Source organism: Mytilus trossulus, chromosome 2 (genome assembly GCF_036588685.1).
Source record: "Mytilus trossulus isolate FHL-02 chromosome 2, PNRI_Mtr1.1.1.hap1, whole genome shotgun sequence".
NCBI lineage: Eukaryota > Metazoa > Mollusca > Bivalvia > Mytilida > Mytilidae > Mytilus > Mytilus trossulus.
Window position 1 is genome coordinate 16,624,660 of NC_086374.1, and position 107,676 is coordinate 16,732,335.

Sequence of the window (107,676 nt, forward strand, 5' to 3'; positions counted from 1 at the left end):
CATCTTTCATATTTTCATAAAAGTTATGAGTATCAACAGTCAAATATAGTTCTGTCTATTTATTTTATCGTTCCAAAGTTGGTGTATGTAGTTAATCAAAGAAAGTAAATAATAAATAATTTATTGGTATTGCGACTGAAGTTCAAATGTTATACGTATAAAGAACTATACACACTATATCAATGATAAAAAAAAAAAAAGAATAATACTAGTACGACATAGACGTTGGACAAATTTTTTTCTATATAAGTTCCATGTCTTTTCATTGATATGAATAGATAAAGTTATTATAAATAACACTAAACTTCGTATATTTTCAAATATTTTACTCATCACCTAATTGGTTTGTATGCAATATGAATGATTAAATGACTTATTGTTATGTCTTATATTTTTAAATAAAACAAGAACATAGTAGAATATTCACGAATTCGTTGCCTTAAACAGCTGTCATTGCATCGGTACCATTTGGAACACTTTTTCTCTTGTTAGAAGCAACATGCATTTCGTATTCCTGTTCTTCTGTGTGTAGCGGAGGTAGTTCATTCTTTGACAAGTAATAAACAATTCCAGCACCTAGGCTGTCACCAGTTACGTTTGTCATTGTGCGGAAACGATCCCTGTTAAACAAAGACAGTAATTTCATTATCGAAATAGCATATTTATATTTACGCGGTACTAACTACATGCATGGAAATACCGTGCTTCCGTAGGTTTTTCAGTCTTGTAAGCGCTGTCACAAATACAATTCGTAGTAGATTTTTTTCAAATTTATGTCAGATTTATACCAGCAATGGCTCTGTATTGTGCCCCTTGAATGTAGTAAGCACTACTGAGTGAGTTTGAGTCTGATACGGTCATTCTTATTTAATCATCATCTGAAATGTCTGAGTAATAAATTATAACTTGTTAATCATGTTCAGTGTTTCAGTCAATTTCTGACTTTTCCATCGCGGTACATTCAGTACTGTTCCGACACATCGGAGATAATTAAGGTGATTTTTGAGCGTTCTGTCCACTTTTCCCTTAGTTCTATTAGACATTAAATTGAACTTTGAGTGCATATCTAGTTGGTGTTTGTGGTTGCACAGTATACATCACCTTCTTAATTTGGGTACAAGATATAGTTATAGTTTTAATTATAATAGTCCAAAAGCACACTGCAGGGTTAATATAAATATTTATCCATCCTCCAAAATCAACAGCATATATACTCTTTCCGTGAAACTTTTACTGTGATAAGACGTTCTTTGTAAATAAAATGAATATATATAGACCCATTGCATTTTGGGGAAAAGGATATAATGATATATCATTCTGAAAACATGTTCACTTAACAATAGAATGACCTGCTCTTTGTTGATTGGTTTGTAATTGTTATTTCCTATCTATTTAATTCACTATTAATTGAATGAATTGTTTAATATGTTTTGGAACTGTACAAATCTCGATTGTTATTTTTCACTTCTGAATCTTTTTTCCCCCGACACAAATATGATATTAAACACTCTTTTGTATAATTTTCTTTGCATTCAGAGTCACAGTTTACGCACTGTTTACAACTACATGAAAGACACTTTCTAGGAGAGTGTTTAACAATGTTCAGTCCAAAAAGGCATTCCGTCTGATTTATAATTTAGATCGAAGACTATTCTGTTTAATTAAATACTGATTCCTCGACATACTTTACCTTTCTAAATGTCAATAATTAAATGTAGAAAGGTAATACCATTGTTATCTAATGCATTATTTAGTGCCCTTGTTTAATTACGATGACATGCACCTTTTTCAATTGCTTCATATTCTTATTAGAATCGTCGAAGGAATCCAGGTCGATATAATTAATTAAGTTGAAGATTCAAAGTATTATATCAGATTCGAAATCTGGTTACTTCGTTGTTTTATACAGTTATTGTCGTGTGCAACGTGTTTTAGGTTCATTGTATTATGCAAAATGTATAGCAAAGCTACAATTTAAGTGGTTTTATGTCATTGTTGATTATATCTGCGTATAATTAGAGATACACAAATTTGTTCGATGGTTATAAGGAATCATGAAATGTACGATTGATAATATGCCGTCATATTGGTTAAAAAATACTCACAAAAACCAATCAACAACTAGTATTAATGTAATATCCTCCGTTGGTAATCCCACTGCTGCAAGGACAATTACCATGGTAACCAATCCAGCTTGTGGAACACCAGCAGCACCTATCGATGCAGCAGTTGCAGTGATGCTGAAATATACGAAATTAAATCTTGTTTTATTCTCCATTTGTAGCCATCTGATATCCTTAGTTTGTTTCTAAAGAAAGACAACTTAGAATATAATATTCGATTTTACTAAGGTGTTAAGTAAACAAATAACCTGTTATTCAGTGCCTGATTTTAAAAGGAAATATGAAAATAGAAATTTACAAAACAAAATAAAATAAAAAATCACATTAAAAGTGCATTAGCCTTTTTAGTATCTTCATTAAAACAACTGACCTGATTGTGACTATTTGTCCAAAGCTGAGGGTTGCATTATTGACTTGTGCGATAAAAAGTGCAGCAACAGCTTCATATAGAGCAGTTCCATCCATGTTAATTGTTGCACCAACGGGAATGACGAAACCAGCCACTCGAGGGTCTACGCCATTGTTATGTTCCAAGCAATGGAGGGTAACTGGCATTGTTGCAGAACTGAAATGATAATGTTTCTATGTATTTTGTGAAGAAAGTTAGGAAATTATGATTACAATATATCGAAAACTGTTGATGTTTTCAATGACTTTGTGAAATAACCATAAACTATTTTATATTTAGTCCTGTTAATCTGATAACTTTTACGTAATAGATATTATTAAGGAAACAACCACTAGGCTAGTTAAAGTATATTCTTAGTTTGCATATTTGTAGGAATCTCGTATCACTATTGAGGCAACATATTTTATATATTTAACACATAGAATTCTTTAATAGCAAAAAATATACAAAGGAATATATTGGAATTTGTTTTTGCCCACTTCAATTTGCACTTGATTATACATACAACATCAGTTCTTCATACGAGACGAAATGACGAAATTTAAATCCTGTCTAAAAATCGTAGTATAATTTGTGAGTTCAATAATCTAATCTGAAAACAAGACAACATATGCGGTCAATTAAGAAGATTTGTTTCATAACTGCTTGTTCTATTATAAATGCACTGTTCTACTTTCGAACAACTTGAGAATTTGGTTTCAATACAATTTGTAAATATATTATGTACTGTTTTTACCGTGTTGGTCTTTGATAAATCGAGACATCAGACTTCGATAAAAAGGGTGATCATGCAGATTGATACACATTATTTTACCTATACTTATAGATTTCTACCTTAATTTAAAATTAAGTACTAGTAACAAAATTTTAATCCTTGTTAGATCGCAGTCTCGTTCTGTTTTGAGCTTCAGAGATGAGGTTTCCTATAACTATGATACTAAATAGGTCAGTTAATTACCTCTATCAAAAATACATATAATCTTCTTTTTTTATTATATCCATGCAAACATTTCTATTTTTAACCATCATTATTGTGTTGGTGCTTATATTTTTTTTTATCCCTGATTACTTTTATTTTAGTCGAGACATTATCCTACTAAATCTCTCTTCGCATTCTTGCCTTCGTTGTTTGAACTTTTTATCCCAAGCTTTAATATTGATAGTTATAAGTATAATCAATTCAGCTACAGAGCGTACACAGTAGCACAGACAACATTTAAAATCATCAATATTATTATCTTCCTCATACAATAGGAAGCTTTAATCCTCAAGTACATGCACGTAACCTTACTTCACGAAGATTTTTTTTAAATGGTAAAGGGTACCATCAGACATGATATTGATGAAACTCGGAATCGAATAGGAAAAAATGTTGGTCTTTTTTGCAAATACAATTTAAATATATTGTAGTTATTCTGCAATACATAATTTGTATTTTTCTACACAAATATATATAATAGCACATAAAATAGAAAACATTTCAATCGAAACTACTGCAAGCTATCCAAGGCTACTGAACGAAATTACCTGCTTGAGGTGCCAAATGCAGTTGCCATCGCTTGTAGAATGCCGTAAATGAATTTGTAAGGATTTCTCCGTGTACATATAAAAAATAAAGCAGGAAGTATAAGTGTTCCATGTATCAATAGGCCTATCAACACAGTCAGGAAATATAATCCAACTTGTGTTAGAAGTATGCCGAAATCCTCCATTGCAACTATCTTTCCAGCAATCAAAAACGCTATTCCAATAGGAGAATACCTGAAAATATAATTTTTTATTATAATTTGTGTAAGAAATCACAAATTTTGAAAATATGAATGAACCAGGACTTAAGATAGGCAAATATCAAGATGTCGAAAAGTATATAATCCATTCAAACTAAGATTTAACCTCAAACTAATTGCAACAAAAAATGTTTTAGTTCTAATCTTAAGCATAATGCCCTTTATATACACAGAAAAAAGTCCCATAAAATCTAACTTGAGGAAAACTTAAAATCAGCATTTTTAATTTACATAGGAAGGGGCGATAAATCTTGCAAAAAATTAGTCTTTTTTTTGTCAGATTTTGGTTGTTTTTATTGAAATTTATGTAAGGTATGATACTTTGAAGGGGTTATAAGTTTGTATTTGACAAAATTATATAATCTTCTGCTCATGAGATGTACAAAACCGAAGTGTTATGGGTAGTTTTATTTTTTTAGTGCATTTTTCATTAAAGCAATTGCAAATTTGAAGCTTTTTAACCATTTTTAAAAAAATAATGTGAAAATTTGGTATTGTTTATATCTGTATATTATATTTTTTCAGCAACTTACTTATCGTAAGAAAATTAAAACCACAAAATGAAGAATACATGCTTAATTATATTTATTAAATTTGAGATTATTTACCTTGACATGTTGAAAAATTCAATTAATGGTCAACTAATGAATTACGAAATCTAGATTATAGCTTGATGAAATATCAGAAAAATCTTCTGTTGCAATTACTTTCGGGTTAGGATCAAATGTATGCTTGATTGACTGGACTAATAATATTGTATTGTATGCACACTTTTGTATCTATGTTCGGTTTTAGATTTTAGAAAAATTAAAAACATTTTTGCATTTTCTTATTAGTGCATTTAAAATCAATAAGATTTATGTATCCTGTTAGCCGTAATTGCTTTCGGAGGATTTTTTTTTAAATCTGTGGTTACTCTCAACATGTATTTCATATTGTGTTATTTGATAATATCAAAAGAAACATTGGCGCATCAAATCAGGCCATAAACATGAAAGACAGGTAAAAGAAATGCTTAACTAAATTCATTGACTAATACGATTTAAAAATAACATAAAATATACCGAACTCCAACGGAAAGTCCTGTACAAAATGACAAAATCAAAAGCTAACAATGGAAAACAACTGTCAAATACCGGACTTGGTACATGCGATTCCTGATGTAGAAAACGCAACGTCAATTACGTATAACAAATGTAATTATCATTGGAGTTTCAGAAGTTGGTGAACACTTTTGAAATAAGAACATAGCAACAGCAATACAAACTTTACTGGTACCTTTGATCACTTTTATTCTGTGTTGAAATGAATTATCATTGATATGGTCAATTATCATTGATATGGCCAATTATCATTGGTATGGTCATAATTATTCCGCATTAATAATAGATTACCTTTTCTGTATTTGGAAAACTTCTGAAATTTTTGTTACTCAATGCTCTTTTAACGTAAGGCGCAAATTAAAAATTTGAATCCTGGTATTTTTTATGAGTATTATTACTCTCGACTATACAAGCTCAAATGCACTTTGACCAACTACAAATCAATAACAATTCTAACATAACCCCAACCACTATCAACAGCCATTTAATCTATGACGCCAACACAAAATTCGAACAACAAAACCAGCATATCGGTAAAAATTTCAATCATTTCGAAAACAACTTCAATGCCAGGTTGATTGCTTGGTTTGATTTTAGATTTTCGTACTTTAAAGCTCCTTTCAGGCACTGTATTTTGGCTATTTCGTGGCGGCCAGTTTTTATTGATAGGAAAATTGACAATCCAAGTCAATTAAAATTGGAATCGAGTGCACCCGCACAACCGGGGTTCGAACTAACAATCTCAGTGTTGACTGGCTAGGTATAACAGTAGTAACACCTTGGACCACTCGGCCACCGAGGCCCCGCAAGTAGATAAAAACCACCACTCTAAATAAACTCATCATAGATACCAGGACTAAATTTAGTATATACGCCAGACGCGCGTTTCGTCTACAAAAGACTCATCAGTGACGCTCGAATCCAAAAGATTTAAAAAGGCCAAATAAAGTACGAAGTTGAAGACCATTGAGAATAAAAATTCCTAAAAGTTTTGCCAAATACAGATAAGGTGATCTATACCTGAGGTAGAAAAGCACAGAAAAAAAACAGAATTAACACAACCAGCTAGTCAAGTATGTCCTCTTTTAAAGTAGTCACCGTCATTCTACTAACCACCATTACTTACTACCAAATATCTTAGCCACTACTTGTAGAACATTAGAACATTCAGCATCATACTAATTTACTACTGGTAAGAGTACCATCACTATAGCCAACACAACAATAATTTCATTTCATACATCGCTAAGATCAACATCATAAAGATTTACTTTTAGAAATCGCCATGTTCATAGTCGGTAGTGTATTTCAGATTACCTCGTAAACTCATGCAAAATGGAAGACAGCTAATGTCTTTTGTCAACGGGATTAAGGTTCAAATTGAATTCATGGAAAAGATGTACGAAATATAGAGTACTTTTCCCCAAGAGAATTTTCAATCTACATAGGTGTGAGTCTTACTGTCTATGACATAAATGGTTTAATAGAAACTTCACCACTACAAACACCTCTGTACTTTTGTAGTGCAGCTTGTAATTATAATAATATCATATTTAACAGTACAATAGATGTTATTATAACGTGTGACATCAGTTATCAGTTATTCTGAAACTTTATAACCTTTGAAAAGAGTATTACACGTATGCATCATAAAAACAAATATAAGGAAAAAGTGATTAAAGAAAAGAAAAGACAAAAAGAAGAAACAATTTATAAGGAAATGTGTGCCTTATTTTCAGTAAGTTGCTCTCCGATCGTTTTGTAGTTATTTTCTATCTAATAATTACATTAGATGTATGTTTCATTATAATACGTTATTCTGATTGGCTAACAGCACATCACATGTTATTCCGTAAACAATTGCATGAGACAATAACATTTATCATGCATGATGACACGAGGTCCCAAAATAAAGTGCACAGGTGAATTAAATAAAACTGGATAAAAATCGTGTTTTCATGATCCTAGCTAAAAAATGTAATTATAAGTATTGAATGCTTCTTTTTGTAACTTTATAGGGTTTTAAAAGCGTTGACCGTGCGTTCATTTTTAGAATGAAGCGCTTCCGCGCTTCATACAAAATGTACTTCGGTCAACGATTTTACACCCCAATAAATTTACAAAAAGAAGTATTCAATTCTTAATTGATAAAAATATTGCATATAACCATGCCAAGAAAAGTGTTTTAGGGATTCTTTTACGTACCGAGATATTGTTACGCTATCAACACAGAGAACACATGTTTACGTCCTCATTCAGACAATGTATCATAAACTCTACCACTCTTAAATCGGTCTTAATGTTTACGTCCTCATTCAGACAATGTATCATAAACTCTACCACTCTTAAATCGGTCTTAATGTTTACGTCCTCATTCAGACAATGTATCATAAACTCTACCACTCTTAAATCGATCTTAATGTTTACATCCTCATTCAGACAATGTATCATAAACTCTACCACTCTTAAATCGGTCTTAATGTTTACGTCCTCATTCAGACAATGTATCATAAACTCTACCACTCTTAAATTGGTCTTAATGTTTACGTCCTCATTCAGACAATGCATCATAAACTCTACCATTCTTAAATCGGTCTTAATGTTTACATCCTCATTCAGACAATGTATCATAAACTCTACCACTCTTAAATCGGTCTTAATGTTTACGTCCTCATTCAGACAATGTATCATAAACTCTACCACTCTTAAATCGGTCTTAATGTTTACGTCCTCATTCAGACAATGTATCATAAACTCTACCACTCTTAAATCGATCTTAATGTTTACATCCTCATTCAGACAATGTATCATAAACTCTACCACTCTTAAATCGGTCTTAATGTTTACGTCCTCATTCAGACAATGTATCATAAACTCTACCACTCTTAAATCGGTCTTAATGTTTACGTCCTCATTCAGACAATGTATCATAAACTCTACCACTCTTAAATCGGTCTTAATGTTTACGTCCTCATTCAGACAATGTATCATAAACTCTACCACTCTTAAATCGGTCTTAATGTTTACGTCCTCATTCATACAATGTATCATAAACTCTACCAATCTTAAATCGGTCTTAATGTTCACGTCCTCATTCAGACAATGTATCATAAACTCGACCACTCTTAAATCGGTCTTAATGTTTACGTCCTCATTCAGACAATGTATCATAAACTCTACCACTCTTAAATCGGTCTTAATGTTCACGTCCTCATTCAGACAATGTATCATAAACTCGACCACTCTTAAATCTGTCTTAATGTTTACGTCCTCATTCAGACAATGTATCACAAACTCTACCACTCTTAAAACGGTCTAACTAATAGACGAGAGAAATCCTCCTATTTTAATCATAGTATTTTCAGAAGGACAATGCATTCTCCGTAATAAAAGTTCTATATTTTAAAGTTTTGTGACAAATTATACACATTTAATTTGATACAAACCATATAAAAACGACAAAAAGGTTCATCGATGCATCTGTCAAGCAGGTGCAGAAATCCACGATAGGTTTGGCTTTGTGTCCCATCCGACCTAAAACGACACCAATCAACACGGAGAATACTACTAATCCTAGGATATTAATTTGTCCAGTTTCTCCGGAAACAGGACTATCAATTGTTGTTGTTACAACTGAAATAGAAAATGAAAACAAATACATATATATAGAAAACGCATTCAAGATGTGTTAATGTAATCAGTCTTTTGATATTATTTAAGTTTTTTTTTTTAAACCTTGAAATAGTCCAAATAATCAAATGAATCTGATGCGTTTGTGATATGTATTAACAATAAACGGAAGTATAATATAGACTGTTGTAAAGGAGGGACGAACGATAGCAAAGGGACAGTCAAACTCAAACTTAGTAAACGAAAATAAACTGACAACGCCTTGGCTAAAATTGAAAAAGACAAACAGACGAACAATAGTACACATGACACAGCATAGAAAACTAAAAAAAAAAGCAACACTAACCCCACCAAACACTAGGGGTGATCTCAGGTGCCCCGGAAGGGAAAGCAGATCCTGCTCCACATGTGGCACCCGTCGTGTTGCTTTTGTGATAACAAATCCGGTAAATAGTCTAATTCAGTCATATGCAACTATTACAGTCATAATAACGTTCGATAACTCTGCATGTGACTGGTTCAAATTTGATTTTTTTACTGGTTACCTGATGAATTATTTAAAGAAAATTGAAAAATAGATTTAGTTCACCTCTGTCTATATCCATTCGATGTCTTCTTTTATGTATATAAAATAATTTTGCAAAGAATTTCATTGATAATTGGACAACACTAACCGGCATAGGTATTGTCAAAACATGCATCTACATGGGTATTGTCAAAACTTACATCGTGATTAGGTGCCATGTTTGTTTTCTTTGATCACGTTGATGTTATGACTTAATTAATATCTCCTTAATCTAGCTATGTCTCAGGCTATTCTTATAGTTACAATAACATGTCATATCTAATTGCAATATAAACAGTGAAAATAGATTTAATTATGTGCATTAACAAAATAAGTGTCGAACATCCTCTACGTTTGAAAATTATTTGTTGGCCATTTTTCAAAATTTTATAAAAATAACAACAGCATGTTTAAGCTTGATAAAAAGGAACCAATGTTCGATTACATGCTGCTTTAAGGTAAGACAATGACTGGAAACCCGAGCATCCAACAGTTATTTAATTTTCATTGTAAAAATCGTACAAATTATATTTTTACCATGTCGCCCCACGCTGTCAATCTGGTCGCCATCTTGAAAAATAATATCAGATTTTCTGAAAATAACTTATTTTCAAATCAATTTGGAAGGGACATAATAGAAAATTAAACTATTCTATATACGATTTTTCAAGTATTTATGAATATAATAATAAGCACAAAGACCCACAATTATTCCATATGTTTTGTTTAAATCGCAATCTAAGGTTAAAGACGACAGAAAATCCAATATTTATCGTTGTTGTATGATTTAACAGTGTGAGCTATCGAGGCAACAAGACAAATTTTCAAAAGCATTTGGAAGGGAGAAGATCAAAATTTAAACTGTTCCAAAAGGAATAATTATATTTCTAAATATATGAGGAATTACTACATGAACTTAAAGTAATGTATTTCATCGATTCCAGAAAGCCCCTATGCATTTCTATACAATTTACTTGGGCTTGATACGGGTGATGTGTGACGTCAAAAAAGTCACATGATGACTGCTGTAGTTGGATATGAGGTCACATTCATGAAAGGGAAGGGGATTTTAGTTACAACGTAAGGAACATATCCGATATCATGTGTGAAACGTTTATTCAATAACGGTCAACCAACTCGTGATGGCGTCCATTAAACGTATGAAGGGCTGATTTCATCTTCACCCTTTGGATCTCCTCGTTTAATAGCTTTATTGTGAGTAGAAACCCTCTATCAAAAGAATCATGATAGGAAATGCAAGCACGGGAATATCGTATCAATTAGGAGATATATACCCCGTATGCAGGTTCTGCTGGAATGTTGCTACTCAGAAATGGAAAGTTCACAATTGGAAAGCTGAAATCATCTCGTTTGTCGTAAAGTTGTGTTTTCAACCGACCCTCATTGTCAATTTCTAGATGTTACTCAAGATATGAGGCCGACTTAACTGTTATGTATCTGTAGTCTCTTTTATCTCTAGTTCGATGGGATAGATGCATTCCACAAAGTCACAAAATTTTTAATTATTTAGTGAAAGAACATCATCTATTTATCTTACCTCCAATAAATTTCTAGGAATATGATTGGTTGAAAGCGACCTCGTGGAGACCGTGTATATTCAATATTAGATTAGTAGGGAGGCGGGGCTTATTTCAATACACGGTTAGTAGTGGATTTACGACTTTGGCACTGTGATTATTTAAAAGTATTAAAGTTCTGTTAATACTGTTATATCAAGGTTGTTTATAATATAATTGTCGTTTACATTAGTTTTTTAGTGCAGATTAATTGAAGAAGATTCTTAAAATTGAACACTTGAACAATTTAATACAGAAACAAGAAGTTGTGTTATAATAGCAAATAAGACAACTTTGGTATAAGTTCAACAAATAAAGATAGTCGGTAAGATAAATTCTACGCTCTCACCCCATATGGAATTTATTGACCCTGTATGTATCATAGTAGGTCACTTACACAATATGTAACTAATAATATCGAAAAGTAAATTAAAGAATATCGCTATCTTCGTATCCTTCTTACTAAGAATTTCTTGTGTGAAGTCAGCCTCATAATAATAAAGAAACAAGTCGGCAAGTAGTGTAATGTTCATATTACTAAAATAGCTTCATTTTATGGTGAAATTAATTATGATAATATAAATCAAAATTTCCAACGGAGGAAAATAATTTATATGACAAACAATTACTTTTAGAATTTTTCAATAGTCATATGTTTCAAGCTATAATACTAATTAGAGTATAGCAACGCAACGCTTTCAAAATTTTGACTATCTGATATTAGCATGAAAGAGTTGGACATATGACAGCTTCATATATTCAGGGGAAATTGGCTTTTGTTGTGCTTTTTTTTTTTTTAGTAAACTTGAAATTGAAATTGGAGAATCAAATTGATGAATTAAAATTGTTAAATAAAAGGACAGTAGTACTTAAGTATACACGGTTAATTGAATATATGTGAGTAAATAAGTAATTAAGTAGTTATAGGAATATGTGGTGTGGGTGCCAATGAGACAACTCTCCATCCAAATAACAATAAAGGTTCTTATTATAACATTAATTTCAATTTCTGAAAACCTTCATTCTTTGATAATAAAATTTAAATCTTTCACAAGTTAAATTGCAGTATTTACTTTGCTTTCTTTGCAAGTCCAAATGACATTAATTTTCAAAACAACTTAATCAAAATGCTAGTTTTATTGCAAGAAAAAATAATTGTCATAATTCGTATTTCAACTTAGTAAAATTATTTGACCCAGTTCTGTCTAATTTGTATTTATTTATATAGCTTCTTTAATTGTTGATTTCAAACAATGAGACATTTAAACAACAGTACAAATTTGTATCAATATAAATAATACACAGCTAAGGTTAAATAAAATTGAGAATGGAAATGGGGAATGTGTCAAAGAGACAACAACCCGACCAAATAAAAAACAACAGCAGAAGGTCACCAACAGGTCTTCAATGTAGCGAGAAATTCCCGCACCCGGAGGCGTCCTTCAGCTGGCCCCTAAACAAATATATACTAGTTCAGCGATAATGAACGCCATACTAATTTCCAAATTGTACACAAGAAACTAATATAAAAATAATACAAGACTAACAAAGGCCAGAGGCTCCTGACTTGGGACAGGCGCAAAAATGCGGCGGGGTTAAACATGTTTGTGAGATCTCAACCCTCCCCCTATACCTCTAACCAATGTAGAAAAATAAACGCATAACAATACGCACATTAAAATTCAGTTCAAGAGAAGTCCGAGTCTGATGTCAGAAGATGTAACTAAAGAAAATAAACAAAATGACAATAATACATAAATAACAACAGACTACTAGCAGTTAACTGACATGCCAACTGATTTAAGTTAGTGTAATATTATGTAAGGATAATACGCATGGTATATTCAATGATCAAGCGTATTCATTTGCTTATTACGTCTAATTTTACGCCAGGTTACCGTATCTGTTATGATTGGTTTCCAACTGGTTTTCGCCTGGTTGACGTCTGGACATGCATTGCGTAAACATTGGAGGGACGCAAAAATAAAGTATAATTTAAACGCCTGGTTTCCATGTCATTTACAGGCGTCACATTTCGTACAGGTTATAGAACCACAACCAAAAGATATTGATTTAGGAAATCTAAAATAATGACAACGTACACACCTTTACATCCTGGAATATAAAAACGTTACCTTTTTTAACTATGGTGCTGCCATTTGTAAAGTTGAGAACAAGAGTTTCCATATTGTCTGTATATTTAGATATGTTGGCTAAGTTGTCAATAAAATCTGTGTCATTTGTCGAATAGATTACCGTCTTTGTCTGGTTTTCTGGCTGAAGACTAGTTCTGTACTGCAATAAAATAAATATCGATATCATTAAAGGTTGTATAAAAAATATGCAAGTTGTTTTGTGAATTCCAATAAACTGAACTTGATTTTCCTGTTTGAATGGTTTTACACTAGCAATTTAGGGGGTCTTTATAGCTGGTTGTTCGGTTTGATCTATAATGTTTTACTTTTACAAATTGTTATTTGGATGGAGAGTTGTCTCATTGGCACTTATACCACATCTTCCTATATCATATTTTAAAATTAGGGACTACTAACTATAACTTCCTATATATTTGTTTTGTGAAAAACGGTTATAGAAACAATATGTATTGGGGTTTGTATGCAAATGAATATATCTGCCATCAAATGCCATCTTATAAATGCATATTGGTGGAATTAAAGACAGAAAACCAGAGCACCACAAACAAAGTATAAACTGCGTTACACTAATGTATCAAAGCCACATAAAGATACATGCACAGACAGACGGAAGGACAAGCGGAAAGAATGAAGGAATGAAGGTGTTGTTTACGATATGGCTTCGAATAGCATTCTAATCTATATCATGGAATATAATTGAACAATATGGGATTATCATACATGTGAGAGGTTAAGCTAGTTATGAAATGAGGTTTAATCCCCCGCTTTCTGAATATGGAAATGCATGTATCAAGTTAGAAACATGACAGTTGTTTTCGATTCATTTGATGTGTTTGGGCATTTGATTGTGCCCTTTGATACATTTCTTTGAGTTCGGTACTTTTGTTATTCTTTTTTTGAAATAGATCTGTAATCTAAGTCTTTCATGCAATAATAATATAAATAAATGCAAAAGTAGTTGTGATAATATTAACGGTATTTGCATTGCTGCACCAGATGCTTATTTCAATAATTTATGTGTCTTTACCGATGCTGGATGCCGAATTATTTAAAACTTGTACGAACGTTGATGAACTGAAGACCAAAACAGACATAAAGTATAGCCAAACCCGGAGAAAGAATAAGATCTTTGCATGGGTGAGATATTAATTAAATATGATTGAAAATTTGTAATCAATTAGTACCCGTAAAACAATACCGAACTACTGATAACTAACCACATACAGACCATTCGAAGAGTTTATGTATCCCCAACAGCAAATGTTTACTGCCAGATGGGAAAAATGTAGAAGACAATATTTATTATGTTATTAAATGTTTACATCTTTTAGCAATATATAAACCAAGTTAAATATAAGTTTCACTATGGTTAAATGTTATGTGACGTATATAATTTTTCTGACGTCAGACACTCAAATCAATCCATGTGTTCGTAGATAGTAGATGTTTTTGTGTCCTGTTAAATTGTTCCTGTTAAACTTGTTATACGATGATGACTGATGTACCCATATTTTGACTATTTTATTAATTGTGACTGTTTATTTAACGCATCATGTAAATGTAGCGGAATTTGATGAGACTGTTATTAAAGTGAGAGGGTTAGCGCTATAGAACCAGGTTTAATCCACCTTTTTCTACATTTGAAAATGCCTGTACCAAGTCAGGAATATGATAGTTCTTGTCCATTCGGTTTTGATGCGTTTTGTTTTTTGATTTTGCATTATGGACTTTCCAAATTGATTTTCCTCTGAGTTCAGTATTTTTGTGATTTTACTTTTTAGTACATTGAAAAAGGTCTTCAGTTATCATATGAACACAAAATGTCATGTTTTTGTTTTATATTCATTACGATTTTTTTATTTCAATTTCATACGCATTTGGTTGTATCAATTAGTGTATATTCTTCTCCCCAAAAAAAACCAACGTAATGTAAAACTAACATTTAGATTAGATTCGAAGTAACTGACAGCAGTGTCTTTGTTTCCATTGAACTGTGTATCAAGGGAAATCATTAAAAGAATGATTGATTAACGAAAACAATATTTGACTTTAAAAAGGAAATTCAGTAAAATAGTATGAAATTGAACTTGAATTAGTTAATACAAACTCGTCATGTTTTGTTACCGCTTTGCATTGATTTTTTTACTACATCTTGATATATATGCACATATTTTTCGAATGTTAAGTCTTTCAAACCTTCTAGGAATCCTTTAACTGTTGTATTAAACAAATTAAACAAATGTTGCAAACATTCACTAGTATTGGGTGTAATTATTACAATTTTTAAAGCAAAGTGTTAAAAAAAAAAGTTTGATATAACCAAAAGGGCAATCAAACGTCGACTTTAAACAGACAATGGTAACAATATATTACAAAAAAGGACACCGCCAAAAAGACAAAACGCAGTTCACAAAACTTAACCAAATAGTAATTGTACGTCTGTTATTTAAAAAAAGCAAGAGGAAACAATCTTCAATTATTATACTAAATATTTGTTTTAATACGAATCAAAAAATGCTCTTATATTATTGTACAAATATCTTATGAATACAAATACATACACCAGTAAAACAGGACACAATCAAGTTGTCAGGAAACATATTTCTGAAATAAGAAAAAACATGATCATTAATACGAAATTTAACATTCAGTTTTTAGGTATTATATCTATTGTAGGATGAATCAAGTACAGCAAAATATTTAACTACTGTGAAAGTACTTTAATTCGTGGGTATCAATTTTCGTGGATTGAGCAATATTTACATGTTCGTGGGTTTTTAAATTCGTGGATTTTTGTTTTCCAAAAAAAAAAAATTGAAAAATTAAAGCCTTTAGAAACAAAGGTTTCGAATAGTCTGGATTGAAGGAAATTGCAAAGTAAACATTGACCGTGTAAATCGTAGTGATAACACTTATTAACCCATGATAAAGTGATCAACAGATTAAAAAACCATCAAAGGTGTCAATTAGGCCATAAACATGTCACTTATTGAAAATAGTAACATAAACAAATGCTATAAACGTATCTTGAATTGTCAAATAATTTTTATAAAAATCAAGCCCAGCATGAAACTGTTTTTTCCACATGTGTACGAGAACTATGAGGATATAACACTTTATCATACTAGCATATCATTACCGGAAATCTGACTTTCATCGATCAAAAATATATTTTATGAGAATTAAAGGATCAAAAGTTGTACAGTTTAAGTTATTAAAGATAAAATAGGTATAATCCTGCTTGCGGTTGTAGTTCTGTGACTGCTATTAAAGTATTCTCAGATTTGGCGTTATTCAATATATTCTCTAGATTATATCAGTGGTCAAACATACCGATGTGGATCTTTCCATGTCTTGATTTTGACAATGGTTGTTTTATTTCGTTGGACACTTAAATTCGTGGATAAAGTCATCCACGAAAACCACGAAAATTGGTACCCCACGAATAAAAGTACTTTCACAGTATTGCTGTGGATTCATTTATTTTCGTGGATATCAATTTTCGTGGTTTGAGGAAAACCTGTATATTCGTGGATATTTAATTTCGTGGTTTTAACAAAGTCCGCATATATTCCTTTAGAATATTTGTAATTCGTTGAACATATAAATTCGTGGTTCTCTTGTACCCACGAAATCCACGCAAATTGGTATCCAACGAATACCAATGAATCCACAGTATTTTATGTTTTAGAAATTTGATATAAACAAATTATGAAAACATTGTTAATATGTTATACAATGTCCCAGTTGAGGATTTAGCTTTGCAGACTAAGCATATGTCCAAGTTCAAGATCCTGAAAATCAGTGTTTTTTTCGTTAAGATTGGTTTACGTTATGTCATGTCGGAACATTAAGCATTAAAAAAAATAAGATGTGTTATGATTGATAATAAGACAAATTTCAAACAGAGACACAATTAAGCTAATCTTCGCTACTAAATGTCCCAAAACGGCATTAATTATTTAGTAAACCCCATACCGAATAGCAGCATTTAAAACGCCCCGGAATGCAAATGATAATTATTCAAATGAGGAAACTAACCAACGAAACTAAATATTAATTTTATAATATACAGCAACAATCGACAACAATTTAATTATTGGCTCCTTACTTAAGTCATGAATGTACAGAGTGTGGTAGGGTTTAAACTGTAAGCGGTTGTCCAACTATCTCGTTACCTGCAACAGTGATGCATTCTTAAGAAAGCATGTACCAAGTCCGGTACAATATGGTATTTGTAATCGAATGGCCCGTTTCTATATATGTTGGCGGTTTTTTTTAACTTCTAACAAAACCCCATGCATATTAGACTTAAATATCAATCAGTACATATCCAACGGGATTAATATAAAGACTCCATAAACTGTCAGAGAAAAATCATCCTGTGCAATGCAAAATAAACAAGTACTGACATAATGTAAGCCCCTAAACGTCCAAACATTGTTTTACTATATAACAATGTTTACTTTATAGGTAATACAATCAAATTTTGTATTGATTAAAGTGATATTAAAATAGCTCATTAAATAAAGGCAACAGTAGTATACCGCTATTCAAAACTCATAAATCCATGGACAAAAAACAAAATCGGGGTAAAAAACTAAAACTCAGGTAAACGCATTAAATATAAGAGGAGAACAACGACACAACATTAAAATGTAACACACACAGAAACGGACTAAGCATTAGACAAAATCCTATGAGAATTACAAACATAACATCAAAACCAAATACATGAATTTTGGATAGATAAGTACCGTGACACGTCTTATAGTAATGTGAATTCCCACTCGAAAATAAGAGAAAACAAACGACACAACGAAAACACAACGTTAAAATGTAACACACACATTACATTGTTGAATGGTTATCTAAAGAATAAGTTACTTTAAAGTTCTACTAAGCTTTTTTGGACTGTATATAAATTACGTTCTATATAAACAACATCACCGTTTCTACAGGTACAAAACTTCCAACAAAATTATGTGTATCAATGAAAGAATTAAGAGAAGGCTGAGAAGTAATTTGTGATAACGAATTCGCTGACTTTGTAAGTTATAAACTGATTGCATTATTCGAAAAATATAAAGTAATGATACACGGGTGGACGAGTTGGGATATACTAAACCGTAAAATTGCATCAACTCATATGACAGAGGGGCGAAAGATACCAGAAAGACAGTCAAACTAATAAATCGAAAATAAACTGAAAACGCCATGGCTAAAACATAAAACGACAAACAGAAACATTCACAATTGGGAAGCTGAAATCATCTCTTTTGTCGTTAATTTTTGTTTTCAACCGACCCTTATTGTCAATTTCTAAATGTAAGTCAGGATATGAGTAAGACTTAACTGTATCTGTTGTATCCTTTATCTCTATATCGATGGGATAGATTCGACAAAACAGTCATCAAATTATGAATTATTTCGTGAGAGAACATCGTCTGTATAGCAGAAAGTAAAGTTAAAGGATATTGCTAACTTCTTATCTTTCTACCTAAGAAAGTCTCCTCTCGGAAAAGAAAAAGAAAAAGAAAAGAATAGGGAATGACAATTTTCAACTTTGTCGTATATTTTTGAATACGGTTATAGATTCCTGTGTCAAACTGAAATATTAATCTAAGGATCGAATTGACATTTATTATTGTTTATAAATAATTTATTTGAAGTAAGTTTCTTTAGGTAAATATCGGCAACATATTTTTGAGATATATATATCATTTCATAGAATAATATCATCAAGAAGCCGGTAAGTGATGTTGAATTTATCAGTCAGATATAATTTTAATAAAACATTATAGCGTTGGCTATAAACCATGATACATAACAATATGGTAACCACTCGAGTATGGACTTCAAATGTTCAACGGAAAAAAGGCCTTGAGCAAAACATGTCGATATGATTTAGTAAATGACACAAACACATTGGATCGGTCATCAATTCGTGATGGTTACCGTTAAACTTATGCTGTGTCAATTTCATAAGTGTAGCCTCATAGCTCTGATGGAGGAGGGTTAGGGTCAGGAGCAAACACCTGCTAAGGAAGACTGTAAAGTGTGAACATGCACGAGCATGGCATGTCATTAAGATAGGTATGCGCCATCCGTTTTGACAAAGGATATGTTATTGCTGAGGAACGAAATGTTGACAATTGGAAAGTTGAAATCATCACGCGTAAGTTAGTATCAAAGTCCAGTTTGACGTCATCCATATGTGTCGATATCGATAAAAAGATCAAAGTGCAGCAGATTTTCTGATGTCGATAGTATCATTGATTTCAAGTTCACTGGGATAAATATGAGATGCAAGCTTTTAAGCTTAGATTTGGTAAACGTTAAAAATATATTTGATACTAACGTAAACTGCAAGTAAATATATGTCACACAGATGATCTTTGTTGTGTAAGGTGTACTTCGTACTTCATTTGGCCTTTTTAACTTTTTTGGATTCGAGCGTCACTGATGTGTCTTTTGTTGACGAAACGCGCGTCTGGCGAGTGTACTAAATTAAGTCCTGGTATCTATGATGAGTTTATTTACCAATGTAGGACACTAGTGTAACGGGTTATGTAAAACATTTTTTTACACTGACGAAACTTTTTTAAGCTGTAAAACATACACAGTTTACAATACATATGTCTTAATGGTTTACAAAGGTGCATAATTATTCATTATTTTAAATTAGACCATGGCCGCCAATGCAAATTTGATTGTACATACATGTACATGTCAATATTTTCCCTTCTTTAAAGTCAATTATTCTTATATCAAAAATTGGTATAAGCTGATTAATTAGATAATCAGGAATAAAAAGAGTTGTATGATCAATGGATAATATCGAACAGATCTTTTCATTATTTTAACGATGGCAATTTACATATACAGCATTGATACTTTTATATAAAAATCCATCAATGTTTGATGAAAAATATAACTAAATGAATGTCGGTCATGAGTTTATTCTCCCTGTCATGCAATTTCCTTAACATCGGTACACAAATATATTTCAAAATTAGAACTCAAATACCGGAAATGATGTGCCGCGGCACTGTCATTTTTCATTTATAAAGATCCATCGCCCGTAAATTATTGAAGAATATACTCAATAAAATGACGTTAAGTACTGCCAAACAGAAAAATAAGAAGATTTTTATTTGATCTCTAATCAATGATACGAGAAAAGAACTTATATAAATGAATTTGATGCGACCGGATCAATATCGGATCCGAAATGAAAGATATAATGAAAAATGCATTATCTGCTTGCACGTTATTCCGAGTAATAAGAAGAAATATTGATAGAAGAACCGACTTAATTTGTTGATAGAAAGTTGTTAAGAAGTTGTCAAGTCCCATACGACCTCTTGTAGAAGTGATGACGTTGAACGACTAGAACCTAAGATTTTATTAATTGGACGATAAATTTGGTATGATTAAGTGATGTCACAGATAGTTCGCTTGTAAGAAAAAATGAAAAGCAACAACAAGAAAACATACTTCGAAAAAAAAAATTAAACTGAATTTTCCTCAGCAAATGGCAAAATATAAAGCTCAAACACATCAAACGAATGTATGAAGATAAAGAAGCTTACTTATTTAAACGACATTATTACAACTTGTCATTTATAACTGCAATAGCAATATAAATACAACATAAAAAGTGGGATTTTTTTAAGCATTTATAACAAAAATTAAATACAAATAACACTATTCCACTTGTAAACGCAATCTATTTATCTTTAGTTTGAAAAAGGTTTTACGATTAGGGAAAACACAATAAATTCAAATGAATGGAACACATTTGGCACGTTTCTCCTTGATTTTCTAACAGATGTTACACTATGAAATTCTAATAAACTCATCAAAGATACTAGGATGAACATCATGCAAGCAAGACGTGCTTTTAGTCTACCAAAGATTTCCTGAGATGTTAACGCCGAACTTTGACATTGAAAGTAAGTTACCACGGAACACGAACATTTTCAAAAATTGACTAACTTACCATTCACAACCGAAAAATGAGAATAACACTTTATAATTTGTAGCCTCCCGACATGCTTTCATTTACTTACTTTCATTAGCAACGCTCAAAGTCGAAAATTTGAAAGTCAAGTCCGTTTTAGCACTGAAGTACGAAAAAACCTTCAAGACCAAGAGGGAACCACAGTGAGTTGGAACATTATTCTCATAAAAGTATAATTTAGTACGCCAGACGCACGTTTCGTCTACATAATACTCATCAGTGACGCTCATTTCAAAATATTCATCAAGTCAAACAAGTACGAAGTTGAAGAGCATTGAGGATCTACAAGGCAACAGTAGTATACCGGTGTTCAAAAGTCATAAATCGATTGAGAAAAAACAAATCCGGGTTAAAAACCAAAACTATAAAGGGAAAACAATGGAACAACAGGAACACCACCATGCAACAAAAACAAACACACACTCCTTCAGATGAAGTCAGTATAGTGTGAATATAATGTTGAAAGATAATATATAATCACGCTTACTTATCGCACAATATTAAACGAACAAACATTAAGCAGACAATATTAACACAATCTTTTAAACAAGGTTGCCGAATTATATGTACGGACCTTAGGTATAATATTTTGTATCGTATTTAGTAGCAAGTAACTGCTACTAGATATCATCATTTAAGTAGCGAAATACAAAAAAAAAACATAAATTGTTATTTGACACGGATGCCATTGATTCCTTGATTATATTTTCTTTTGAAGTTAATGCAGTATCATACAGCATGCTTCAAGATCATTGACCTTCTCAACACAAAGTAATTACTTAATCTTGGTTATATCAGACAAAATCTGATATCATCCCATCAAACGAACAACCCACTTTGGCAATGGTTTTGCTGCTCCTCGGGAAAAGACCAAAGTGATCATATACCTATTCCCCAGTCACCCGTTGGGTCGGAAAAGGGGGAACTTTGAGGGCTTTCGTGTTTAAAAACTTGTGAGTTTGTTTTTTGTAAACTTTTGTGTTATGTATTTTTTGGAAAAAAATGCGAATATGTTGGTGCCAATATTGGGTTATCTAGGTCTTGTGTTGTCAATAAGCAATGTGAACGACATAAACTACAGACAATAAGCTATCTGGATAACAAAGTAGTATGATTTTGTCATATGACTTGCAACTTAACTATTAAAAACGCAATAAGATACCAATGTGAAAATCAAATAACATCGGTGAAAAAAAAGACCGACAGCTATTTTTCAAACGATAAAATATAGTGAATGTTTATTGTACTAACCAAACTCATAGAACGAATAACAATATTATGATATTTTTAGTTTACCAAACGAGTTTCTTTACTGTGAGATGCAAACAGATTTCATAAGATATGCATCCTTAATTCAGACTTAATTTTACGTGCATTGTACTGTATGGTATAATAAAACTCTAATTACTGATGTTATCAGTATAACAGGTAAAATTAATAGAATATGTGTTGCAATGATTTTAACATAAATGAAATAGTGCGAGACAATGTAAACGTAATCAATTTATCAACTTTATCTTATTAAGTTTCCAAGTGGTTTACATTGAAAACAAGGGATGAAATCCTTTCTTACATTTTTGAAAACTTCGATACCGTCCTGTATATCAAATGGTCTGATGTTTAAGAAAAATAAGTAGACATGTGCACGTTGCAATGTAATGGAGAAAAAAATGCTGATTTGTTTATCTATTTGTTTTGATTATTGCATATTGGAATTACCTGCTTTAACATGTTCTATATGTTAGTGTTCCCTTTAAATCATTAATTGAAAAAAAAGTGATTTAGACAAAACTCTTCTTGTCACTACAATAGTCCTTTGTTACCGAAACACCGGTCGAAATCCTGACAACTTTTTACAATATATTATATATTATATTTAATACAATAAGTATCTTTATAATCAAAAATCTGTTCTTCGTGTACCACACCTTTCTTCTGAGAAAGTGTTCGGTTTGTTGTTATACTGATTAAGATAATAGCACAATGTTTACTGCTTTTCCCCTATTTTTGACATTTTTACCTATTATGTCTGTTTGTTTTGTTAAAAAAATCATTGATAATATAATGAAATTTTATGCGACTGTCATACAAGTGAGAGGTTAAGCTACCTATAAAACCAGGTTTCATCTAACATTTTCTACATAAGAAATGCCTGTACCAATTCAGGAATATGACAGTTGTTGACCGGCATTCGTTTGATGTATTTCAGCTATTGAGTTTGGCATTTGATTACAGACATTCCGTTTTGAGTTTTGTTCGGAGTTTAGTATGTTTGTGATTATCCTTTTTGATGATTTTTTAATACGCAGCTTTGTAACTTAGTTAGGTTCAACAAGAAAAACCAAAGTATTTTTCTTTTTAATATTTTAGCTTTTGCAATTCAAATCACTCAAGTTAATAGATAAATTAACAATGAAAAATTCGATAATCGTTTACTGTAGAAAGTCGATCATTGTCAGTTCAAAAAAGCGTTTTATCAATTAAACAAAATATTGACCTTTTTATATATAGTAGGACCAAAAGAAACGATACACGACTTTTTTTCAAATCAAATATAATCTTTTTCGTTTATTGGACCAATATTGAAGGAAGTAATATTTAATGACCATGGAAATATACATCCAATAAAAAAGATTGTTTTGATTTCATTACGTCATTTCGCGAAATTCATAGATACTTTTAGATCGGTACTTTGTGTCTTTGTTTTGATGTAAAAAGTTATTTTTTGTGCTCCGTAATTATCTAATAGAGTAAGCTATCTTCATCTGATTTTTTCCGTTTGTTAAATGTTGTTTATATGTTATCCCAATATTCCTGGTCAAGGAAAGGAATGAGCGCACATAAGGTTATTCAACTTCGCCCTATTCGTTATGTACCTTTTCCAAAGACATGACTTTATAACTCTGTGGTAATCGTTGGTTCGTGTATAGATAGACATAGAAAGATGTAGTATGAGTGCCAATGAGACAACTCTCAATCCAAATAACAAGTTATAAAAGTAAACCATTATAGGTCAATGTACGGCCTTCAACGCGGAGCCTTTGCTCACACCGAACAGCAAGCTATAAAGGGCACCAAAATTTAAATCGTATTTGTTTTTTCGTGAAATATTTGTCATAATAGACTTTGCTTTTTATAACTGACTATACGTTGTGAGTTTGTTGTTTTTTTTATGTTGAAGACCGTATGGTGACCTATACTAACGGTATAATACAAACTATAGATGAATGGATGGCTGGTCAACATGAACTTCCCTGTTCTAGACCGACATGCTAAATAGAAATTTTAACGTGCTAGCTCATAAGATAATAGTCCGTGGGAAAAATAAGTATCAAATCGTGTATATTTTATAGTCTTGAATTTTTCTTTGAGATATTTTCACAGAAACTTTTCAACTTAGATAAAGGTAACAGTAGTATACCGCTGTTCGAAACTCATAAATCGATAGAAAAAAAACAAATCCGGGTTACAAACTAAAACTGAAGAACGCATTAAATATAAGAGAAGAACAACGACACAATATTAAAAGTGTAACACACACAGAAACGAAATAAGCATGAGACAAACACAAATATAACATCAAAACTAAATACATGAATTTGGGATAGAAAGTACCATGACACGTCTTATAGTAATGTCAATTCACAATTTAATATAAGAGGAAACATACGACACAACAGAAACACAGTGTTAAAATTTAACACACACAGAAACTAACTATAATATAACAATGGCCATATTCCTAACTTGGTACAGGACATTTTTAAAGAAAAATAAATGGTGGATTGAACCTGGTTTTGTGTCATGCCAAACTTCCCGCTTTAATGGCAATGTTAAATATAACATTGAAATGACAACATAACATTACCGGACTACAATACAAATAAATAGGAGTACATATAGGATAAAGAAAAACACGAAAAATAGCTTAACAAAAAGCACCCGGTTTAAAACTAAATACGTCAGAAGTGCGTTTTGTCCACACAAGACTAACCAGCGACGCCAAGATGATACAAAAGTTTGAAAGCAAAAACAAGTACAAAGTTGAAAAAAAGTTTTAAAAAAGCCGTTCCCAATACGGCTAGAGTCTCTTGCTTGAAATAAAAACATCCTGATTATTTTTATAATATATACTTTTGCAAACAGTCGATTTTTAAAAATGACTAAATAATAGATATACATGATTAAATTGAAGTATTAACTAATTACAGAGAAAAAAACCGGATACATTTCATAAGCCAACATAATCCAACAAAAAAAAATGCACAGTCGAGTTAGTCAAAGCCTCAACGCAAAAACTGACGTCACATTTGAAATTGTAAAAAAGCACAAAAAATGAAATCACATATGAAAATCTAAAACAGTACTAAAACAAAATGACGTCACATTTGAATGACTAAAACCATTTCCCAAAAATAAGATAGAAGTAGAATTGCTTTAAGATTATATTTGTACTAAATACTGATATTTCATTTAATAATTACAATGAAACTTGCAATACTACACTGAAGAGATATGTATTGTCGAAATGCGCATCTGGTGAAGACAAATTGGTACTGTTTTATTTAAAATATTATCATTTTTCTTATTATTTATCCTTGTATAAAACACGTGTATAAAGGTAAATTTGTTGTACATGTTTACGTATTGTGTATGTTTGTTTTGTTTACACATCGTTGTCAATATAATGGAATTGTATAAGAAAGTCATCAAGTGAGAGATTTATCTAGCTTTAAAACTCGGTTTAATCCATATTCTACTTAAGAAAATGTGTGTACCGAGTCAGGCATATGACAGTTGGTGTCTATTTGTTTGTTGGATGTTTGTTATATATTTTTCCATTTGATTAGGGACTTTCCGTTTTGAATTTTACTCAGTTCAGTATTTTTTTGATTTTATATTTTGAAGGGTAAAAAGAACATCAAGTCTCTGTGTATACTTAGTTGTTTATTTAATGTTTTAAGTATTGAAACAACTAATGATATCTACCCGTAGCCGTAGATAATATTTTGATTCTTGTTTGGAAATATTGGTAAGAAATGCTATTCAATGAATTAAACACTATATTACTTTCTAAATCCCGAAATCTCGAAATGCTTCTAGATTTACCTTCACCAGGAACGCTTCAACCGAATCAATTACAAGTCAGGATTGTGTAAATTGTGTACAATATATGTTGAGCTATATGAACAACAAGAATCTAAACAAGAGATTCAAATTTAATTCAAACGAAAAAAATATTATATAAGTAATAAATATTTTCAAAAATTTTCCCCTCACAGTGTGAGTTTCATTACACTTTGTACAAAATTGAATAAAATATTCCATACAATCAAGTGGTTGGAGGACATATTCTAGAGTAGATCATTTCCTGTTGAAAAACAAAATATATAATATAGAAGCCTCCACCTGTTAGTGTATGTAGGTTCTAAGTAGAAAGGTATTATAACTTTGAATACTTACCTAATGAGATCAAGAAATGTATCTGAAGCGTGTAATTTTTTTGTGCTTCCGTATCGTGCCAGATCTGTACGTTTTGCTCCTCTACCCGGTTGAATTGTGACAGCCATAATTATCCCCAAAACCACGGCCATAAAAGTTGTTGCTCCAAAATATAACATGGTACGAAGTCCAATTTTTCCACAAGCTTTGGCATCAAGTCCTGCAATGCCGGCTATCAAACTTGAGATAACCAAAGGCAAAATCAACATTTTCAGCATCCGCATTAAAATTTCTCCTGGAAATTGGAGGTACATTATTTCTCTCTTCGTCATTGTTGTAGAGGCTCGTATGATAAAACCAAAACCACATCCAAAAACAACGGATCCAAACAACAGAAGTAAAATAAGATTTTCTTTCATATTTTTATGACATTTTTCTCTGCAAGATTCGTCTTCTTCTTCTACCTTTTCCATCGGTAAAACTATATGAGTGTCTACCTTTTGAGGAATTCTATTATCTTCCATTTTTAACATCCAAAAACTAGTTTCAATCAAAATATTTTTGATATAAACGAACAAATTCTGTCTCTTCTTTACGAGTTTGAATTGAATGTCAGCCTCCTTTTAGAGTTATTTAGTAACACCGAGCATTTGATGTATTTTAATTAAAATATGTTTACCTTGTATACCATCAAGATATGATTTGATTCTTTTACAAAATGTTGATATCCTTTCAACGTTGAAATTGTCCGAGAACAGATGATATTGTATCCATTTTCTTTATGTGTTTGCCAGTTCAATACTACTGAAAGCACTTTCCTTTACCCGTATATACCGTGTTCAATATCGTATTGAAAGCGACTTATATAATAAGTTTGTGTTGCTTCCGTTGTATGTGGTTTGTCTAGTCACATCACATTGTTGTGTATTGATTAAGTTGTAGGAATTAAACTTCTGTTTTACTACGTTATTGTTTCCAGTATATCTTTCAATCATTGGTAAAATATATCAGCTGACACGAACATAATTTTTCAATAATTAGAAATCTTGTTTTTAATAATTAGAAATCTTTTTTTCAGAGTAAAAATTTTATTTATTAAATTAATATCATAAGATTTATTTATCAGCACGAATGATATGAAGGGTACTGGCATGAAAATACGGATTTTTTTTTTGTTATTTTAAAAAATTTGCTGTAACAAAAAATTATTATAAATTGAGGAATGCAAAGCTGTGATTCCTTTTGAAAATTGGTACCGTTAATGATAATACTTGCAAACAGTAAAATCAGGAAATACTGAACTCCGAGGAAAAAATTAAAAGTCCCTAATCAAATCGAAAAATCAAAAGCTCAAATACATTAAATAAATAGATGACAACTGTCATATACATATTCCTGGTTTTAAAGCTAGATAAACCTCTAACTTGTATGACAGTCGCATCAAATTCCATTATATTGATAACGATGTGTGACCTAAACAAACAGACATAATACTCATTGTTGACAGTCGTATGGTGACCTATAGTTCTTAATTTCTGTGTCATTTGGTCTCTTGTTGAGAGTTGTATCACCTGCAATCATACCACAACTTCTTTATTATATAACAGGTAAAAATGTCAAAAATAAGGGTACAGCAGTCAACACTGTTATAATCTAAATCACTATAAAACAAACGAATATGTAACAAAGAAGTGCAAAATGGTATATAGACCAAGCATATAAACAACAATTAAAAACAAGAAAACACAATTTTTCCATTACAGTAATTACACAGGATGTAGAAGTTCAGAGCCACGTCATAAATGTATCAAATAACCCTTAAAAAGGCATAAAAACAAAGCATTTTAGCAAAAGATTAAGACAAGCATACCAAAAAGTTTAACAACAGCACAATAACGGGATGTATAAGTACAGAGCCGCGTCATATGTATTAAAGAAACACCCAAAGGCATATAAACAAAGCAAATTGGCAAAAATGAAAGACAAGAATACGAGAATGGTCATAGAACAATAACAAAATGACGCGATGTACAAGTACCAAGCGCCGTCAAATTTATATCAATAAAAACAGACTTAACAATAAAAGTTATATTCATAAAGACAAATAAAAGAATAGTATAACAGGTTATTTAAAAGATGGTAAACAACGTCAGAACTCAAAAGTCAACTGTGCTAGAAAGACCGGCGTTGTTACAATTTGCCTATGAACACAAATAAACTGACAACTTAACACGTTTGTTGATATATGTATGACTAAGTTCTTCTCTATGACTTTTGATAAATCATGTAAAACTAAATTCCTCAGTTTGACGTTAAAAAAACTTGTTTTTCTCCATATGAGAAACATTCTTTAATTGATGTTTAAACTATACACAACAATCCTGATTCGTAAGTTTGATTGTCACTATGAATTCATAATGCCCGTGTCACACTGTCCCGATTTTTACGCCGATGGCAACACGATTCTGGAAATTTTCAAAATCGGGACTGATCGAATCCAGATCGGGCTATTCGTAGTGCCATCTTTAATCATCGGCCACTTTTTCAAGCCTTCGGGGACAACTTCGGGAAGGGTTCTAAATTTTTTAACATGTTAAAAAATCCCCGGAGGTGCGTCCGATGTTGAGGGTTCGTATTGAGTTCGTATCACCATCCTCACCATCGTAATGTCACCGGGAATGCATCTTTGAACATCGTATTGCATTCGTGTTTCCATCGTTTCCATCGGGCATTTTTGACATTACGATGTCTACACGAATGAATCACGAAGCTACCTGAAGGTCTTACGATGGCAACACGACTTCGTGAAGACCTCGTAATCCCGTTGTGTTGCCATCGAATAAAAGTACGAAGGCGACAAGATGGAACTACGACGGCAATAAATCCAGCTAAATGTAAGTTAATTCTCGCGCTAAAATACATTTAAAGTGCCATGCGCGATATGCACTGGTCAGTCTAATACGATATGATTTTATGAGAACAAGAAAGGCGACAGCGTTGTTTCTATTAATTCAAATTGAACCAAGAAGAGCTGCTATTACAGGCTCAGGATTTACTTTTACAAGTAAAATATTATTTTGTCAATTTTTCATATCAAGTAACATAATGAAAATCATAAACGCGTCTCGTATACCAACACTGCAGGTACACGTATATAGGGAAACCAATATTTTCTTCATTATTTTGATTTTTTATGTATCGTCTGAGTTGTTGTCACACGAATGTTTAATCCATAACCATTTTGTTTTCTATATGTCATATTTTGTCGCATTTGTTGCTTTCCCCACATCCTTCCTTTTGTCTATATCATTATGATATTCTCCTGGAAAGATCTCTTTTTGAATAAAAGGGATCAACGAACCCATTACCTTACCTTTAAGACAGATCAGTAAACATGGGCATAATTATGAGTGATTATTCAGACTAGTGCACACATTTTACAGTTCAAACAAGGCAATGCCGAGCGTGGCATCCCCTCGTATGTAACATATTGGGGACAAATATGGACACTATATTTGTATATGGCACATGCAGAAAATGGTAAATTGAATATGCATATTTGATACATAAACTATTTTTTTTAGAAATCAATCAAAACATTCAGTAACTGGAAATACCTTTAATCTTATCTTTAGAACCAGCAGGTAAAAAAATGAGCAACCAATTTCCTGTGTATTATGCTATTTAAAGGAGAAAAAACAAGTCCATCTGCATGACCCTGACCTTTGACCATGAACGTAAACAAATGTCAGATCATTACAAGGAGGAACAATATACCAAATGTGGTTAAAATTTTTTGAAGCATAATGGTTTAAGAGTGTCCACAAGGGTGATATTGCTTTGTATTACAACTGCCACTGTGACCTTGACCTTTAAACTTTAAAGTCAATAGCGCTTAAGATATTCTTAACGAGTAACACCATATCAAGTTTTGAGCATTTTGGTTCTAGAGTGTCCATAACAATTATATCTACACGCAACTTACATGTAGTAGGCGAGGGGATAATAAACTATGTTTTAAAAGAATTGGACAAAAAGATCGATTTCCCGTCATGCATGGCAGACTTGTACAGAAACAATATGTTGTCGAATTTCTGTTCGTATCATAAAAAAGTTAAACAGGTGGGACGCATTTTTAGATCGTTTGTATACTTGTATTATGTACATATATGCATTTTACCTTTATTTATCTTGTTTATTTTCGGCATATAATTTAAATGCACCGTAAGCTGTACACGACGTCTTTTAGATATCGTATGGCCATCGCGCCATCATCGTTATTCATCGTGTAGTGTTCGTAATCCATCGTGTAGCCTTCGTGATCCATCGTGTAGGCTTCTGCTGAAATATGAAGCTTAAATACCCGTCTTCGGTTAATCTTCGTATGTCCATCTTTTAATATCGTATATAATTTCGGCACCATCGTATAGACTTCGTTATTTATCGTACTTGCTTCGGTCACTTTTTTGTATTTTAACGAGATCGGGACCAACTTCGTACGAACTTACAATTTTCGCATTCGGGTGTCCATCGTATATAAAAATCGGGACAGTGTGACGCGGGCATAAACAAAAGTAAATAATGAAATAATAAATTGCCTACTGAATAATTAAAGCCAGACAGTAAATTTTATTTGTCAATTCTTCCTCGTTATCACAACAAGGGTCCGAATTCTAAACATTGAACAGTGATATACTACTGTAGCCTTTATAATGTCAAATAAAGCTAGTCAGCTGTGTTTTTTTTTCTTTTAGTTTCGGATTTTGATGTTTAGTCTCTATGGTTACAATGTACCAAATAAAATTACATGGGCGCAGCCATTTTATGAAGGGAACATGACATAGAGATAAAAATAGATGGCTCTCTGTGATTGGTTGTTATATCTTTTATAAATTTTTCTTCTGGAAAGCATTATGAATGAAGTTTCATGCAAGCACAAATTTGTCCTAAAATGTATAGTATGAAATGCCGAAAATAAATTTTTTATGTTGCTCAAAATTAGGGAAAATTTTCTGCGAAATCGTCAGGTATCGTGAAAAACCCCAAAATTCACCAAGAAAAGCCATGGGACCATATATATTTGAGTGCGGTAAAATCACAAATAGATATAGAGCTTCAATTAGACAACAACAGATTTTCCATAATTAGTTTAATGAAAACGCCTTATTAGGAGATAATTGCTAAAAATAGCATTGCCGGCAACGGGGCCACCATTTAGTTCTTTATATCCCTATGTGCCTCGTAGAACAAAATATGCGTTTGTCAACACTGTTCATTACTTTAATTTTGAGTTTATTAAAAGAGTGTTTATCAGTTTATACTCGCTTGTACTTTTTAGTTCAAAGTTTGAAACAGAGTAACTGTACATGTTTACAGATGTTATTCCGACAAGCCTTTTAATTAGTATATACTAATACGTATTTATGCAACTGTTTCATAAAACAAAAGCTAATACTATTATATGTGTGGAAGTCGAATGTATGTCCAGCAGCAATCTGACTTATCTTATTATTGCTTATCTTTGTAAATCGTAGACTGATTCCATACAGGAAAAAAATGGCTTTTGCCGATGCAATGTTTAATGAATCTTTTGAAAGTGATGTATCGGCGATTGAATTAATTTTTCATTAAAAATAATTTCTGATGTCAAAAGTGTTCAGATTAACAACAAGTTAATGTAATTAAAAGATATGAAAGCCTTAAATATTACTCAAATTACGCGCAGGTAAATTTGCTCGTTCTGCTAGATCTCCATTATAAATGAAAATTAATGTCCCTAATGACAACTGAAAAAGGGATCTCTAATTACAGGGTCAAATACGGGAATATGCAAATATGCTATTCAGTCCTTATCTGTGATCCTCCCACTCGCAAGGCATTGTAGAGCAGCAAACTGTAACCACTTACTTATTCGGGTAAACATTTTTAACCTGATTTTAGGGACAAAAATGTCGGTTATTGAGTTGGGGATGTACGGCGGGCGGGCGGTCGAGCGGGCGGTCGAGCGGCCGGATGCAAAAATTTGTACGTGCATTAACTCATGAACCGTTCAACCAAAGCTTTTAAAATTTAAATATGTTGTTACTGGCAACAAAATGGATGTCAAGTTTAATAATGACGATTTTCACTTTTACGGTTCTGGAGTTCTGGTTCTTGAAAAATTGAAAAATCATGTTACCATTTATGTTGTTGCATATACTCATGAGCCATTCAACCAAAGCTTTTCAAATTTTAATATGTTGTAACAGTTTCTGATGACAAAATGAAGGTCAAGTCGGATATTGATGGTTTTCACTTTCACCGTTCATCAGTTATGGTTCTTATGATATTGAAAAATGCCAGGACACGAATAGACATTAATAAATCCGGTTTGCTGTCGCTCTGACAGCCTCTTGTTATAGACTGTATTGACTTTACGGAATTAAGATATGTGCTTTAAAAGCATCATCTCAAATTCATTTGAAAATTTTAACCAAGCCTTCTTTACTTAATTGATGACCATAAAAAGAGGGAAAAGCATAGAAACAGTGTTTTCATATCCAACAATAGTATGTTATTGGGATCACTGGTTAGTTTTGGCTTCTTTTCTTGTACCTTTTACATCTTACATAGTGGTTTGAGCTATCGTATTTATAATTATACATGTATCATCAATGTCGGTAATATATAATAAACTTTGAGAACGGAAATGGAAAATGTATTAAGTTGACCTCTGTCTTTTCTTACAATACGTATTAGATTTGTATTTCTTGCTTTCATCTAATATCTACTTTTGACATACATGTATATGTATAATAGGAAGAAAAGTGACATTGGGAATTTTTACCATAATTTGAAAAAAGGGATTTATATGAACTCTCGTTTTGAATTGAATATCTATATGAACCCTCGTTTTTAATTGAATATTTATACGAACTCTCGTTTTACAATGAATATTTTTTTGTTTTAAATATGTCTTTATTCTTAATTATAAAGTTTCTTTATTTTAAATACCCAAAGATATAGAATCACTACTTTACAACTTAATCCGATGGCTGTCAAAAGTGCGAAAGATAGTACATGTATTTTACACTCGAACTACAAAACTCGGAAGCATTCTATCTCTATTTTTCTAAGTTTAGCCGAAGGACAATAATCCGTTTATGATTGACAAAGACAGATATATTTTATGAGAACCTTTTATAATGTTTTAGAGATCCTTAACTTGGGATTAATGAATTATTGTATATTTTGTAAACTGTTGCTCGTGCAGTCTTTCCCTAGCTTTCAAACTGTACACTTGTTAATTTTGTTGATACTGTATACGGTCTTGCGTTAAAAGCAGCCACAGTGCCGATAATAGACGAGCAGACTTTAATGTAACCCGTACTGAAGCTTACGGGGTTATATACTTCTCCTCAAAAGTCCCTAAAGAAAATACGCTTTGAAAATGGTTGCGTGTTGTCGGCTTAGCTTTCAGTGAAAAATATTTCATGTATATTCGGAACAAGAGACAATCAAGAATACATCTTATAGGTAGGAGCTGCAGAGTTGGTCGACAGAAATAATAGACGGGAATATCGGTATAGAAGGTTTTGAAAGGGAAAATTTCTGGCCTTGCAGCAGTCAACCTCGTGTAAGAGTTGGATTGTTATGCTGACAAATTTTTGTTTGTCACTCAGCAGGATTCGAACTCACACCTTTGATACACTAAAGTACCAATCGCTTAGCCTCGTGTCAAGCGCTCTAAACCACTCGACCACATCCGTTATAAAATATAACTTCAATAGTCGTAGTGTTACCTTGTCACGTAAGGTGAATCTAGAGATAGACATAAGATATGTATTTAAGCGTGTGTATATAGTTTATAATATTATTTATACACAATGTACTTTTATTTGTTCTTAATCTAACACAACATTTTTTTTAATACCGTATGAGATAGGGATTCAATTCATTATACAGTCATAAAGGGAATAAGTATATCTTGCAAACAAGTCTAAGTAAGTGACAACTATACAATATATATGCCCCTGGATCTCAGTTTTTTTAGATACAGGGTAAATACAAAAACTTATAAAAGTCTGAAAATTGAACGCAACAGTATTAGAGTTCGATTTTTATACTGCAAATTTTTGTCCGTCCCTCAGTTGGTTTAGAACATTTGAGTCACTACAGCATCAATCGAATTATACCTTATATCTCTAGACCACTAGACCACATCCGCTATAAAATATAACGTTCAATTCTAGTATGATTGCGTTTTATAAAACCACAATTTGTGTTTGTGTGCATACAAAACAAATTTCTTGGTAGTGGGGTCTCAACACAGCACAAACAACATTTTCCAAATGACCTAAAAAGTGAAAATGCATATTTTAACAAAACGCATTTGACTAACAATTCGAACTACTAAAATTCTTAAACCGTGTTGACCGTGCTGCCATTGGCGATTGCCAAAAATTGATCACAAGATGTAACAAAATGGATCTTTTAATATTAATTTCATACCAAACAGAAAACAAGAAACTTGGGGTAAAGATTAGTGTTATGCCACAAACATGAGATGCATAAATTAGTACACCATATTCGTTTCTCTTCAGTGATGTTAGGAATCAAAACAGTATTTTGAAGGCCATATAATTTACCTCAATTTAGGATAGACTCTTGAACTTTGAAAGAGTCGAAATAGGATGAACGGATCATATAAACCCGAAAGCAAATATAACGCAAAAATTATTATGAGAATAAGTACGTCTGAGCCAGTGACGACTCTACAACAAATTGTATCCATCACCAGCAGTGATGTTGATACAAGGATGAACATACATTCGGTATATATAATTCGTCTTAACATCAGCCCAACGATGTTAGATCTGTAAATGTTTTCGCAAATTTGTGTTGTTCTTCCCTCGCCGGGATTCGAACTCATGTTACTGAGATACGTATATATACCGTGGCACCAAATCACCTGCTCTGTGCCCGACGCGATAAAATTATTGTGACGACAGTTAATCATTATTTTTTCTATTTTCCCGGCTAGCAGTTATTAACGTTGGGATTTAGTCTAATCGGAAAAGGTACAAAATAATTATTTCTGAAGCTGTCAAACAGAATTTTAAACCACTTTAACATAAAGTTATCCATATTATTGAGCGAGAGGTGGGAGAATTCCTCATAATGTTTGAGGCCATTTTTCTCTAATGTTTATTTATTTTGCCCTTTATACTTAATTATGTTTTTATCGGCCCGTTTGGCCTTTTTTTCTATTCTTATTTTGTATTTTTGATCCATTATTGCATATTCTGTAAACCCTAACAAGACCCCGTCACATAAACCAGCCTCTTGATTTTATGTTAGGTTGGTGTCTCATTACAGTATAGTTATACGTGATGGTCTGGACTTGGGTCCTTTATGTTGTCATTTCTGTATTCTTTAAATGTTTAGGTTTACATGTATTCCTTATACCTTTAGCCCATTATTCTCTATTTCATATACTGTAGCACCTCATTATTTCTATTCTTTAATTTTTTGGGGTCTATTTTGCCTATTTTTTCTCTCTTTATATTTTCTCCCAATTATTTTTAATTCTGTAAAAACCCTACCACACCCTCGAACATGTAATGAATTCATTGTTATCTACACTCTGTTATTGTAAATATATATATATATACAATATTCCGAATATGCCCACTTTTAAATTCCCATATGTGATCCTTTAAGTATTGATTTTCATTCATAAGGAGGATTTCCCATTTTATATTTACTTGGTAAGCATAATCGTTGAAAGATAAATGACCTAGGAAACACGATCCTACATGACTTTATGACGTAATATTTTAGTTTACAGAAAATTTGTGTATTTTAAATCAGGTTAAAACGAAAGTAGAATGAGACATGTGTTTTATTTACATCTTGTAGATTAATAGATGTATTTGGCTGGATTTCTTATAATCAGACGTATACTTGTAAGTAACACTTATCTTTATTTGTATACCGAAAAATAACTTTATGTGATATATTAGTCCAAATAGTTATGACGTCTGGCAAGGCTATTTTATTTTTTTTTCTGGGACGCCTTCCTACGACGTTGTAGGAAGGCGTCCCAGAAAAAAAATAAAAATAGCCTTGCCAAACGTCATAATTATTTGGACTAGTGATATATATATAACGTGACGGTACCCAAACTGCACCTATTTTGACAGTTTTTTAACCTTCGTTTATTTTATTTCAGACAAAAGTTTTCATTATGTATTTATTTTGTAGATGTATCATTATTTACTATATGGTTTCACCAATTTAATTTTGAATCCATATGGAATCATAGAAAAATTGGTCTGAACTGACCTCCAAAACATCAAATTGAATGATTCTGTAATGAGGAGTACCCAAATTGCATCCATGCTTAAGTTTGCATCGTCAAAAGTCAAATAACAGAGCTTTTGTTTAATTTCTTCAAATATTTTTGAACAATTGGATATTAGTCCATGCTTACTTTTCATTTTTAAAGAAATGAATACTTGTAACATATTGTATTTGTTTATTTTAAAAAGATGAACATCAAGTTTTGTTGACGTCGCATGGTGACGTTTCCGTACATTTTGCTTTTTCAGTAAACCTTTCACCTGTTGATAAATACTGTGAACATTTTGTGTATATCTAAATATTTTTACCTATGTTGAAAGACGTGCATAGTATCAAATCATATAAGTACAAATTGTTTAGTCTCTATGAAATCTTGTAAGATTTTTGCTTCTATTTTTCAAAAATAGAAGCAATTTGGGTACTCGGTGCAATTTGGGTACCGTTACGTTAAAGATATGATAGTCCAGGGGATAAAATTTCACTAGAACAGACGTGACACACTCAACTATATTTTTGTATAATCGATTTCTTACATATATTATAAAATAGAACAAGTATGGACACAGACGCAAATTGTCAGTGGGGTTAAAGGTCGTTACAAATGTATTGAAAGCTAGACTGGAAATGTGTATTAACAAATTGAGTTGATGTGTACATGTCTTCATTCAAATGCATTCACTGATAAAAGGGGGGGGGCTTCAACTACCACCCCTCTCTGTGGATTAGTTGTTTGAGTGTTTGAATATGGAGTTTGTTAATAAATAGCTGCACTGTAAGCACATGATATGTCTTGATTCCTTTTAAGCTTGCTTAAAGGTTGAACTATTTTGTTTTGTACAATTATTAGTCTATTTGTTTTCTCATTTCATTTGTTTTATATTTGTCATTTTAAGGTCTTTTATAGCTGACTGTGCTGTATGAGCTTTTGTCATTGTTGAAGGCTATTTGGGGACCTGTAGTTGTTAATCTTGTTTTAAATTTTGGAATGTAGCTGAAGTCAACAGACTTAGACAGTTCACCCAAGTTTTATAAAATGATGTGGAAGTGTTTATGTGAATAATTGAGATGGGAAATGAGGAAAGTGTCAAAGTGACAACAACCCAACCATAGAGTAGACAACAGCTGAAGGCCTCCAATGGGTTTTCAATGTAGCCAGAAACTCCTGCACTTATAGGTGTCCAAAAACTATAAAATCCCTTCTTTTTTTTAGCATATATAAAAATTCATAACACAAAAATGTATAATCTGAAATTTATTACAATCAAAAGGGACCTAAGGTCAATAGTGTAAACAATTCACCAAAGTTTAATTAAAGGTGATGGATGTATTTTTGTGTTATTGTTCAAAATTGGAAAATTGTCTCTTTTTTAAGGATAAAATCTCTCTTCATAACATGGAAATGAAAATTCTAAAATTTATAAAATCGATGTGGAGCTTATGTCAATAGATATAAACATTTCAACATTTTTTTTTGAAAGTAGGGGGAAGTGTTTTCTAGTTATTGTTTGAAGTGTGGATGATGGACTGATAGACAACAGTATACTATATTATGTTGTGTGTGAGACATTGGTATAATAAAATGGTTTCGAATGAATAATGATTAGAAACTGTTTAATACAGTTATTGAGGGAACAACAGTGAAGAAATTCCTGAGATCAATGCGTTTGAATCCGAAGAATTCAATTTTTGTTGAAATGAAACAAAGTTCAATTTTTGACCCTTTGGATCTTAATGTAGACCAATTTGAAAAAGGGACAATCCTGTGCAATTGAATATTTCTTGCTATTGTGCAATACTGTGCAATTAAAAATTTCTTGCTATTGCACAATACTGTGCAATTGGAGATTTCTTGCTATTGTGCAATACTGTGCAATTGAACTTTCTTGCTATTGAACAATACTGTGCAAATGAAGATTTCTTGCTATTGCAGAATACTGCACAATTGAAAATTTCTTGCTATTGCACAATACTTAGTATAATAATTTTTGACCCAGATTTGGACCAACTTGAAAACTGGGCCCATTATCAAAATCTAAGTACATGTTAAGACTCACCATATCAAAGAACCCCAATTCGTGAAATTTACACTGATTCTGTCAGTTGAATGGACTAGAATGAGATAAGTTATATACATGATAGACATAAAGGTTTTTTCCAACAGTTGTACATGTGGTGTAAATTAAATTAGTTGTATTTTATGGATGATATATTTATGTATATACATGTATGTAAATCATTGGCTCTTCAACCAATGATATTTTACAATATCGATTATTTGTTTATTTTTCTAATGTTGGTATTTTTCAGCATACTAAAAATGTAATAACACAACACGAGCACAAGCTTGATAGGGTGTCCTCACACAGGGTTTCCGCTGGCGGTCCCCATTTTCCCAATTTGCGAAAAAATAATACTTGTGGCGATAAAAATTCGTCATTTGCTGAAGAATTTGGCGAAAGAAATATATAGAAAGATTTATTTTCCTCCTTCTTGTTTATTTACTTTTTTCGAGTTTCTCTGACTTTAACTTATCAGACAATACTGATCTAGATAGGTACACTGATGTTATGTGGCATGATGAAGTTCCCAATATCCCAACTCGTTGTTCGTTGGATACTATTGCTAACCGATTTGGTAAATTGCTTATACAACTGTGCTATAACACTGGTCTAACAATTTGCAATGGAAGACTTGGAAATGATCGAGATGGAAAATTTACATTTTGTTCACCTAATGGTCGCAGTTTAATTGACTATATGTTGGCTTCACCAAATGATTATGATAAAATTTCAAACTTTGACATTCTTAATATTAATGAATTTTCAGACCATTCACCCCTTGTGTTTGAAGTTGGTATCAAAACTGCTACAGAAGAAAATTTGCCAAAAGTATCCAGCTTTATAAAATGGGAAAAAGATAAAGTGGAAGAATATAAAACTAAATTGAACTTGCACAAGAACGTTATGACGGAGATTGTGGAAAATCTACAACAAGTTGGTGATGCAAACTCGGCGGTAAATTCTTTAACGGATATTATTTATAATTGTGCGTTTGAGGTGTTCGGTAGTTCAAGATTGACCCATGAAAAGGAATTTAATCAGACAGTAAAACATAATGAGTGGTTCAACCAAAGATGTAAATTTGAGAAAGCTCAGTTTAATTCAGTTCGTAATACTTTTTTACGTAATGGAAATGAAACAAACAAACAATTATATATACAGGCACGAACAAAATATAACAAGACTAAACGTTCTGCTAAATTTCAATATAAAAAATCGAAAGGTATTGAATTGTGCAAACTGGCAAAAACGGAACCAAAAGCATTTTGGTCAAAAATTAGACGAAAAACTAAATCATCGTGTAAAGTTGATGCGGACAGTATGTACAAGCACTTTAAAGCCGTTTTGGGTGGTGATCAAAAAGAAGTATCGTCAGATATTAGAAAATTAATTAACGATCCATGTGTGAATAATCTTACTATTGAAGAACTTGACTGCGCTATCACAGATTGCGAAATTAAAGACGCACTTAAAAACCTTCGCATGGGTAAAAGTCCAGGATTCGATAAAATCATAGGAGAAATGTTCATGTCCGATTCCGAACTTTTTGTGCCTATTCTACTGACGCTTTTTAACTTTCTGTTCGATAATGGTTATTACCCTGAAAATTGGAGTGATGGAATTGTTATTTCTGTGCCGAAAAAAGGGGACCTGTCAAACCCAAATAATTATAGACCAATCATACTTGTCAGTATATTTTCCAAACTTTTTACTTATATTTTGAACAAACGTCTTATAACGTGGGCTGAAGAGAACGAAAAGCTATTAGCAAACCAATTTGGATTCCGACCGAATAAATCAACAATTGATGCAATTTTCGTGCTTCATGGTATTATTTCTCATACTTTACAAAATAAAGAAAAACTATTCTGTGCATTTGTTGATTTCTGTAAAGCGTTTGACAATGTAGACAGACGAATATTATGGTATAAGCTTTTTAACTCTGGAATAAGTAGCAAAACAATTACTATGATAAAGTCGATATATGCAACTGTGCGCCTCCGTGTGAAAACTGATGGAGAATTTTCGGAAGTGTTTGAAAATATTTCTGGCGTGAAACAAGGGGAGCCCTTATCACCTCTTCTTTTTATATTTTTCATCAATGACATTGCTGAGGAGCTTGAAACAAGTAACAACGACGACTTCGTTTGTGTGAATGGTATTTTGATTCATCTGCTACTTTTTGCTGACGATACAGTTTTATTCGGTAAAACACCAGAGGCACTGCAGCTACTTCTTGATAAACTTCTAAAATATTGTTTAAAATGGAACATTGAAGTGAACAAAGATAAAACTGAAATAATTGTATTTCGTAATGGATGGCAACAAGTCAATCACAGTTGGTATTATGACAAGCACGAGCTCAAAGTTGTGAACTCTTTTGTTTACCTAGGGAATTTATTTCACTATAACGGAAAATTTCAGCAAACCCAAGAGAGACTATCGCAGCAAGCTAATAAAGCTCTTGCGTCACTCTTTAATTCATTTAAGCTGCTGTACATATCAACTCAACAGAAATGTGAAATGTTCGATAGTCTTGTTGGATCGATCTTAAGCTACGGTTCTGAGATATGGGGGTTTCATCATGCCAAGGACATTGAACAGGTTCATAATAAATTTTGTAGATTTGTACTTAAAGTTGGTAAAAATTCACCTATTTGTGCTGTTATCGGTGAACTTGGACATTTCCCAATGTATATTATTAGAAAACAAAGAATACTTAAATATTGGTTGAAAATTGTTACCAAGAAACCTCCTATTGTATTTGATGTATATAAAATGTTGGTTAATGATGCTGAGAATGGTAAAACAAACTGGGCGTCAAATGTTCGTACCTTGTTAAATGATCTTGGTTATAATTTTTTATGGTATAACCAAGAAAATGTATTTTTTTCATATGATGTTTTGAAACTACGCCTCTATGATCAGTTTATACAAAACTGGCGTTCTAGTATGTTCGATTGTGAAAAATTGGATATTTTGAAAATGTTCAAAATTGACTTTTGTTTAGAAAAATATTTACTTCTTGATGTCAATGTTAAACTCTTAGCACAACTTAGATGTGGTTCACTTAAACTCAACATTGAAACTGGACGATATAATAATGTGCCTCGTAATGAAAGACTTTGTCAATGTTGCAATATGAAAGCTATTGAAAATGAATATCATTTTGTAATGATTTGTCCAGCCTATAGACATCTGCGTTTAAGATTTTTGCCTAAATATTATTGTTCTTGGCCTAATATGTCAAAATGTTTATCACTTATTCAAACAAGTTCAAGGACTTTGGTATTAAAACTTTGTTGTTTGTTAAATGAAAACTGGAAACTACGGTCACAACTGATAAAGTAGATTATATATGGTACTATCTGTTTAATATGTGGTGTTGTTTTTTTTTGGGGGTTTTTTTTTTTTTGTGTTATTATTTTGCTTTCTGTTTTCATTTATATTATGTCGCTTACTATATTATATATGTTGTTGATGCTATAGCATTTATATTATATGCTGATTTGCAATAAACTTATTACATTATTACATTATTATTAATACTCGGAATTCACCTTGACGTCATTAAGATTTTGACAGAAAATCAATTATCAGCTGATTGCAATTTACAGCTATCGACAACCAAGGACTAATTAATAAAGGTGTTGATTGAATTGTTTGACAAAATGATATGGTTGAATGGCTTCCACTAAATGTCACATACAGGAGTTATTTACCACTTTTCGACTCACGTGTTTGAAGAACTCTTTTGACGTCTCCTCTCCATGTAAAGATAGTTTAGAAAAGAAAGCTGTTGTTGTGACAATAAATCTTAAAGGGCAAGAAAAATCTACGATTTAAAACTTGAATTATCCTTTGACTTTGATGTAAGTAATTGATCAGGGAGACTACTATAAAGTCGTTTGAGTGACACGCGTGTTTCAAGCAAGTTTTACCTCTCAACTTTTTCATTTAAGATGGTCAAGATGGTGGTTATGAAGAAAGGGGGGGGGGGGGGGGAATGCATTCTGGCGTCACAATTTCAAATGACATAGGATAACATATGATCTGTCCATATACATGTATGAGGGTAGAAATGGGGGTATCTTATTGAAGTATTCTTGCCAAATGAAGATTAAACAGTAATTCTTAGACATGACCATAAAAGAGGGGGATAGGACCTTTATCGGGACTCCGGGATCGGGTGTTTTTAAGCTCGGGATTATCCCCCCTCATAAAATGTACACTTTTTTCAAGACGATTAAAAAATCAGCTGAATTTGACAAATCACACTATTTGTTTTCCAAAAATAACCGTAATTGGATGGGGGTTCTGTGTATTCACATTATTTGAACAACTCTCCTTGGGCCGAGAAAAAAAAGAACTGTGTTTCAGGTAACCTGACCGACCCTGTGTTTTAGCCCCGACCCTAACTTTTTTAATGGATCTTTCAAAAAAAAAATAATAATAATTATCAACCGACCCTGTTTTTGACACAGGCTTCTGATAAATGACATAATATTTTTTCTCTCTTCCTTCCTCTTGCATAGAAAGCCAGTAAAACATTTTATTAATGTCAAAAGGTATTCCAAATAGGTTAAAATCCAAGAAATTTGCACAGCAGTTGCTTCAAAAACATTGCAATTGGCCCAAGACCACAATTAATGACCCCGCTTTTCGTTGTCGAATGTAGTTCCTTTTAATTAGAGTGTATTTTTCCTTAATTTTTATTCTTTCCCTCCCCCACTCATTTCTTAAGATTTTATTCCGTGGAAATGAAAGATGAGAGGTAAAATAATTTTTTGGATGTTGTATTTAAACTCATTTTGATATGGAATGAGTGATTAGGCCAAGTGCAAAAAGTTCATATTTACAGTTTATGGAACATCTCTTGACTTGTCCATAGGGGTATGGATGTATATTGGCTAAATTTGTAAAAGTGATTGCTTCAATCTTTCTGAATATTGGATATATTTTTGGACTAGTGCTATACATAAGACACACAACAAAAAATTTGACAAAAGTGCATGGTGCAATTTTTTTAATGATACAAAATGTTCTAAAGAAATGATAGAGAAATTAATTGTGGTCTGTGGCCAAATGGCACACTTCCCGTTTTTGAAACTAATTATGGATCCGGACTTGGAAAAAACATGATAAATACTCAATAACTCAAATATGAAATTTTGAATCATCACCAAAAAGTATACAGATATTAAGATTAATGTAACTAAGAAGTGTTTAAAGTTTTAAGCCATTATCAAGAATTGTTTTTGAGATACGGTGTGACATGTGAAAAAAACACCCCCCTGTTTAAGTTACAATGTGCCGTAACTCAAAAAGTTTTAATCTTATTTTCACCAAAAAGTATACAGATCATGTGACCATCATAAGAAACAACTATATTAAGTTTCATGAAATTTGGATAAGTCGTTCAAGTTATGGTGCCACATGTTTACGCTGGACAGACAGACGGACACCTGACATTTGTATACCATAATACGTCCCGTCTTTGACGGACGTATAAAAAGCAGTACTAAGCGTGCATGTTATGTAGAAACCTATTCAAAGAATAAAGTTTTATAACTTCTTAATGTCATATCCAATATTTATCAAAACCTAAAGGGGAGTTACATGTATCTTACTTCCTATATTTTTTCGTGGATGTCAATATACCTAATCGCTATATATTCCATACCGGATAAATTCTAAAATTACACAACTTTTTCATCCAGTTGAAGCTATCTGGGGGCCGTTGAAACAATTCACCATGCACAATACTTTTTAATGAGACCCGTTTTAACTTATTGTAAATACTTTAAACAAAATAATTTTTTACTTCAATTTTCAATTTCGAAAAATAGTGGATCATACTCCATTAAAGTTTCTTGATGATCGCTTTCTAAAGTTTTTCCTCCCTCAGCTCTCTAGTAAAAAAAACTTTATTTTCAGTCGCATGACCCAAACAGAAAGTTGTACATACAGTGTATGACTGTTTTTCCCAGATTGGACTAAATAGCGATAATTAAATAAAGTATAATTTCCGGGATTGTTGAAAACTTGCATTTTCATCCCTATCTGGTTTTAACAATCCAGACAGACAAATAGCAATAAGGTGTTTAGGAAAACATGACCTAAAACCTCCTTCATATTAGACAAAAAACATGGGAACTCATACTGAATGGTCAAATGTGTGCAATATGAAAATTTCAATTAAGATGGTAAAATCACAAATCAGCCGTTAATGTAAATGGACTTTAAGTATGACTTTGGAGCAAATTTAAAGGGAAATGACGGGGAAGGGGCAAATTAGATCTCAAGGGGAGCAAATGCTGTTTAAATTGGTAAGCGGGTTTTAAATATAGAGGGAAAGTGGAGTCATCTTTTTTGACTTTAGTTACATGTAAATATAACTTATGTAGACTTACCTTCTAATTCTATAGACTATTAAAAAAAAACCACACACAACTCGGAACTATTTCTAATTCACTTGGACTACTGATATGCAAACCTAAAAACAAAAACAAAAATATCATAAAATAGTGATTGAAAGATTCATAACACTTTGAAAGGATAATTCAGACACGTGACGTGTTACACGGGGAGCATGTTTGTTTACAAATAATAATGTCACATGATCGCGCACTGACCTCGCATGCTGCATCGCCCTTACAATTCACTAATACATGTACATAACCATTTTCATGCAAACATGCAACGTGAATGTGATTGGTTATCAAATAATACAAAAATAATGCATAAACCGTTGAAGAAGAAATTATTTCATCAAATAGATTGGATTTTCACTTTCGACACGAATAGGTCGAGTTGACATTCCTGTCATCGGAGATAGTATTGAGATAAATGGGATAAAACGGACCGTCAAAAAGGTCTAGAGAAGCACATCAGTAGAACCTTAACATAAATAAGTAATACTTACCAACATTTCTCTAATTGATAACATATAGAACTGAAATTTCACAAAAATACCGGTAAATAATTTTGTTGTGATGCTGGTAAATTGGCGCTAAATAAATATTCTTACTCCTATTGCTTCATGTAAAAAAAATGTATAGAATTGAATTCGACTAGTTCAGAATAAAAAAACGTGCATATGCAAAAGCCAGGTAATATGTTAATGATAAAGTGTGTATAAGTTTTCGTAAACGAAGTTACCCGTATACTTCACCAAGAATTACATTTGAGCGCAAAGTTCTGTATGTGTGATAGATTTGGTTGGTTTATGTAACATAATTTAGACTGGGATCCTGGCTAATCTTTATCTTACGACGCGCAGCTAGATTGGGCCGGATCCCAGGCTAATGTAACATCGTAGAACTCAAGGTAACGGATTTTTTTGCGTTGCTATTAGATGATCATTAGATGATTGAGGCCATCTATTTTTATTGCGGGTTCCACCTGAGACTACTATAACACATGTGTTATAGTAGTCTCAGGTTCCACATATTTAAATCGGAATTATAGAAAAAATGGAATGTTGTGAGCAGAATCAAAACAGAAATGATGAACACTGCAACATTTCCAGCAAAATATAAATAGGATGGAGGATCTGTGTATTCACATTATTAGTAAAACTCTCCTTATTCATGTGAAGCGTGTGCTTTACATCGAGGTTTATTCTTTACATCGAGGCTTATTATGCTAATCATTGACGCCACAGTACTTCAACCAATCAGACAATGTTTATTTGGGGCATTCGATCGATTTTTACTCAGATTTTGGAATATTTCAATCGAAATTATAGAAAAATGGAATGTTGCTGGTACATATAAAATAGAAAATGATGAATACTTTTAGCTAAAGATAATTTGGATGGGGGTTCTGTGTATTCACATTATTTGCACAACTCTCCTTACTGATGCCATATTTTGGAATTTCCGTGACCTAAATGGTTCGCGAAAATTAATATTTTTATATATAGTAAATAGTAACAAGTGTGGACACAGATGAGTGTGGATAGTATGTTTGGATGTTTGACAGTGTCTCATGACAAAAGGAGTTCTATGTTTTTCCTTTATGGTGTTATTTTTTTGTCTATCTGATGAGTTAAGCCTTTTTTAACTGATTTTTATAGTTTGTTCTTATGTTGTACTGATATACCACTGCCCCAGGTTAGGTCCCACTAACATGTTTAACCCCGCCACATTATTTTTGTATGTGCCTGTCCCAAGTCAGGAGCCTGGTTGTCGTTTGTTTATGTGTTACATATTTGTTTTTCGTTAATTTTTTTACATAAATGAGGACATTAGTTTTCTCGCTTGAATTGTTTTACATTGTCTTATCGGGGCCTTTTATAGCTGACTATATATGCGGTATGGGCTTTGCTCATTGTTGAAGGCCGTGCGGTGACCTGTAATTGTTAATGTCTGTGTCATTTTGGTCTTTTGTGGATAGTTGTCTCATTGGCAATCATACCACATCTTCTTTTTTATATTATTAACTGTGTTGCACGGTGACAACCAACCTGAGCATTAGAACTGTTATTTATTTAATTATTTTTTTTTATGTCAAGACAGGCATAGAGGAGACAGTAATAACACTAGTTACCGAATGATTATGATAGAATATGTTCTACATCTTTGATTTTGGATACATTTTGTATCTAGGAGAGCAACACATAATAGATTAATTTTTTCACACGTTTTTTTTCTATATGGGAGATGATATCTAGATTTGAGAACATGATATAAGGAGCCTGTAACTCGGTGATTGTCGTTTATTTATGTGTTACATATAAGTTTTTTGTTTATTTTTTTTTAACATAAATAAGGCCATTAGTTTTCTCGTTTGAATTGTTTTATATTGTCATTTCGGTGCCTTTTATAGCTGATTATGCGGTATTGGCTTTGCTTATTGTTTATGTCCTATAGTTGTTAACTTCTGTGTCATTTGGTCTCTTGTGGAGAACTGTCTCATTGGAAAGTAAAGCATACCACATCTTTTTCATATGTATTTGCTTACTATTGGTATGGTTCACTAGATTTAGTTAAAACAAACTTAAGTTAAGACTAAATAATTCTTCAATGTTTCCATTTGTAAAAGGGCATAACCCTAGAATGATAATCAAAGTGCTTGTAACCACTGAATGGTTATTAAAGACTGCTTTAATTTATCAGTTGGTAGTAAAGTGAATTTTGCATTGTATATTGTATAAAGCATTAATTTAAGTTGATTAAACTACTATTCTGGACAGAGAAAGACAACTCTAATTTTCAAAGAAGATTTCATAAAGCATTGGTTTTAGGTAATTCAACAACCATTCTGGACAATTTGTGGTCTCGACTCTACAAACATGCTTGTTTTTGGCCCTCAATTCCTCGACTGTTTGCCCCAATAACCCTTTAAATATACCCCAACCTTCTACTTATGTTATTAAACATTCATGGTACAATTTCAGAGCAATTGAAATACTTGTACACAACTTTTTGTACTGACACTAAATTAATGCTTGTTTTGGGCACCTTTGGAACCTAAACCTTATGGACTATAACCCCCAAAATCAATCCCAAGCTTCCTTTTGTGGTTATAAACATTGTGTTATAATTTTATTTATTTTTTTTTGCTTATAGTTAAGTTATTATATGGAAACCATCTGTCTTCGGACGACGACGACAGGATACCTATTTAGGACCGCAAAAATTTCTGTGGTATAAAAAATTTCAAGCATGAACAATGAAATATAGTTTAAGAAATCGATAAGCCTAGATAGAGCTTATCATTTTTTTAACATAATTGAACAAACATAATATGTTTGGTTCAAATTAAAATAGTACATGAGAGTTGTCTGTCAAGTCTTTATTTTACAAAGAAAGAATTGCATAACAATGAACTGAGCTCAAAGCAAAGTAATTTAATAATACACTTAGACAAAGAGCTAAATCCAGTGATATACTTTGTACTACAGGTCCTTCGTGAACATCCATCGACCAAAACCATATCTCAAGAACATTCCATACTACATGGTTGGATTCAGAAGTCCTGAAAAAGACATGATTTTTTTATCGTATTTTAAGTATATATATGAACAGGTTAAAACTTTCTTGTGGTATAATCATTCAGTATCTAGCAACTATCAATTTGCTTCATGCACATATTGATATAGGTTTAGTGTCCTTCTGTTGGAAATAAGAACACACACACCTCCATCTAGTTTAAGTCAACTGACAAAATATTCATAACTATAAAATGTTATCTACTGTAAGACCATAGGTGGATCCAGGGCCCCCCCCCCCTTTTTATGGGAAAAATTTGGTTGATTATATAGGGAATCACTCACTGAAGCATAACTGCCCCCCCTTCCCCCCCTGAAAAGTTCTGAATCCACCATTGAAGACTTGTCAGTGTCTATTTATCATTGCCACTATATCAGTGATATATGTACACATACATATATGTAATTATATACATGTAAGACTAAAGTACATATATAAGACTAAAACTGGCATTCAGCCTTTACTACATCTTCATTCCCAAATATAAAAAAAGAAGATGTGGTATGATTGCCAATGAGACAACTATCCACAAAAGACCAAAATGACACAAACATTAACAATTATAGGTCACCCTACGGCCTTCAACAATGAGCAAAACCCATACCACATATATAGTCAGCTATAAAAGGCCCCGATAAGACAATGTAAAACAATTCAAGCTAGAAAACTAACGGCCTTATATATGTAAAAAAAAATATGTAACACATAAACAAACGACAACCACTGAATTACAGGCTTCTGACTTGGGACAGGCACATACATAAATAATGTGGCGGGGTTAAACATGTTAGTGGGATCCCAACCGTCCCCCAAAGTCATTTTCAAATTGGACTTCATGATAAAATAAGATTCTATATCTACTTCCAATGAAAATGAAATATCCCTCTAATAGACTAGCATTTAAATCACTGTTTTCTAAACTGGTAGCTAGGTCACCATGGATCTTAAATATTTCAAATGCATGTACATTTAATAATATAAATTCTCCAAAATTCACTATATTTTCCCTTTTTTGTCTTCTGTTTGATATACCATTTTTTGAGTCTATATATTGTCTATATATATATTGTCCTTTATATTGAGGTCATTTTTCGCAAAATGAACCCACTTAATCTGAACTTTAAATGCAAAAGACCCCTAAATGGCTAACAGATATTGCTATAAAGAATTATAGTCCATGATTTATATACATGTGATTTAAGAATTCATGAAATTTACACTGGTGCACAATACTTTTTTATGAGACCTGTTTTAACTTAAGGACGACACCAAAAGTTCAATGAAGGATAAAAAACTTAATTCACATAGTTTTTTCCCTGACCCCCCCTACCCCCTTCTTAACTTAATTTGGGAAAAACTGATTGACCCATATGGATATATATAAAAATCAATGTCAGATAACCAAATTTTGTAGCAGTTCAACCCCCAAACTATTTGAATTAAGTTTTTTATCTTACATTGATCTTTTGATGTCGTCCCTTACCGTAAAAACTTTAAACTTCAATTTTAATTTCGAAAAAAGTGGATCATACTATATTAAGGAGCCTCGAGGGTACAAAATTTTCAGAAAAATATAAACATTTGTTTTTCATTACAAATTTTATTTATTACCTTTTGTAGTTGTTACTTTATCATATGGTACAAAAAAATCATTCAAAACAATAAATTTGTGTTGGCCCCAGATGACTTTTAGGCCAAAAAAAATATATGTCTGTTTCCCGCTTCCAAGGCCAAAAAATCAGGGTCGGTAGGTCGGGATTTTTTTTTTTTTTTTTTTGCACTTCCTGTCAGATTTGTCGGTTATTATTATTGTAAAAAATTGAGCGATTTCTGTAATAAGTTTCTTTTTTTATTTCATTGTATTTCGATATTAACTTTATTTCTCCTATTACATCAACAACAAAAAAACACTTTTACATAAATGTATGCTTCTTTGGAAGACTGATTATGAACGCAAATGAAGGGTGACCCCACTTTTTTTTATTTTATTTTTCTATTAACTATAATATAAAGTTCATTTATAGAAAAATATAGAGAAATCCTATATAAATGATTTAGACCCGCCACCCCCTTAAAGTTTCTTGATGATCGCTTTCTAAAGTTTTTACTCCCTCAGCTCTCTACTAAAAAAACTCTATTTTTAGCCACATGACCCAAACAGGGAGTTGTACATTTGAGTGTCTTTCCCAGATTGGATTAAATAGCGATAAGGTGTATTTTTCGTACTTTCCGGGATTGTTGAAAACTTGCATTTCATCACTATCTGATTTTGTGGTTTTAACATTCCAGACAGACAAATGGTTCGAGACCACAATTGTCGTCCCTTGATTTTCGTTGTTCACGAATAAAGTCCCTAGTGTTAATAGTGGGTTACTTGCCATTAATTTTAATACCCCTTCCAAATTAATTTATCCATGTTTAATGCCTCAAATTGTAAGTAGGGGGGTGAAATTACACTGTAAAGAAATTTGGGTCCCTAATTTAAAAGAAAGTAGTGATTTAGTCCAGGTGAAAAAGGTTGAAATATAGGACTTCGGAAGCTGTCAAAAGATTTCAAGACACCCTAAAGATAAAATTGTTCATATTTTGAGTTAGAGACGATGAAGTTTTCTTTAATTTTGATATAATTTGTCCCAAAAGTAGTACAACACACTGTAAAAGTTTCATTGAGAAAGCGCGGGTGGGATTTTTTTAATTTTCATATATGTTCTAAAAGAAATGCACTACAAATTAATTGTGTTCTCAAACCAAATAGCAATAAGGTGTTTAGGAAAACATGACCTAAAAAGTTAACATCCTTCATATAAGACAAAAAACGTGGGAACTCATACTGAATGGTCAAATGTGTTCAATATGAAAATTGCAGTAAAGATGGTAAATTCACAAATAGGCCATTAATGTAAATGGATTAAAAGTATGACTTTTGCGCAAATTTAAAGGGAAATGATGGGGAAGGGGCAAATTAGTGTTCAAGGGGAGCAAATGCTGTTTAAATTAGTATGCGGTTTTAAATATAGAGGGAAAGTGGAGTTATCTTTTTAGACTTAAGTTAAATATAACTTATGTAGACTTACCTTCTAATTCTATGAAGAAAAAAAACACAACTCAGAACTATTACTAATTCGGTCCGTGTAACACTTATCAATTCAAAGTTTTAAAAAGTTTTGAAATTTTAGATTTTTGGAATTTTGATCAAAGTTTTAAAATATCAAAATTTCAAATTGCGTTAAAGTTTTGAAATTTTGAAATTTTAACCAAATTATTAAAATATCAAAATTCTAAATATCGTTTATAAATTTGATAGTTTATAAATTTGACCAAACTTTTAAAATACTAAACCTAACGCGCAATTTTGATTATTTCACTTTTTGAAAGTTTGATTTTTTAAATGTTTGCTTAAAATATCAAAATAGAAAAGGGACAATAAGAGGGATACCTGAAAAAGCGAAACGAAATAAAAGCGGAACGAAACGAAACAATATCAATTAAAAACATACTGATAGTTAAAAGTTTATGTATGAAATAAAATGGACAGTTGAAAGCGGTGAAAAATTGGATGACAAAATTAATATTTCTTAAAAGATAATTCATTTAAAAACCAGACGTACGACTCTGATATTGACCATTTTACCTGCTGGTTTTTCTAGCACCCATATTTTAGGAGAAACAGGAGTAACAGTAAAAACTGAACAACTAGCAGTAGGTCAAATAGTATGGTTATGTTGAGCATGTATATTCATTTTCTACTAAACTCTAAGCCATACAAAGGCCCAATACACGATGTATTATCTCTTTTGATTTCATTTTTTTTCTGTTTTGCTTTACGACTTCTTACTTTCTGCAATCATGTTGGCTAAAGAATATATCAATTCATGGACAGAATGAAAGATCATCTTAAACGTTTTTATCTGTTCTTTGTAAGTTGTTTGCCCTAAATATCCAGCTTTAAGCGTTCCGGAAGGAGGTCGATCAAGAAAAGCGCTTCATGATACTGAATGCATGGTTTAAGGTTGTGCTAGTCCACAGTATGGGAGGTTTTTAATATAATCCATTTTACGCTGAAATTAAGACGGTAATAGGATCCAATATCAGCAAATTGGAGCCAAGATACTGTTACAATGTATCTACAAAAACTCATCATAGATGGATACTGGAATATAAATTTTGCCGGTTTTTTGCGCCAGACGCGCGTTTCGTTTACAAAAGACTTATCATTGACACTCGAACCAAATTAAGTTAAAAAGGCAAATAAAGTCAAATAAAATTGAAAAGGCCAAATAAAGTAAACTTTTAAATCCAACGTATAGCTCTGGTTTTGTAAAAGTTGAAACCTTTCGTATCATATATAAACGTATACCATAAAAATTATTTTCACGAGCATTCATATTTATGTAATAATTACCGCTGTACTACATTAAGCACCCAACTTGCATTCATGTTTATGTAATAGTTGTCGCTGTACTACATTAAGCACACATCTATCCAGTTGTAGATGTCGGCATTTTGAAAGTTGAAAATTGTGTTCAAAAGTTTTTATCAGTGATAAATGGTAATCGTCTGTGGAACCAATATTTAGATAGTCCCTGTTTTTTTACTTGATACTACCACTAGGGGCTTCGATATTGGTACATTAAAATATTCTGATCCCTAATTTGATGATATAATATTCTGTGCCAGAAGAGGACAAAAGAAAAATTATCCATGCCTTTTAGTGTTAAATTTTGAACCAGACAAGTTGATTAATGGCGATGAAAAACTTAATAAAATTGTTAGCGCTTCGACAAAACAACCTCACCCCACTTTTAAAGTTACATGGTTGCTACCTTAAAGACAACGTTTGGACTGGTTATCATACACGTAGCTCCATTATAGGTTCTAAATCAACCACTGTTTTATTATAGTAAAAAGTAGGAATAGATTTTTTTTGTATTAAAGGATATTCCTGTCCCGTATTTGCATTTTGTTATTTGGGTATTTATATTTGAAGTTATCGTACGACAATCGACTTTAAGCAAACTAAAAGTTCACATGTACACTCAGTCAGAATAGGGCGTGCAAAGAGAAGCCACACTGTCAGCTGCATGATGGGTTTTTTCCATTTTTGGCCATACACCAATGTCACTCTCGAAAAACCAGTACAATGTTAAACGCAGAATTTGAAGTAAAGAATTCGCATACGTAACGCTGAAAGTGAAATTTGAAATTCAAGCAAAATAAGTACGAAACAATTAAAGAGGTGTTTGACCAAAGTGAAGTTAAAACATATTTAAAGCCATCTATAAGGGCAACTTTGTCCTCGGAAGTTGAATCTTACGTTTCTTCGTAATTTGTATGTAAACAACCTATTTTAAATTATCGATTTTTTGTTGTTGCCAGTGACAAATATTTCATGAATGTTCTGGAACAAATTAGCAATAAATGCAACAGGGAGAGAGTGTGCATAATGAGGACATATAAAACCTTTCAATTAGTTTAATTGAGGTCTGGAGCTGGCGTATGACAGTAAATGCTAGCCTTATGTATAGTAGTCCTTTGTTATTTTATTATCATTGTCATGCATGTTTATTAGTTTCTTAGTTTGTTTCCTATTCTGACATAGGACTTGTATTTCCTATTGAAGTGCGTTTTACTGTTCGTATTACTGTGTGTTTTTCATTCTTTATTGGCTAGAAGTATAGGGGAGGGTTGTGATCTCACGGAACATGTTAAACCCCGCCGCATTTGTGCGCCTGTCCCAATCCAGGAGCCTCTGTCCTTCTAAGTCTTGTATGATTTTGATTTTAGTTCATTGTTATGATTCGGAGTTTAGTATTACGTCTATAATCGCTGAACCAGTACACTTTTTTGTCTAGGGGCCAGCTGAAATACGCCTAGCAAAACTTTTATTGCGACGCTATATTTAAGTATTGAAATTCCTTCCGTGTCATTTCTTGGAACTGAAATACATCATAAAAGGCAATATATTATCATCATGCAATCGATAGACAATAAAGGAAAACGTTTTAAGTTGTATGCCAGCCCACCGAGGCGCTTTTTCTGGATCTACCTTCATCAGGAACGTCAAAAAGGCGAATAATACTATATGGTTTACTGCGAGTTGGTTATTTTTCACTGATACTTCTAAATGTTGGGCACTGGGAACACAAAATAGCTTTGAATTATTTATCTCAAACGATAACCTTATATAAGAGATTTAAATCAACGTAGTTGAGTCCGGTTTAAATAGGTTTAATTATATATATTTTTTGATAGATGCACAACCTTAAAATTTCAGGATACTGTTATCCCATGTGATGTCTAATATGTTTCATAAAAAAAACCCGACTTCTTCTTTTCATTATTTATTTTGTTATTAAGAATGATTTGATATATTTCATGCTATTTATTTATAACTAAGAATAGTTCTTATCAGAGCCGTGTTTACATCAGTGATTACAGGTACCCCTCTTGTCGCCCCTTTATATTTTTGATATTTTCAGCAAACATTTAAAAAATTAAACTTTCAAAAAGTGAAATAATCAAAATTGCACATTAGGTTTAGTATTTTAAAAGTTTGATCAAGTTTCTTAAATATCAAATTTATAAACGATATTTAGAATTTTGATATTTTAATGATTTGGTTAAAATTTCAAAATTTTAAAACTTTAACACAATTTGAAATTTTGATATTTTAAAACTTTGATCAAAATTCCAAAAATCTAAAATTTCAAAACTTTTTAAAACTTTGAATTGATAAGTGTTACACGGACCTAATTCACTTGGACTATACTGATATGCAGACCTAAAAACAAAAAGAAATATATCATAAAATAGTGATTGAAAGATTCATAACACTTTGAAAGGATAATTCAGACACGTGTTACACGGGGAGCATGTTTGTTTACAAATAATAATGTCACGTGATCGCGCACTGACCTCGCATGTTGCATCGCCCTTACAATTCACTAATACATAACCATTTTCATGCAAACATGCAACGTGAATGTGATTGGTTATCAAATAAAACAAAAATAATGCATGAACCGTTGAAGTAGAAATTATTTCATCAAATAGATGCGATTTTCACTTTCGACACGAATAGGTCGAGTTGACATTTCTGTCGGAGATACATGTAGTATTGAGATAAATGGGATAAAACGGAACGTCAAAAAGGTCTAGAGAAGCACATCAGTAGAACCTTAACATGAATATGTAATACTTACCAAAAATTCTCTAATTGATAAACTATATGACTAAAATTTCACGAAAATAACAATAAATAATTTTGTTGATGGTGATGAAGCTGCTTAAATTGGCGCGAAAAAATATTCTTACTCCTATCGCTTCACGTAAAAAAAAATGTACAGAATTGAATTCGACTACAGTTCAGAATCAAAAAACGTGAATATGCAAAAGTCTGGTAATATGTTAATGAAAAAGTGTGTATAAATTTTCGTAAACGAAGTTACCTGTATACTTCACCAAGAATTACATTTGAGCGCAAAGATCTGTATGTGTGATTTGGCTTATGTAACATCGTCAATCGGAACTACTCGGCTATTCACTTCGTGCAACCAGAAAGGCCGAGTATTTCCGACTGGTAGCAAAGTACAACATGATTAATGGATTTTTTTTGCGTGATTGAGGCCATCTATTTTTATTGCGGGCTCCACACATTTAAATCGGAATTATAGAAAAAATGGAATGTTGTGAGCAGAATCAAAACAGAAATGATGAACACTGCAACATTTCCAGCAAAATATAAATAGGATGGAGGATCTGTGTATTCACATTATTTGTAAAACTCTCCTTATTCCTGTGAAGCGTGTGCTTTACATCGAGGCTTATTATTCTAAGCATCGATGCCACAGTACTTCAACCAATCAGACAATGTTTATTTGGGGCATTCGATCGATTTTTACTCAGATTTTGTAATATTTTAATCGAAATTATAGAAAAATTGAATATTGTTAGTACATATAAAATAGAAAAAGATAAATATTTTCGGCTAGAGATAATTCGGATGGGGGTTCTGTGTATTCACATTATTTGCACAACTCTCCTTACTGATGCCATATTTTGGAATTTCCGTGACCTAAGTGGTTCGCGAAAATTAATATTTTGATATATAGTATAGTAATTATATGTACACATGTAAACATGTGTAATACTTTTGTGCAAATGTTATCGAATCATACAACATGTGCAGACGCATTCATTATAAATAACATACATGTATGTAATTGCTTTATTATTCAAATTGTCTGGTTATGTAAACGCGTTTTACGTACGCAATTTTAAACCTGGTAACTATAATTTGTTTATAAATTTTCTATCAATCAAGTAATACTTTCATTTTAATAGTATTATTCTTCTGTACAAGTTTAATTATTTGTAGTTATAATCTCTTGTTGATCGTTGTGTGCCCATTAATTTGGAATAAAACATATGCTGTATGTCACCATACGTCCTTCGGCAATGAGCAAAACCTATACCGCATAGTAATTTATAAAAGGACGAGGCATTATAAAACGCGAATCAATTTAAAAGAGGAAAACAAACGGCATGATTGAGCATACTACAATAAACGAAAATAAATATGACAGACAGCAACAAAAGACAACCACTAATAACAGGTTTCCGACTTCGGACATCCAAATACAGAATGACAACCCCTCCTCAAAAATGTGCAAAGCGGAAATAAAAATGTTTGCGAGCGCGCAACCCATGCAAATGTTAAAATGAAAATGGATGTATTTAAACATGTTTACTTTGAAAAATATAGACAATGAGCCATAACTGAATGTGCAGGACCAAATAACATTAAAGGAAATTTGAAATGTCAATGAATTATAAAACTGCTTTAACTTACCAATACCCTTGGCTTATAATAGATATGGAAACGAGACTTGTAAATGCAAATACAACTGCATACAAACTGTCATTCACTAAACATCAGTGGTTCATGACAAATAGACAATCATTCACTCATTCAATGATTGAAGTGGCAATGCCAATTAAATGTTCATGGGAATAGGATGTACCAATGATAATACATGTATCTGCACACCAAATACTAAGGGTGCACTCTATACATGTCATAGTTTCGTAGATAAAATAATATATTTCCCTCAACATTACATGTATTAGTAATTACAGTGGTTAGAATGCGCTGTTTATCTTATAAATTGATATAAATATTTCAAAAAATTAAGTCAGTTGTCAAATTGCGGTAATTATTTCTATTTCATTTAAGTAAGACAAGATATCTCTGCGCTCTTCGAAACTGCCGTTAAATTACACAATGGGTAACAAATGGCCAAGCATTGTGGTTATAGTTTAATATTTATGATTTAATTTTGGCAGTTCTATATTAGCAATCTATTAAACAAGACATTCTTACTAAATTACCCACTGTCTAATGTTGCTGATGCATGTAATAACTTGACTAGAATGAAAGTTATATTTGTTTTACCGAAAAATAACTTATGTTTTGTTCTTTCTTTGAGTTTACGGCATAACTAATCACTTTTAGTTTTTCACCAAAAAAATTAAATAAAAATATTTCATATAAAGGACCATAAATGCATTTACACTTCAAAGTAGTGACTTTTTATTCTCTATTGTAGAAAATTGTTGCAATCATGTCACACTGTCAAGAAGGTGAAGCCGAGTTTAAGACTGAACGGAAAGTGGCCATCAATAATAGCAGTACTATTGAACGTAAGTGTATCTATAAATTGAATGTTCTTCAAATGAATCATGAGAACAAATGCTTATTTTTTTGGCACGCTCTTTACCGTGCAGGTAATAAATTCACAATATTCCACAAATGGTCTTAACAATTCGTTGCTACATTTAAGAATGCTACCTCTTCACTTTGAGAAATAATAGTGATCATTTTCAAAAGGGAATAAATTGTTGTAGAATTTGAAACGTTTCATCTGAGATACTTCCTCATACACATATATATATAGCAATGTCGCCTTGGTGATTGACAAATAACCTCGTATCATTAAGGTTGGCTAGTAACAATTCCGGAGCATCTGAGAACTCCCCAGTTTTTTGGTTTGATTCGTGTTGCTCAGTCTATAGCTTTCTATGTTGGTTGTTGTGTACTATTGATCGTCTGTTGTTGTTTTCTTTCCTCTTTATCCATGGCGATGTCAGTTTAATTTCCTATTTAAGAAGATGCAAGTTTGAATGTCCTATTAGATTATTTCGCATCTCTTTTAAAAATGACATTCCTTGACAAATAGAAAGAAAATGGTAAAACCGGCAATGTATCTCTCAGAATTGAGGATATGCATCAGAAAAATTAAAATTGCGATAAACAATTCTAGTATGAATGTCCCATGGCTAACAAAGAAACTAGTCCACCCTCTAAAATATGACGACTAAAAACTTCTAAACACCATTTTTTTTACATGTCAATTAAAATCTTAAGTTCAACGATGACTCAATTCTTGCGGGAACATGAATGTACAAATATATTTATTTTCATATAAGCAAGTTTTGTTTTTAAAAAAAACACGTTATAATATTTTATCAATATATATAAAAGAAGATGCGGTATGATTGTCAATGAGACAACTGTCCACAAGAGACCAAAATGACACAGGCATTTATAACAACTATAGGTATGTTTCCTTTCATTGAATTTCTAGAAGAATTATATATAGTTCATTGTATCAAATTAAATGACCATAGCATTTTTAAATTTCAAACCCATCCTGTAAATTATAAAATCATACATAAGTATGAGGAAGTGTCCACTTATTTACAGGAGACAATATTAACAGATATGATATTTATCATACGATTGTAAAATATTAATCAAACACAAATCACTACTAATCATATCAGAAACTAAATCACGTACTAACTGATTCATTTATCCGGTTTTGTGTATGATTGTTGTAAAGTATAGCTCTTCCCTGTGCACGTATCACACTCTGCTTATAGTTATCAAAGGTACCAGAACTATAATTTTGACGCAAGACGCGCGTTTCGTCTACATAAGACTCATCAGTGACGCTCATATCAAAATATTTATAAAGCCAAATAAATACAAAGTTGAACTCTTCATTTAAACATTTGCATTTAATGTCTTTTTTTCTTCAAATAAGATAGACAATGGTAATACTATGCTTCATTATACCCTTCACCCAGATGATTCACGCCATAATGCTCGACAAAAACTGATGAACACTAATTCTAAATTGAAAAGCTTATTGCTTTTTCGTTTTCCTAACTTGACATATATATGATTCCCTTCTAAAAATGAATTAAAAAAAAGTAAGTACGTAAGATACAGATTAAAACCCACTTAAAAAAGACCTTTAATAGTTGGCATTTTCATCTGTAGTATTTTCCTAGTAAATCCTACATTTATTTAGTCTCGTTCAAACATTTTGAACCTCTTCAACGTCAACGTGTACACGATCAACGCTCGTACAACCCTTCAAAATGACAAAAAGAAGAAAAATTGAAAATTACAGTTTAGCTGGATGATACAGTCACAGGAAAATTTATATAACAATGATTTATCAAGTCTTCTGTATATTTGTAAATATATTTAAACTCAATTTTACAATTATTTTAAAATTAACTTATCAAAACGTCAATAAAACGTAAATAAAATGATAGAGCAATTTAATCATCCGTGTACATTGTCCATAGTACACGGATGCTCCACTCGCACTATCATCATCTATGTTTAGTGAATAGTTAAATATGGGTCAAAACTTTAATTTGGATTTACAATTAAAAATCTGTCGCATGCGTCAGTGAAAATGGCAGGAAAATTTGAATTGTGAAACATGTGTACTAAGTTTCAAGTTGATTGGATTTCAACTTCATCAACAACTACCTTGATAAAAAAATTAACCTAAAGTGGGACAAACGGACTATTAAACGAACGTTAGGTCGGACACAGACCTAAAAACATAATGCCCGTAGGTTTTTTAGACTTTCCCTATTCCGAAGTTCAACTGCTTTTTTCCAATTATTCAGAAAATGTTTTAATCCTATGTTAATGTGGACTTGAGGGTATGGAGATGCAGCTATATGTTGATGTAAACCTCGATATTTTGTATTTCTCTTGCTGTATGACTCAAGGTTTCAGGTCCTTAAAACAGAACAGATTTTTTATTTGTGTTGAAAATACAACTTTTTGTGTTTTTTTTTTATTGTCGTCTAGTTTTAGAATAAATTAAAAAAAAAAACAGGTTTGGCAAGGCTTACTTATTCTTGATTTAGTTTCAACATCTGTTCAATCAGTTTTATCCTAGATGCTTCTTAAATGAGTAAATATATTCAATTGAAACTTTTTCTTGTCTTCAACTTTCTTTATGTTTTTTGGGACATTGATTGTTTAGTCCTAGTGTTTGTCTATTTTATTGCGTTTGGTTGCTTTTTCTCTGGAGTCTTTCTGAACATTCTAGGTTTTATTTCCTCTTACAAAACACAATTCCATTGTAAAGAGAATTCCCTTGTTATAGTGTCTAGCGTTTCCTTGGTTAACCAGTCTATAGCTATTAAGATTAGTGTAGGAGAAAGTAGGCACCCTTGTTTCCCACCAGTGTTAACATGGAAAGGGTTTGTGAATGATGATCCATGTATAACCTGACCCATAAAAATCCTCCTACATAATGCTCAATGATTGTACGAGAGTTGCTATTTGTTCAGTAGATCTTCTGTTTGATCTGTTTGATTTGAAACCAACTTCTTCATCTTGAGGAACCTTATCTATTGAAATTTTTATACGGTTGAGTATTATTTGATCGGTGCAGTATTTGTTAGCTACAGTTAGAAGTGTAATACATCTGCTACTTTTTACCTCCAAAGCTTTAAAAGAGGAGCGAACAATACCAGAGGGACATTCATACTCATAGATCACATATAAACTGAAAACGCCGTGGCTAAGAAAGAAAAGGAAAAACAAAAAAACACTAAGCAACACCAACCCCATCAAAAAGTGGGGATGATACCAGGTGCATGCCTCTGATGGTAAGCAGATCCTGCGTCACGTATGGCACCTGTCGTGTTGCTCATGTTATTACAAAACCGTAAAAATAGTCTAAATCGGTAGGTCACATTCGTGGAAAGGGAAAGGGATTGTAGTTACGACATTATAAACTTATCCGATATCATCTGTTGAACGATGGTTTCAACTTCCCCATTTGGAACTCTTTTAACCATTATGTTGGTATCTTTTTCTGCATTGCAGACTTTAATCAAGAGTTTGTACATGTTACATATGTTCTATTATCTGATGTGTTGTAGATTCGAAAGCTTCAGATGGCATTCCTTCTTTGCCTGCTGATTTCCTCTTATTTCGTTCTTTAAATGTCGTTCACACTTAACATTTATTGTTACTATCTTTTTTATATTCAAATACTCTCCTGGTTCTATTTTTCTGGTCTTGTCTATTTCTGGTCTATTTATAATGTGATAAAGAATGCATTCTTTCTTTTCTTATGTTAATTAAGATTGGCCAAGATTTTTCAATATTTATCATATACTGGTTTAGACTTTGCTGATTTACGTCTTCTAATAGTTTTATTTGCTGATATCAATCAGGGTTTTGGTGCCGCTCGTATATATGCAGAAAATTCTGCTTCTGTTGCAGGGTCATTTGAATGTTCTCTTTTAATGTTCCTACAACATTGTTTTACTACTTTGTTAAGATCTTGTGTTTTTTTTTGCCTTTGTTCTTGTATGAGTACCTTTCCACTTCTTTCTTTTTACTACTCTCTTCTACTTTATTCCTCTTTACACTCTTTCTTATCTACCTGCATCATTATCAAAGTCTAGTTTTGACCCATCTTTGTGTATTTCTATGTATGAACTCGACTTGGAATTGATCTTTGAGATGTAATTTTGTTCTTTTCTACACGTTGCATTTTATATATGTGTGTTCTACTTTTGTCTTTTTAGCAAGTTTTAGTTTTACTTTAGCTTTGACAAGATGGTGGTAGCTTAGTCTCTCATAAGTCTATCACTTTTAGGAATTTATAGTTCTCAATGCTCTTCAACTTCGTAATTTATTTTGCATTTTAAACATTATTTGATTCGAGCGTCACCGATGAGTCTTTTGTAGACGAAACGCGCGTCCGACGTAAGTGTAAAATTTAAGTCCTGGTATCTTCGATGAGTTTATAAATAGTAAATCTTATCCATCTTTGACTTATCATTGTGTGGTTAATCTGCATTACAGTTTTTCCATCAGTGATTTCCCTTGTCACCTTGTGTATATCCTTGTTATAAGGGAACAAATACCTTCTTGTACAAGTGTGATATTAATAGTTCTCTATCAGTTATTGATTATATGGATCAACTATTTAAAACTATTTCTTTGCAGCAAAAATTGAAGAATGCAAATGCAATGACTGCGGTAAAACATTTAAAACTGGAAAAGGTTTAAAAATTCACATATCAAAAGTTCACGGAAAACCATCTATATCAAATGTTAAAACCTCAAAACCAACAATAGACCAAGAAATCAAATATGACACACAATTACCATGTCAAACATTGAATCAAGACCATGATGAATGCAATTCGATGATATCACAAGAAAAAGTTTCTGTTGTACAAGACGAGGAACTATCTTCATTAAAATCATCAGACAATCAACAAGGTATGTACATATGTTTTGGGTTTTTCTTTCTACTTACAGTTATAGAAGCTGGAAGTCGTTTGTTGTTTCGTATTTTGCTTGACGAATTCTACAACACCTTTATTTGATTTTACAGGGACAGTTCTCTTATTCAAATCATAATATATTCAAATAAAACACAATGACTTGTTATCTCAAAATGTTGTACCAGGTAGTTTAATTTACATAATTTAAATAATGATGTATATATGTCGGTTTTTTTTACTCTGTAAAACAATACATATATGAAAATATACCATAAAAAAAAATAGCTGTCTTTCCTTTTAGATCAGCCAATTTGTCAACAAACCTAAAGGTATGATGCATAGTATCGATAAAACAACTGATGTGTTTAGCTCATTTTTTTTTCTTATTATCCTATCGCTTTCATTTGCCTGTAGACGTAACGCAATCAACATACAATCTGTCATGCTATCGCTCTATCCTCTAGCTGTGGATACCTGGTGGTATTGATATTGATAAGCAATGATTGTATTTAACATAAGACTAGCGCCAAGAAAACTTATTTAATGAAAATATTGCTCCGTGGAATCGACATAATTTCAAAACTTTTGATATGTAAAATGCACATGTAGACTGAGGTATAATAGAAGTAAAACGAATACACTAGCTATATAGTTATTCAGCACAGAAAAGCAATTCGTTGAGAGAAAAGAGATAATTATTTTCCTGAATTTCAAGAAAAAATAATTAGTTACATGCAATAAATTGTCAATAGATGAATGCTGACGTTGTTATTTAAATGATTCGAGTAAAATCTGCTTACTATTCTTAGTTTTTAATACGCCTTTTAACATCTTTTAGATAGTCTAAACAGGAGTTATTCTGATTCTTTTCAGCTTAACTTTATATGATATTAACTAGTTACGTTATAGATTATTAACATTATGTTTGCCATCTTAAATCTTAAGATATATTTGTCTACTAGTATCTAATTTTAAATTAAATATGATATTGTTCTGGGTTACGCTGAAATCTTATTTGACTGGGTTACGCTGAAATCTTATTTGACTATCAAAATAATAAAGCCCATTTAGAAGTGAAATACAGGGGGGGAATGAGAAAGTAAATAAAAAGAAATTTGTTTTGCGCAAGGTGCAGTTTGTTGACTATGAGAAAGCTTTTAACTAAGATTTGCATATTCCGTGAAGGTTTGACGAAGTTAAGTTTAAACTATTGACATCAAAGTTGCAATCTATCTTTTTCTTTAGTTACATTAATATCAATATATGTTATATCTCTTTTTTTGGTAAAGACTTGGCTCATACCTAATTTGACCAAAACATATGTGTAAAGTTTGAAAATTTTAGAATGTTTAAAATGACTAAGTGAAATCAAAATTAAATGCTTTGGCTGAAATTTCAAAGTTGTATGGATCTAACATATCTGTACTTTTCAGGGGCCAAATTATTACTCTTACATACTTTCTCTTTTATACAGAATTTTAATGCAGGCTTCAAACTACTTCAGTCCTGCTTCAAACAATGAAAGTACTGATTGTTTTTCATTTATGTATTTTTATTTTTAACGAAAGACATATATATAATCTGATGTACAGTAGTTGTCGTTTGTTTATGTAATATTTACGTGTTTCTCGTTTTTCGTTTTGTTTATATAGATTGTTGTTTTTCCCGTTTGAATGGTTTTACACTAGTAATTTTGGGGCCCTTTATAGCTTGTTGTTCGGTGTGAGCCAAGGCTCCATGTTGAAGGCCGTTCTTTAACCTATAATGGATTACTTTTTTAATTGTTACTTGGATGGAGAGTTTTCTCATTGGCACTCACACCACATCTTCCTATATCTATATAATTTAAACATTTCAAACCGATGGGGTTTAAAATGAACATAAATAAATAAACATAAAACAAATCTTGATAAAAGAACATTAGATACTCACATGAAATAACAACTGTTAGTATATATTTATTGAATAAATGCACATTTATACCCCAATGGGGTTGAAGGCATATATAAATGAACACAATACATCATACAAAAATAACAACAAAAGAACAAACATTATATACATATAAGTATCTATCATGCAGTTGTTGAGTACACTCTCCTCAGTGACCATGACTTTTTAACAAATGGAGCCGTATACTGCATAATTGACGGACACGAAAGACATAAAACCAATTTATCCACATTATCCATATTATCTATATCAGAATAGGTATTTCTAACTTTCTGCAAAAAGTTAAGTCTCAAATCTTTATTTTTAATACATGTAAATAAAAAAAATTTCTTCATCATCTATTTTATTTAGACAACAATGTTGACATAAACGTTCTTCCCTTTTACTATTTTTGTATCTACCCCTTTCAATTTCCAAAATATGGTCACTTACCCTTAATTTAGTAAATTTTTTCCTTATTTCAAAGTTATTCTCTTTAGTAAATAAGGCTCATTTCATATTTCTTTTTGATTTTACTATAGATAAATAATTTATTATTTTCTGTTAAAGAATTTAATTTTTTTTTAAAATACGATTACAAACAATTGTTTTAAAAACGTTGTAGGTAACAGTATTGAAAACAAACCCCGGTTAAAGTCTTTTAGTAGGAAGGTTCTTTCGGTTTCACTGATATAATCATTTGCAATTATACGTTTTTTTCAACAAAGAGCTACACAAAACAGAGAAAGGAAATGGTGAATGGCTACATGTTTATTTATGTTTGTATTTACTATAGAAAATGCTAATTCAAGTTATTTATTCAATTTGAAGAAACACAAAAAGCTGGATTCAACTGTAATCAATGTGAAAAGTCATTTAAAACAATCAGAGGATTGAAAACGCATGTTTCAAAATCACATAAAGTTTCAACGAAAAATGGACGTGATAGTCCACGCCTACCAGTAGACGAAGATACAAGTGATAATGCAATAGTTGAACAGAAGAAAAAAACTTCAACAGATGAAGATGAATTTCAGAAGGAAGATTGTGTGGAAGCATGCTCCAATGAGGACGAAGAGTTCGTTTTAGATAATATTGAGCTGGTATCTCCACCAATCATCAAAGATACGTCCATGCTTAGTTGTGAGTAAAACCACCATTGATTTCCCCCTTTTGTCATTTTCAAATTGGCATTTTCAACGAAATCTGAAGATTGTATCTTTGTTTTAAATAGAAACAAATAATAATTGGAATGAGTCAAGTTTTATCCTGTCCAATACTACAACTTCACATTAAATTTCATTACAAATAAGTGTAACGAAGCAAGTTCTTTGGATTGCCAAGTGGCCAATGTTATACCAAACTGAATTTAAGAAACCTCATATTAAAAAAAAATAATGCATATGTTTTTTTTAAACTCAATGGATAGTTTCCATTATAAAACTTATGTGCATATACTTTTTTCTGAAGAACATTCTTCAATTTATTAATATTTAGAAAAGTTTACCTTATTTTAATTGCTTCCTTCCAGGAAGCAATTCCCCTGACATATTTTCCGTATGCAAAGTGACCTCAGTGTGACCCATCTCGTAAAAAATACGCGTGGATGTCCTTAAAATAAACTATTTTCTGAATTTACTTGTTAAACACGTGCTCAATTTCCATGCTTTTTGTTGATTGTTGACAAACAGGTGACAATCGTTATACTTCGGCTTCAAAACACGAACTTTAATTACTTGCCATATTTTCACAACAACACTGACCGATTGAAAAAAAAATAACGATTATACGAAATTTATGCGAAAAAATGATAAATTCGTGCACAGAAGACTAAGTTTATGATGTTTGTATGCATTGGTTCAAGAATTGGAAGAACATTATTTTTCATAGGCCACTCGTTTCTTATGGCTTTAAATATAAAAATAAAAAAACAAAAGTAAAAGGAAACTCAGCATAAATTAAATAATGAAATGAATACATGCAAATATAACTAAATTAAGACACACAAAACAGAACTAAATATAATGTTATGAAATCAACAAAATAAAACTAAACAATTACAGTCCACACACCTCCATCAACTCTGCACACTTCCCGGTAAAGGTTGAACGTTGAACGTACTGTAGAATAAATTTGGTTTGTTCCCCTTGAATTTCTTTAAGGTTCATCATAACAAATGGACAAATATGGCCGTATTTTCACCTCAAAAACTAATCTGTGTACCTACTTACCTGTAGTGTTTGGAAAGTTTTAATGCCTAGCATCCACTAGATATATAAAGGTTAAATGCATTTTGTGTTTAAGAAAGATAAAATATTTCTTGGTTTTCGATGGGCATTTTTTTTTCCTTTCTGCAGAAGGTGTAAAAATAAACAAACAACTGAATTTCTTTGATATTGTCCACTCACTGACTCAGATAACCTCTTGTAACTCACCTATAGTTGTGAAGATACCTGTTGTCCATGTCTATTAAGGACAATCAAAACAATACAAACCGGTTTTTTACCTGAGGGAGTATCTCATAGTTGTACCACAACTTAGTTAATTTTCACACCTTTTGCATGAAGGAAAAAAATGCCCATCAAAATCCAAAAGAGATTTTTACATTCTGAAACACAAAATGCATTTAACTGTATTATATCTAGTGGATGCTAGGCATTAAAACTTTTCCAACTTCACAGGTAAGTCTGTACTCAGAGTATTTTTGGCATGTAAGTACAGCCATATTTGTCTAGAACACTAGATTTTATACTTCTACTGCAATGATAACTTCAAATAATTACATTAGATGTAAGTTTCATTATAATACGTTATTCTGATTGGCTAACATGTTATTCCGTAAACAATTGCATCAGACAATAACATTTATCATGCATGATGACACGAGGTCCCACAAAAAAGTGCACAGGTGAATTAAATAAAACTGGATAAAAATCGTGTTTTCATGATTTTAGCTAAAAAAAAATGTAATTATAAGTATTGAATACTTCTTTTTGAAACTTTATAGGGTTGTAAAAGCGTTGCCCGTGCGTACATTTTTAGAATGAAGCGCTTCCGCGCTTCTTACAAAATGTACTTCGGTCAACGCTTTTACCACCCAATAAATTTACAAAAAGAAGCATTCAATTCTTAAATGAGCAATGACGACTTGAAATTGCATAATACTGTACGGACTGCTTGATTCGTTAAAAATATATTTAAACGGACTTCTTTGAATATTTCTAACGGGTAATTTCACCAACTCCAGGATTTGTAATTGATATCAGCAAACATCCAGTTGTAACCATATTACTAATAACACACTATTTGTCTCTCCGACACCATATATCACCGACCAGTCGACGGTATTTACTACGTGCTGATCGCACATCAAAACCGGGCCTAAATCCCCTGAGTGTTGTAATAATACGCCTTGGGATGTCCATGTCCTTTACTGACAATTGTACTACCAAACTGCTATTTTTACCAAATCTAGACTCATATGTGCTTTACTCAATGGTCATGTGTCGATTAATTTTAACTTTACCTGTGAAATTGCATCGCGTGATATACATGAAAGTTCTACATGACTATATAGTCCGGTGTTAATGAAAATAAGCCATAACATAAAATATAGTTTTATGTGAAATAAATATATATTAGTAATTGAATTGAGTTTGTTACAACAAGATAAAAACCATCACTGAAAGTAAACCAATTAAATTTAAGGTGGTATGGGAGTCTAAAATAAAAATGATAGAATTTGTTCACATTTTGTCAAAATGTAGTATCTATTGATACATGATCAAAAATATTATAAAAATGATAGGTCACCGTGCATTTTCTCAAGCTACAGGTTGTGACAAAATGACAAATTTTGTATGGATTGTACAGGAAAAAACACCATTTTGTGAATAGAAACTAAACAAAATGATAGAATTGTAAAATAAATTAGGAAAAGATTGCTTTCAGACAATGCTTTGATAATATCACTAGAAAAGATAGGGTCACCGTACGTTTTTTCTGGCTTAAAGACAAAATAGGAAAATTTCATGTAGAGTCCTTCAGAAAACGCACTGTTATAGAGTTACCTCCCTTTAAAATGCCAATTTGAAAATATTCAAAAACAACCAAAATTAATCTACACTTGTAAAAATATTATTATTTCTAAGTTATATTCTTATAAATTGGTTCTTTTAAATGAAAATTCACATTAAATTTCTGCATTCCTGCGTCAGATTTTGCTAAATTGATAGAAAATATGGACCTTAGATTCTCTGTTTTTTACAATCCAAGATGGTGAAAGACACCCATACCACCTTAAACCTAAATTATAAATTATTCTAAATAATAATGATGTGCTTATCCCAAGCAGAAAATCCTAGCCGTATTGGACACACTAGTCCGTTTCTGTGTGTTTCTTACAAGTTCATCGAAAATATAAGAAAGAACGAGGAAATAGTTCTTGAGTTGTGTAATGAAATAGAATCCTCCAAAAAAGATAATCATGATATAAACAGAGTAATAACTAGTTTAACAAATTTTTACTCACAGGCAGCTAAGGATTCTTTTGGAACCTCTGCTAATAAAAAATCCGATTAAAAAAAATCATGGGGCCAAAAATAGGAATAAACCATGGTTTAATAAATCATGTAAGCTGAAAAGAAAACAATTTCACTCGGCTAAATATAAATATAATAAACAGATAAGTATGAATAATAAGAATTCACTGAAAAGAGCAGGTAAGGAATACAAAAAAGAAATAAACAAATCAGTTGAAGACAGAAAAAGAGCTTTGTAATATATCAACAAATAACTCGAAAGAATTTTGGAAAGTTTTAAATAGATTATTTCCGATACAAAAAAAGGAAAGTCCAATTTCACTAGAAGTAATGTATGCACATTTTAAGAAGCTTAACGAAAGTGTGGCAAATGAGGTGGAAGAGTTTCAATTACCTAACCTAGAGTTAAATGAGTTCGACGAAATATTAAAATTAAATTAAAAGAAATTATCAAAGTCATTAAAAATTAAAAAATATCAAAAGTAGCTGGATATGATGGAATGAGAAACGAGTTTATTAAAAATTCCATGTCTGTATGTTTACCTCTTTACGTTAAGTTGTTTAATTTTGTATTCGACACAGGGATTATACCTGAAATTTGGTCAATGGGAATAATTAATTTTATTTTTAAGAATAAGGGAGCTCTTAACGATACAGACTCGTATCGAGGTATTACATTGGTATATATCATGTTTAGGTAAAGTATTTACAGCTATACTAAATAACAGACTAGACAAGTTTGCACAAGAAGTAGAATTACTCTCAAAATGCCAAGCGGGTTTTAGGAAAGGGTACTCCACACTTGATAATATATTTAGTTTATACTGTTTGATTCAACTTTATTGACTCTCTGGAAAACGTTTATTCTGTACATTTGTAGATTTCAAGAAAGCCTTTGATACTTTGTGGAGGGTAGGACTGTGGCAAAAGCTTATTTCTAGTAACATAACAGGCAAAATTTTTAACTCTTTTTATAACCTCTACTCTAATGTCAAATCATGTGTAAGACATAACTCGAGTTGTTCAAATTTCTTTCACCCTTTCTTTTTTCTCTTTTACTTAATGATCTTAAAAACTATTTTAATTATTCAGCATGATATAACAGGTTTAGAAAAGGTAAATGAATACTGTCTAAATGAACTAGGCATTTATATTCGAATTTTCTTGTTATTATATGCTGATGATACAATATTATTGGCAGAATCAGCTAAAATGTTGACATGATTGAAAAGGTGCACTTGAGTTTCCTAAAAAGAGTCTTGAATGTTAGATCAACAACACCAAACTATATGGTCTATGGGGAAACTGGCAGATTTCCATTAAAAATTAATATTAAAACTAAATGACTATGCTTTTGGTCAAGGCTAATGCAAAGCAGTTGTAACAAATTATCTGGGATTTTTTATCAGTTAATGTATAAGTTACATAACTCAGGCCAATACTCATTTAAATGGTTATCTTCCTTGAAACAAATTTTAGAAGATACAGGATTTTTTTTGTCTGGAATGCGCAGGGTGATATCAAAAGTTCGGATATTAAAAAAGAGATAAAACAAAGATTGGTTGGCCAATTTGGACAGAGTCTATCTGACTGCTGATATAACAAACTCATCTAGAGGTGTGTTTTATCTTCATACAAAACAATGTTTGTTAAGAGCCATATTTACTCAATCTTAAAGTGGCGGATCGATACATCTACAGTAAATTTAGATGTTCAAATATCAAAATCCCTATCGAAGTTGATCGGTGGAAAAATACACCAAAAGAAAATCGTATATGCTGCCACTGCGATTCATATACCATTGGTGACGAATATCATTATTTTCTTGTATGTTCCAATAAACAAAGTATGTCTTTAAGAGACAGGTATATACCTATATATTACATAAAACATACTTCCCAATTGAAATTTATTGGTCTATTATCACACTGTAACGTGTCAGTGCTAACAAAAGTGTGCATGTTTCTAAGACATTGAAAAAATATTTTCATTATTCATTGCAGGTAACAACAATTTTTAACCACGTTGCAATTAAGAATTTTGCAAACAAATCAACTAAAATATATTTATTGTATGATATCAATTATTAATTTATTGTGTGTCTTGCTTGTTAATGTATAAGTATATATGTAATTGTTAATGTATAATTGCTATCCTCTTGTAGCACCATACGTGTGCCTAAGTTGTAATAAATTGTCTTGTCTTGTCTTGTCTTGTCTTGTGTGTTACACTTTAACGTTGTGTTTCTGCTGTGTCATTTGTTTCCTCTTATACTCGGGTGGGAATTCACATTTCTAAAAGACGTGTCACGGTACTTTTCTATCCCAAATTCATGTATTTAGTTTTTATTCTCAACGGATTTTGTCTAATGCTTAGTTCGTTTCTGTGTGTGTTACATTTTAATTTTGTGTCGTTGTTCTCATCCTATATTTAATGCGTTTTTCCTCATTTTTTGTTTGTAACCCGGGTTTGTTTTTTTTCTTTCGATTTATGAGTATTGAACAGCGGTATACTACTGTTGCCTTTATTTCACCCTTTTTATTGTCCTGTTAAGAATCAAACTATGTCACCTAAACTTTCCAAACTATTGCAACAGCAATTAGGAACAGCTTATAAAAAGGAATGGTGCTTTGAAAACACCCGAGATATATGTTTATAAGTCCGATTTTTGTTTTTGCAATGAAATGCAGGGTTTATGTCAACAATAAAATTCAAGGGAATATTTTTTAATCCCTTTTTCGTATGTAATCGGATGTGACTTACTTTGATTTGGTGGTGTGACACCAAGTTAAATGACTGTTGTACATGCAAAAAATGAAACGAAAATTCCTTAAATCATCAATGAGATAATTTGTCTCCGAAAATACAAATTCTATGCTAGTGAGTTTATGTACACATTTACTGTTTACATATACATTTATTTAAACTTCAATTTACAGGTGTTCAAAGCGCTGAGTTCAAATGTAATCTGTGTGAAAAGTCATTTAAAACAGACAGAGGATTGAAAACGCATGTTTCAAAATCACACAAAGTTTCAACGAAAAATGGACATGATAGTCCATTATTTCTAGAAGATGAAGACATAAATGATAACGAAGGACCTGGAGAGAAGGAAAAATCATCAACAGATAAAAATGAATTCCTGAATGAAGATATTGTGGCACCAAGCTCCAATGAGGGTGAAGAGTCGGTTTTAGGTAATAGTGAGTTAGCCCACTACCTATCAAGGAAAGTTGTTCATGCTTATTTGCATTGAATAATTTTTTGATTGTATGACGCAAAATGTTCCTCTTTTTGTCTTGCTGATGATGGAAATATTGTTACAAAAATTCCTAAAATTCTTAATAAAATAATAAGTGTTCTAACTCTATTAAAATTTCTTTTAACAAGTCCTACTTGTGTATTTATGTATTCATGTACGTATTTACTGCTTAAATATACATGTATTTAAACTTCAATTTACAGGTGTTCAAAGCGCTGTGTTCAAATGTAATCTGTGTGAAAAGTCATTTAAAACAAACAGAGGATTGAAAACGCATGTTTCAAAATCGCACAAAGTTTCAGGGAAAAATTTACGTGATAATCCAGTCTCATCAATAAATGAAGATACAAGTGGTAACGAAATACCTGACAAGAAGGAAAAATCATCAGCACATGAAGATGAATGCCAGAATGAAGATATTGTGGAGGAGGCAAGGTCCAATGATGCCGAAGGGTCGGTTTTAGGTAATAGTGGGTTGGTCAGTTTACATATAATCGAAGATAACACAAAGATCCGGCCATATTTAGATGCATGTTTATTTTTGTTTTGACAGTATCATATGTAACTTATTTCAACAGAAACAACTCATTTCGACAGAGACGAACAAAAATCTGCAATTTATAAAAAAAATCCTGAAATGACATTAAAACCCAAAATAAGTATAGAGAACACGATATGTTACTTTGCCTTGGGTAAAAAGACGAAGAAATGCATAACGCCATGGCACAAAACTTAACCAATGTATTTTTGTTTGCATTACACATTTAATATTTTCTGGTGTTCCGTTGATTTCCTCTTATAGTTGATGTGTTTTTTCGGTTTTAGTTTGTGACACAGATTTTTTTTCTTAATCGATTTCTGAATATTGAACAGCGTCAAAATACTGTTGCCTTTGTGTGTTAGAAGCTTCGATTATGTTTTTTTCAGCAAATTGTCGTCATGTTACGTAATTATAAATCAGCATAAATTTAGAGAGAGAGAGATAATAAACACCGTTAACCCACAAGGGAGACGAATGGAAAAGTAGTATATACATGTTGAATATGTCTCCATTTTGATTCCCAAAACCACGCCATGTGGCGCTGTGGTTTATTAATGAAAACGCACCATTTACATTTATTTCTAATTTATATCAATTTATTTTTTATTTGTTATCAAAATTCCGTCTGATAGTCTTCCCTAGGCTCCACTGAAGAAACATCTCATTTTGAAATGCGCGTCTAGTGCAGTAAAATTTGTACCAATGTTTTAACTTTTTTCTTTTTTTTTTGCCATTTTGCCCAGCATCTTGAGAACTATATTACAATAGATAGACATCTGAAAAAGTATCAGAAACACAAGATGTACAAATAATTAATGTTTTGTCGAAATCGTTAGTAGACTTTTTGCCTCGAAATGACAATGTTTAACTGTTTTGTGTTTATGAAGAAACGCAACAAAGATGGAAAGAGGCTGCAGACAGAAAAATAAAAACAAAGAAGAGACTTTCTTTCTTGTCATGTGTAATGTGCTTGTCTACAATGCTGAAAAAAATCCATTATTGGAGATGCACGTACATCTGGATATTCTGTATATGATCATAAGATCATCTTTTTCTGCATGTGGTGTAATATCGATCAAAACATTAAAAATGATTGTACCAAGTCAGGAATATGACAGTTCTTGTCCGTTCTTTTTTATGTGTTTTGTCATTTGATTTTGCCATGCGATTAGGGACTTTCCGATTTGATTTTCCTCTGGGTTCAGTATTTTTGTGATTTTATTTTTTTCAAAATTAAGTAACAGGCATTTTCCATGTCAACATATAAATAACTTTAACATTTCATTATAGTAGAATCAAACTCTCAATATTCCACTGAAGAAGAAGACAGCGACGACTATTATGACGATGCTGTAATGGCTGAGGCTGATTTTGAATCTAGTGAAGAAACAAATTCTGAATCACTGAAAGGTACATTTGTCATTTCGGCAGACACTTCTGCTTCGTTGCAAGGTTAATATTTTAAGATTAAAAACTAACTTCCTGTTGTTGTTGATCCAAATGACGAACAGTTTGCAATGTTTTCAACATGTTAACGATAGGTTATTATGTAAATGAAATGTAAATGCCCATCAGCCATGATTATTTTAGAAGTATTAGAATATTCTTATAAAATTAAACGTTCCTACACAATAGTAAGAGAACTTTTTTGACCAGTCGAGTTTTTTAATTATTAACTAAGTTGAATGACTTTTCGCCGTTATTTTTCGTACATTCTTTTTGGAATACAACTAACGAATATCAAAATACGAAATAAATTCAGACCTGAAATCGGTAAATTCCTAATGTAAATAATTCAATTGTTCAAATGGAATTCAGTATATTCAAGTTAGATCTTTATGATTCTTAGTAAAGTAATTGTGTCCAAAGTTTATAACTTTACCGACTAAACATGCTAAAGAAAGTTGTATTATGTTGAACTCTCATTATGTAAAAATGTTACAAAAAAATCTCCTTTAAAACTACTGGACCAAATTTAACCAAACTATTAAGTACGATGTTTATGATGACCTCGAATTCAAACAACATGGCTGACATGGATAAAAAAAAACGATATCAATAGAGAAACTCTGACAAGACAGATTTTTCAGAATATACAGATTGTTTACTAGAAAACTGTAATGGGAGTTATTGCCCTCAAATGACCAATTTCCATTCCATTTACTTTCCCCCTCTTATCTTGAAAATACTATTATAGATAGAGCGATATTTTTACATTTAAAATTACCAACAAGACAAGATCTATATATAAGCAAAATATGGCCGAAATCATAGGATAACTCATTTAGACAATATTTACCATTGTTTGCCTGTTTGTCTATTATCTTGAAAACTATAAAGAAAAGATGGACATTTTTAAAAAATGTAAGCAAGACAAGATCTACAAATAAATCAAATTGTGTAGATTCTTTGTAGGAGTAATTGCCCTCAAATGGCGATGTTTAATATTTTTGTATGTGTTGGCAAAACCAGCGGAAAATAGAAAGCAACTGTAGAAAAAAAGAGACGTTATATTTTAGTTTACGATGTGTGTGGTTGTACATTGTTGAAGATGCATATAGACCTAAGCAAGCCATACATTAAATGATCATAAGAGCCTCTAGTTGTGCATGTAGTATAAATAAAACATTCAGCAAAAGGTAGCATGCATGTTCGATGTCAACATATTAAAAAAATTATAAATTCATTTCAGTCAAATCAAAATCTCTTGAATCCACTGACGAAGATGAAGAAGAAAGCGACGACGATGACGATGATTATGAAGATACTGTGTTGTCTGAAGTTTTAGAATCAGATAAAGAAACAAATCCCGACTCACTGAAAGGTATATACCTGTAACGTCTATGTTATATAGGCACCTACGTTTAAATATTATATTTGTATAGTGTCACAGATCAAACTAATTCGTTCAATGAATGTTTAATTGTTTTTGTTTTGATATCTTTATGGATTGAGTTAAACCATTTCATTTGATATTTTATAGTATGTCTTTTACGTTGTAATATAACACTTCTTTTTTAGGTTAGGGTGAATGGTGGCGCCTGTTTAAACGTAAAAAACACACGTTTATGCATCCGTCCCAAGACAGGAGCCTGTTGTTCAATGGTTGTGGTTTGTTAAGATGGTTCATAGGTGTTCTCGTTTTTGTTTTATGCCCCACCGACGATAGTAGAGGGGCATTATGTTTTCTGGTCTGTGGCTTTGTTGTCCGTTCGTTCGTCTGTGCATCCGTTCAGGTTAAAGTTTGGGGTCAAGGTAGTTTTTGATTAAGCTGAAGTCCAACCAACATGAAACTTAGTACACTTGTTGCTTATGATATGATCTTTTTAATTTTAAAGCCAAATTAGACTTTTGACTCCAATTTCACTGTCCACTAAACATAGAAAATGAAAGTGGGAGTTTCAGGTTAAAGTTTGGGGTCAAGGTAGTTTTTGATTAAGCTGAAGTCCAACCAACATGAAACTTAGTACACTTGTTGCTTATGATATGATCTTTTTAATTTTAAAGCCAAATTAGACTTTTGACTCCAATTTCACTGTCCACTAAACATAGAAAATGAAAGTGGGAGTTTCAGGTTAAAGTTTTTGGTCAAGGTAGTTTTGATGAAGCTCAAGTCCAATCAACTTGAAACTTAGTACATTTGTTCCCTATAGTATAATCTTTCTAATTTTAATGCCAAATTAGATTTTTTCCAATTTCACGGTCCATGGAACATTGAAAAGTATAGTGCGAGTGGGGCATTCGTGTACTTTGGACACATTCTTGTTTTTATACAAATAATACCGTTGGATTTTCTATTTGAATTGTTTTATGTTTGTTATTTTGGGGCCCTTTATAACGTGCTGTTCGGTGTGGCGTTAAAGACCGTATTTTGACCTGTATTTGTTTACTTATTATACATTGTGACTTGGATTGAGTGTTGTCACAAAAATACTCCTACCACCTCTTCTGATTTATAAATGAATCTTACAGTTGATGTATTTTCTGGATTTTGGGTTTGTGAACCGGATTTGTTTTCTAACAATCGATTAATGAATATTGAATACCGGTGTACAACTGTTGCTTTTACTTACTTGATCGTATGAGGATTATAAACTGTGAAATAATGTAAAATTCTCGAAGTTGTTTAACAATTTCCTTTTAAGTGAGTGTAGAGCGTGATACAAGACCAGTATCTACGAAGACTAAACGAATTGTAGATAAACTGAAAAAAGAAAACAGTCTGACAAAATCAGAAACTTCTGTAGCAGTAACAGAAACAAAGAAACTTGTGGACACATTTTTTGAACATCTCAGAGTTTTATCACCAACACTTAAGTGGCAGAGATTTAATTCAGGATCGTATTACGATAAAACAAAGGTAAAGTTGATGTTTCAATATACATTTGAAATCATAATCACGCATACTTAGTTTATGTTGGTATTATTCAAATTAACAAGGATTCCTTGTTAATTTGAATACCAACATAAACAATGTATGCGTGATTCTTAAAGAAATTATTAGACACTAGTAAGTTCAAATAAACATTAAATGCATATGCATATATGGATTTTTAAGTTGTCTAGATTTCAGAGCTTTATAAACAACACATTTATAATAATTAGAATCAAATATTTCATTTGTTATAAGATTTCTACAGGTAGAGCTCAACCTCCGAACATAATCTGGTTTACTCTCCGAAAGAATTTAGCAAAGGGTTTAAGTATATTTAGTAACACAATATATTACTTGATAATGTATAAAATTGAGACTGGAAATGGGGAATGTGCCAAATAGACAACAACCCGACCATAGAGCAGACAACAGCAAAAGGTCACCAACAGGTCTTCAATGTCACGAGAAATTCCCGCACCCGGAGGCGTCCTTCAGCCGACCCCTAAATAAATATATACTAGTTCAGTGATAATGAACATGATATATAAATAGAGTATAATATGTTATTTGAAATTTAAAACAAAAACGTCACTACAGACACAATCCATCTACTCATAATTTCAAGAGTGGCTACTTTGAAATTTGTTTTCTCATGGGTAACGTGCTCGCCTACAGTGTGCAAGGAAATTCTGTTTTTGATTCTCGGACGGGCAAAACTGAAGAAACTTGAAAGTTTATTATTATTTCAATTTATATCCGTTAGCTTGGTTCGTTTAAATGTAAGAGTTGGATTAGTGTATCTGCGTAGAGTGTCGTATATGTCTGCGGACTGCGACATTATGAAGTAGCAAGTTAACCATACAACTAGACATTTTGGTCTAGTATTTGTAAGATTAATATAACATTAAAATGTTCCCGTCATTATGTGCATCTAATATTAAAGAACATATTTTGATTATTATGATATGTTTTATTTAGAATGACCAAGCTGATGAATTTGATATTATGATATATCCAGATAACATACAAGTTGAAGTTAATTTTGACTCTCAAATTAGTGGATTCTACAAAGTTAAATTTGAATCGCCTAGAGTTGAGGAAAATTTAAAAAACCAAGTAGAAACAAATGGCTACATTCATCCTGGCAAGTTCAAAGAATATGTGTTTGGTTTGTTCGACCAAGTATTCCAATCAACAGAGCATCATATGTTTAGAAGAGTAACAAGTAAGTGACTACTTATTTTTTTCCCTGGAGTGTAAATTATAAAAAAAGAAGATGTGGTATGATTGCCAATGAGACAACTATCCACAAAAGACCAAAATGACACAAACATTAACAACTATAGGTAACCGTATGGCCTTTAACAATGAGCAAAACCCATACCACATAGTCAGCTATAAAAGGCCCCGATAAGACAATGTAAAACAATTTAAACGAGAAAACTAACGGCCTTATTTATGTAAAAAAATGAACGAAAAAAATATGTAACACATAAACAAACGACAACCACTGAATTACAGGCTCCTGACTTGGGACAAGCCATACATAAATATTGTGGCTGGGTTAAACATGTTGGCGGGATCCTAACCCTTCCCCTAACCTGGGACAGTGGTATAACAGTACAACATAAGAACGAACTATAAAAATCAGTTGAAAAAGGCTGAACTCATCAGATTGACAAAAAATATAAGTGGACGTGGCCGGATACTTCAATTACTCCAGTCTTACATTCTGGACATTAAAAAAAATAAAAATTTTGTTTAAAGAGTTTCATAGAAAAGACCAACAGAAATCGATTGAAATTGAAAGAAGAGAAGATTTCCGTAATTTACTTTAGTATATGGCAGTATGTTAGTTACTGTAAAGCGGGGTGCGACCGTTATTGTTGTTATTGTATGTACGTATTTTGCCTTTTTGGCATTATCATATTTCTTTTTTTAAAGAAAAAGAGAGATCGGACAACAGCAGTCCAGCATACACGATCTTTTATAACGGCATCCCTGGAAAACCTATAGATATTGATCTAGTTCCTTGTTTTCGGATTAATACTTGGCCATGCATTGCAAGAAAAATCAACCCAAATTGGATACATCCTAAACTTGGAAATATAGTCAACGATGCTATCAAATGTTATGACGTTGTTACAAAGACCTGTCCAGATGGTAAGATTTATATAAATAAAAAATCTAATTTAAATGCATAATTTTATTTTTTTCACTTCTAGACTTATGGTAGAGTTTAGTTTGCCTGTGTTTCAGATTGAAGCGGAGGAGTAAACCGTTGGTCTGACTTTCTAAATAACTTTATGGTTTCTTCGTTTCTTATAATCTGAACTAAATAATGTATTACATTGACAAAACTGACAACGCGAGAACAATAGAAAAGTAACTCCTCTTCTGAACAATCGTCAATATCCACTGTTAAACTATGCCGGTGACGATATTGATTAAAAATTATTTATTAACGGCAATCGTATATTTCAAAGAGGAAGTATTTGTTATACTGCGTTTAATATCTGAAATAAACATGCAAATACTTATGTTTCAATTAGTCCTTGGCATGTTACAACTTTCAAAAATATGTATTTGTTCTGCATATATATTTTCGAGTATGCCGTTCTGTTCATATTTCAGATAATTTTATTAATAAAATTTTATATTTTGTTTCAAAATATATTTTGTAATTTCAGAGGTTGAAGAAGGTCATCTTTTGTGGCGATTGTCATTTTCATACACAGAGAAGAAGTTGGTAAACTCTGCTAACAGTGTCGATAAATTCAGCACAAAGAAAACTGTATTCAGATTAATCAAATCACTCATTCAAGAACTGAAAGATAATAATCCAGCAATTATGAAAAAATTCTGTTCATATCATATCAAGCAGTTTATGTTTAAACAATATGATACATGGGGGGAAATATATGACGACGCAAAAACTCTTAGAAATGTTCTACAGAAATTGTTGGAGCAACTGTCAAGTTCACCCCCTTTCATAGAGAATTATTTTATAGAAAATGATAATGTAATCAGGTATGTTCCTAAGCCCGAAATCGCTTTGATTGTAAAATTTCTACAAGACAAAATGAAAGAATTATGAAAAGTAGTTATATTGTCATTTGTATATGTTTATATTATGCTTTGACCAGGTGTGCATATCATAAGAAAAAATAAAATCGAAAAATTTCCAAAAAAATCATATTTAATAAACATAAAGGTAAAACATTACATTAAATATATAAGATTCATGTCTAGGTTTGGTCCACTATCGAATAGATTTACTTTACTTAGTAGTCGCGAAGGTATAGCTCTGAAATGGGTAATTAGTGTTCGTTTTCTTTCAATAAAGTTGTATTAAATTTACACTATCATGACTTCTTTTTCATAGACAAGTATGTCGAAAGAAATGGTTATATGTGTTCGTTAAGATGATATCGATAATTTTGTTTGACGTCAGTACTGACGACGATTTTCCCGTCGGACGTTGATTTGAAATGGAAGGTCGACTTGAGTTCTAATAAACATAAATAATAAAAACAAAACCTATTCAAATACTTCACTGCATCATGTTTTATTCATTTTAATAATGTGGATTTTCATATTTGTATATGCCATTTGTTAAATTTCGATTTATTTGCATTTCGGGGATTTATTTAGGACACATCTCACATAATTTTTCGAAAAACTAAGGATTTTCTTATCCCAAGCACAGAATACCTTAGCCGTATTTGGCACAACTTTTTTGGATTTTTTTTATCTTCAATGCTCTTCAACTTTGTCCTTGTTTGGCTTTATAAATATTTGGATATGAGCTGCTGAGTCTTATGTAGACGAAACCCGCGTCTGGCGTACTATCATAATCATAATCCTGGTACCTTTGATAACTATTAATTATGTTTTCATTTTTTTTCCCATTCAATTTTATTGTATTGGGCATGGCAGATACAGAAATCGCATATTCGACATTAATTGTTTATATATATCTTTTTGCAAAGTTACGGATTTAACATTGTTGTGCTGATGTTTAGATTAGTTATGAATATAAAACGTGTTTTCAACCGTTATCACCTTTACTGTTTAGACGTAGGTACTTCTAAAAATAATTACTTCTGTGCCTGTATCATACGATCCTTTACGATAGATATTTGGCGAATCTCCATGCCTAATATATCATGTACTGTGCAACCCCAGACTCTACTGAAGAACGGCCGAGGAAAGGTAACACTAGGCCACCAATAGCTGAATAATTAGCAATTAAAGATAACATAAAGTCGAAAATAATCAAATATGAAATTAAGAGGGAAAAAGGCACACAAAACTCACAAAACAAGACCGATTGTGAACTAATTTGATGGTGGCCCAGAAAATCAAGACCTAAAAATTCGTTGCAATGTCGTATTTGATGACAAGTCATAATTGAATAGTGGAAAACTTCAGTTTAATTATCACTAATTCTACATGACTGTGATTCCTTCGTATGTACGATTTTAAAGATTATATATAGCTATATTGTTGCATTTTGAATTTCTGCAATTGTTTTTATCCTAAGAATTTCTAATTGTTGTATTTTAAAAACAAATGCATTAATTTGATTAAATGATAAAAAGTGGCATTTAAATTAAATTAAAAAAAAACATATTTTCGTCTTTTTTCTTTTGGTCAGCGACAGTTATATCGTCCTTTGAGTATACTCAAACTGTTGAAATTAATAAATATTACAAAAACACGTGTATTTGTTTCGTTATGTTGACGTAATAGAACGTTTCTTTGCTAAGAATAGTCCAGTAATAATCGTCTGAATGTGTAGAAACTATCGTTGACTCTATAAATTCTCATATTCCAAAATGCTGTTTTCTTCAGGATTGGAACTACCAAAAGTTTTAGACCGCAGAAGAAAACATGGCTGCCACCTCTGCCTTAATAATTCTGGGAAATAAACCGAATATGTAATGTTCAAGAGCTCACGATCTTTCAAACTTACCTATATAGACCATATTTTGTGAAAGGGGGGTCAATACACAAAATCCAGTCCAACATGCAACAGAATAACTATTTATATCAGAGGCTCACTTTAAAATAATGCATCATATACGCGTTAAACATCGAGTAATCGGGAGACAATGTAAGCTCTGTACAGTTTTTTCAAATAAATTTGCGAGTACTGCCATCCAGGCTTCGATTAAATTCACAAATTTATCAGTCTATATCGATCAGCCTTGTCCCTTATAAAACATTGAAATTGTACTAAATTTTAAAAGACTCTAGGTTCCACCTGATGTTCAAAATTGGAAAAGATGGATGTTTTAAGGATGGTGAGTATCCGAAAATTTGAGAAATACATATTTTTAATTATTACATATACTGTATGTCCAATCAAAGCATATATATATATATATATATATGTAAGCGGCAATAAGTGAAATTAGGCATTAAACTTAAAACCTAGGCAATAAGCTAACGCCTAGGCATTAAGTTATTGCCTGAAATTTTCAGGCCAAAATCGTCCCTTTATGTTATTTCCTGAATCTTAATCTGATGATGATTATTCATCCTATTGCCGAACATAATTTTAGGCAAAAAGTAAACTCTTGAAAATAAACGCATCATAGATATCAGGACTAAAGTTTCTATATATACGCCAGAGCATTGAGGACCAAAAATTTCTAAAAGTTTTGCCAAATACAGCTAAGGTAATCTATGCGTGAGGAAGAAAAGCCTTAGTGTTTCAAAAATAAAAAAAAATGTAAACAGTTAATTTATAAATATAACCATATCAATGATAATTCATGTCAGCACAAAAAGTGCTGACTACTGGGCTGGTGATGAGACTAAGCCCTGTAGTTTTGCATCGGTAAAATTCGACTTTTTTTCTATTGCACATATTCAAACGTATGTTATTTGCAGTAATAAAAAGAAAATAGTTGAAGGATGCATTAAACTTGCCTTTGAATCTTTAAGTATGAAACCGTGACACTTCAAATTCAGCTCCCTCAAAGCATGTAATGAGGTAATGATTTTACCGATTATATATATTTAATTTTAAATGTACAATTATTATATCAAAATTATTTATTACCTTAAATTTAAAACTAATAACTATTTTCTAATTATTAGTTGTTTTTTTAAATAAAGTTGATGGTTATATTTGATTCAATAATTTTTATTTTTTTTCATTTGCTATTTTCTGTTACGCTAATGCGTAGGACAGCGGTTAGGACATTCTAGCTAAGATAATCCTATGATAGCTTCGATGTGCATGCTGAGACATGTCGTAAGTCGGTCATAATTTTATTATAAGTTCTGCCCTAAAAATATCTTATAGGACCGATCCTTGTACAGTTTCGATAAACAGGCCTCAGTTCTCATAAATTTATTATGAAACAAATATATTTTTTTTTAAATGAATGAATGTCTTTCATTTACTCGCATTTATATTTAAGGCATAAAGCTTAATGCCTGCACACATTTTTCAGGATTTAAGCTTAAATCCTAGGATTTAGGACTAATGCCTAACATCATTTAGGCAATAGACTTACTGCTTAGGCGTTAGCTTATTGTCTAGGATTTAAGCTTAATGCCTAATTTCACTTATTGCTGCTAACATATCTAACTTTATTTCCTCTATTAAAGAGATTTGGTGTACATGAAATATATAAATCAGAAAATTAAAAACAAAGAATTAAAGTTACTGGTTAAAGTTAATATAAGAAAACATGAGCACTGTCAACGATATCGATAACGGACACATCTTCTATCGATTGTAGAAATCTCTGCAGATTTTTTCAACGTGACGAACACAAGTCTTTAATAGAGAAAAAGGTTAATTCATCATTTTCTCATTCATATGACGTATTGCAAGAGAGAATTGTTGTTGTGAATTCATGTGCCGAAAGACTGTCCATAAAAACACTAAACTGAATGGGATTAATGTTGATATTGTCTTGCCATAGATTATCTCTTTTATAAAATCACAGGATACCAGTAAGAGTTCAACAATATTGAAGAAGAACTTTCCACATTTGTCGCAGAGTAAATGTTCATCTTCTTAACGTACTACAGAACATAAGTCAATAACATATTTGGCGGAGACACGAAGTTCGGGAAACTGTTTCGAAATTGTCCATACTTTATGTGGTTTGATTGCAGAATGAATATGTGTAAACATATAAAAGTCATCGCATGAAATTCGGTAAGACCACCATGTTTCTTCACTTGCATTTATAGTCTGATTTACAATAACTTTATCAGAAAGAACCAGTATTTGAAAAATTAACAATATAATCTGTAATGTTATATTTTTCGGCTGCTTTATAGATGTCAGTTATAAAACCAAGTTGTTCTGGAACGCATTTATGTTTGAATTCCATAAGTCTGCTTATCATTATTCGTTTTGGTAACGCAGAAGACTTTAACCTACATAGTCTACCAAAAAAATAAAAGTTTTACTGCTTTCAACTGAAAACCAACCTAGAAGACTTGTACACTTGTCAAAACGGGTTCGTTTAGGAAGTCCTTAGATAATTTTACACACAAATCTGTGAGATCTTACTAACATCGTAAGTTCTGTTTGAGTCAAATTGTTCCATAACTCACAAACATATAGAGTTTTGCTGTAACATATTTGAAGTATTATCTTGGAACACGTCAAAGGGTTTTAAATTGATGGATGCATAAGAATTTAGAACTGAAAGAGCAATTGATCTCAACACTCCACAAGCATTCAATGCCTGGTCCATTGATCTAAATTTATAGTTCAGAAGAATGCCGACATGTTTGGCAGACGTCACGATTGGTATGATGTCATCCTATAAAGTAAGATTGCTTGAAACACTCTTGTTCTTCTTTGAATAGTGTAAGAAGTTGCTTTTAGTCGGAGAAAACTTGAATGCCTACTTCTTGCTATATGTCGGACAAATGTTAATGAGGTGTTACGTTCCTTTTTCTGTTATAAAACGTAACACAATGTTGTCGGCTTGAACAAAGCTGCTTACATTAATATCTAGAAGAACGGATCCCCATTTAGAGTCTTTAATGTCGCACAAAAGATCGTTTATATATTATAAATATAACAGAGCTGATAAGACGCCAACATGGCGAACGCCTCGTTTCAGTTCAAACCAAAGAGATATCATACCTTTGAACAGTACAGAACTGCGCATGTCACTGTATATTTCATCTATGAGCAGCCATAAATCACCGGTAACTCCATAGTTATGCAGTTTATATAACAATGCATCATACAATACGGTGTCGAAAGCTTTCGTGCTATCTAACTGCACAACTATAACATCGCTGTTACGTTCAATATAATGACGAATCGGTTCTTGTAAGCTAAATGAAGCGTGAATACTTGATAATTCCTTTTGGTATGCCATCTGAGATTGATGTGGAAACTTTATGTGCAAGGAGTCGAGAATCAAGGATGAGAAGACTTTTCGAATATATTGGTGATACAACTTGTTAACGATATACCGCAGTACGAATTGTGATCAGTTTTGTTTTTATTTCCACCTTTGAATAACGGTATAATTACACTTGTTTTCCAATCTAGAGGAGTATAACGTGTTTGTTTTATTAGGTTGAATATATTACATAAGTGATTTTGCAATGTTTTACCATCATATTTTACATGCTCATAGGAAACGTTGTCTAAACCTGTAGATTTGTTGTTACATAAACTTTTACACATGTTGAAAATTTCTTCAAACTCAAATGGGTTGATTGGAGCTTTAATTTTCTTTTGCGCTTGCCGTTTTTTTTATTCCCTTTATGTTTTACCAAATATATGTTTGCTGAGTTTGTTAACTTGCTATCCTCAAACTGAAAAATGGATTCAAAATTGTCCGCGAAGCCCATGCTTCGCACGCATATTTCACTTTCGTTTGTATCAATTATTCCATTTAAATTTAGTTCACGACGAAAGGTTTTCTGTTTACGTCTGCTTTTTAAGACCAACCATACATATCTTTGATCGTTGTCGATAGACTCTTCCATTCTGTTGGCAATGTTCATAATATGTTCGTTTGTAAGCTTTATCCATTTATTTTCTGAAAGTCCGATTTGCATGTTTGTAATCAGCAAAGAATTGATCGCCTCTATCGTGTACTTCTCCGTTCAGTATCAATAAACTGCGCTTATTTAGCATTGTTTTGTGTGATAAATCTACGACTTTCGTCCAATAAGGCTTAATATGTTTCACAAATTGCTCTTGCGGGAGTTTTTCCTTGTCAGCTTTTTGAATAGCATCTATAATAGTCTGATAGTAGAGCTCGATATCTTTGGTCGCTGGTAGTGACGGCATTTGAACAGACCATAAAAATTGTGAGACTGCAAATGAATAGTCATCAACTGAGATCGTTTCTAACGCTTTTGTCCACGAGGTTGAGTAAAAGTTATTTTTAACTCTATACTGCATGTACAAATCAAAGCATATAACTTTATTTCCTCTATTATAGAGATTTGGTGTACATGAAATACATAAATCAGAAAATTATAAACAAAGATTTAAAGTTACTGGTTAAAGTTATCTATAATACATATTTTAACTATTATATATATACTGCATGTACAAATCAAAGTATATAGTACTATTGCTAAGTTTACATCTCTGGTGTTGCCCATTAGGACCCTTAGATTTAATTTTGACAAGTTAAAACGGGAAAAAAGGAAGACGTTCAGAGCCATTTGCACATATGAAGTCGACATATCCCCATGGAAACCTTTTTATAGATAACTGTATATTCGTCCGAGCAAATGTTGTAATACGATGAACAGGTTTTACAAATGGTATCAAAGGAACACTTTGGTTGCTTTGAAAGTATCAAATGAACACTTTGGTTGCATCGAATGTATCATATAACGATGAAGAGCAGTTCATTTTATGAAGCAAAGATCAAATTCGTGTCTTTACATCGCATTTTTACTTTACTTCCGTCTATATATAAAATCCTTGCGCTGACAAACATGTCCATCCATATTAATTTTCTTTAAGAACCGACTTTTCCTAAAAACGTTTTCTATTTCCTCCTTTTGGTCCAACATTTCATTCCCTGAACAACTGATGCTCCTCAAGTCTGGACAAAACGTAACAAGTTGCTCTAGACTTGTGCCATTCATGTCCGAATTTAGAAATTCTATTTTTTTCACATGACTATGTTTTTCAATGAGAGAACGTCGTTTTTCTACAAAACATAATGTTTGTTGATTTTTTATCAAGTTGAGCCTATTGAGATTTTCACATCTGTTGATGGAAACAAATTGTAAATGTCGATGATTTAGTAGCAAATGTTCAATAGTGGTAACGTCAAAGTTCAGTCCAATTATATCGATATGAAACAGACATTTACAACATTCTGATACAGCCATTAGCCCATTGTTGGAAAAACATTCGCTTTGTATTTCAAGAAACTTCAAATCAGTACAGTTTTCAACTAGATTTCTTATACCGGTATCATCTAATTTTGGACAGTTGACCATACTAAAATGTTTTAATTGACTACACCCTGACCCGAGTATTTTGAGGGTTTCAGGATACAACTGAATACCAGTACCAACTGCTGGAATATTATAAATTTGTAAATTTTCTAGTCTTGAACAGTGTTCCGCGATATATTTAACTCCAACGTCGGAAAGTTTGGTACAAAACAAAATATGTAATGTTTTAAGATTTTTTGCTGTTGAAGCAATATTGTTAATTCCATCGTCGTCAACATTTGTACTTGTAAGGTCAATTGATGTCAAATGACAAGGATTGATTAAACCATCAAAAGACTGACTGTCAATACCTGTGCAATTACTTAAAACTAAGTCATTCAGCTGTGTAGCATGTCGTAATGTCTTGCATATTGTCTGATTTTGTAGATCTGACGACTGTATAGATAAACTTCTTAAATTATTCTGCTTTGAAATGAACTGATCTAAGCACTGGTTTAATATTGCTCCATTTGCCCCTTTGGATATAGATATGTCAAAGTCTCGGAACTGAATCTTGTTGAACACTGTTAAGCACCCGACAAAGTCTGCGGAACGAAATATTCGCAGTCTGATTGATGCTAATTTCGGATATGAATGGACTATATTTAGACAGACATCTCTCTCCTTACCAGGAAGATAATTGATAATTTGCAGATTTGCAATATTTGGAAGATCGTAATTATTACCGTTGCTGAACAACTTCATAAGATGATCACTTTTAATCAACAGGTTTTGAACAAATTGTCCGATGCGGGGAAAATGTTGAAAGCATAGATCAAAATCCTCATCACTGAATTTAATTAAATTAAGAATTATCCACAAATCACTACACAGAGCAACTCCATTCCAATAGCTACAAACTTGACTTGTATTTCTTAGTAAATCAAGTTTGGTTAAGCATGAAAATACATTCGTCAGCACTTCTGGTGGAAGGTGGTTAACATTCATGATATCAAAAGCAATGACCAATCTGTAAGATAAAGAAAAAATGTTATTGCTGTGCTTTCACTCATCTGACGATATACAAGTTTAACTTCACAATTGTACAAAATGATCTTCAGTCTAATATCAGTAAATAGACCTCAAAAGTAGTATATGTTCCTAAATCGCCCATTTCTTTTCTCAGGGGAATACAAAAAACGGGCTATGGTGTGGAACGGTTGTCATATCCATACAAAAGTCTTTACTTGTATCAGTTTCATCAGTGTAGAAATTTATGATCATAAGGAGCTTTCGTATGAAACTATCCACCAAAGACCAAAGGACAGCCAAGAAATAAAAAAAAACATATTTACTCACACGTTTTGTCTTAGAGTGGCTTTATAGTTTTAATTGTCGAAAGGTCGTATTGTAGCCTATTGTCTTTACCTGGAGCCGGTAACAAGAAATTTTATTAAGAGAGGTCGTAAGTATTGAATTAAGGGGGAGATAAGATAATTATAAGATCACTCAAAGAGTGTAAATCAAAGCTCCCTCAGGTTGTTCGTAGGTCGCTCTTATTTCTACCTTAAGTTGCATCGTAATAGTTTTCAAGTTACGAGTTCTTATAATTTTCTGGTGTCTCCGTTTTTGGTTCCTCGCAAAGAAATTAGAATCACCTTAAATGAATCATAGAAACGTTTTATTGAACGATTAAATGCGCATAATAATCAACTACCCATTTAACCTTAAGGAAAACAATTCTGGCCACAGACCACAATTAATTCCTCTATCAGTTCTTTACAACCTTTTGCATCATTAAAAAAAATGCACCATGCACTTTTGTCAATTTTTTTGTGTGTGTAATGTATAGTCCTAGTCCAAATATATATCCAAAATTCAGAAAGATTGAAGCAATCAATTTTACAAATTTAGCCAATACACATCCATACCCCTATTGACAAGTCAAGAGATGTTCCGAAAACTGTAAATATCACCTTTTTGCACTTGGCCTAATCACTCATTCCATATCAAAATCAGTTAAAATACAGCATCCAAAAATTTATTTGACCTCTCTTCTTTCATTTCCACCCAAAAAGATTTAAGAAATGAGTGAGGAAAGGAAAGAAAAAAAATTAAGGAAAAATACACTCTAATTAAAAGGAACTGTCTTGGGCCTATTATGGCCGCAGACTACCATTATTCTTCCGGCCCTTCAGTTTGATAAAAGTAAAACTGAATTAAAAAAAATGCACCTCTTCACACATGAAATTATTTTAACTGCTTATAGAACATCATTATTTTAATAAAAATATGCTTGTCTCAAGACAATCCCTTTGAGGGCCCTATTATTCAACAGGCCAATGGTAGGATTCGAATCGATTTTAAATAACGAGTCTCAATTAAATGACGTAGGCTTATTTTTCTATCCTACCGTTCATTTCGGTCAAATCACTACTACAATGGTTAATACTTTTAAAATTGTTATTTGGATGGAGAGTTGTCTCATTGGCACTCATTCTACATCTTCTTATATTTTTTTCACTTTAAACAATATGTTTTTCCACATTTTGAAAGCCTTCTTACAAAAAATAAAATCACAAAAATACTGAAAATTCAAAACGAAAATTAAGTCCTTAATCGAATGACAATGATTTAACACATCAAACGAATGGACGACACTTGTCATATTCTTGACTTGTTACAGTCATTTTCAAATTGTAAAAAAATTATGGATCGAACCTGTTTTAAAGAGCTGAACCTCTCACTTGTATGACAGTCTTGTAAAATTCCATGATATTGATAACGATGCGTGAACAAAAAAGACACAATAGGCAAAAATGTTAAAAAAAAAACCCAGGTATACAACAACACCCAACCCACTAAAAACTGAAGATGATTCGGAAGGGTAAGCTTATCCTACTCCACGTGTGACACCCATCGTGTTGCTCGTTATATTACAAAGCTGGTTAATAATTGGTCAACCAACTCATTATGGCTTCCGTCAAATTTAAGAAGTGATGATTTAAACTTCACCATTTGGAACTCTTTGTTTAAAATTGAAAAAGGTCACAAATTTCTCCTTGCTTTATATTTAACACTTCTCTCAACAAGCCAAAATTGTAAAGATTTACAAAAAAGAGAAACTACCATCCTCCACATACATGGCCAAGAAAACACTGATATATGATTTCCTATTCAGATGATTTGATAATTAGACTAAAAAAATTCTAAGGTTGACGTAATAACTTTTTTAAACAACTTGTTCTAATATTAAAACAAGTGAATGTACAGCTAAGAGTAGTCGGGACCACTCTTACAAAAAAAGTCAAGTGAAGCTATTGCGAATTGTTCTTGATACACCCCTAAGTTGCTAAGTTCGTTTTAAGAACACTTTTATAACTGACCAAAATTTAAGAATGATTTTGTGTTACCGGAATTGGTAAGAATGCTTTAAGGTAGACGTAAGAATCGTTCTTAAATCATGCACTTTTTCAAAACATTAAGGACTGTCAATCATTCCAAGGTAGGTCTGAGGTAGGGTCTTGTTACATTCTTAAATTTTAAGACGCCCTTTAGACGTTCGTAAGACATATACGAATGCTTCTTGTTACCGGCCCCTGCATTTGAACTCTGGTGGATATTTGTCTCATTGGCAGTCCTTATAAATACATCTTTTTTGTCGGAAATATGCAAACTTTTGATTTTCTTCCCAGATCATTTTAAAATGTGTAATGCCTGTTTCGTGACTAAAGTAAATTACTTACTGTTTGTGGGTATAGGTATAACCTCTATATGAAACAATCGATCACAAATGCGTTCGTATCACATGTATAATGGTGTTTATATGTGTACATTACTTTTTTCAATAAATACACAAGGTATTTAAAGATTGTTTTGAATTGTGTATATTTAATGCATGTAAACAGGCTGTGTACGCGTATAATCCGTTCTTTAATCAATATTTTTATATTCTTAAGGAAAATTGATGGATTTTCTTTAATGAATGTCACTGACCCGTCTTGTTGACAGAAATTTTTCATATTAAGCAAAACTAGACTGAATGAGAAATCATACATATGTATATAATGTTTTGTTCTTTTATTGTTTTTAAGATGTAATGTAAAATCCATATAAATGTGCATTTATTCAATAAAATATTATAACAGGACCCCAGTAATATAATGTTACGACTACAGATCTAAAGAGAAAGTTGTTTTTTTTTTTGTTATTTTTTTTTTTCTAACCGCGCATTTTCTTGTCCCTCAAATTTTCCTTTTCGAAGCCCTTTCATTCCCTTTTAGCCTAGCTTTTAGTAGCATACGGTATCGCGAGAACGCTCGAGTGAGTAAGTTCATATTAATGCAATGAAATCATCCGCTCTATAGATTTTTTTCATAGAGTATAGGTCCGGTAAGGGCCGATTTTGGCCTCAAATTCTCTGCTCAAGTCTTTCCAATAACTGAAACTTAGCAGAAGAATTATCTTAAGCTATAAGTGAGCTGCATCTACAGAAACGGAAGAGCCAGAAGGGTTAAGAGAGCTTCGTTGATTAATATAGACATAGAGGAAAGAGCAACAATATTGCGAGCCGGTTGATCTAACTATTTTGGATAGAAGTATTGTGATCAAATGAACTACAGCGCTAGTGAGTATGTTGAACCAAGAGCTACAGAGCTAGTGAGCAAGTAGATCTTGCTATTTAATTGACCTATAGAGCCAGTATAAAGCCAGGTGGTCTGAATAATAATTGAGCTGGAGGAGCTTTAATAAGCCGAGAGAGTTAAAGAGGAATTATAAACAAAAGAAAATATATACACAAGTCTTAGATCTCGAGAGTCAACTCGGGTACGGACCCCAGACACGTAGTCCGAGATTATTCTGACGTGACCCAACGGCTGAATTACCAGACACGCTGAGCCGTCCCACACGTTACACTAACTGTATAACGGTAAAAGAAAGATAATTCAATTTCGACAGTCGTCACATCGTCATTTCCCCGTTGTACAGATTTGCACAACAGTACAGATTTTAAACTGATCTTTGGTTTATTTCTTCTTTATATTCAGGATTTATTTAATATCAAACTTTGACATATTTTATGGGACTTTGTGGTGGTTGGTCTTGTATTAAGAAGTGTTTTAAAGAGACATAGATTTACTATAAATTATTTTACGGCGGTTATATATTGATATTCTATTCTATTCTATTCTATAGCGAATCTGTTAACTAGTTTGTTCGGACGTCTGTTTGCATTTTATTACTTGTTGGGGCAATGGCTAAAATTATGCATTAGAAGATTATAGCTAAAGGTGCTGGTGATGGATTTCAATTGAACAGTATTAAGAAGACTAAGAACGCGGGTCCCCAAAAATAATTAGAGCTAGATAAAAGTCTGTGAGAAGATCTTAAACACAGAAGAGCATAATGACATGCAATTATTTTAGATAGGAAATATGTTGTGATGTACCAGTATGTATGTTATAGTTTCTTTTTAAGTTTGTAAGACTACAAATCTGTTTAGTTACTAAAATAATTAAGGCCACCGTGATATCACGTAAACAATCTCCGAAGAGTCGATAGTATTATTCAGCCATTTGAAAATTACAATTCTACAATGCGGTAGTGGTAACGTTCTTTAATATGTTTGGACACTCTGATAAATAAGAAGATGTGGTATGAGTGTCAATTAGACAACTTGTGTGTGTTTTTTTGTTATTATCATAGTAGTTTGATGGCAAATTGTTTGTAACGTTTTTACACCAAATCCATTGGATGAGTACTGGTTCATATTTCAATATTTGAAATTACAATTTATTTATTTGTTGAAATTGACTTGAAACTTGGGAAAGCTTTCAGTAGCCTCGAGTACTATAAGACTGGCTTTGTGTGTCTTAAGTATTTTGTTAGCTAATATTTTGCTTCGTACCGATCTGGTGAGTCAGGTTAATGCCAACTTGTTTACAGTTGTTTGTTCTAGTGTTGTGCTATTGCATATTTGTACAGGTGAAAGGTTTACGCACTCACATGCACAATAAACCTTGATCCATTTTGTATGTACTTGTTCAAATTCAGAAGCCAATAGTTCAGTGGTTGTCGTACGTATATGTTTTGTTTTAATCGTTTTTATCATAGATAAGCCGATGATTTTGTTTTGCTTGATTTATTTAAAATGTTTACTTTTACGTTGGGTCCTTTCACAAATGATATTTTCCTTGGAGGTTTTGAGTTTGCTCTTTGACGAAGGTAGTTAGTTGTTATAGTTGTTTTGTTGTTTTCATCTCCGTAATTTGGTATCTAGTGGTAAGTCGTCTCCATTTGGCAATCATATCGCATCTCCTTATTTTTAAATTTTCATACTCATGGAATGATAACCAGTATGCATTATCTCTAATTTGAGTGAATGCACCACAGTGAAATTTCAGAAAAAGCCAAGAAAAACGTATTTGACGAATTATAAATATACAAAAGAGGGACCAAAGATACCAAAGGGAGAGTCAAACCCCTACATAAAAAAATATACAGACAACGCCATGGCTAAAAATAAATAAGTTATGTGATGTAAACCCTAAAATTGATACTATATATAAATAGATTATTTTTCTACAGACATAATAAGTTATTTTTAAGTTTGCATTTAATAATTATGTAAGAAGTTTGTACATGTAAATCAAAATTGAGTTCAAAGACATTGTGTCAAGTGTATTCCCTGGAGAATCATGCATCAAAAAATTGAGATGATGCATGAAAGAGTAAATCATTGATATACATTGTAAGTCAACGCGTTTCAAGTAAGAAAACTAATAAACACATGTCTCGTAGAATAGTGCTTGCCTCTAGTGCAGGAGGTGGTGGATTTCGAAACCCTTGTTAAAACAAATACTTTTCAAAAAAAGTAGTTGCAGTTCTTCTGCTAGACGGACGCTATAATGACTAGTCTATAATCAGTTTGAATTAGAAAAAGCAAGTCAAGCTGCTATACGCCAAATGAATAAACTGCACTGAGCTGTTGAATACATCTCATGTTTGCATCCTTTTTTTTTTTAATTTCTTTACATATATTTCGCTCCGACATCGTTGATCATCGTTTAGACGCTTCGTTTCAAGAATCTTTCAAATATTTACAGCATTCGGCATACATGTATGTACTCGCAGCAGTTGTCAAAATTTAGCATTTCGATAACATTTTGGCGATAAAATGTTTGTCCTTGTGCAGAAATGGACAAATATACATGTATAGATAAAAAAAAAAGTTTATGTGTTATAGTATATAAAAACTATTTATAGTTATAAATATTTCCAAATATGTCCAAATGTTGATACCGAATACCGAGAAAGCTTTTCACTTTTGTTTGTTTTTTCTGTTGTCTTTTTCTCTCTCTGTGACGAATTTTTCAAATGTTTATCATATTGATCCATTGCAATAACCCATCTGCACAATGATCCGGCTGCTTTGGATTTGCTCAGCATTCTTTCAAAGGTGAAATCTGGATCACTTGTGTAAGTTTTACGTATTTTAGTCATTATACTTGGCTGAAATAAAGTATTACAAAATCAATTTAATTTGATTATGCTATGGTAAGTCGTAGGCTTTATATCCTTTATGATATCCAGTCTATTTTAAATTGATTCTTGGTCTAGCTTCAAATGTATAGTGTGTGTGTTTATGAAACGATATTTTCTATCATTTCTGTACATGTGACCGTGTTCTTTCGTCTGTATATATACATGTGTTTGTTTCATTAGCTAAATAATTACACTTAACTTTATTTATCAACTAAATGCGGTGTATATATTCACGGGACAACAACCCAACAAGACCAAAACATTCTTTGTGGACAGTTGATATAACAAATGATAACCACAGGAAGTAAGAAAACTAATTGGCACTTGCTTCGCTATTTCAATACCAATCAGCGAACAACTAAAACAATGTCCTTTAATTTTTTGTATATTTTAATTTGTTTTGCAGTATAACTTTAACGGTAAGAAATTTTGATACATTAACTCACAATGGTAAATATCAATTTAGGTTGTAGTAATCGAATGGTCCATTCAGAAATTATTTGTCTGACAATCTTTGTAAATGTGTCGTTTGTTTTTCATTGGTCGAGATAACTAGATACGGTTTAATCCGTATTGCTAGTGTTGTCTTTTGCTAGTAAACTTACCCGTATGTTGTCTTTGTCTACGTTTTTAAGTCTTTGTAGAAAAGAGTTTGGGTCACTGAGTTGTTTCTGTGAATCTGTCCAAGAGGAACACTTGCCATTCCCTAGAAGTAGGCACACTGCTTGCATTACCTCAATAACACCACTCGGAGGAGCTGATAGACTTTTCAACTCGCACAAGTCTGCTCTTGTAATCTAAAATACATTGCATTGGTATGTAAGTAAATAGTTGGGTGCCCATTTTTTTACGAGGCGTATTTCTATTGAATTTCTATTGAATTGATGTTGATGTATGAAAATGTGAGGCTATCTGAATACTTTAATGAAAATCTAGTTTTTAGATGTTTATTTATTGTATACATGATGATATTTGTTTTTATATCTTGTGGATAATACACATTCATTTTCCAAATGATTGCTTTTGTAAAGGAGTTATACATCACAGTCCTGATGTATATGAATGTTTTGGTAAAAAATATGTACAAACTACAACCGCAGGTGTATAGTAAATGTATTTAGCACAGAGTTAAAGCCATTATCTATCAGCATCAAAGTTGACGACAAATATTTTCAATTGTTGCTGGAAAATGACCTACGTAATAAGACGTATCACCTTTTGTACTTGCATGAGCAGCACGATGGATGCCAATATCTGCTTACCTTCAGTCCGCAGCGTAGAGATCATCCCCAGTGTTGTATGGGGTTCATGTTGCTTAGTCTTTAGTTTTCAAAGTTGTGTTTTGTGTAATGTTGTTTGTTTCTTTTCGTGAGTTTGAATTATTTTTTTTGTATCATTCGCCTCTTTTTAAAAGAACAAAAATCAAAACACAGTTATGTTCACTTGTTTCGATGGTTATTTACATGTGTATCTTGGAAATATTTCTTATAAACCAACCACGATACACCTCATATCCTTATCAACATTAAAGATTTGATTCCTTCGGTACAGATCATTTGGATTTTGTACTTCACAAAATGTATTTTTTAAAAAACGTCCTAATGGTATACAATAGATAGCTTTTTTTTACGAAGACTGTCATAAATTGTGTATGAACAAAACTTGGAAGTATTAAAGCAAAATTTACAATTTCACATTCATATTTAATTTGTAATAAATAATGAAAGGAATGTTATGTTACTTATAACTTTAATTTAAACACTATTACTCATTTATGATAATACTCACACACCTTGTTCATATCCTTCATAACTAAATTTATATCAACTTCTTGGGTCGCCATCATGGGTTATTTTTCCTCTAATAGACTTATTCCAACATTTTGTGACAAAGTTCAGAAACAGCGGAATGTTTCTTTAAAAGTATTATAACTGTATTGTCAAAGTTGACATAAGTTGGATCATACGTACAATGATCGATGAAAATAATATACGTAGTATTGTATTACTTCTTCCATAAAACAATTTAAAGGTATTTTGTTTAAGGATTACCACCAGCAAGATTGACGTGTTTTTAATCTCTTGAATATAGGTTTTTTAAATTAATATATATGATGTTATTATAGTTTCTAATTTCAGATGAAGGTTAACATGTGTATTTAGAAATATAAAGGCCATTTTTCATACGTGGACACCTATATGAAAGTCCCGGTATAATTCCTTAAAATATTTTAGGTCAAAATAGAGAATGTTCAATCATCAAAGGACATGCTTACAGAAAGTGCTATAACCACTAATTATAGCACAAATATAGTGGAGTTGTAAGTTCCAGTTGCTACTCCTGACAGGATCTACACAGATTTAGAAGCTTTTATAAAGTGCAAAATGTATAATTTATGAGATCATATTTCTAAAGCTAGAATCGTACGGGTGTTTACCAATACTTTTTGACGTCAATTGAGATTACAACAAGACTAAGTGGTCTTCATTTAAAAAGTTTAAGTACTTTGTAAAAGTGTTAATGATACCTCTACAAGACATGTTACTATTCCAAGGAGCTATACCTTTTTCAACATAGGGTTGTCTTTAATCAATAAAACAACACTGTCTAAACTTTTAAAAAAAAAACATATGTCTTTAAAATGTAAGACTAGTTTCGATATCTTATTAAAACAAATAACTTAATTCCATTTTAGTCGATTTCCTAGCAAACATTCGAGTAAAACTTTCCCAGAGTTTACAAACTGTGTCAACCACCAAATTGAAAACAATACACTGTAAACAGGATTTTTTGTGTGTCCAAAATGTACACATTTTACGTAGCCAGGGCTTTATATAAACGTAAAAACACAAAAATACTAAACTCAGAGGAAAATCCAAAAAGGAAAATCAAAAATCAAAAGGCAAAAAGTCCAAACACATCAAACGAATGGATAACAACTGTCATATTCCTGACTTGGTACAGGCATTTTCTAATGTAGAAAATGGTGGATTGAACCTGGTTTTATAGCTAGCTAAACCTCTCACTTGTATGACAGTCGCATCAAATTCCATTACATTGTCAACGATGTATGAACAAAACGAACTTACTCAAAGAGTAAAAATGTCAAAAATAGGGGTACAGCAGTCAATATTGTGTTGTCATCTTAATATCACTATAAAAACAACAAATGTAACGAAGAATCAAAAAAGGCATACATCAAATTTAACATACTCATTTTGCTTTTCTTGTACCAATTAATTTATGTATATAAAAAGTCTACCCGTAAAGGAAAGAAGGTTTTCATTGCTGGTGTAAAAATGCGCATTTGAAATTCGTACAGGTAGACATAAAAATAATTTTGTCGTTAAAAGTATGAACAAAACACACATATTTGCATCACTATAAAAACAACAAATGTAACGAAGAAGCACAAAAAGGCATACATCAAATTTATTATACTCATTATGCTTTTCTTATACCACTTAATTTATCTATATAAAGTCTACCCGTAAAGAAGAGATGGTTTTCAATGCTGGTGTAAAATTGCGCGTTTGAAATTCGCACAGGTAGACATAAAAATAATTTTGTCGTTCAAAGTATGAAGGTATACATACATGCATAGTCACGTAAAGTTGATATAACAAACAACAGACTCAACAGTAAATGTAATAATAGTAAATAAATAAGGTGTGGTTCAAAGTATGACGGGATACATACGTACAGTATCACGTCAAATGTATAAAATAAAAACCAGACTCAACAGAAATTTAAAGTATTTTATTGGATGAAATAATTTTGTCATTCATAGTATGTCAAAATCCATAAGTACGAGTAATTTAAGTAAATGAAATAATTTTGTCGTTCAAAGCATGATGTTTTTATATAACCACAGAGTCAATTCAAAAGAATATCTCAAAAATTTACAAGTAATATTAATAAAGACTAATAAAATAATACTATAACGCGTTATTAAGATGATAACCAACGTCAGTACGCAAAATCTATACTTCAAGACCATCTTGTATTATTTGTGAAGTTGATACGGAATATTTATCAACAAGTTCTGGGTATCTTCCGATGAACTTTTTTAGAAAAAGGACTAGACGTTCTTTGACATACCCCTGGTTCATCAACTTTCTGCTCAGACACTGGTGACGTTTTACAAAGTCTGAATAGGAGCTGCAAGCTCTTGAATACCTAATAAGTTGGGAAATGTATATTCCATATGCAGGTGAAGTTGGTATATTACTACTAAGGTGGGGGAAATTGATAATTTCAAAATTGAAATCGTCTCGTTTGTCATAGATTCTGGTACTGAGATGACTGTGTATGTCAAATTCGAGGTATAAGTCTAAAAATGAGGCGGAGGAAGCCGTGTCTGTGGTCTCTTTAATTTCTAGTTCTGGTGGGTATATTAATGGAACCCAATCAGAAAAGTTCGGATTGTTAATGGAAAGAACATCATCAATATATCTGAAAGTGAAATTAAATAACCTGGCTTCTTTGATCTTCTTGTTTTTAACAAGTGTCTGAAGGAACTCCGATTCATATGAAAATAAGAAGAGATCGGCAAGGAGAGGCGCACAATTCGTTCCCATAGGAATGCCGACAATTTGTTGAAAATGTCTACCTCCAAATTCAACAAATATATTGTCAATAAGAAACTCTAGCATACTGATCACTTGTTCCTCTGTGTAGTATGTTTTACCCTTTTGTTCCTTATTAACAAAATATGCCTTATGGTATCCCAACGTGATAAATTTATAGCGTTTGCTACCATTTTTATGATGAAAAGCATTGTGGATTATTTCTTTTAGACGGTTTTTCAATTTCACATGGGGAATGGTTGTATACAAGGTTGAAAAATCAAAAGTTTTAATAGAACTAATTTCAGAAAAAGATCGAGATTTAAAATTATCCAGAAGTTCTTTAGAGTTTTTAAGAATCCACATATGATTAATACCACTGCGTGAGTAAACAGTTTCACAGTATATCTGAAGTCCCTCTTTAACTGCGGACAGAATTTTAGTCAATCTAATGGACAATTCTTTAGTAGAACAAGCAGGTGAGCCAGCAATGTACCGTTGCTTGTACGGAATTTTGTGAAGTTTAGGTATCCAATACAAACAAGGTAAGTCTTCCGATTTGTTGTTCAATGTAATGTTCATAGAAGCCATGAAGGACTTATGATTCGCTAAAATCTCATCCTTGTCAAATGATATGTTTTTGTATGTGGGATTACCTGAGTGCTCATTTATTCCTAATTCTTTTATAAGACACTCGTAGTAATACGATTTACATACAAAGATAATATTATTTGAAGCTTTGTCCGCAGGAACAACAACATACTTATCTTGAAGAGATGATAGACATTTTACAGCCTCTTTGTCACTAAAAATGGACTTGGGTCGATCATTCACACAGTTCTTCAACTTATGAATGCGACGTTTTATCAGAGACCTGATTGTTTTGACCCATTCTGACAATGTGTCCAGTTGAACTTCTTCTCGTTTAGTCCATGCTCTGGCATATTTCTCGATGGAATCCATAATTATTTTGAAGTTATGGTTCCAATTGATGTGTTGGGGTTCTCTAAACTTGGGACCACGAGAAATCACCTTTCGGAGATTTTCATGTTGAATTATGTTTAGATCCCCAGTAATAACATGGCCAGAGGGACTGTAATTGTAAGGCGAGTGGGAACAGTCACATGTCAGAGTTTTTTTTAGGTATTGTTCTTAATCAAGGTTCTGTAATGCTTGTTTATAGTTAAATATTTTGGGTGCAATGGTTTTGGTGTTACTGTAGGATACAATAGGAACAGACTGATTTTGAAAATAAATAGGAATTTTTGATGTTACCTCCTTGTGATGTAGAACGTTGCTGATGTTGATTGCATCAATTCCTCTATTGGTAAAGTGAACAGGGAGGAATTTCCTCTTTTCCTATTGTAAAGGTTTCGATCTTACTGGTTTAAAGAGACGGAAAAGAGCTACATCACAAATTATACTGACAAGTCTGTATATTGGAGAAAATGTATTGGTGCCTCCTTTGTCAAGTGCATAATCTCTCAAACATTTTAGAAAATTAACCGGCAGTGAAAAAAGAATAGTTCTAATGTAATGTAACCCTGACGGATGATGTAGATGAGAAAGAAGGTCATCAAAGCTTCCAGAGGCCGATCTCGATTTGGAAGACTTTTTTACATTAGTCCGGTGGTAACGTTTTTGTCCATGACTACGTTTTTGTCCATGACTACCGCTGTTCAAAACTCATATATACATGGACAAAAAAAATCGGGGTAACAAACTAAAACTGAAGGAAATACATTAAATATTAGAGGAGAACAACGACACAACACTACAATGTAACACACACAGAAACGGACCAAGCATCAAACAAAATCCCACGAGAATAACAAATATAACATCAAAACCAAATACATTCATTTGGGATAGACAGGGTAAAACCTTGCCACAATAAAAGGTTTCTTTAACTAACAGTTGATTATATCTATTATTTGATAATTTAGGATGTCAGCTTTGATATCTATTTTAAAGTTCATGTTAAAAAAATGATTATGACCATACAAGTTGCGATCGTGGGTATAATTGTTTTACGTAAACTTGTGCATGCGCATGATTGAGTCTAAATTTTCTGTTTTTTATATTTGTTATTTTCATTCGATCTTATATAAATCTTATAGGAATTTGATGCGACTGTCATAAAAGTGAGAGGTTTAGCTAGCTATAAAACCAGATTCAATCCACCATTTTCTACATTAGAAAATGCCTGTACCAAGTCAGGAATATGACAGTTGTTATCCATTCGTTTGATGTGTTTGGATTTTTTGCCTTTTGATTTTTGATTTTCCTTTTTGGATTTTCCTCTGAGTTTAGTATTTTTGTGTTTTTACGTTTATATAAAGCCCTGGCTACGTAAAATGTGTACATTTTGGACACACAAAAAATCCTGTTTACAGTGTATTGTTTTCAATTTGGTGGTTGACACAGTTTGTAAACTCTGGGAAAGTTTTACTCGAATGTTTGCTAGGAAATCGACTAAAATGGAATTAAGTTATTTGTTTTAATAAGATATCGAAACTAGTCTTACATTTTAAAGACATGCAAACATTCTCTAGGATTCTTCAAGTCATGCATTTTTCCTTAAAGGTTCGGTTATTTAGTTAGAAAGAGACTGTTGTCGAGGTAGAGCCGTTTTAGTATATTCATTATATGAACATTTGTTTTCTTCAAGTTTTAAAAATATAAGTACATCGTCGAAGGTATAAAAGGATGAAATGTAATAAGTGCCATTGTTATTGGCCCTGATATTGCAAAAACAGTAAAATTACATAATCCTGCAAAACTGGTCATGTAAATTGTAATGATACATGGGCAGGTTGTTATACTCTGGACACTTTCGTGCTGAGAGGTCACTTATGATGTCACCTTGGTGTCATAAACATGTCCAAATTACATATTTGACCTAAAGTAATAACTTAACCTATACTCTTAGACAACTTAGAGTCATGAACTACCGCTGAAAAATATTTAACACACAGACGTAATGGAAATATGTTATGTAATTTTATTTTACATAACAAACCACAAAGCAAAACAATCAATATAATGGGTACAGGAACAGTCATATCAAAAGAAAACAACTGTGGAAATATAAAATGCTAGATGTATTTGGATCCGTAGTTCAATTTTAGCTCTAAGCAGATTGAATGGCGCTTCGTCAATTCTGAAAGATAGAGAAAAAAAAACTTTGATAGCGACAACCAAGCTTTCGAACGCAGGCACTATGTCACATGCAAGCTAGGGACACATTTATTGTAATACCATACACACCACTGAACAAGGTATCGTGGAGGGAGTCAATATTGCAACACCAAGGCGGACACTGTCACCATACTATACAACTCACAGAAGGTATACCATCGCCAATACTTCTATACTCCATCTGTACCTAGTAGAAAGAGCTGGAGGATAGATTTTACAGAGGGGGTTGACATCGATGACCCTAACCTGCTTCGCACATCATCACTTACATCTCCAATAAGTATGTTAGCTCAAGGGGCCATTCAAACTGTCATAGTCTTAGATGAAGGGACGGCCACTGCGTATCAAACTCCACTACCAGGTCGGAGCAAGAAAAAAGGGAAAGAACAACAGCAGATCCATCACTGCAACAATAGTTCAATGTCATACAACAATAAATCTTGAAAAATACAACTAATATACCAAACAGCAACCAACAAAAACCACAGGTCCCGGTTACTTTGAGTGCGTTTTTCATATTAATAGATCTTTTTTTTTATATACTTGGTGTATATATGAATTCCAGAATGAAATCCAGAATTCGCTGTACAGTCTTCAACAACAGGTCTGATGGGTGTCTCTAAGACAATACGTCAAGCTTTAAACCTCCTCAATTATACAGAAGTAAATTAAAAAAAAAACTAGAAGACTATCAAAGTTCTGCCTACAATACTAAATTATCCATATAACCAAATCTATTAAGATATCACGATGTGAATGGCTTGAGACATGGACATGAATATGTGCCGAGGTTAAACTAGTTTTTTTATATATATAAACTCTCCTATCTTTTAATCTTGATAAGACCAATGAAAGCCATGTGCAGTGACTGAAATGAAATACAATCAAAATATATACATGAATACAATCATTTTATTAACGATAACTCTTAGAATAACATCATAACAAGATCAACGTACTTTATCCTCAGATGAAAGCCTGATGCCATCAACCAGAGAAGTATATGACTTGTATACTTTTTTTTACTATACTCTTATGTCTCTGCATAAACTATACTTTCTTCACGTTTCATGGGAATTGAATGACAGGACATTATCAATCAGCTGAAATATGTAAATTTAAGATCTTGGCAAGATACTTTTTCGATTTTTGTCTTTAATAAGGTTCTTTGTGATTTCTTTTTACAAATCAAATCGACCAGTAGTGGTGCCCAATAAGTACTCATTGGAATACCGACTGTGTTCTTATATATTAATCCATCAAATGCATCAAATATGTTGTCGATTAAACAGTCATAAATCTTGAGATAATATTGCTTCGTTTTGTTATGAGGACGGAAATTGAAGCAGTAGCTGAAATATTGTGCTGACATGAATTGGCATTGATATGGTTATAGTTTATTTATTGTTTACAAAATTTAGAATTTTTTGAAATACTAAGGCTTTTCTACCTCAGGCATAGATTACCTTAGCTGTATTTGGCAACACTTTTATGAATTTTGGTCCTCAAAGCTCTTCAACTTCGTACTTTTTTTGCCTTTTTAACTTTTTCGGATTCGAGCGTCACTGATGAGTCTTTTGTAAACGAAACGCGCGTCTAGCGTATATATACAAATTTTAGTCCTGGTATCTATGATGAGTTTATATACAGGGGTAAATCCAGAACTTGACAATTTCAAAATGGAAAGAATTGCTGATGACATAATATATACAGTTTATTACACAGACCCGATCGAGTGAGTTAACCATATCTAAGACAATTCTATATAATGTATACCATCATGAAAGTTTATTTTTCCCAATCGGATCTGTACCCTTTTTAACCAGTTTGTTGTTTTGCCATTTAAGGTAGTTTTTGATAATTATAAAAAGAAATTACTCAAGCTGTTGTTTTCAAAATACGTGCTCAAATAAGGGCATTTCCTGTCTACAAAGACTCTAATTAAACATATATATACATGTTTAAAATGAATAATGCACGTTGGCATCAATTTTGTTTGTTAACAGTTGTCATAAAAGTTCTTTTATATGACATAAGTTCCGAATTAACAACATTTTTACATTTTGAACAACATTATTACATCATCATCAATAGAAACAACTAATCGATTCTCAAGCCTACGAGAACATTCATGTATGAGCCCTGGAAAACCAAAAGCAACTTCATCTCCGAAAAAGGAAAAGTTATAAACCAGGTAGAAAAACACACAAACATACACCACTTAGAGTGCTAGCCATGGCTTTGTTTGGACTTGTTTGTTTGCTTTTTGGTCTTGAATATTTGTCCCTAATATTTTATTGACAGTGCATTTGCATTCAGATGTCGCAGATCAAATTTATTCGATGAAACTATAAATATCTTGAAAAATGTATGAAAGGCTTGAATTATAAATGACTGCAAGTGATGCTCGAGTCTTATTTAAAAGATAATACTCGAATCCCGTTCAAACAGTGTGTTAATTTACGTTTTTGATTGAGTTAAGCCTGCCAATCGATCTTTTACAGTGTGTTTTTTCTATGTTGTGATGTTATGCTATTATTTCAGAAAATGGAGAAGGTTTGGTACCATTAAAACGTTTAATCCCGCTGCAAATGTTTGCACCTGTCCTAAGTCAGGAATATGATGTACAGTTAGTGGTCGTTTGTTTGTGTAAGTTATACGTTTTTCTCGGTTTTTTTTTTATAGATTGGACCGTTGGTTTTCCCGTTTGAATGGTTTTACACTAGTAATTTTGGGGCACTTTATACCTTTTTTACCGGTGTGAGCCAAGGCTCCTTGTTGAAGGTCGTACATTGAACTATAATTGTTTACTTTTATAAATTGTTATTTGGATGGAGAGTTGTCTCATTGGCACTCACACCACATCTTCCTATATCTATTAACATAAATTTTCAATCAATAAAAAACAAAAAAAAACTGAGCTAGAAGAGATTCTAGACTCCGTTGAGCCAAATATAATAATTGGAACTGAAACTTGGCTAGATAAAGAAACATCTTCCTTTGATTACTTTCCAATATTAGACTACAATGTATACAGGAAAGATCCGCGTCCATCCTTGTAATAAAAAAAAATCGAAGTCATGCATGGTGCCATATCAAAAGACGTCATATCTGATGAAATCTCAGAACTACAAACAAGCTGTGTTAATTTATGGGCTGAAGTGAATATAGCAAACTCTAGAAAATTAATTCTTGGTTGCTACTACATATTTCCGTCAGATACAGGTTCTTTACTTGAAGAACTCAATACATCTAGCTCTGAGCCGTGCGGAATTGAAACCTCGAGTGAAAATATTTTTAAAATAAAGAAAAAGCTGTTCTTTCCGGTGGTTTTAATTTCAAAACATAATGATAATCATGAGTGCCGAATTATTCAGACATAGGCGGATCCAAGGAGGAAATCACTGAATGCCCCCATCCCCTTTTTAGGTCAGTCAGCCCCTCCCCCTCCCC

General features: G+C 32.1%; 4 protein-coding genes across 5 annotated transcripts; 1 reads left to right on the plus strand and 3 right to left on the minus strand.

Annotated features, from left to right (window-relative positions):
- Positions 1-224: 224 nt before the first annotated feature.
- On the minus strand, positions 225-27,392 carry LOC134705632 (excitatory amino acid transporter 1-like). The gene is made up of 8 exons (XM_063564352.1): positions 26,840-27,392; positions 15,912-15,954; positions 13,330-13,489; positions 8,869-9,055; positions 4,060-4,293; positions 2,494-2,688; positions 2,106-2,240; positions 225-620 (listed from the first exon to the last, which is right to left on the minus strand). The coding sequence occupies exons 1-8, from the start codon at positions 27,349-27,351 to the stop codon at positions 440-442; spliced, it is 1,647 nt and encodes a 548-aa protein (XP_063420422.1). The 5' UTR covers positions 27,352-27,392; the 3' UTR covers positions 225-439.
- A 9,229-nt stretch (positions 27,393-36,621) lies between these two features.
- On the plus strand, positions 36,622-82,051 carry LOC134706607 (DNA ligase 1-like). 2 transcript variants are annotated; one of them, XM_063565699.1, is made up of 13 exons: positions 36,622-36,765; positions 58,829-58,922; positions 63,565-63,843; positions 66,612-66,923; positions 71,202-71,273; positions 73,261-73,518; positions 73,787-74,047; positions 75,415-75,534; positions 76,817-76,948; positions 78,270-78,484; positions 79,478-79,724; positions 80,444-80,662; positions 81,190-82,051. In XM_063565699.1, exons 1-13 carry the CDS (start codon positions 36,727-36,729, stop codon positions 81,594-81,596), a joined length of 2,655 nt encoding a protein of 884 aa, XP_063421769.1. In that variant the 5' UTR covers positions 36,622-36,726; the 3' UTR covers positions 81,597-82,051. The 2 variants fall into 2 exon arrangements, with proteins under 2 accessions (XP_063421769.1, XP_063421770.1); XM_063565700.1 differs by lacking the exon at positions 71,202-71,273.
- Positions 82,052-84,659: 2,608 nt separating this feature from the next.
- LOC134706608 (F-box/LRR-repeat protein 2-like) lies at positions 84,660-92,862 on the minus strand. The gene is made up of 2 exons (XM_063565701.1): positions 92,656-92,862; positions 84,660-89,939 (listed from the first exon to the last, which is right to left on the minus strand). Exon 2 carries the CDS (start codon positions 89,915-89,917, stop codon positions 88,421-88,423), a length of 1,497 nt encoding a protein of 498 aa, XP_063421771.1. The 5' UTR covers positions 89,918-89,939; positions 92,656-92,862; the 3' UTR covers positions 84,660-88,420.
- A 2,661-nt stretch (positions 92,863-95,523) lies between these two features.
- Positions 95,524-98,501, minus strand: LOC134706609 (dynein axonemal heavy chain 7-like). The gene is made up of 3 exons (XM_063565702.1): positions 98,247-98,501; positions 97,060-97,251; positions 95,524-96,421 (listed from the first exon to the last, which is right to left on the minus strand). Exons 1-3 carry the CDS (start codon positions 98,298-98,300, stop codon positions 96,176-96,178), a joined length of 492 nt encoding a protein of 163 aa, XP_063421772.1. The 5' UTR covers positions 98,301-98,501; the 3' UTR covers positions 95,524-96,175.
- Positions 98,502-107,676: the final 9,175 nt, after the last annotated feature.

Bases quoted from the DNA above. Each gene is read 5' to 3' on its own strand.
- LOC134706607 (XM_063565699.1), top strand. From the start codon at position 36,727: ATGTATTTGGCTGGATTTCTTATAATCAGACGTATACTT. The intron at 63,844-66,611 runs GTATGTACATAT...TTCAATTTGAAG, and splicing joins ATCATCAGACAATCAACAAG to AAACACAAAAAGCTGGATTC. The intron at 73,519-73,786 runs GTAATAGTGAGT...TTCAATTTACAG, and splicing joins GGGTGAAGAGTCGGTTTTAG to GTGTTCAAAGCGCTGTGTTC.
- LOC134706608 (XM_063565701.1), bottom strand. From the start codon at position 89,917: ATGAATGTTAACCACCTTCCACCAGAAGTGCTGACGAATGTATTTTCA.
- LOC134705632 (XM_063564352.1), bottom strand. From the start codon at position 27,351: ATGTTAAAAATGGAAGATAATAGAATTCCTCAAAAGGTAGACACTCAT. The intron at 4,294-8,868 runs GTTTGTATCAAA...TTATATTTTCAG, and splicing joins CTTTTTGTCGTTTTTATATG to GTATTCTCCTATTGGAATAG. The intron at 2,241-2,493 runs GTCAGTTGTTTT...CGTATATTTCAG, and splicing joins GGACAAATAGTCACAATCAG to CATCACTGCAACTGCTGCAT.
- LOC134706609 (XM_063565702.1), bottom strand. From the start codon at position 98,300: ATGATGGCGACCCAAGAAGTTGATATAAATTTAGTTATGAAGGATATG. The intron at 97,252-98,246 runs GTGTGTGAGTAT...AATGTATTTTAG, and splicing joins TTATGAAGGATATGAACAAG to ATTACAAGAGCAGACTTGTG. The intron at 96,422-97,059 runs GTAAGTTTACTA...ACTTTATTTCAG, and splicing joins TAGACAAAGACAACATACGG to CCAAGTATAATGACTAAAAT.